Here is a 143,480-nt window from a genome sequence, read left to right as displayed (position 1 = left end):
GTAGTCGTGTATGGATGTGAGAGTTGGACTATAGTAGGAGACAGGAAGAATAGAAGAAAAGCAGGCCCAAGCGAGGGCCACAGAAAGAATTTATAATTATTGACAAATTGGATGCTTTAAGGCATGGGACTCTTGGAACTAGTCCAGAGGGAACAGTTCATAATCTTGAAAACAAGATGTGATCCTGGGGGTGGAAAACCAACCCCAGAGTGTTTCCCAACTGGCCTCTCAGAGTTACATGTTTTTCCTATCTGGAGGAAATCTATAGATAAGAATATTAGTTTTAGCTACTGATTTGTTATTGATTACTGTTTCTCGTTTACCCAAAGGTTAATGATCACTTTGTTCTTTGGCCCTGAAGGCCACATGAGTTACTGCTTAACCCCCTGGACATTCCTTCCCTCAGGCTGAGAGTATAACAAAGCTGGCACGGATTCAGTTTCGGCACCTTCACATTGGAGCGGTGCTGGTCCCCTGATCCTCGCCTTTCACTGAACTCTTGTGTCTTGTTTCTTATTCTCCCGCCGCATCACGCTTTCGGAAACCCTGCTTGTCGAGCTGGACTGAACGGGGACTTGAAAGTGAAGCCAGCCTAGGAGGCTACGCTCCTAGCTGCGGAGAACGCAGGGAAGTCCGGCCAGTTGTAGTTGGTAAGTACACCCCTGCGGATTTGTCAATCAGGCTAACAAAGGGGCAAAATCCTTCTAAGCATAGTGACTGCTTATGCAAGTGTTAAAAACTTTGTTAAAAAGTTCGGAGGTTGAGATATCTCAATCCTCTTTTAAAGAATTATTTTCTGCCGTTAAAAAATATTGCTACTGGCTAGATCCAGACAGAGGGACTTTGAGGTATGAGGAATGGCAAGAAGTTATGCGTTGCCTGCGCCGTGCCTTCCCACGCGCGGAAAAGATTCTTTTGTCTGTATGGTCAGTAGGGAATCTCATTAGCACAGCTTTAGGACCAGTGCAATCAGAAGGCTCGGATTCACGGGATTCTACAGAACAATTACAAGGACAAATGGAGGAAATGAATTTATATGATAACATTGGTGATGAGGAAGAGAAGCAATCAATAAAAACGAAAAATAAGAGCCAAAAGAATGACAGAAGTCAAGAATAGATCTCGCTCGCTAGTCCAACTGCACCTCTGGTTGAGCCTCCTCCTTTCAATCCTGAAACCCCTTGGGATGATGGATTTGGTTTTAAACCACAGATAACTGTGCCTAATAAAATGACACCTTTACAAAAGAGGGTTCATATGGCACAATTGCAGGGGGATGAAGACACTTTAGTTCTCCCTGTGGCTATAACTCAGATCCCACCAGATCCTCAATTCCCACAAGGAGGAATCCATTACGATTATAATGCTATACCATTTAAAACTATAAAGGAGATAAAACAGGCATGTACCCAATATGGAACTAATTCTCCTTATACCATGGGACTAATTCAGGGACTTTCACAAACTGAACGGTTAATTCCTTATGATTGGGAAATGATAGCCAGAACTTGCCTATCCATCTCAGAATTTTTACAATTTAGGACCCGGTGGCAAGATGAGGCAAATCAACAAGCTCACAGAAATGCGACAGCCAACCTGCCAGTTAATATAACGCTTGATCAATTAATGGGTAGCGGAGGATATTTTGGCATCCAGGCTCAGTTACAGTTTGATGATCAATTACTTACTCAAGTGGGAATTATATGTTTAAAAGGCTGGGAGAGAATAAATCCACCCCGACAAGCCCCGGTTTCATTTACCCAAATTAAACAATCAAATAGGGAAACTTATGTAGATTTTATCGCCAGGCCACGTCAAAATTTGAACAAAACAGTCTCACAGCCTGGTCTGAGAGATTTGCTGATGCAAGTTCTTGCTTATGACAATGCTAACTCAGAATGTAAAAAGGCGACTCAGCCTCTCAAAGCACAGGGTGCCCCCTAGAAGAATATCTCAAAGTTTGCCAGGATATTGGGTCAGAACCGTATAAAATGCAACTCCTGGCTCAAGCATTGTCCAAGGCTAATAAAAAGACGGATATGAGATGTCACCAATGTGGAAAATTAGGACACATTATAAAAGACTATAAAGGAGGAAATTCAAAAAAGACAAAAAATGATATCAAGACTCCAGGATTATGCCCAAAATGCCATAAGGGAAATCACTGGGCAAATCAATGTAGGTCAAAATTTCATAAAGATGGGACTCCCTTGTCAGGAAATGGGAATCGGGGCCTGGCTCGGGGCCGCAAAAACAATGCAGGCACTTGGAATGCAGTTCCCCTTGCCTACCCAGCTCAGCCTCAAGAAAACAATCAGTTCATGACTTACTCCCCGCAAATCAGGGAGTGCAGTGTTAGACATACTGGCCTTAGAAAATTTAGTAGTAATGCCCTCTGTGGGAATATATAAAATACCAACTGACATCTGGGGACCCCTATCTAAAAATACTGTTGGTTTAATAATAGGAAGAAGCAGTCTCACTTTAAAGGAGGTCGAAGTTCAAATAGGAATAATAGATGAAGATTTTGAAGGAGAAATACTTATAATGCTAAAAACCAATGTTCCCTATCAAATATCTAAGGGAGATCAAATCGCTCAATTGTTATTATTACCTTATAGAAAATTAAATTCTCCTAAAAAGAGAATAGGGGAATTTTGAAGTACTGGAAAACAAGTATTTTGGCAAACTTCTGTCACAGACGAAAGACCAAAATTAGAAATAAAAATTATGGGAAGGCAGTTCCCTGGACTTGTGGACACAGGGGCAGATGTTTCTATCACTGCCTCTAAACACTGGCCTTGATCCTGGCAGTTACAACAAGTTCTTACAATTATTACTAGAATAGGAACAATGAGCAATATAGCTCTGAGTGCACGCCCTGTGTGTTTCCAGGGGCCCAATCAATGAATTCCTATGCTTCACCCACTGGTCGCTGATATTCCTATTAACTTATGGGCCGTGATTTACTTATGCAATGAGGAGCTTATGTTACAATACCTCCCATAATGTCTCAGACAAAACAAATTATGACTAATATGGGACTTCACCCTAGTACTCCTCAAAATTTAGCCTAGGGGCCACTGTTCCAAAGACTGCGTTAAAAATAAAATGGTTTTCAGATAAACCTATATGGGTGGAACAGTGGCCTTTATCAAAAGAAAAAATCAAAGCCTTACAAACACTAGTAGAAGAACAATTAAAATCAGGACATATGGTAGAAACTACTAACCGTTGGAATTCACCGGTCTCTGATTAAAAAGAAATCAGGTAAATGGAGAATGCTTACAGATTTAAGAAAAATCAATGCTGTTATGGAACCCATTAAGTATTACAATCTGGACTCCCTTCTCCCGCTATGATTCCGAAGTGATGGAAAATTATTATTATTGATTTAAAAGATTGTTTTTTCACTATCCCATTGAATCCTAATGATGCTCCAAATTTTTGCTTTTTCTATTCCCAATATTAATAATAAAGGCCCTAGTCCGCGATACCACTGGGCTGTTTTGCCACAAGGAATGATGAACAGCGCCACCTTGTGTCAACTTTGTAAATCAGCCTTTATGTTTAATTAGAGAAAAATATCCACAAGCCTATATTATTCATTATATGGATGATGTTTTATTAGCATACTTTGATAAGAAAATTCTCCAACAAATATTTTTAGAAACCCAAAAGATTTTAGAATTGTATGGATTAATTATTACAGCAGATAAAGTTCAAATTGAAGCTTCTTATCAATGTTTGGGTTATATATTAAATAGAAACACTATTTCCACAAAAAACACAGATTCGAATTGATCAATTAAAAACTTTAAATAGTTTTCAAGAATTATTAAGTGATATTAACTGGCTTTGCCCAACCTTGAAAGTGAAGTCGCTCAGTCGTGTCTGAATCCCCATGGACTGTGGCCTACCAGGCTTCTCCATCCATGGGATTTTCCAGGCAAGAATACTGGAGTGGGTTGCCATTTCCTTCTCCAGGAGATCTTCCATACCCAGGGATTGAACACGGGTCTCCCTCATTGTAGGCAGAAGCTTTACCGTCTGAGCCATCAGGGAAGTCCTGTCCAACCTTAGGGATTCCTAATTATGCCTTTAAAAATCTATTTAATATACTACGAGATAATGAATTAAAAAGTCCTCGGTCTCTAACCCATGAAGCCAAAATAGAAATACAACAAATTAATCAGGTAATTCAAAATCAACAATTGACTAGGGTAGAATTAAATCAGCCTATAACAGCTTTAATTATGCCCACTCCATATTGTCCCACAGGAATAATCTGGCAAACAGAAGCTATAATTGAATGGGTCTTTTTATGTCGTAAACAAACTAAGTTATTGACTACTTATGTTGATATGGTTAGCAAGTAAATATTTAAGATGAGAACTCGTATTCAACAATTGTCGGGTTACGATCCAAAGACTATAATAGTACCATTTTCTAAAATATAAATTGAACATTTATATATTCAAAATATTGAATGGCAAATTGCTCTTTCTGATTTAATTGGCAACATTGATTGCCACTACCCTTCTTCTAAGTTAATCAATTTTCTTAAAAAACATGCTTTGATTCTCCCTAAAATAAGAAAAATAGAGCCTATTCACAATGCTGTCACCTATTTTACTGATGCAAATAAGGACCTCAAAACAGGTTATTTTGGTCCTACTAAAGATTTGGCCATCTAAATATTCTTCTGTATAACAGGCTGAGTTAGAAGCTATTTACACTGTATTATTGGATATTGAAGAACCTGTTAACATTGTTTCTGATTCACAATATGCTGTCAAGGTTACTTCTTTAATCAAGACTGTAACAGTACCTAACTCTAATCTGCCTATTATTCAACAGTTTAATCAATTACAAAATGCTATTTTTTATAGAAACAATCCTTTTTATATTACTCATATTCGATCACATTCACAACTTCCAGGACCTTTAGCAGAAGGAAAAAATACTACTGACACTAAACTCATTTCATTTCTTTCTCATCACAATTTCATGAACTAACACACTTAATTCTACTTCAGACATTGCCTGAAGGTGTTAACCCACAGGGATTATTTCCCAACAATATTTGGCAAACTGATGTAACACATATTCCAACATTTGGCAATGCTGGACTAGTCCATCGGTCTGTTGACACTTATTCTGGAATATTTGCATCACATCATACAGGAGAAACTGCAAATCAGTGGATTTCTCACTTCAAACAAGCTTTTGCTTACATGGGACTCCCTAAACATAAAAAAACTGATAATGGACCAGCTTGTACAAGTCACATGTTAAAATTGTTTTTTGAAGACTGATCTATTAAACACACCACTGGAATTCCATATAACCCACAAGGATGCGCTATAGTTGAACAAGTCCACTGAACATTAAAAAACACTTTACAAAAGCAAAAAGAGGGAGAAAGGTATGGAATAGGACCTAATTCCCCCCAAAATAAATTAGCAATAGCTCTTTTTACTTTAAATTTTTTGGATATTAGAGGGGACAATACAGAACCAGCAGCTACAATACACTGGACAAATAATCAAACTGCTAATGATTTGCTTTCTAAAAAAGAAACCTTACAACAAACTCAACAAGTCTTATGGAAAGACAATAAGAGTTGGAAAAGGGAATTTTACTTAAACAAGGATGAGGTTATGTTCTTATTTTAACAGAAGAAGATGAACATTGGTGGATCCCAAAATGAAAAATACGGCCCTGGAAATAAAAGGACCTACTTTGATACAGACCCACTGTTTGAACCCACGCTTGGGGCCGTGTCACTGCTTATCCTTAATACTGGACTATATCAAAAATAACCCAAGAAGCACCTTTGCCAACTTGAGGACAGATAGAGAAACTATCTCTAGAGGCAGAGAAGATGGTACATAGAAGAAGACTGCCAAAAACACCAGACAACATGTTCTTGGCTATGGTCACTTTGCTGACCATGCGGTAAGTACACAAGCTATAGATAGTCATCACTATTGGACTTATATACCTAATACTCCCCTGCTGAGACCTGTGACTTGGGAAGATTTGCCAGTCCCATTATTCGTAAATGATTTGGCCTGGCTCCCCGGACCATATGATCAAAATTTTCCTATTAAAAAGGAAGAAGGTCGCCAGTTGGTAAATTATAATATTGGCTCTGATGCCACTCCTATTTGTATTGGTTTTGGAAGTGTATGCCTTAAAACAGGATATCAAAAATGGCTGTCAGTTGTCAAAGAATCAAATGATAATAAGACTTCCTTCTTTCTGTTAACTGCTCTTGCTTTTTTAGAAAAGGAGGAAACTTCCAGCATGATGAATCCACCTGAGCTTCCTGACTGTATTGCTGAAATTAGCCATGGTATTGAAAATTGGATACAAAGGAAATTATGTAAGGGATCAGAAGGTCACTTATTATTAAATGTTACAGAAGGCTCCATTATCAATTAGGGATCCCGAGGAACCCCTAAACTTAAAGAATCTAAAGTGTCTTCCCCATGGGTATATAAAAATAAGGCCCTTAGTACTTATGGTAGTCAATCCCTCATATGGCATGGAGCAGGATTTGCTCCCCCCATGCCTCATTTAGATCATTACCTTATTCAAAATGAAATATGGAACATACCCATAACTTTGAAAAAATTAATCACTTGGAATGGAGGATAATGACCCAAAAGCTACCTTTAACTTTACAAAAAACTCTACCCACACTATTCAAACTTGTATAAGAATTCCTTTTGTTTTTATGACTGTACCAGCAAAATATGATCCCAATTTGGGATTAATAACATGTCTTAATTGTTCATTTTATACATGTATAAATTATGCCATTCCTTTTAATGAAAGTTGGCAAAGTATTTATATTCTTAAAACCAGAACTGGCATATGGGTTCCAGTTGATTTACAATGACCTTGGCAAGAAAGCCCTACATTATATGCTATTGAAGGAATATTGTAAAATCTTAAATGTATTAAACATTTGCTGGGATTGCTAATTGCTGTCATTTTAGGCATTATAGATAGCTTTGACCACTATGGCAGCCATAGCTGGAGTGGCTTTTCATCAGTCTATACAAACAGTTCATCTTATACAAGAATGGCGTAGAGATGCCGACGTCCTTTGGACCACTAAACAAAAAATTGATGGAAAGTTGGCTTCCCAAGTGGCTGATCTTCAACAATCTGTTATTTTATTAGGAAATCAACTAGTCAGTTTATAAAAACAGATGAGACTAAAATGTGATTGGAACTATACTTCCTTTTGTGTATCGGCTTACAAATATAAGAAGACACAATTCAATTGGGATAAAGTTAAACAACACCTATTGAACCAAGGTAATATTTCTGTAGATATTCAAGACTTACAACAAGATATATTAAAAGCTTTTAATAAACATCTCAATGTAATTACTGGATCAGATTTTCTTGATAATTTGCTGATAATCTTTCTTCTCTTAATCCCTTAAAACAGATCAAAACATTTGGATATGGAATTGCTCTGGTTATGGGAATGCCATTAATTATGTGTTTGTGTTTCTGCATAGTCTGGAGAAGAACAATCAAGAGACAACAAAGCCAACAACAGCAACTAGCATTTCTCACCATTTCTCATCACGTGGAAAATAAAAAAGGGGGAGATGTAGGAGACAGGAAGAATAGAAGAAAAGCAGGCCCAGGCGAGGGCCACAGAAGGAATTTATGATTATTGATAAACTGGATGCTTTAAGGCATGGGACTCTTGGAACAAGTCCAGAGGGAACAGTTCATAATCTTGAAAACAAGATGTGATCCTGGGGGTGGAAAACCAACCCCAGAGTGTTTCCCAACTGGCCTCTCAGAGTCACATGTTTTTCGTATCTGGAGGAAATCTATAGATAAGAATATTAGTTAGTGATTTGTTATTGATTACTGTTTCTTGTTTACCCAAAGGTTAATGATCACTTTGTTCTTTGGCCCTGAAGGCCACATGAGTTACTGCTTAACCCCCTGAACATTCCTTCCCTCGCGGCTGAGAGTATAACAAAGCTGGCACGGATTCAGTTTCGGCACCTTCACCTTGGAGCGGTGCTGGTCCCCTGATCCTCGCCTTTCACTGAACTCATGTGTCTTGTTTCTTATTCTCCCGCTGCACCACGCTTCCGGAAACCCTGCTTGTAGAGCCAGACTCGACAAACTATAAAGAAAGCTGAGCGCTGAAGAATTGATGCTTTGAACTGTGGTGTTGGAGCAGACTCTTGAGAGTCCCTTGGACTGCAAGGAGATCCAGCCAGTCCATCCTAAAAGAAATCAGTCCTGAATGTTCATTGGAAGGATTGATGCTGAGGCTTAAACTCCAATACTTTGGCCACCTGAGGCGAAGAACTGACTCGTTGGAAAAGACCCTGATGCTGGAAAAGATTGAAGGCGGGAGGAGAAGGGGAGGACAGAGGATGAGATGGTTGGATGGCATCACCGACTCAATGGGCAGGAGTTTGAGTAAGCTCTGGGTGTTGGTGATGGACAGGGAGGCCTCGCGTGCTGCAGTCCATGGAGTCGCAAAGAGTCGGACACGACTGAGCGACTGAACTGAACTGAATATTTACTGAGCATTTATGATTGCTAGGCTTTTTACATGCTTCATCTCACTCATCTCTTACAATATCCCATGGCACAGGTACTTTCATTATCATTTCCAATTTACAGGTGAGAGAAACTGAAGTTAAAGAGATTAAATAACTTCTCCAGGGAGCCCCTCGTTCATAAGTGGAAGACTCCATTCTAGTGATGTTCAGAGGCCAGGCAGAGGGGTTAGACATTACCACCTAACACAACTATTCTGTAGGGACCAGGTCCCTGAACAGTGAGCTCCGCGAGCAAGCCCCAGGTGGAAAACTGCACGCCCTGTCGCTCCATCCCCGCCCGGGTCCCGGGTTCCTTCCCGGGCCCAGCCCTTTTCCTCATCCACTCCTTGCCGACAGACCATTAACCCTGCCCACTCCTGCCGCCCCGCCCCCAGGCCTGCTCCTGCCCACTGCCCCGCCCGGTTCCCAGATGCCCCTCCCCTCTCCCCTGTCACTCAGTGGCCCCGCCCCTGCCCCGCCCCAACCCGCGGCCCCGCCCCGCCCATCGCCCTGCCGCGCCCTCCCTGAAGCCTACCAGGTCTGGGAGCTGAGCGTCTAGGACTCACCTCGCAGACCGGGCGACTCCTCCTCCAGCCGCTGCTTCGGCTCGTCTCGCCTCAGACCCGGCGCTGGAAGTAGGGCGCTGGGTGGGATCCGGGGACTGGAGGCTGACTGGGTCACGGGGGCCACGGCCACCTTCATCCCCACAAGTGGCCTTGCCAGGCTCCTCACTGGCGCGAGCCCTGAGGGACCCTCTGAGGAGAGGAAACGGGCGCTTGCGGTCACCCCTCAGCCTCAGTGTCTCCCTCTGAGCCTCGGGCCTTCAACTCTGAGGAATCGTGTGGAGGAAGCCCTAGACGTTCGTGTCCTGGATGCTCGTTGTCTTCTCCTCACACCCCCACCCCCCACCCAACCCTAGCGCCTTCCATTCCTCTCCCCTCCCTCCTTCTCGCTCCCCGGAAGGAGTACCCCCCGTGGCTCTTCCCCCACCTCCCCGAGCGTCCACTTTCTGCCCCTTCATCCTGCCCTGAGTCTCCCCTTCGCCCACCACCCTCACTTCTCACCAGGGATCCCTTCCCACGAATTAAGCCCACTCCCTGGCTTCTACTGCCATACTATCCTTAGCTTTTCGTTGGGCTTCCCTGGTCGCTGAGACAGTGAAGAATCTGCCTGCAATGTGGGAGACCCGGGTTCGATCCCTTTGTCGGGAAGATTCCCTGGAGAAGGAAATGGCAACCCATGCTGGTATTCGTGCCTGGAAAATTCCATGGGCAGAGGAGCCTGGCGGGCTACGGTCCATGGAGTAGTAAACAGTCGGACACGACTGAGTGACTAACTCTTTTCTTTCCCTAGCTATAGGTTCATGAACTCAATTCAACCTACAAATAACTCTCAGGACATTGGGACTTTTGTGAGGGATTTGGGGGGCGGGGGGCGGGATTTTGTGGGGGATGGGGGATTGCAGGCGTGAGAAAATCAATGTCTCAGGAATACTAAATCACAGGTTTATTTTTTTTCTTAAAGCTTACTAATAATCATACACCTGGGAGTAATTGAAAAGGACAAACTGGAATTTATTCCAAGATACCAAACACACAGATTAAAAAGGAAGACAGTGGAGCCAAGGCAGACAAAGGCCATATTCATTAAAATCTTTAGCCCACCCACTGAGAAATGTGGTTTAGTAGATTGCATAACCACATTTATTTTAGGTCCAACGATTTGATTCTTGCGGTGGAAATGGCATTGATCACCTGAGTTTTTAATTCTGTGGCTGATTTTGTTTTCGTATTTATTTTGGCTCAGTTTTCCCTTTTATTGGAACTTTAAGAAAGAAGCAAAAAGATGCTTCTCTAGTGGCAGGTTAAGATTACTTATATGTAAGCAATAACTTGATTCTTTGTCAGTCAGTCGAGGTGTCCTGACGTTCCTTTGCTAATAATGAAGCCTTATGATGTTACTGAGAATAGTACGGTTTGTAGAAATGTTCATAAATTTTTTACCTTCAAGTGAAGGTTTTCTTTTACCATTCTTATTTCAAAACATTTAAATCCGATTCTTTTTTGTTCTTCTGATTCTTTTTCTGTAGTCTCTTGTTTTCTTAATTTTTCTACTTTATGGTCCTTTGGATTTCCATTATTTTAACTTCATAAATTAATACATCATTGAATAAACCATAGTATCTTAAAGAAAACAAAGGAATTCAATACCTGGATATAAATCAACGATCTCACACTTCCCAAACTAAAGTTTTAGAAAAGTGGTTACCTGTGTTTGCTTTTCTTAGTTTTTTCTACCTTTTGCTATTCTGTTGCTTTCCCCCTATTTCCATTTCCTGTTTGTTTTTGTTTGTTTGTTTGTTTTTTATCCCCCCCAGTCTTCCTTCTCTATTTATTTACTGTGTGTGTGCTAAGTTGCTTGTCCGACTCTTTGTGACCCTATGGACTGTAGCCTGCCAGGCTCCTCTGTCTGTGGGATTCTCCAGGCAAGAATACTGGAGTGGGTTGCCATGCCCTCCTCCAGGGTATCTTCCCAACCCAGGGATTGAACCTGCATCTTTTATGCCTCCTGCATTGCAGGCGGGTTCTTTATCACCAGTGCCACCTGGGAAGCCCGTTATTTGATTATGCTGCTGCTGCTGCTAAGCTGCTTCAGTCCTGTTCGACTTTGCGACCCCATGGACTATAGCCTGCCAAGCTCTTAAGAGTTCAAATCCTTTATATAGTATATGTACAATGTATGAAGTGCTCAGTGATCAGAATACATTTAAACGAGGTGCTATTCACAGTTTTAATAGAGTTCTGTCATTAGTTTATAGTTTTGTATTTTAAAGCAGTTTCTTTTCACAAGAAAGTAATTTGAGTTGAGTAATGTATTGAATTAGAAGTTAATCTGTTATAGAATTAGCGAGAAATGGTTTTGCTTACTGTAAAATAACACTAATAGTGTTTTGTATTCAACTTTAAATATCTTTTCATATTCTCTCTAGTTCATTAAATATTATTAAGGAATACAGGCAACATGTTCTACACACATGTGCTTATGAGTAAGCGAGGGCCATTGGCCAAAATCTGGCTTGCAGCTCACTGGGAGAAGAAACTCACAAAGGCCCATATATTTGAATGTAATCTAGAGATAACCATTGAAAAAATTCTTTCTCCTAAGGTATGTTATTGATTAAAATTATAGGATGTATTTACTCTGGCTTATGAAGAGGAAAGGAATTAAAAGACATTATACCATGCAGTGTATTTCCTAGGAAGTTTTACTACTCAAATGGTCTTCTTTTTTTTTAATTCCTAAGCATTTATTGTCTGAAAATAAACATATATTGGTTTCTGTTGGTAGTTAACTTTTTAATATGTTTATCATAAATAGACTGGATCCTGAAAGATAAAGACCATGCTTTGTAACTATTTTGTGATTGTTTCTTATTTGCTAACAAAATATTATATACATAGTAGGTACCAAGTGAATATTTCTTAGAAAAATAATGAGTGAATGAATAGGGAGAGTAGAAGGAAAGGAGGATTGAGTATAAATAAAAATATATGTGAAAACTTCATTAAACAAAGTACTATATTCATTATAAAACAGTTACAAGTTACTAGAATTTGCATTAAAATATTATTTTAATATTTGTATAGGTTAGGAATTTTTCTTCTTAAGAGAAGGATGAATTATATATTACATATCCAATATATTCAATATATAATATTTAATAATTTTCAATATATAATATATTCAATTATATATTGAAATCTTACCTTGTGCCCGGCACTGGGCTAGACTTTAATTTTTTTTAGTTTGTTTAATCTTCACAGTAACCCTATGAGATAGGCTTCTTTTAGCCTCAGTGAATGTGGTATTTAAGAACATGAACTTCTGAGTTGGTCAAATTTAATTTCTGCTTCATCTCTTTATAGTTTTGTTACTTACGTATGCTGTTTATCACGTCTGAGTCTCAGTGTTTTCTTCTGTAAATAGAGGTTGTTGTCAAAATTAAATAAATTAATGTATGAAAAGCTCTTAGGACACAAAATAAGTGTATAATAAATTATAGTCATTATTAATAAATTGAAGTTCAGGAAGGTTAAATGACTTAGCCTCAGCAACTGAACCAAGGCTTGAACGCAAGTCTGCCTGACTGCAAAATTTATGTTGTTTTCATAAAATCAACAATAGCATATTTCATTTAAATGCCACATTAGATTATCTTCACTAAATTAAAAAGTTAATCATTTTACAAGATGAGGTAAAAGTTAAATGATTTACCTTAAATAAGAATACAAAAACATCTGCTTTTTAAAGAGAAGAAATTCTTATGATTTTATAATTTTCAAAGAACAGAGTTTATAAATCTAATTTTTAATATTCTAATACTTTAAAAATTATTGAAAGGTGAAAATTGCACTGCGAACTTCAGGACACCTTCTTTTGGGAGTTGTTCGAATCTATAATAGGAAGGCAAAATATCTTTTGGCAGATTGCAGTGAAGCCTTGCTTAAAATGAAGATGACATTTCGCCCAGGTATAAGTGTGATATTGATTTGTCTCACTTGTTTTTTTTCCCTTTTGCATTTTTAGTTTGGGTGGGCTCTTTTAATTGTTGATACTTTATAATTCCAGGGTGGGTATAATGAATGGAAAACTTCCTTTTGAGTGGAACTTAGTTTCCATGGTTAAGAACAAATTATATTATTTTCCTTGCTCTTTTACTGTGTTTGGGGCAAGAGGTTATACTTTCAAAAACTTGAAATGTTCTTGCATATTTACATAAGAAATGTATTTAAAGCTACCACAGTTGTATAAGAAACTCTGACATTCAGTTTTAATGGGTTTCTTTGTTTGCCATGTCTGCTTTTGCCTTTATGAGATAAATTAGAAATAATGTATTGACAGAACCTAGATATCAATAATTGTCATTGTTTTCAGAATTCTGAAGACTCTTAAATAGCACACTATTTATGAAATATTATAGAAAATCTCTAGGCATTCCAAAGTGCTAGAGATTTACATGTGTCATAAGTAGAATGTCTTCAATTTTTAATTTAATTTTAATTTTATGACTTTCGTCATTTTCCACCCTGTATTATGTTTATTTAGGTACAAACCTTTCCTCTCACACCAGTCTGCAAGCTCCTTGAAGGCAGTATCTTTGTGATATTTATTTTCTGAATCACTTACAGTACTTGTCTCAGTCCCATGTAAATAGTGTTCCCTCAATTAGTACTGGTGAATCAATATTGACAAGGTTTTTTTCTTTATTTAAAATATTTGTAAGATTTCTAGATAGTTGTGGTTCACTTATATATTCCATAAATATTTATTGAGCTCATACTTTGTGTGAAACACTATGTTAGGCTCTGGTTACAAAGACAAGCAAGACAAAGTCCCTTTTGGCCTAGTGAGGAAATCAGATAATGAAAAAGATATTTTTAAAATTATTATAATAATTATAGATTGTGCTATGAAGAAATATGAAAAGAGTACTACCACAGAAAATAACAGACATGTATTTTAGTTAAGCAAGTTGGGAAAAGCCTTTCTGAGTGGATAGAATTTAAGCTTAGACTTGAAGAAAGAGAAGTATCCAGCCATGTAAGACATCCCTAAAGGAATAGCATTCTGGACAGAGGGAACTGCAAGAGCCAAGGTCTTGAGGTAGTAAGGTGCTTGACTCATTCAGAGAGCAAAAAGACCAGTACGTTTCGAGTAGAGTGAGTAAGGCAAAGTGTTGTTAGATGATGCCTACAGGTTTTGTAGGGGTGCAGGGCCCTGATTAGAAATTTAAATTTTATTTAAGTGTACTAGGGAAGTCACTGAGTCATTTTAAGTTTGAGGGTGATCTGACCTAATTGCATATTTAATATATCACTCTGGCTGTTTTGTAGAGAATAGACTGAAGAGAGGTAGGAGCAGATTACAGGGAAACGAGTTAGGAGACTAAACAGTCCAGTGAGAGGAAGTAGAGATTTAGTTTATTGAATGTGGGGGGAGTTTTGTTTCATTTTTTTTTTTTTATCATTTTCAGGATTGGTTGACCTTCCAAAGGAGAGTTTTGAAGCGGCATACAGTGCTATCACATTGCCTGAAGAATTTCATGATTTTGACACCCAGACTATGAAGTAAATTATTTTATTTCTTTTCCTTCAATTTGATTTTCCTGGTAATTTATTGCTTACATTTTCAGATTTCACGAACACAAATAGAACATAGTTAATAGCTGAATTACTCATGTAGTTGACAAAGACTTAAATTTAGTGCAAAATTTCAAAGAAGAACACCAAAAATGTATCATTATGTTTGCTGAATATAGTTTGCAATATTGACAGTACAGTCATTCATTCAATATTTGTTGAGTGCCTTCCATATGCCAAGCACTGTTATAGGCGCTGAGGAGGTAACAATGAATAAAACACTGTTCCTGGTTACATGAATCTTATGTTTTAGTTGCAGAGAGACAGATAATAAGACGAACAAGTAAATACACAATATACTAGGAGATGATCAACATTATGGAGAGAAATAGAAAATAAAGTATCAGAAAGGTCAAGAAAGGCTTTACTGATAAGCTCTGAACAGAAACCTGAAAGAAATGAAGGAATAAATTATTCAGTAATGTGGGGAAGAAAGTTCCACGTAAATCAAATGAAAAAACTCTAAGGCAGAGCGTGTTAGATCTGTTCAAAGAACAGCAAAGAGGCAAGTGAGTCTGGAGTGGAGTAAATGAAAGGCCCAAGTGGTAGGATATGAGGTCAGAGAAGTAGCTGGGGTGCAGATGTCAGAGGGTGTTGTAGGCTATAATAAGGACTTTTCTTTTACTCAGATGGGGTGCACAGGAGGGTTTTGAACAGGTTAAGTGACTGGATCTTGATTTCAACATGCTTCCCTCTGGCTACTTACTAAAAGGGGGAAAGGGAGGAAGCAGAGAGCCTGTGAAAAAATTATTGCTGTAAGAAATCAGATGAGAAATGGCAGTCTCTGTGATCAGTTTTTAGTCTTCATTTTATCTAGATGGTGTTTGCTAAGGATTGGATATGGCTTTAAGAAAAAGAAAGAGGTGAGGTTGACTGTATGATTTCTGGTGTGAGAATGGAGTTACCAGTTTAATAAAATTAGGATAACTAGAGAATGGCAAGCTTAAAGGGGCAAGGTAAAGGAAAGTAAATTAGGTTTGGGACATATGTTTTGAGATGGCTGTTACACATCCAAGGGAGCAGGTAGGTAGTTGAATATGTGGGTCTGAAATTCAGGAAAGATGTTTGATGGGATATATAAATTTGATGGGATACATAAATTTGAGAGTTGTGAGTATTGATAACTTACGGTGAACAGTATCAGATTTGTGATGTCCAAAGAAGAAGATTTAGCTTCCGGGACCAGGGACCAGGCTTGATCATTCAAGAGCTTTTGTATAGCAGAGTTTTATTAAAGTGAAAAGGGACAGAGAAACCTTCTGACATAGACATCAGAAGGGGGCTGAGAATGCCCCACTCACTAGTCTTCAGCAAGGGAATTATATACTTTTTAATTAGTTATTACAATAAATCAAAAGAATGTGTCAAGTTTGTGAAAATTTTACCAGACCCACTCCTACAATTTGCACTTTAGGATAACAGGATCAGAATTTAACAATAGAAAAATCCTACTAGATCCACTTCCATAATTTACATTTTAAGACATCAGGATTAGTCAGAAGGTTTTCAGGATGGAGAAACTGTCCTCAAGCAGGATACGTTGTTGTTATATAATCCCTAGTTCAGTTCAGTTCAGTTCAGTCACTCAGTCGTGTCCGACTCTTTGTGACCCCATGAATCGCAGCACGCCAGGCCTCCCTGTCCGTCACAAACTCCCGGAGTTTACTCAAACTCATGCCCATTGAGTCGATGATGCCATCCAGCCATCTCATCCTCTGTTGTCCCCTTCTCCTCCTGCCCCCAATCCCTCCAAGCATCAGGGTCTTTTCCAATGAGTCAACTCTTCGCATCAGGTGGCCAAAGTATTGGAGTTTCAGCTTCAGCATCAGTCCTTCCAATGAACACCCAGGACTGATCTCCTTTAGGATGGACTGGTTGGATCTCCTTGCAGTCCAAGGGACTCTCAGGAGTCTTCTCCAACACCACAGTTCAAAAGTTCAATTTTTCGGTGCTCAGCTTTCTTCATAGTCCAACTCTCACATCCATACATGACTACTGGAAAAACCATAGCCTTGACCAGATGGACCTTTGTTGGCAAAGTAATGTTTCTGCTTTTTAATATGCTGTCTAGGTTGGTCATAACTTTCCTTCCAAGGAGTAAGCGTCTTTTAATTTCATGGCTGCAGTCACCATCTGCAGTGATTTTGGAGCCCAAAAAAATAAAGTCTGACACTGTTTCCACTGTTTCCCCATCTATTTCCCATGAGGTGATGGGGCCAGATGCCATGATCTTAGTTTTCTGAATGTTGAGCTTTAAGCCAACTTTTTCACTCTCCTCTTTCACTTTCATCAAGAGGCCTTTTAGTTCCTCTTCACTTTGTGCCATAAGGGTGGAGTCATCTGCATATCTGAGGTTATTGATATTTCTCCTCGCAATCTTGATTCCAGCTTGTGCTTTCTCCAGCCCAGCGTTTCTCATGATGTACTCTGCATATAAGTTAAATAAGCAGGGTGACAATATACAGCCTTGACGTACTCCTTTTCCTATTTGGAACCAGTCTGTTTTTCCATGTCCAGTTCTAACTGTTGCTTCCTGACCTGCATACAGGTTTCTCAAGAGGCAGGTCAGGTGGTCTGGTATTCCCATCTCCTTCAGAATTTTCCCAGTTTATTGTGATCCACACAGTCGAAGGCTTTGGCGTAGTCAATAAAGCAGAAATAGATGTTTTTCTGGAACTCTCTTGCTTTTTTGATTATCCGCTAGTACAGAGTTTAAACTGAGTTGTTTGTTTTGTAGTCATCAGTTCCCGGCCTAAAGAAAAAAAAACATTTTATGTGACTAAGACTAAAGAATGTAGAGGAAAAAAGTTTGTCCTTTCCTCCTCTTTGAGAGATCCAAACCCCTATCTCCTCCTTGAGAGCTTCAGACCCCTTTCTCCTCTTCTGGGAACCTAGACTTCTTATCAACCTGCCTAGGAATTGACTCTCTCAATATGTAGATGGAACTTTAACCATAAGTCATAAGAGATCCCTAAAGGAATAAGTGTAGATTTTAAAGAGAGGGGAAGGAAGGAGAGAAAGTGGGGGGATGAGAGCGATTTGAAGACTGGATATTGATTCATTCTTATTAGTTAATAGTCTGGGAGATGAGGAAGAACTAATAAAGGAGATGGAAAAGGAGCAACCAATGAGGCAGAAAGAAAATCAAGATACAGTAGTGTGGTAGAGGTCAGTAGTTATTGCAGGGGTTAAGAGGAGAAAGTGTTCCATGAGGAAGGGAGTGAACATCTATTTCAAATGCTGTTGATTATGGTGAGTAAAATAAGGATTGAGAATTACTGGTTGGATTTGACAACCTGAAGATGATATGCATGTATAATAAACTAATGTTTGTAAGTAATACTATTGAGCAAATTCTCCTTTATTTTTGTAATAAAACCTGTTTTTTAAAGGATTTTGTTTGTTTCTCAGTATACTGCAAAGTCACTGTGTTCTGTTCACATGTTTCCCTCAATCTTGTATTTCTCCATAGTGCTATTGATGTTTCAGAATGCTCTATTCAGAACCAAAGCAAACCAGAAGAAATCACACTTAGAGAAGATTATGGCAATGATCTACTTTTCCACGCTGGAAGCTTTGGTGAGAACATTTGAGAAATTAAAGCTACAAGTCATAATCAGTTATATTTTCATTTTTGTTGTATAAATAAAACAACACCAAAGCTATTTCTATGCCAGCAGAAATATCTGTAGAATGAATGTTTGATATATGAATTTAACCCCTGCAGTGAGTTTATCTTTGCCTTTTTCTAATATAGGTGTCAAATGCTAAGACTCAGTCTTAGCCTATATTTCCCTTCTCAGTGTACAACCATTTACTGAATATCTACCATATGTCAGATACTGTCACAGGATGGGCAATGCAGAGTTTAAAGAAGCATTTCTTGCCTTCAAGGAACTTCAGGCTGGGAGAGAACAACTATAACAGTTGTTATAGTTAACATGTACACAAGGCTTTGCATGTGTGCTGCATACAGAGTCTCTAAAATATATTTCTTTTAAGTATGATATCAATAACAAGATTTTAAAATAGCTTGGAAATGAGGAAGAAATACACACTAAATATACATTGATTGGGAAATAGAAACTATTTAATGTATTTTCAAATTGAAGTTATATGGTGTAATTTAACTTTATAGTATTTGTTCTTTTTTGTGACACTTACCACTCTCTGACTTGTATCATGACATTTATTGTATTGGTCTGTATTATTCTGAAAACTCCATGAGGGGAAGATCTGTGTCATATTCATCTTTGATTTTCTTAATGCTCAATGCGTGAGCATAGGAGAAGGATGGCCTAAGCCTGTCTTAGATGGAGGAGGGTGGTCAGGATAGTAATGTTTGAGCTACATCGTAACCTCCGCTTTTCATCCTGACTCTTCCATAACTCTTATGATCTATAGCAGTGTTTCTCAAATGAGCTATGGTGAAGGACCAATTTTATACTTTGTCAATTTCTGATCTGTCATGGAGTGATACTTTTGTAAAATATAATAAAAATGAATTACTAGAAAAATTAAAAATTTTTAAATCAACATATAAGCCTTACGTTTTTGTTATTAAATCCAACATGTATAAAATTACTCTATGACATTATCTTAAAACTTTGTAAATATTTACCTATAATTTGTGTATTTACTCTGTTGTGGATCATCACTGTCCACAGACCCTACTTCGAGTAGCACACATCTCTTACTGGCTGTTACCCCAAACCTTGAAATCTAACACATTGGTAGAGTTAATCGTAGTTCTTACTGCCCAAGGCACTTTATGTACATTTCCCTGTAAATACTCTTCAGCCCTGATGCTTTAGGATCACTTTTAATTATGTTTTCTCTAAGCTTCATCCCAGTGTCCGTTGTTTTTTTTTTTTTTTTAAGTTGGACATGTCTCTCAGTCTCTTCCCACATTTTATACATCTGTGCAAGAGCAATTGTCCTTAAATTCCTTTTTTTTTTCCATGTCACATTCCTCTTAAGTGCCTTGGGTCCTTATAACTAACTGATAGACACTTCTGCCTATCCTCAAGGCACTCTACCGGTTTATCATCATCTTTATTCTATTAACTTTGTTTTACCTTAATACAGACTTTTTGCTCCAGTCAAGCAATTGTCGTACCAGTCACCCGATACAGTTTAATTGTTCTCAATTCTGTCTTCCTCTACAGTTCAAGAAGGTGGGAAGAATATGTTCAGAGTAGACTGACAGACCTGGGTTTGAGCCTGAGCTTCCTCTGTTGATTTGCTGTGTGATATTGGGCAGATCACCTAGCTCATCTGAGCCTTACTGCCCTATTTGTAAAATTGGGATATTGCTAGCAACATCACAGAGTTATTTCCCATACTCTCTCCTTCAGTACTTTCTACCAATAAGGAACTTTTCTCTCCTTCAAACACTAGCTCAAACCTAATGTCCTCTAAGAGATGTTTAATATTATTTCATCCTATTCTGGATTATAAAATAAAAGTGAAACCAAGACTGTTTCCTTAATTTTTTGGTTTAATCTCAGGTTCTCATGATGCTCAGTGCTCAGAATATGGTACTATTCATAAATGTTATTGTTGTATTGACCAAGACCAATTTTTCTTTTGGAGGCTATCAAGGTGTACCTGGAAGATGAGAACAATATTTTTAGTTCTTTGGAAAAATTAATCTCTTCTATTGAGCAAATCTTTAGTTCAGTGCAGTCAAAGTTGCCTTTTTTAGCTTTTTTTCTAGAAGAAATGTGGGTCTTGCAGTGATACTTCATGATTTTCTTTATCGATTAGCATTAACATGGGTTGTTAGATGAAGGGAAGAGAGGACCAACCTCTAACCTCTAGGATTTTTAGACTGCTAGACTCTCATCTCTAAGGTTTAGACTTTTGGACCAAGAGACTCAAATCCAAGAAAGGGATATGCATGTACTGACAGCCAATCTGGAAGCAGGTCTGTTTGAAGCAGGGAGTTCATTTTATCTGCTGCTGTCAGTGTCTTAGGAGTTTTCTGTCATAAGTCTCCATTTTGGCAGAATTCTAACACTGATATGAAGACTGTCTTTGCTGGGTTAAGATCCTGGCTCTATCACTTCTTAGGATATGACTGTAGGCAAGTTATAAAACCTTTCTGTGGATATTTCCTTGTCTGTACTGAGGACTGTAATAGTATTCTCTACTACATAATATAATGCATGCACATAATAAGCACTCAGTTTATCTTAGCTTACCAGGTGTTCTTTTTTAAGATTTATTTATTTTTTTGGGCTTCCCCAGTGGCTCAGTGGTAAAGAATTCAGCTGCAATGCAAGAGACGCAGGAGAATCAGAGAATTTGTTCCCTGGGTTGGGAAGATCCCCAGGAGGAGGGCATGGCAACCCACTCCAGTATTCTTTTTTTTTTCCATTTATTTTTATTAGTTGGAAGTTAATTACATTACAGTATTGTAGTGGGTTTTGTCATACATTGACATGAATCAGCCATGGATTTACACGTATTCCCCATCCCGATCCCCCCTCCCACCTCCCTCTCTACCCGATCCCTCTGGGTCTTCCCAGTGCACCAGGCCCGAGCACTTGTCTCATGCATCCAACCTCACTCCAGTATTCTTGTCACGAAAATCCCATGGACAAAGGAACCTGGAGGGCTGCGGGTTCACGGGGTAGCAAAGAGTTGGACACACACACACGTTTACTCATTTATTTCTTTTTGGCTGCACTGGGTCTTCATTGCTGTGCAGGCTTTCTCTAGTTACAGCAAGCGGGGGCTACTCTTCATTGAGGTGAACAGCCTTCTTACTGTGATGGCTTCTCTTGTGGAGCACGGGCTCTAGGGAGCGCAGGCTTCAGTAGTTGTGGTGCTTGGCTTAGTTGCTCCGCAGCATGTGGGATCTTCCTGTACCAGGGATTGAACCCATGTCTCCAGCACTGGCAGGAAAATTCTTAACCACTGGACCACCAGGGAAGTCTCAGCTGACCAGATTTTGTCTTTCTTACTGCTGTGTCTCCAACCCCTAGCATATTGCCTAATACCTAGTCGTTCAATGGGCTTCCCTTGTAGCTCAGTTGGTAAAGAACCTGCCTGCAGTGCAGGAGACCTGCGTTCAATCCCTGGGTTGGGAAGATCCCCTGGAGAAGGAAATGGCAACCCACTTCAGTATCCTTGCCTGGAAAATCTCAAGGACAGAGGAGCCTGGTGGGCTGCAGTCCATGGGGTCGCAAAGAGTCGGGCACGACTGAGTGACTACCACTTACTTACTTAGTCGTTCAATAAATACTAAACAATGTTGTAAACCCATTCTTTAATATTCTACCTACTTTTCCATTATATAGAAGGCAAACATAACTCCTTATATTCCAAACCCTCATTTTGGACTAACAACTCAAACAACTGAAGCTCTAATGTCCTTGAAATAATATGAAATAATACTTGATCAAGCAGGATGCTGCTGCTGCTGCTAAGTCACTTCAGTCGTGTCCGACTCTTAGCAACCCCATGGACGGCAGCCCACCAGGCTTCTCCGTCCATGGGATTTTCCAGGCAAGAGTACTGGAGTGGGTTGCCATTGCCTTCTCCGATCAAGCAGGATATGACCCACCTAAGGTAGAATAAATAATTCTACTGCCAATAATAATTTTCTGGGAAGTTATTAAATTGTATCACCACTAAAAACTCAACCCCAGTATTTTGGCAGTTTTTCCTCATTGTATTAGGAAAAGCATTAGACTAGAAATCTGGTCTTTACTGATTAGCAGGATGAATTTACTTGAATAATTCAAATAAGTTTTTCTCTTTTTCTTTTTTATTGAAGTATAGTTGATTTATAGTGTTGTGCCAATCTCTGCTGTATAGCAAAGTGACTCAGTTTTACACATATAAACTTTTGTTGTTTAGTCGCTAAGTCATGTCTGACTCTTTTGCACCCCACATGGACTGTAGCCTGCCAGGCTCCTCTGTCCATGGGATTTCTCAGGCAAGAATTCTGGAGTGGGTTGCCATTTCCTTCTCCAGGGGATCTTCCTGACCCAGGGATCAAATCTACATCTCCTGCATTGCAGGTGGATTCTTTACCACTGAGCCACCTGGGAAGCCCTTATGCATATATACCTCTTTTTTTTTTTAATATTCTTTTCCATTATGGTTTAACCCCAGGAGATTGGATGTAGTTCCCTGTGCTATACAGTAGGACTTTGTCATTTATCCATTCTAAATGTAATAGTTTGCGTCTACCAACCCCAAATTCCCAGTCTATCCCTCTCCTTCTCTCTTCCCTTGGCAACCACAAGTCTGATCTCTATGTTTGTGAGTCTATTTTTGTGTTGTAGGTATGTTCATTTGAGCCATATTTTGGATTCCACATACAAGTGACATCATATGGCATATGTCTTTCTTTTTCTGACTTACTTCACTTAGTATGATAGTCTTTAGTTGCACTCATGTGGCCGCAAATGGCATTATTTTGTTCTTTTTAAATGGCTGAATATTAGGTTGGTGTGAAAGTAATTGCAGTTGTGTGTTGTTGAACTTTGCTGTTTGACATTGGAATACATTCTTAAATAAATGTGGTTATGTTATACATCATTTTAATGCTCATTTCTTTGTGTTTTTTTCTTGCTAATGACTTATTACTTGCTGTTTATTTTATATTTATTTTAGACTAGGGAAATGATGTTAGACAGAAAAAGCAGATTAGAGCAATTTTCTTACTTGAGTTCAAAATGGGTTGTAAATCGATAGAGACAGCTCACAACATCAACAACATGCTTGGCCTAGGAACTGCTAATGAATATACAGGGCAATGATGGTTCAAGAAATTTTGCAGAGGAGACGAGATAAGGTAAAGATGGGAAGTGTAGAAGCTGGCCATTGGAAGTTGACAGTGACCAATTGAGAAGATGCTGAAGCTGAAGCTCCAATACTTTGGCCGCTTGATGCAAAGAGCTGACTCATTGGAAAAGACCCGATGCTGGGAAAGATTAAGGGAAGGAGAAGGGGGCAACAGAGGATGAGATGGTCAGATGGCCTCATCAAATCAATGGACATGAGTTTGAGCAAACTCTGGGACATAGTGAAGGACAGGGAAGCCTGGCCATGCTGCAGTCCATGGGGTCACAAAGGGTTGGACACAGCTAAGCAATTGAACAACAACAATTGAGGGAATCATTGAAGCTGATCCTCATACAACTACGTGAAAAGATGCCAAAGAACTCAGTGTTGACCGTTCTACGGTCATTCGGCATTTGGAGCAAATTGGAAAGGTGAAAACCTCAGTAAGTGCGTACCTCATGAACTTGGTACCTCATGAGCTGACTGAAAATCAAAAAAATAGTCATTTTGAAGTGTCATCTTCTCTTAGTCTGTGCAACAAGGAACCATTTCTCTATCAGATTGTAACATGTGATAAAAAGTGGATTTTATACGACAACCGGCAATGACTAGCTCAGTGGTTGGACCAAGAAGAAGCTCCAAAGCACTTCCCAAGTCAAACTTGCACCATAAAAAGGTCATGGTCACTGTTTGGTGGCCTGCTGCCACAGCTTTCTGTATCCTGGTGAAACCATTACATCTGAGAAGTATGCTCAGTAAAAAAACAAGATGCACCGAAAACTTCAACACATACAGCCGGCACTGGTCAACGGAAAGGGCTCAGTTATTCTCACAACAATTCCCGACCACGTATCGCACAACCAACACTTCAAAAATTGAACAAAAACTTTATTAAGTTTTGCCTCATCCAGCATATTCACCTGACCTCTCACCAACCGACCACCACTTCTTCAAGCATCTTAACAACTTTTTGCAGGGAAAATGCATCCACAACCAGCAGGAGGAAGAAAATGCTTCCCAAGAGTTTGTCAAATCTCAAAGCACAGATTTTAAGGCACAATGAGGTTTAAGTGATTTTCTCCAAGGTCATGGTGCTAGTAAGTGGCTGAACCAGGGTTCCAAGGAGCATTTTGTAAATATTTATTTATTTGGCTGCTCTGGGTCTTATTTGCAGCATGCAGAATTTAGTTCCTCAGTCAGGGATGGCCCAACCAGGCCCCTTGCATTGTGCACATGGAGTCCTGGCCACTGGAGCACCAGGGAAGTCCCAGGGAGCCTTTTGGAATGGTGCTGACAGTGTGTGGGCACTGCCCTGAACGTCCACAATAACTGTCTGCTTTCATCCCCACAGCACCTCTAGGAAGTTGATATGGTTGTTGAAGCACTTGTCCAAGGTAGGGCCGCTGGAAATGAAAGTCTGATTATCTGAGCTCAGAGAGTCTCAGGTCACTAAACACCTGGTTACAGATGAGGACACCAGGGCTGCAAGGGTTGGTGGTGATGTGAAGTGAAAGTCACTCAATCATGTCCGACTCTTTGCGACCCCATGGACTATACAGTCCATGGAATTCTCCAGGCCAGAATACTGGAGTGGGTAGCCGTTCCCTTCTCCAGGGGATCTTTCCAACTCAGGGATCAAACTGGGTCTCATGCATTGCAGGCAGAGTCTTTACCATCTGAGCCACCAGGGAAGTCCCCGTACAACAACACAAATCAGGCAAAATACACATATATCCCCTCCATCTTAAGCCTCCCTCTCCCCCACCCATCCCACTCCTATAGGTCATCACAGAGTGCCAGGCTGGACTCCCTGTGTTGTACAACACCTTCTCACTAGCTATCCATTTTACATATGATAGTATTTGTAGACTTTTTAATGACAGCCACTCTGACAGTGTGAGGTGGTACCTCATTGTAGTTTTGATTTTCATTTCTCTAATAATTATTGATGTTGAGAATCTTTTTGTGTGCCTACTGGCCATCTGTTTGTCTTCTTTGAATAATTCAAGTAAATTTTTAGATCTCATTTTTCTCATCTATAAAATGAGATGAGCTATACAAGATGATATCTAAATTCTAGCTTCTAACCTTAAAATTTTGTGTTGCTATGACCAACTCAGTATTAATGATATGTATTTATTTAGGGGAGGAACCTGAAATTCTCAGAAGACATAGCTTATTTGATGACAACATATTGCTGAGTTCCAGTGGTCTTTTACTTGAACATAGTTCTGAAAGCCCCATTGGAGAAAAATCTCTGTTCTGTGGCAGTGGAGATGGATTTGGAGATGAAGGAGCTGCAGGAGAAATGATTGGTATGCTCTCTGGTCATATAGAAACTGGATATTTGTTTCAGTCAAATTACTATAACAAACTGCAAGATTTATTCCAACAAACAGAAATTTCGGATATGCCTCTGTGTCATATAGATTAAAATATTTTTTACATAAGTTTTCGAAGTCTATAGTATATTTAAACATTTAGGCTAGATCTAAGTAAATAGCCATCTTTGACACATTTATTATATAGGTGGTGAAATACATTTATCATATAGGTTCTTGTTTTTCTTTCTACAAATTTCTAGTTTCTAGAGAGGAAGAAGTGAGGTTAGTGTACTCCTCACAAAATATACTAGATCGTATACTAGAAACATTGTTTTCTTTAGCAAAAATTGTGGGACGGCTAGTCTAAAGGATCTGTCTAGCATTTTATATTATTATTTTATTGTGATCTTACTGTAATCATAGAAATAGGATAGACAAAACTGGGAAGTCTAAATGTACCTAATTATAATGATACTGACCTTTATATATCAAATCTTTTTTTAATTATCTAATTTACAATAAAAGGCTGGTTATGGCAAACTTAATGAAATTTGAAAACTATGAAAAATAGTGGCTTTACCTTAGATCTCTACTAAAGGGGTTTAAGAACTTTTATTTCTTGATTTGAAATCTAAACATGGCTTTGTAACAAGGCTACTATCTTGGTAGTTTGGTAAATATTTTCTGACATTAAACTCTTAAAAATACATGTTTAATAAAGGAAAGGAAATTAAATATATAAAATTTCATATCCTACTGCATGAAATATGGCAGTCTAGGTTGTTGTTTAATCGCTCAGTCATGTCCGACTCTTTTGTGACCCCATGGGCCACCAGGCTCCTCTGTCCATGGGATTTCCCGGTCAAGAATAAGGGAGTTGGTTAACATTTCCCTCTCCAAGGGAGCTTCCCAACCCAGGGATCAAGCCCACATCTCCTGTATTGGCAGGTGGGTTCTTTACCATTTGAGCCACCAGGGAAGCCCCATGGTAGTCCATGTAACCAGTCAAATCTAATTAGGTAGAGTTCACTCTTTTTTATATCCCTTGACAACTCGTTGCATACTAAGCTATCAAGTGTTTAGTGAACAAATGACAGATTCAGCTCTGTATAAGAAAAGTGTTTATTTTGTTTTCAAGACAATCTACTGCAAGATGATCAGAATATCCTGTCAGAAGAAATGCATTTAAATATAGAAATTTCCCTGCTTCCTGAGCCTCCTAATACTGTAGTGGGTATGTAGGAATTTTCTTTTGTGTAGAAAGTGAATAGATATTATTATTCAAATTAAGCCTCAAAACTTCTAGGTTTAAGTAGCAGTATAGTATAGTGAAAGATATTAAAGAGAGTTGTCCCTCAAACTCTTAGCATGATTTCGACAATAGAGCATAGAAAATTAAGTTTTGAGAAAAGTACAATGATGGGTGTTTAATCAGGATTGGGTTTATTTGTTATGAGAGCATATTTAAATAGTCTGGCAAAATATCCTGCTTTTGAATCATTAAAATAATATGTTACATAGTAAAAAGCATCATTAATGTTTGACATTAACATTGTTATTATTAACATTAATACCACATTAATATTAACATGGCTTGATGATCCACATACAGTTTTATAGAAATCACAAATATGGGGATATTTTCTACTTGAAATTGATTGTGAAAGTACTTCAGATGATTTGAAGTCTTTGTAGTCTGATTTTTCTTAAAAAATAAAAAAATGACTAGCCCCATTTTGATTTTTCACTTTTGTGTGTTGCATTTGCTTTCTAATACAGTAGTATAAATTTAAAATGAAAGAGATGGGCAATAAAAATTTAGTTATGTATGATCCTTTATGGGTCAAATAATCATTAACAGAATACAGTTTTTAGCAGACATATTGTCAAATTTATGTCAGTCATTTATTGTGGTTCCTACCACTGTTTTTACTTCTGCCATGACTGTAGCCTAGCCTTAGATGTCACAGGTGCAAAAGTGGGTGATTAATATTTGACCCACCTGGACACTGTGGGTCCCAGACTATATAATCTCTGAACCTCTTCAACGCTATTAAACACATGATTCTAAAAATTCATTTGTGGCTCCAGTTAGCAATATAAATCTACAGTTAATCTTTCACTTTAATTCTCATATAGTCTTCTAGTTTGCAACATAATCATTATTTTTTTAATAAATCCTTTTATGGCAATGTTGATGAGTAGAACCAGATAATCCAGAGTGTGTATGTTCACCTGAAAATGAAAAAATGGATGAAACTACAGTATCAAAAGAAGAGGAAGAATTTACCCTTGACCCAATTGATGCTTCAGGTCAGAATCATTCATGTTTTTATTTTAGCTTTGAGGCACTACTATCTTATTTACCCTGAGATATTTTGATAATTCTTAAAATGTTGTAGGAGGTAGTCAATCTAGTAATAACATTTATAATACAATAAGGGAAGAATGTGAAGAAAGTTTGAGATGATAATTTTATTATATCCAGTCCTGATCAAACCATCTATCCAGTTTGGGAAACTGGAAAATTTAAACCTGAGTTCAGTTCTAGTAGTTATCAAGCCATTTATTCTGAGCACAGAAATGAAGATGACATAGTTCCTCTTTTAAAAAGCTTAAAATTTGATTGGGAAGATAAACATGCAAATGAATGTTTGAATATTTAAAATAAGACAGAGTGAAAGGATCCAAATAGAGGCACTGGATATGAATCGAACATATCCCTAGATCTTTAAAGCATATCCTAGTTTTAAGTATTATCTTTGATATGAATTTCAGTTTATAAATTCAGGCATGCAAAGAATAAAGCATTTAACTTTTTCTTTACAGAATTCAATTCTGAGCCCCTATTCCACTTGGTTGGCAAGAAATTCAATCTGCATAGCTCCCCTATCTGCCCTGAGCCATGTAGTATCAGGTTTGAAGGAGGGGTACAGTAGGTAGAAGGGAACCTCTGGTCATCAGCCATACCACCTGGTGATACCCAGTGTCCCAGCCTGCATAGTCTCTGTGGTCATCACACAGCCAGCCTCTTTGGAATCTTGTCATATTCCTAGGATTTTACTGAGACACATCAGCAAGCAGGTTCCTTCTGGCTCCATCTGATCTCAGAATTCCACCCTGTCCAAGAAATCTAACCATCCCCCAACTGTTGCATCTTTACTAAGGAAAAGCTTGACTTCTACTTTTTACCTGGCAAAATTAGTTAAAGGAGCAAATCCCATGACCCTAGCTATCTACTTGGAATTTACATATGAATTTCAGTGGGAAAGGGGAAAATGCACTGGACAGATACAAATTAATGTTTCAAAAATTTATCCTGAAAAATAAAGAAATCAATATTTAGTCTATCAGTAATTTTTTAAAAAGTTATCCTGTTAGTTATTTTAAGGAATTTCAAAACTGAGTGACTTCCCTCTCAATGTACTCCCTGCTCCACAGTTTTCAGTTCTCCACTTAGTAGGTCAACTGCCTCCCAAGCAGTTTACAAAATGTGTTAACCCTTGGTTGCTGAGACACAGTAGCTGTGCAAAAACCTTAAAAGGATAATTTTCAGTAGAAAGAAGGGGATTTTTCTTAAGGCAACTCTGTAGGGTGTATTGTGTTAGACATTTCTTAGATATGCAGTGCCTAGAATATCATTTTACAGAGGTGTACAACCTATCACATTTGTACATATTTCTTATATTTAGATATTGCTGAAAAAAGAAAAGGTAAAAACAGGAAATTGCTCATAGATCCAGTCAAGGAGATCAGTAGCAAAATTATGCATAGACAGCTTACTTCCTTTACGGACACACTCATGGTTTTGGAACTTGCACCTCCTACCCAAAGACTGATGATGTGGAAGCAAAAGGGAGGAGCAGATACACTTCTGTCAACTGCTGCCCAGGATTTGACTCATGCTAAACTGAAAATGGTAACAGTTTCCATACTTTGACATGGGTGAAATGTTTGGTGATAAACAAATACATATTTGTATTCATATATGCAACAGAATTTAAACCCGTGAAAAAATACCCCCTTACTTTTGAATTAATTTGCTCGATGCCTGTACATGAATTATAGTTTTTACTTTTTAGCATATGTGCTTGTATTTTGTTGAATTGCTTTACTTGTACATAAAATGAGAAAAAGTGTATATTTTTACAGTTGTTTACAAAATGCTTTGTGTCCTCTGGCTTTAAACTTGGAAGAAAATTGATACAGAAGGAGTCAGTAAGGGAAGAAATGAGAAGCGAAAATATAGTAGGTGAGACATACTAATTCTGTTGGTGTTGAGGGAATGTTGTAGAAACAAAAATTTGATTTTACATTTCAAAATAAAGATGGGATCTAATTCCATATTCCCAAATGTAAATGCTCTTAGAAGAATACTTAAAAGAAGTTGTCAAATCAGCATTGCATTTTTCTATGTGCAAATTAACTTTTGTCCAACAAACCACCTTAAAAAGATGAAGTATGTATACTTTGTGGGCTATTCTTAATCTCACTCTTTCCCACCTCTCCTACCCTCAAAGCTAGTACTCATAAGCCTTTGATAAAGAAATATTTTATATCTAGAAGGATAACATATCACTTTAAGACAACTAACCTGAGAAATCACTTGATAAGAATAGCATTTAAACAATATTGTTAACCTGAGACATAGATATTTCTATCCCCCAGAAAAGACATGAGATATTAATAATTATTATTGTGACTACTATAAAGGAATAATAAAACCAACTTATTATTGTGGTGAGTGAACTCCTGCTTCCTGAAGGCATTAAAATCTGCTGAACAATATACCAAGATGGGCTTGAGCTATCCATGTTGTCTTGAGAGTTGAATGTGTGGGAGCGAGTGTGGAGGAGATAGTTGGTGGAACATGCAGTAGAGGTGATAAAGAGGCAAATGAGGGGAAAGGTAAAATAAATATGTGAGACTTGGGGTGCTATAAGAAAGCTTGTGCATCCTTAAATTCGTGGATTCTAAGTTGTCTGTCAAAACTTTTCTTTCGTAAAAACCATATTCCAGTTTTAAGTTTGAAAGATACTTTGGTGCAATCTTTTTTACTTCCTTAACAATTCAGAGACCTCCATGATGGAAGAGCCAAATTCCCTGCAAGAGTTAAGTCAACCTAAAACTTGGAAGGAAGTGACTGATGGATCAAAATGTAGTTCTCATGAGGATACCAATAAAAACATTAACTCTGATGTAAGTTAATCAAAGAGAATCATAAAAATATTATCTTCCTGACATTCATAGTGAAAGAAAATTGAGACTCTGGTTTATCTTCTTACATTTATAGTTTATATTTCATCTTATGTTACTCTATATCTTCTTTAGTATGCAGCAGTACTGCAGGGTAATACATAATTTCCATCCAAAACAGTTTTTCTAGAAGTTTACGATATTATAGTAAATCACAATATAAGTAGTTTCATGCTGAAATAGTATTTTGCATGGTGCACTGAATAAATTATTATACCTGAACCTGGTCATATGCTGAGGCTTCACATTCAATATATCAAGGAATCCTTAAAAACTCTAGACAATACACCTATTAAAAAGAAATATGCCCATGTTTTCCTTCTATTCATAAATTCACCCTTCCTACCTCTATGAATAATATGTGTTAGAGCCACCAATTACCGCGGTCTTGAATCTGAAGTGAAAATGAAAGTCGCTCAGTCGTGTCCGACTCTTTGCATCCGCATGGACTATATTTCCATGGAATCCTCGAGGTCAGAATACTAGAGTGGGTAGCCATTCCCTTCTCCAGGGGATCTTCCCAACTCAGGGATCGAACCCAGATCTCCCACATTGCAGGCAGATTCTTTACCAGCTGAGCCATCAGGGAAGCCTAAGAAGACTGGAATGGATAGTCTATCCCTTCTCCACGGGATCTTCCTGACCCAAGAATCGAACCGGGGTCTCTTGCATTGCAGGCGGATTCTTAACCAGCTGAGCTACCAGGGAAGCCCAGCCTTGAATCTGAAAGAATATCTAAGGATCCATTACCAATAAAATTATTTTTAATTTCTATTTGAAAAACATATTTATTAAAAATATAGTTGGAAACAATGTGCTTTCCAATATTTTCCCAATGTTACTTTCAGTTCAGTTCAGTCACTCAGTCATGTCCAACTCTTTCTGACCCCACGGACTGCAGCACGCCAGGTTTCCCTGTCCATCGCCAACTCCCAGAGTTTGCTCAAACTCATGTCCATTGAGTCGGTGATGCCGTCCAACCATCTCCTCCTCCGTCATCCCCTTCTGCTCCTGCCCTCAATCTTTCCCAGCACCAGGGTCTTTTCCAATGAGTCATCTCTTCACATGAGGTGGCCAAAGTATTGGAGTTTCAGCTTCAGCATCAGTCCTTCCAATGAATATTCAGGATTGATTTCCTTTAGGATTGACTGTTGGATCTCCTTGCAGTCCAAGGGACCCTCAAGAGTTTTTCCAACACCACAGCTCAAAAGCATCAGTTCTTCAGTGCTCAGCTTTCTTTATAGTCCAACTCTCACATCTATACATGACTACTGGAAAAACCATAGCGTTAACTAAACAGACCTTTGTTGGCAAAGTAATGTCTCTGCTTGTTAATATGCTGTCTAGGTTGATCATAGCTTTTCTTCCAAGGAGCAAGCATCTTTTAATTTCATGGCTGAATCACCATCTGCAGTGATTTTGGAACCCAAGAAAATAAAGTCTCTTACTGTTTCCATTGTTTCCCCATCTATTTGCCATGAAGTGATAGGACCGGATGTCATGATCTTCGTTTTTTGAATGTTGAGTTTTAAGCAAGCTTTTTCACTCTCCTCTTTCACTTTCATCAACAGACTTTTTAGTTTATCTTTGTTTTCTGCCATAAGGGTGGCATCACCTGCGTATGTGAGATTATTGATATTTCTCCCAGCAATCTTGATTCCTGTTTGTGCTTCATCCAGCCCAGCATTTCGCATGATGCATAGAAGTTAAATAAGCAGGGTGACAATATACAGCCTTGACGTACACATTTCCTAGTTTGGAACCAGTCTGTTGTTCCATGTCCAGTTCTAACTGTTGCTTCTTGACCTGCATACAGATTTTTCAGGAGGCAGGTGAGATGGTCTGGTATTCCCATCTCTTGAAGAATTTTCCACAGTTTGTTGTGATCTACACAGTCAAAGGCTTTGGCGTAGTCCATAAAGCAGATTTTTTCTGATATCTTCTGGCTTTTTCTATGATCCAACAGATGTTGGCAATTTGATCTCTGGTTGCTCTGCCTTTTCTAAATCCAGTTTGAACATCTGGAAGTTCACGGTTCATATACTGTTGAAGCCTGGCTTGGAGAATTTTGAGCACTACTTTGCTAGCGTGTGAGATGAGTGCAGTTGTGCAGTAGTTTGAACATTCTTTCTTTCTTTACCTGAATTTATGCTTTAGCCTTCAATTCCTTTCTTATTCTACTTTCAGAAATGGTGAACAGATAAGAAATATAGTCAGGAATGGGATCACAGTTAACTTGAATACACAGAAAAATGTTGATTCTGATTAATCATTTTCAAATCTTTCAAAAATTCAAACAATTTTTCTGTAAATTAACTGCATAATAGAAACTGTCTAAAATGTGGAATATTCACAGAAATTAAAAAGGAAAACATGATAGGGCTCCGCAAACATGTATATTAAAGAATCAAATGCACCCCGTTATACTCATGCTACTGAACTGAACTGGACTGATACTCATGCAAAATTTTTAAAGCTAAAGTGAAAAGTCAAGTAAACTATATTGTAGGAAGCTTCTAACTTAATCACAATCATAGATGACAGCTGGGGAATGAAGCTTGGAGACAGGTTGAAGATGAAAAGGGCCAACAGCTTCTATAGCAATGAGGAAGGAGCAGTGGGGAATGGAGAATTTCTCTTCTTCTTCCACTTCCCTTCCAGCGGACACAGTTTTTCTTCCCTCTTACCATTGGCAGCTCCAGCAGCAGTGACAGGAATCCTGTCATAGCCCTAGGAAGGGATATTAATAGTGCTTCTCCCATTCTCATTCCCTCTGCTTACAGTTCTTCCTCTGCCACCTGGTTCTGGCATGAAAATAAAGGTAGGGGACTAGGGCAAGGACAGACTGCTTCAGAAGAAATGGTCTCAGATGCACAGCAGCAGAGACTTTTGATAGGAGGTTTGTGGTAGTGACAGAAATAGAAGAAAAAAGATATTGGAAGAACAAGAATATAAGATATAATATAGGATATAGGAATAGGATATAGGAGGAAAAAAGCAAGGAGGGCAGAACATGCAAGTTCTTCATGTGTGGGAGGCATAAAGAAAACAGGAATATTTAAGTCTGGGATATTTCAGAAATGATATTTTGAGAATGCAGATAGTATTTTAAATTAGTTTTAGAAATGAGCATCCATGTGATTAAATCATTTAACAAAATGAGATTGTTCCTGTGATGACTACTACTACTGTGATGACTTACCTATATTTCCCGAATTTGCTTTAGCAGGATATTGTTGAAATGGTGTCTTCAGCTGCTGAGGAATCATCTTCAACAAATGCCATCTTGGCACAGGAAATTGAAAATTGTCCAATGGAATTGGTAAATAGATGTATAGTCTTGAGAATGTTCTTTAAAACTTTGTTCCTAAATAGTTAACACCTTATTTACCCCAAAATTATTTTTAGCTGTCATGTTACTTTCTAAAATTGCAGTTTAAATTTGTGATCTTAACAAAGATGTGTATGATTAGCTTGACAGAGCATATGTAGAGTTGCTTTGATCTTTTATTCTTTCTTTGATTTATTTTAAAATTTTAAGTAATGTTTTTAAAGGTAAGAGATTTTTATGCTTATCAAATATAGTCCTGGTTAAAATGTTGAGAGTCATTTTTTTAAGTTATTCTTAAAACATCTCTAAAGAAACAGAGCTGTATCAGGGGTATGCCTTAAGACATTCGAAATTTCATTTTTCAAATGAAAAAAATGTTCTGACTTCCAGAGATCAGAAAAAGGGAATGGTCTTTACTGACCATTTCCCATTCCTGACTGTATTTCTTATCTGTTCTCCATTTGTGGAAATAGAATAAGAATGGAATTGAAGATTAAAGCATAAACTTTGGGTAAAGGAATAAAAGGTTCAAAGGGGATGGTCTGCACAGAGGACCACAAGTCAATAGCAAAGCCCAAGCTAATATCTGACTCACCTGACTCCACAGAGATTACTGTCTCCTTTCTATAATCCCTGTCCCACAGTGCTGAAGGCATTTTTAAGATTGTAATAAATTTTGACAGAAAGTTTCTTGGTAAATAATATTGAAGCACCTACTAATGCCTAATGTTAGTTTGTTTTCAGATAAATTATAATGGGTTCCAAGTCTATTAAATTGGATTTTTTTCATATGACTGAATTCTCTGGATAATCTAGGACAGAATAAATACCTGAAATTTTTACCTGAAACGTCCAAACAGCTGAACCAGAAGACAGCTGAGTTACTTTCACCTTTCTCTTTGCTTCTAGACACAGGATATTTTCACATTTGGTCAAGAAAACCATAGCATAGCACAAGTTCAACTGTTTTAATAATCAACTAGGCTTTCCACACAATGGACTCAGCTGTAGAATATCCAGATAGATCAAGTAGACAGGCTTCAGCAAAGTGTACAGACGACTTTTTCTGAGGCTTTTCCTGGTTAGTTTAGTTGTGCAATATAAATGAAGCTGCAGTCTCATCGGTCTTTAACAAGGAGTTGGGCCATTACTTTTCACATTTGAAAAGTAGCTTTTGTGTATTTAACAATAAAATAAAACATTAGTAATGGGGTGAACTAATTTATCCCAGAATCAACCAGTAATGAATAAACTTAAATTTTACCTAGAAGAATTTAGAAAACTCTTCAGAATAATATTGACCATATTTTCAGATCAGTCTCTTTGAAATGTAATAAAAGATGCTGTATAGGCAGAACCAGAAAGCCAGTGCAGCTGGCAGGACTGGGGACTTGGCAGTCCCTTTAGCCTTAGATGATTTAAAATATCATATAGGATATTCTGAAGCTTTCTGAAGTCATCTTGGAGTCGATGAAATTGAAAGCACTGTTAGGAAGTGTCTGGGCTCCAGAGGTATACATGAAAGCTTGACAAACAGTGGAGCTGTGATAAGGGTAACACAGTAGCTGTTAGGTTGCATGATAACAGAGATAACATAGGAAAAATTATAAAGTATTAATAGGTCAAATCTGTGCCACTTGCCCATGCCCACCCCCCGCCCCAGACCCTTTGTAGGCATGCTTTTTTATCAGACTTATCAGCACCTGTCCTATGCTCAGTTCTGTTCTCAGTTTATAAGTTGTTAGTTGGTAAGGAAACTTAGAGTGAGTTCCTGTGAAGGGATTTCAAGTCTACAGTTTTTAAATATTACAGTCTTTCTGCAAGTGACTAAAAACTGAAAATAAGATTGAAAAGTTGTATCTATTCACATAACATGAAAGGCAGTGTGTTGATCTTTTTTGGACAAGGCACCCTTGAAATTTGAAAGGTTCCTAACCCAATTGGACACAACTCACTAAACATCAGTTATTGTTAGAACCTTTATATCACCAGATAAATTCAAATAAACATCTTTACAGTGCAGTTCTTCTCTAGCTTTATGTTTACTCCTGTCATCTGAGTTCAGATTGACCAGAGCTGAGACAGTCCTAGCCAAAAGTTGTCATCTTTACTTTTTTTTTTTTTTTTCTGTTTTCAAAAATATGGAACGCTTCACGAATTTGCGTGTCATCCTTGCGCAGGGGCCACGCTAATCTTCTCTGTATCGTTGCAATTTTAGTATATGTGCTGCCGAAGCGAGCACTCATCTTTACTTTTAAAAGTAAGGGCACAATGCCTGGGATGCATCACCAATACAGATGCAGAATCTCCTACTCTGGAGCCCCTTGTCAGAAGATAGCCTGGGAGCATAGATATCAGGCTATAAAAACTGAGCTATATCTGTTTGTTAGTCTTATTCTCTCAACTGCAGATGATAACCTCCTTATTTGGCAGGACCCCGTGTTAACGGTTGTGTGTCTTGTATTTCTTTCTACACTATGGTTGGCAGATAGTAAACATTCAGTAACTTTTGATTAAGGGAAATATTTTATCAATTATTCAAACAGGAATCATGGGGGAATGAACAAAGCATTGAAGCAGAAAGATGGAATTCAAGAATACTTAAGATGTTACATAGTTTGCAGGTAAGACTTCGTAGGGTTTATCAACACTGTTTTTAGTTTTAAAATAAATAAAAAGTTGAGTTCAATCCTCTAGATATTAATAAAAATGAAACCATTTTCACTGTGTTCTTGTTGAGGCCAAATTACTCTATAGTGAAATTTTTTATAAGCTGTATCAGTCAGTTCAGTTCAGTTCAGTTGCTCAGTCGTGTCCAACTCTTTGTGACCCCATGAATCACAGCAGACCAGGCCTCCCTGTCCATCACCAACTCCCAGAGTCTACCCAAACCCACGTCCATCGAGTCAGTGATGCCATCCAGCCATCTCATCCTCTGTCGTCCCCTTCTCCTTTTCTGCCCCCAATCCTTCCCAGCATTAGGGTCTTTTCTGATGAGTCATCTCTTCGCATCAGGTAACCAAAGTATTGGAGTTTCAGCTTCAACATCAGTCTTTCCAATGAACACCCAGGACTGATCTCCTTTAGGATGGACTGGTTGGATCTTCTTGCAGTCCAAGGGACTCTCAAGAGTCTTCTCCAACACCACAGTTCAAAAGCATCAATTCTTTGGCACTCAGCTTTGTTTATAGCCCAACTCTCACATCCATACATGACTACTGAAAAAACCATAGCCTTGACTAGACAGACCTTTGTTGGCAAAGTAATGTCTCTGCTTTTAAATATGCTATCTAGGTTGGTCATAACTTTCCTTCCAAGGAGTAAGCGTCTTTTAATTTCATGGCTGCAATCAACATCTGCAGTGATTGTGGAGCCCAAAAAAATAAAGTCTGACACTGTTTCCATTGTTTCCCCACCTATTTGCCATGACGTGATGGGACCAGATGCCATGATCTTAATTTTCTGAATGTTGAGCTTTAAGCCAACTTTTTCACTCTCCTCTTTCACTTTCCTCAAGAGGCTCTTTAGTTCTTCTTCACTTTGTGCCATAAGGGTGGAGTCATCTGCATATCTGAGGTTATTGATATTTCTCCTGGCAATCTTGATTCGAGCTTGTGCTTCCTCCAGCCCAGCATTTCTCATGATGTACTCTGCATATAAGTCAAATAAGCAGAATGACAATATACAGCCTTGATGTACTCCTTTTCCTATTTGGAACCAGTCTGTTGTTCCATGTCCAGTTCTAACTGTTGCTTCCTGACCTGCATACAGATTTCTCAGGAAGCAGGTCAGGTGCTCTGATATTCCCACCTTTTGAAGAATTTTCCAGTTTATTGTGATCCACACAGTCAAAGGCTTTGGCATAGCCAGTAAAGCAGAAGTAGATGTTTTTCTGGAACTCTCTTGCTTTTTCGATGATCCAACAGATGTTGTCAGTGTGATCTCTGGTTCCTCTGCCTTTTCTAAATCCAGCTTAAACATCTGGAAATTCACGGTTCATGTACTATTGAAGCCTGGCTTGGAGAATTTTGAGCAGTACTTTGGAGCATGTGAAATGAGTGCAATTGCGTGGTAGTTTAAGCATTCTTTGGCATTGCCTTTCTTTGGGATTGGAATGAAAACTGACCCTTTCCAGTTCTGTGGCCACTGCTAAGTTTTCCAAATTTGCTGGCATATTGAGTGCAGCACTTTCACAACATCATCTTTTAGGATTTGAAATAGCTCAACTTGTCTATGGCCATACCACCCTGAACACGCCAGATCTCGTCTGAAATAGCTCAACTGGAATTCCATCACCTCCACTGGCTTTGTTCTTAGTGATGCTTCCTAAGACCCACTTAACTTTGCATTCCAGGATATCTGGCTCTAAGTGAGTGATCACACCATCATGATTATCTGGGTCGGGAAGATCTTTTTTGTATAGCTCTTCTGTGTATTCTTGCCACCTCTTCTTAATATCTTCTGCTTCTGTTAGGTCCATACCATTTCTGTCCTTTATTGAGCCCATCTTTGCATGAAGTGTTCCCTTGGTATCTCTAATTTTCTTGAAGAGATCTCTAGTCTTTCCCATTCTATTGTTTTCCTCTATTTCTTTGCATTGATTACTGAGGAAGCTTTCTTATCTCTCCTTGCTGTTCTTTGGAACTCTGCATTCAAATGGGTGTATCTTTCCTTTTCTCCTTTGCCTTTTGCTTCTGTTCTTTTCACAGCTCTTTGTAAGGCCTCCTCAGACAACCATTTTGCCTTTTTGCATTTCTTTTTCTTGGGGACGGTCTTGATTCCTAACCCCTATACAATGTCATGAACCTCCATCCATAGTTCTTCTTTATTGCTCTCTAGAAGATTTCTTCAGCTTTATCCTCATCTTTATAATTTTTTTGTTTTCCAGGAGTTTTTTTCTCAGTTTTTAATTATTAATTATTTTATTTTTAAATTATTTTATTTTATAGCATATGAACAGCTACCCACTCCAGTATTCTGGCTTGGAGAATTCCATGGACTGTATAGTCCATGGGGTCACAAAGAGTCGGACACTACTGAGTGACTCTCACAATCTATTTATTTATATTTAATAGTTTTATTGAAGTATGATTAACATAACAATAAACCACACCTATTTAAAAATATACAGTTAGATAAATTTTGATGTATGTGTGTACCAATGGAAACTCACCACAGTCAAGATAGTGAACATATCTATAATCTCCAGAAGTTTCCTTGTGTCTCTTGATAATCCCTTGTTTCACCTTCCCCACTGGTCCCCCTCCCCCAGACCCCAGCAACCACTGATCTGTTTTCTCTCAATAGCATCCTAATCATTTTTTGTGGATGGTATCTTCTCTTAATTTTCAGAGGTTATAGCTTTCTTCTACTGCCCACATTGTCTGTTTCCTTAGTGATTCTCTTAGATATTAGAAATTTTATCCAAGTGTTTAATAGATCTTTGGTTTTTGTTTAAGAATGAGACAACAAAAAGCTGATTGGAGGTTATATAAGCATGAGTGGGGCTTATAGCCTTGTTGTCTTCATAGCACGATAATTTTGGGTGTCCCCACCCCTGCCAATACATACGCACACAGATGTCATGATCTATAGAATTTTTTTCCTTGGAATGGTCTATTTTTGCATGGTCAGATCTACTGTCTAGAAGATATAAGCATGACGTCCATGGTTGAGGAACCAAAAGGGTGTAAGGGAAAAGCTGGCAGTCTCACTGTTTAGACATTAGAATTTCTCTTAATCCCCCAGTTTGTAATACTTCTCCTCCACTATCCACAGTGCCTCATATCCCAAGTCTAAAACCTCATGGTTGGTATCTCCAGAAAGACAACTAATGGTCTCCTGGCTCTGTGAGGTGGTGGAGTAAACCTGAGGGTCTAGTTGTTTCCAAGTAGCCTTTTAAGGAATTCTCATGTTTTTAACTTCACACTTCATTTCTAGCTTATGACATACTGCTGCCTATAATCACTGAGTTTTTCCTAGGTTTTGTTTCATTTAGGGGTTTTGTTTCTGTTTTATTCAAATGTGTTTGTTGGGATGGTTTCCCACTCATCTTGATTTTGGATTCTTTGGTGCTACTTCTGTCTGAAGCAGCATCCTTCAGGAAGCCTTGATTTTATTCCTGTAGGGTGGCAAGAACAAGGAGCAGCCAACACACAAAACTACTAGTGTTTGTGCACGGCTAGAGCCAGTGGTGATTTTATAGTATCCTGGGCATTTCACATCCATAGAGTAGGAATTGGGGCTCTGGATCAAGTGCTTCTTCCCGTGTTTCCTCTTCTCCTCTTTCGGAGAAGGATGAAGGAGATCCTTTGCAAGAGGCATGTTCTCATGGAAAGGTTTTCACTGGTGGAAATGCTTTTTTCCCACAGTTTTCATGTTTTATTGTACTTACACTCAAATTTCACCATTAAATACTGAGCATAAGTAAATGCTGGCCTTATGTCCAGATTTTTGAAATGTAAAGATAAATAGATGACTGGCTTTAACAATGTGATATAATAGACACTGTAAAATATATTAAACAATTAGAGATGCTAGAGGGAAAGTAAAGTTCTGTCTATATACATTTACACATTTAGTGGCACAAATAAACTCTATAGGGAGAGGAAGACAGATGTGAAGCTTTGAGTTGCAGTTGGAGGAAAAACCCATTTGGGACTGAACTGAGAGGTCCTTGGTTGCTGACAGAATCTCCCCTGACTTCAGACTTTAGACAAACTAGTGAGTTTTTTGATTGGCATACAAAAACCACTGAATTGTGTAAAATCCCTATTAGTCATGAGAAATGGAAGGAACAAGATTGATTAAGGAATTGGCATATGCCAATTTGGGTCATAGGGTCTAGCCAGTCAGAAGTAAGCAGGGCTGGCTAGAGGCTGAAAATCCATTGGATATTGCAGTTCACTAATCTCAGTCTAGAGGTTACTACATTCCTCAAAAATTCTTGTTCTCCAAGTAAGTTCCTAAAATGCTTTCCATAAGCAGGGTTTAGGTTCTGTATCTGTATCTTTTGCTGGCTATCCTCTCTACTGGCATTTAGGTTTCAGCTTTCTCTAAGTCTGATAAGTCTTCCACTTTGTATTTCTCTTCTTCCTTTATTTCTTTACCTTCATTTTAGAGGAGCTCCTGGAGGAAACAGAATAATCCTCTCAGGGTGTTTTTCAAAAGGATTCTTGAAATTTACAAGGCTGTCCCTGCTCTCTCCCTGGGGAAAACCAACCAATCCACATCTTGTCTCCTTCAAAGAGAGGGAATAAATGAAGGCTTGGCATGCCATCTCAAAGGTTGCTGACACTGTGCTACTCCTTTGGTTGAGATTAAAGTATGATAAAATATGTAACTTGTCAATTTGTTAAAAGTTAGTGTTGGTTGCTCACTTGTGTCTGACTTTTTGTGACCCCATGAACTGTAGCCCACTAGACTCCTCTCTCCATTAAATTCTCCAGGCAAGAATACTGGAGTGGGTAGAGTCATTCCATTCTCCCGGGGATCTTCCCAAGCCAGGGACTGAACCTGTGTCTCATGCATTATAGGCAGATTCTTTATCATCTGAGCCACCAGTTAAATGTTATGGACTGGCAAAAAAAAAAAAAAGACCCTTTTATATGGTCTTTTAAAAAAAAAAAAAAGCTTCACAGCTACCAAATTAGTACAATTGTCACAGGGATACTGGTCAGTATTAACCATAGTCTTTTTAACTAAAACACAATACTCCTACTCTAGAAATCTGATTCCAAGTGCAGTCTAATTAAATATTTTATTGTACCTCAGTTTTTCAAGTGAACCAATGTAGTGAACCAATGTCTTTTTAATCTGTGCAAAGAAACTGGGAGATGTTTATTTAGTCATATTCCCCTGCCATTACATTTACCACTAGAGTTGTTTAGTTAACCCCACACTGCAGTACCTATAAAATAAACCTGATGGGCTGATAATCGTTATTTTTGAAGATTCCCAAGGTCCTGTGGACTTTTTTCTGCCTGCAAGTCTCAATTAATTGCACTTTCCGCATGAGTCATTTATGTTAACATCAATAGACCTAACATCTGTATAACACATTAGAAATTTGTGTAACACTTTAGAGTTCTTTTGCGTGTATTTTCTCAATGAACCAAGCTGTGCTCAATGACCTATGTTTTTCTTATGTTCTAATGAATCATTTGCATTTCTCCATTTAAGAATTTCAGTCACTTATCAAAAATACCAATATTTGTTGTTCATTATACATCCACAGCCTGCTTTGTTTCTAATGATCTTATTTCCCTTTCCTCTTTTATAATTGTTTTCCCAGGAATCCAACAAGATGGGAATGCAGTACTTTAGTCTGATGAAGCTCTGCAGAAATAGTGACCGAAAACAAACTGCTGCCAAATTTTATAGCTTTCTTGTCCTAAAAAAACAGCAGGCTATTGAGCTGAGCCAGAGTGCTCCCTATGCAGATATTATAGCTACAGTGGGACCAATGTTCCATAAAATGTGAAGGAAATCCAGAACATGCAGATTTATGTCATCATTGGAATTTCTGTATAGATTGTTCAGTTTAATGCAAAAGCCGTCTGGAAGCAGCTGAAGGTCTGATCCGTTTCGTAGATAGGTTGAGTTCATATTTCATAGATAGATAGGTTGAGCTCATATTTCCTCTTTGTAAGTTCAGAGTAATCATAGACATAATTAGAAACCTATATGCTTCCAGATATAATTGTAGCTAAGTAATATTTTTAACTTAGTTGACTTGAATGCATATCATTTACCATTTCCTTGACTTGAATGTTGCATTTAGGATACAGTTTAAAAATACTTTGTGTCTTCAAGGATTTTTATAAAGTGGATTATTTACTTAAATTTTCTAATTTAATAATTATTAATTATTAATAAATATTAGTAATTAATAATTAACACTTTCTTATTTCACCACAGATAATAATTTATTTGATTATAATGCATATCACTCTTGATTTGATATAATGCCCTGGCTTTTAATCTAATATCTTAATCGAAGAGTTATAAAATTTTTCTTAGTCTCAAATTATCTGAGTCTAATATAATATGGCTTTAGTCTAATTATAGGTCATGCAACCTGTTTATTTACTATTAATGATTATTATGGCTATCATTTATGTATCAGCAAAACTAACATTAGAAAAAATTAATGGATGTTTATTCAGCATGTTGTTTTCAGCTATAATTCATGTAAATGTAACTAAAATAAATGTTCTTTATATGGTGTATACTGAGCATTTTTGACATTAAAACCAAAGCTTCTTTTTTCCTAGTTGAAGTTTGAGTTAAGAAATTTTCATGTACTGCTCTGTGAGCTCCATACTATTGTATCTGGAATTATGCTGCAGACTAAATTCTAAATGGCCCCTTTGAATGTATTAACTATACATTATAAACTATAAGTTTTAGATGTCAAAATTGCCTTTTTAAAAATTTCCTTTAATTTTTAATTAACAAACGAAAGATTGACTTTTTTATTTTAGTGCACAGTTCTGTGAATTTTACAGGTATAGATTCCTGTGATCACTATCAGAACCAGGGTACCAAAAAAATCCCTTGTACTAACCCTTTATAGTCATACCCTTCCCCCATTCTAGCTCCTGGTAACTACTCTTCTACATGACTATAGTTTTATCTTTTTAAGAATGTCATACAAATGGAATTATATAGTAAGTAACCTTTTTCATACTGAAGTCTTGCATTCTATCTTTGAGATTAGTACAAATTGTAGCATGTATCAGGGGTTCAATCCTATGTATTGTTAAGTAGTATTCTGTTGTCTGGATATACCACAGTTTATGTATCCATTTAACTCCTGAAGGACATTTAAATTGTTTAACAATTAAAAATAGAGCTGCTGAATACACCTGTGTACAGTTTTTGTGTGAATATAAGTTTCTAATTCTCTAGGGTAAATACCTAGACTTGGGTCATATAGGCAGTGCGTGTTTAACTTTATAAGAAATTAACAAATTATTTTCCAGATATACCTTTCTGCATTCCTATTAGCAATGTATGTGAGTTCCAGTTGACTTTTTGTTTACTTTTTTATTTTGAGATAACTGTAGGTTCACATGAACTTGTGAAAAACAATACGGATCCTGTATACCCTTCACCCAGTTTCCCCAATGGTAACATCTTACGTATTTATAGTAGAGTATCAGGGAAACTGACATTGATACAGTATACTCACCTTGTTCATATCTCACCAGTCTTACATGCACTCATTTGTTTGTGTATGTTTAGTTCTATGCAATTGTATTACATAGGTGGCTTCATGTGACCATCACCACAGTCAAGAAATAGAACAGTTCCTTCACAGGAATCACCTGTGTTACTTTTTTGTAGCTACTGCCACTTCCTTCCTTACTTTCTTCCCTAGCCCCTGAAGACGTTTAGCCTGTTCTCCATCTTTATAATTTTGTCATTATAATAAAGTTGACTTTTGCAGGTTAATTTTATACCCTGTTACAGTTACAGTTCAGTCTCTCAGTCGTGTCCTACTGTTTGCGACCCCATGAACCAGGCCTCCCTGTCCGTCACCAACTCCCAGAGTTCACCCAAACTCATGTCCATTGAGTCGGTGATGCCATCCAACCATCTCATCCTCTGTTGTCCCCTTCTTCTCCTGCCCTCAATCTTTCCCAACATCAGGGTCTTTTCAAATGAGTCAGCTCTTCACATCAGGTGGCTAAAATATTGGAGTTTCAGCTTCAACATCAGTCCTTCCAATGAACACCCAGGACTGATCTCCTTTAGGATGGATTGGGTGGATCTCCTTGCAGTCCAAGGAACTCTGAAGAGTCTTCTCCAACACCACAGTTCAAAAGCATCAGTTCTTTGGCACTTAGCTTTGTTTATAGCCCAACTCTCACATCCATACATGACCACTGGAAAAACCATAGCCTTGACTAGACAGACCTTTGTTGGCAAAGTAATGTCTCTGCTTTTAAATATGCTATCTAGGTTGGTCATAACTTTCCTTCCAAGGAGTAAGCGTCTTTTAATTTCATGGCTGCAATCAACATCTGCAGTGATTGTGGAGCCCAAAAAAATGAAGTCTGACACTGTTTCCACTGTTTCCCCACCTATTTGCCATGACGTGATGGGACCAGATGCCATGATCTTAATTTTCTGAATGTTGAGCTTTAAGCCAACTTTTTCACTCTCCTCTTTCACTTTCATCAAGAGGCTCTTTAGTTCTTCTTCACTTTGTGCCATAAGGGTGGAGTCATCTGCATATCTGAGGTTATTGATATTTTTCCTGGCAATCTTGATTCGAGCTTGTGCTTCCTCCAGCCCAGCATTTCTCATGATGTATTCTGCATATAAGTCAAATAAGCAGGGTGACAATATACAGCCTTGACGTACTCCTTTTCCTATTTGGAACCAGTCTGTTGTTCCATGTCCAGTTCTAACTGTTGCTTCCTGACCTGCATACAGGTTTCTCAAGAGGTAGGTCGGGTGGTCTGGTATTCCCACCCCTTTCAGAATTTTCCAGTTTATTGTGATCCACACAGTCAAAGGCTTTGGCTTAGTCAATAAAGCAGAAGTAGATGTTTTTCTGGAACTCTCTTGCTTTTTCTATGATCCAGCGTTTATCTATGTTATAGAATGTATCTGTACTTCATTCCTTTTAATGGCTAAATTAGTATTCCATTATATGGATATTTGTTTTATTTATCCATTCGTCAGTTGGTAGATGTGGCTTGTTTCCATTTTATTGTTGTTATTTTTTCCATTTTTTACTATTATGAATAATGTTGCTGTGAACAAGAGTTTGTTAGTTACAAGTTTTTGTGTATACATGTTTTAATCTTTCTTGGATATATACATAGGAGTAGAATTTCTGAGTCAAATGATAATTTTATGTTTAACTATTAAAGGAATTTGGAGAAGGAAATGGCAACCCACTCCAGTATTCTTGCCTAGAGAATCCCACGGACAGAGGAGCGCAGGGGGCTGCTGTCCATAGGGTCGCAGAGAGTCGGACACAACTGAAGCGACTTAGCATGCATGAATGCATTGGAGAAGGACATGGCAACCCATTCCAATATTCTTGCCTGGAGAATCTCAGGGACAGAGGAGCCTGGTGGGCTGACGTCTGTGGGGTCGCACAGAGTCGGACATGACTGAAGCGACTTAGCAGCAGCAGCAGCATTAAAGGCATTATCAAACTGTTTTACAAAGTATCTGTGCCTTTTTACATTTCTACCAACAATGTATGAGTTCCAATTTCTCTATATTTTCACCAGTACTTGTTATTGCCCCCTTTTTTGATTATAGCTATCCTATTGGAGAAGGAAATGGCAACCCACTCCAGTATTCTTGCCTGGAGAATCCCAGGGATGGAGGAGCCTGGTGGGCTGCCATCTATGGGGTCGCACAGAGTCGGACACGACTAAAGCGACTTAGCAGCAGCAGTGAGTTTTAAGTAATATCTCATGGTTTTGATTTCATTTTCCTAATAACTAATGATGTTAAGCATCTTTCCATATGGACTTGCTAGCATTTTGTTTAGGATTTTTGCATCTGTGTTCATGAGGGGTATTGGTCTGTCTGTATTTGTCTTTTCTTGTACTGTCTTTTTCTGATCTTAGGATCAGGATGGTACTGACCTCATAAAAATTACTTGGAAATTGTTTCTTCCTATTTTATTTTTCTGTGAAAAGACTATGCAGAGTTTGTACTCTTTCTTCTTTAAGTGTTTGGTTGAATTAACCCATGAAACCATCTGGATCTGGAGATTTATATTTTGAAACATTTTAAACTATGAATTCAATTTTTTAAATAATTGTAAGGCTATGCAGTTATCTACTTCATTTTAGGTGAGTTTTACTGGTTTGTGGTTTCCAAAGAATTGTTCCCTTTCATCTAAATTGTGTAGTTTTTTGGAATGTTCCCTGATTATCCTTTTAATGTCTGCAGGGTCCATGGTAATAACTCCTCTTTCATTCTAGATATTGTTAATTTCTGTCTTCTTTTTTCTTTTCAGTCATATTAGGGGCATATTAATTTTATTGGTCTTTTCAAAGCTTTTGGTTTCATTGACTTTCTCCTTTGCTTTTCTTTTTTCAATTTCATTGATTTCTGCTGTGATATTATTTCCTTCCTGCAGCTTGCTTTGAGTTTATTTTTCTCTTATTTTTTAGTTTTATTAAGGTGGAAGCTTAATTGATTTGGGACCTTCCTTCTTTAAACATTTAATGCTATTTATTTCCATCCAAGCACTGCTTTAAGTTGCATTGCACTAATTTTGATAAGTTGTATTTTCAGTTTTGTTCAGTTCAAAATATTTTCTAATTTCCCTTGAAACTTCCCCTTTAACTTGTGGATTATTTAGAAGTATGTTGTTTAATTTTCAAGGGAGAATTTCCTGTTACCTTTACGTAATTATTCTATTCATTATGATCTGAGAACATACTTTAAATGATTTTGATTCTTTTAAATTTATTAACATTTGTTTTATGATCTAGTATAGGGTCTGTCTTGAAAACAACATGTTCTGTAGTCGATAGGTGGAGTGTTCTATAAATGTCAATTGAACCTAGTTGTAATAGTGCATTTCCGTCCTTCCATATCCTCGCTTATTTTCTGTCTACTAGTTCTACTGATTACAGAAAAAGGAGTGTTTGTGTCTGCAGCTATAATTGTGAATCTATTTCTCCATGCAGTTCTGACAGGTTTTGCTTCATGTATTTTGAAGCTCTTCTACAATTATTTACAATTATTATATCTTCCTGGTAAAGTAACTCTTTTACTTTTGTATAATGAGTCCTTTGTCTCTCGTAATTTTATTTTCTTTGAAGTCTACATTTTCTTATATTAAGTCATTCCAGCTCTCCTTTGATTAGTATTACAGTGTATCTTTCCCCATATTTTACTTTTAGCCTACCTACATCATTCTTTAAAGTGAGTTTCTTATGGAAAGCATCTAATTAAGTCATTTTTAAGTCCATCCTGATAATCTGTTTAGTTGATGTGTTTCTACATTTAATGTAAATACTGACATGTTTGGATTTAGATCTGCCATCTTATTATTTGTTTACTATTTGTTTCTTCTATTTCTCACTTCTGTTTCCTCCTTTCTTGCCTTCTTTTGGAATATCTGAACTTTTTTTTAGAATGCCATATAATTTATCTGTTTGGTTTTTTTTTTTTTTTAGTATATCTTTTGTTGTAGATATTTTTAAATGGTAACTCTAAAGATTAAAAATTAAATTCTTAAATTTTCACACTACTTAGAATCAATATTTTACCACCTTGAGTGAAGTGTAGAAAGTTTGTATCATTTAAGTTCCTTTAGCCTTCCTACTTTATATTGTAATCATAATTGTTTTATATATTACATCTATCTACACTGAAAACCCACTAGACAGTGTTATGATTTTTGCTTTCAACTGTCAAACATATTTTAAAGAATTCAAGAGGAGAACAGCCTGTTAAATTTATGATTCTTATTGTCCTTTTCTTCCTGGTGTTCTAACTTTCCTTCTAATATAATTTCCCTTCTGTTTGAAGAATTTTCTTTCACAGTTCTTTCAGAGCAGCTCTGCTGAAAATAAATTTTCTTATCTTGCCTTTATCTTAGAATGTCTTTATTTTACTTTTATTCCTGATGGATATTTTTGCTGTGTGTAGAATTCTGGTTGACTGCTCTTTTCTCTCAGCAATATAAAATTCTTGTTCCATTTTTTTCCTGCCCTTCATGGTTTCAGTTGAGAAATTCACAGTTATTCAAATCAGTATTCCTGTGTAAATAACACATAATTTTTCTGTGATTGCTTGCAAGATTTTTCTTTATTCTTAGTTTTCAGTAGTAACCAGAATTATTATTTTTTTATTATTACCCTTATAATGATTTAGTTCATCCTCTTTGGGGTTCACCAGAAAGCTGGAGATTGTAGCTTTATTTATTCCACTCTGTTTTCCTGCCTTCTTCCCACAATTGCACCTGTATCTGGACCCAAATGGTGGGAGGAACAGAAAGAAACAAAACACAAATACCAGCAGAGGCTCACACTCTCAGGCCCACAGCTACTCTGATTGGAGAACTTTTTCCTCCCTCAGTTTTAGAGACCTATGGGTTCCAGATGTCACAGCCACCACTGCAGGATTTCCTAGGACTGGGTCATGAGATAAGATTAGAGAATAAAAGTAAAATTATTTCCCTCACTCACCTTGAGCATTAGGGGTCTCTTTTCCTAACCCTCAAGTCAGAACTAAGCATTTTCTCTGTGTTGATTCCCCAATTCCAGATTTGGGGCTACCTTGAGACCAGGCTGGGGGATACCAGAGGAAGCAAAATTGGTAAATTCACTAGTCAGTGGTGTGTCAAATTCTATCCTTTACCCCATTTTGCCTGCTAGTATTTTCAGAGTCCTCGAGTAGCTGCTACATGCATTTTCTTCAGGTTTATTGTGACATTCAGTGGGAGGAATGTACTTACCCAGAACTGGAACCAGAAATGCTTTTGAAAATAAACAAATTTAAGTATTTCTCAATTTGTACAAAACAAAAGCAAAACTACTAGTTTCTTTTGAATAATTCATTTTGTGTTTAAAATCCTCATTGCTTACAATTTCTATTGTAACTAAACATTGGCTATCTTCTTCTCAATCACAGGCTTTATGTTGCTGAGGAGTCTTTGCTAGCTAACACCATCCCAGAGGACAGTAATGTGGATAGAGATCCTCTCTCTTCTGGGGGGTGAAGTTCCTTATGGATTTTTCTGGGAAATGTCGTCTTCTAAGTATCAAGGAAAAAAACATGAGGACAGACAAAAAATATTTTTAAATGAGGATTTCAGAAATTATCTCCTGATAAACAAACAATAATTACATGGCTTCCTTTGGTTTTGCTTTAAGTGTAAGTAAGTCACTTATATAATTTAGATGGACTTTAGAGCAGATAAAATGTTCCATCAATTAACTTGCTGATTTAGCATTAGGTTTTTGTTTTTTAGACAGCAGGCCTTAATTTACATGGCTTTTTCAACTAGAATTTCCTATTCCTACTATGATTGCTCTGTCATATTTTTCCACGAAGCATAATATAATACAGCCATCTGATAGAAGAATTCAGTTTAAATGAATGAGGGGGAAATATAACCAATGCCAAAAAATTTATAGGTATTTTTTGCAAAATTATATGTATTGTTACAGAATGATGGATTTACCACAAATCAGAGCTACAAAAAAAGACTTAACTCTGAAAAGTAACAGTTCACTTAAAATAATTATTTCTTATTATATATAGTATATTGTAAATATTATAATTATGTGTTGTAAATATTAACTATTTCTTACCAGGCCAGTATTGCAGAGTCATGATATGAGGTCAGAGAATTCACTTTACAAATACTTCTCTGGAAAAGTCAGCTTAGGGCGAAGGGTACCAAGTTAAGCCTTGCCAAGAGTAGACAGAGACTTAAGGACAGGAATCTTGGAGACTAGGATAGTATCTGACCTCATGTTCTATAGAAACTAGGGCTTGGCACAATGCATGCTTACTCTTTCATTTACATAGTCAATATTTATTGAGCATGTGATATGTGTCAGGCATGATCTAAGCAGTGGGAATATGGCAGGAGATAAAACAAAGTCCCTACCTTCATGAAGTGTACATTCTAGTGGGGGTAATAATGAAAGACTACAAATAGTAAAAATTTAATATGGTGCTGAAATACAGCAAAACTAGGGCAGAGGAAGTGAAGGAGGAGGGAGTCACTATTTTATTTAGGGTGGTCAAGAAAGGCCTGGCTTCCCTGGTGGCTCAGTGGTAAAGAATCCACCTGCCAATGCAGGAGACAGGTCTGATCCCTGGGTCAGGAAGATCCCCTAAAGAAGGAAATGGCAACCTGCACCAGTATTCTTGCCTGGAAAATCTCACGGACAGAGGATCCTGGCAGGCTATAGTCCATAGGATCACAAAAGAGTTCGACACTATTTAGCAACTAAACAACAACTGGAAGAACTGAGGGAAGATTTGAGTAAAGGAGTTACTGATCAGATAGGGCTGGTTCTGAAGGAGGGAGCACCTTCCCATTGCACCCAGCTTCCCACACAGAGAGCAGATAAGAATCTAGGCCCAGAGAGTAAGTTACTTTATCTAAAGTTACAGGACTAGAAGTGGAAGGGCTAGGCAGAGAGTCCAGTTTTCTAGACTTTTCCCATTTGCTTTTTTCTCTTCTTCCCTGTGACAGTGGATGGAAGACAGACACAGAGGGGAAAGGTGTATAATGAACACTTATTTTAGGTTGTGATTGTTTTTATCTTTCCATCTTTCTGATGATTCACCATCTTAATACCTCAAAGAAAAACATTTTTTGTTTTCAGATATTTAAGATTCTTACTATCATTTTTCTAAGTGGTCTGAGTACTGTTTGCATTAAATACTCAGAGGTACTTGAGTGAAAATATTCTTCAAGGAATTAAGATCAAATGACTATTTAAGACCACCATGTGACAAGAAGTGAGTTTGGTATCAATATCCCATGTCACAGATGAGAAAACTGAGGCCCAGAGAGGTGACAGGACTAGTCCAGGGTCACACGACCTGTCAGTGAGCCAACATGCTCTGGCCGGGTGCCACCACCGGCTCTACGTACAGGCCGGTGTGGAAGTGGGAGAAGCCACCCCTATTCGGTGCATGCTGGCATCGCCGCTCCCGAAATCTCTTGGAGCAAGATGCTAACTATCTCTTTAAGAAGGAAAGTGAAGACGGGGCGCTTACGCAGCTGCCGGCGAGCCGCCGACTGGCTGGTCCCCTGCATCCACCTCACCCTCCCTGTCCCTCCCTCCCTCCCTCCCGGCAGCCCCAGCCCCGGCGAGCACCCAGCTAGCCGCCTCCAGCAGGGGCTCCGGAGAGCAGTTCGGCGGCCTGGGCAGGGCAGCCGAAGCCATGGAAGCCTCCGCAGGTGATGACAGGGACCTCCGGGGACCACCGCCCCAGCGGTGCCGCCGCGGCCCAAAGGGCCAAATGTGGGTGGGGGAAGGGGAGGCGCGGGGGAGCGGCCGGAGCGCCCAGCGGTCAGCCAGCCCTCCAGGCTTTTCGGGCTGCGGCGGCCAGGCAGTCAGCGGCCGGGGGACTCGACCGCCCCGGGTCCCCGCCCACGCTCACCCGCCCCTGTCTGTCTGTTTTCCCCACCGCCGCAGGTTGCTGATCTGGGCCAGGCAGCTGCTGCAGCGACTGCAGAGGCGCTGCGCCAAGCCGGGCCGGAGCGGTGAGAGCCGCCGGCGGGGCTGCGGAGGGCGAGTGGACTCAGGTGAGGAGGCCTCGGCGGAGCCGGGAGGGGGGCCGCGTGTGCTGCACCGCTGCGGGCTGCGGGCGGGGGCCGCTCGCTGCGGTAGAATCCCTCAGAGGGCACCAGCCGCGGAGGGGTTAACAGTGACTCATTCTTACCCTCCCTTCATTCCCCTACACCCTTCTAAGCGCCCCACCACCGCCACCACCTTGAAATTCACCAGTTAGAGGATGCTTGGTGGCAGCAGAGAAGATGCCCGAAGTGGGCGATTTTAGGGGATTTTAGGGACCACTCCCGTTCCCATTTGTCTTCCTGTTCCAGCATTTGGCAAACATTTAAGCCTCTTTCCTTCTTGGAGGAGCAGCAAGGGTACCTGAGGGTGGCCGGAGGATGGAACCTCAAACCCAGCCCAAGGTCAAATGCCAATGACTGCTTCCTTCCCTTATTCCCCTCCTGAGAAGAATCAAGGCCCTGCGGTAGATCTGGGAAAAAATGCCCCTGACCCCTAGAGTAGGAGCTCTGAGCCTCAGTCTCCCTGGAGCTTCCTCGAGATGTGATAATTTCTCCTTCTGCTCCTTAGCCAGGAGCTAGGCTGTTGGGGACACCAACTAGCCAGGGGAGTCCCACATTCCCTCCCTCACCCCTGCAGTCTGAGGAGAGGCCTGTTTCCTCTGCCTTCCCTGTCCATCTGGAGGTGGGATGGGCTGGAGTTGCTTCCCCAAAGAAGGTGATCTCTGCAGGCAGGGTGGGGGAGAGAAGGTGCCAGAGATTGGGGTTCTCTATTTCCCTTAGCCTGCTCAGAGGCCCCAAGTAGCCATCTTAAAATTCTTTAGGCGTGGGTGTCTGTCTGCTCGTCTGTTAAATGCAGGAGTTGGATTAGATGGTCTGTACAATTTTAATATGCCATTCAAGCAGCTCTTTCATGTCAGGGGGACATCTCTATTAAAAGCAACCTCGAATTTAAACTTGGGTCTATGAAATATTTGGGGTTTCCTCAGTTGATCTCTTTAAACTCAGGACTTCTCAAGGGAAGCACTGACTATGTGGGCCTTATAGAACTGGAGGCTTCAGACCGTCCTGTATTGGCATCTCCTGTGCCATCACTGGAATTACCTTTGTCGAGTTACTTCCCTCCCCCAAGCTTCAGTTTCCTCATCTGTAAATCTGGGAAGAATTTCTCAGAGGGTTGATGTGAAGACTGAATGAGACCCATATAAAAGCACTAAAAATACTGCCTGTACCTGGCACATAGTAGGTTCTCAGGGATGCGGGACTTGGGAGGTAGACTGGAGGAAGAGGGGAGGGGTGGCTCCTCTTAGTCCTGTGTTTTCTCACCTCCCCGACCCCACCCGTCTCTTCCACATCCTTGTAGATGGTTCCCTGCCAGGGGAAAATGTGTGCTGGAGTGGGCTGGGCAGCCAGGCTGAGGGGCCTAGGAAGCAAGCAGGAGGTACAAACATTTCTGCTGCAAGGGTGCTGACATCATTCCAGCAAATGATTGTCTCAAGGAGGCACATGTAGCCCAGCACTGGGTTTGGAAAATGTTGACGTCAAAGATCAGAGTCCTTTAGGGAACAGAAGCATCAAAATCTTATGTGCTAACAGGCAGGCAGGGACCAAGCCTTCCTGTTTTCACCTGGATCCCACTCCTGCTCCCTTGCGCTCCAGGAGTCTCTCACTAGAATCTCCATGAGATACGGAGGTCAAGATTTTGGTGTCTGCATTTCCTATTCTTTATCTTCTCTCCTGCTGTCCTGTTCAGCTTTACATTCAGCCTTCCTTGTTGCAGTTTATTCCACAGATATATTCTGCCTCTTGACAGCATGATAAAGAAGACTCCCCATAAGGGTAGTGCAGGGCATTTTGCTGCTGCACCATTTGGGCCATAAGAAATTTCCCCAACTCCACTACTTCCCCATTAGTTTGTGAGCTCCTCCCAGCAGAGGCCTGGACTTTTTTCTCTCTATGTCTTCAACCTCTAGCCCATGGATAGGCATAAAGCAGGTTCTCAGTAAGTGTTGGATCAAATAAGTTTGAGGAAATTATGTCCCTAAGCCAACTAGGTTAGAGAGAAACTGCAGGAGTGTGTTGACAGTGTAGGGAAAAGCATTGTTAAGTATAGTACTGTGCCAGTTGTTGGTTGTCGTTATTATTGCTCTTACTATTGCTATTGCCAGTGGCCAACAGTTGTTTTACCTTCTCCCTGAGTCAGGCTTGAAAGAACTAGATGTGCCTTGGGGAGTGATGATGTTGACAAACAGGTGGTTCTGGCTGGTGAAAGATGAGCATAAAGAGAAGAAAATTGGGAAGAGAGTGATTCCAGCCACTTGTATTTCGGGGAAGGAGAAGATAAGGAGAATCAAACAAGTCAAAATGGACATGTAGCAAAAAATCAGGAGACCCAGGTCCCAGGTCTTGTTCTACTACCACCGCATTGAGTGATCTTGGGTCAATCATACCTCCTCTCAGCACCTCTAGTTCCCCAGGTATAAAATGAGAAGACATGATCCTGAAGCTTCCTTCTGCTTCTGACATTTTGTCAAGTGGATTTTGTTAAATAAAAATAAGACAACTATTATTATTCTCAGTATCATTTATGGAATAGCAGACCATTACCTATTTCAGATAATCCTTGTAACAGATTATATTGATGTGAAAGTGGAAGAGTCTGAGGCTTAGAGAGAGTGACCTAAGGCTACAGAGCTCCAAGTGGCAGAACTGTTATCCGAGACCTGGTCTGTCTGAGTCGAAAGGGTGAGCTCTTGCCAAGGTTTTGCTACCCTGCTTCTAGTTGCTGTGAGGTGTGTGTACACTTGTAACTGTGCCTAGGGCTTTGGAGAAGGGGAAGCTGTGAAGGATTTGTGACAAAAGATCAGGCATTTCCCCCAAGGGACTGTTGCGGGGGAACTTGCTGGGTTGACGAGTGCGTAAGTTAGTGCTGTGAAGTCTTCCTTGCAGCGTGAGCTCGGCTTTGCTGATGAGTGGCCGGTGCCTCTTTACCAAGGAGAACGGCTGGGAGTGAATGCCAGTCCTGACAGGCACACGTTTTGAGCTCCTCTTAGGTCCTGTGCTGTTTTACACAGGTTCACTTACTCTTCAAATAATCCTATTATGTAGGCTTAGACTTTAATCTTACCCATTTTATAAGTGAGGAAGCCAGGGCGGTGAGGCAAAGGATCTTGCCCAGAGTTACACAGCTAATGTGTGATAGAACCAGAGACAGTTTAGCTGAGAGTTGAAAGAACCGCTTTTAGTCAGAGCCTTTTCACTGACAGCGTGACTTTGGGTTAGCCAGTTTCTCTCTGCATGTCCCAATGCACTGGATGCCTCTGTGACTCTAAATGGCCTAAATGCTTCCTTGTCCCAGAACAGCAGTGGAGGGGTTTCCTTGTCTGGCTAAACATAGATCAGCCTTTGTTTATTATTTATTTATCAGGCCCTAGACCAAGCACATAGGATACAGAAAAGAGTAAGAGGCGATCCCTAATTTCAAGCAGCTCACAGCTAATAGAGGGAGACAAATATCTAAGCCTGTGGGTATGGTTGGACCATCTAGGAGCTGTGATAACACTGATGTGGATGTAATGGGACAGGGAGAAAGGGATGGCCTCACCTATTCCATGGGTCAGGAAGACTTTAGAGAGATGATGCCATTTTCTGCATTAAATTTGCATATAATAGTAATAATAATAAATGGTCTACCCAGATTAGGACGTTTCCGAGGAGTTTTTGACTCTTCACTGCAGCAACCCCAAAAGTGGCCACAATCTGAGGGACCATCCCAACTCACTCTGTGGCTCAGTTCCAAAGGGACCATCCATTTGTCTCAGGGGTACTGGAACCTTCCCTGTCATCAGAGGCCTCGAAGCAGGACTCTGAGGCTCCTCTTGGAAAGCCTGTCTAGTGCTTATAACCATCCAGTAGGCTTGGGGACTTCTTCCTCGTGTCATTATTCCATCTGTCTGGAGCACCTGACACCTGGAGAGATGAAGGCATTTACCCAAAATTACTCAGCAAGGCTGGGATCAGAACTCTGGCCTTACGGGGATTGCATTTCTGAGCCATAAGGGTATCTTTGTACATCTAGGTCACTAGGGACCTAAGGGGCTGTTTCTTCATTTGATGGGCAGCTCACACCAAGTCGAGGTTTGGTGCAGATGATATAAAGCGAAGGGCCCTTAGAGAGAGGAGGGCTGTGTTCCCAGGCTGCTTTGTACTGCTTGATGAGCAGGTATTTACGAAGTGTTTGTCATATGCTAGCACCTCTGACTTGAGGTACTGAGCCAACCAAAAGGGAACATCTGGGAAGCAGGCTGGTACAGTGGAAAGAGTGAGTGCCAAGGAGCCAGGAGACTGACCTCAGTTCTGCCTGGACTCCCTGGATGGCCTGAGGCAAGGCTCTTTGCTTTTCCACACCTGCAAAATGATAGGCAGAGGTGTTGATCTCTTTAAGCACTGACTGGTTAACAATTCAGCAACACTTTCTTCTGTTCTAGAACCACTTTAAGGGGTACAAGAGTGGATAGAATACAGATAACTGTAACCTGAGGAAGAATAAGATAAATATAACTAGAGGTATGAACACATGCTCTGTGGGTTTGCTGGAAGGAGAGGATTTGGGAAAGGCTCAGTTCAAAAGCTACCTCTTCAAAGATAGGATGAGATGTGGATCAAGGTGGGGGGTTTTTGAACCATGAGGAGTAACAGAAACATGCTTTCATTCTGGACAGGAAGGCTATATAGCAGAGCAATGGTCCTCAGACAGATTTCAAAGATCAGTAAATTTGAGAGTCTATCCTAGGTTGGCCAACTTTTTACTCTGCCAAATAAGGACAAATAACACTTGCTCTATTTACTATTACAGTCATATAGAGAGAAAAAGAACATTTTAATACCTTTATCCCCAAAGTAAGAAGGCTATATAAAATCAGGGGGAAAAAATGATTCCTTCAAATCAAATGCATTTTGCTTTATTTAAAAACTCACTGCAGGGATTACCCTGGTGGTCCAGTGATTAAGACTCCAAACTCCCAATGCAGGGGGCCTCGGTTCAATCCCTGGTCAGGGAACAGGATCTCACATGCCACAACTGAGACCCAGTACAGCCAAATAAATAAAAATAAATATTAAAAAAAAGTCTCACTGCATTGTCCATATTTTGCAGCAGACCAAGGGGCTTCCCAGGTGGTGCTAGTAGTAAAGAATCCGCCTGCCAGTGCAAGAGACCTAAGAGACACAGGTCCAATCCCTGGGTCAGAAAGATCCCCTGGAGGAGGAGGATCCACTCTAGTGTTCTTGCCTGGAGAATCCCATGAACAGAGGAGCATGGCAGGCTATAATCCATAAGGTCACACAGAGTCGGACACAACTGAAGTGACTTTGCACACACTTACTGTCCTTGAGTTTGGCTCTGAAGTCAGGCTCTTGGGTTCAAATCCTGGCCAAGTAATTTTTTCTCTAGAGCCTCTGCTTCCTCATCTGTAAAATGGGGACATGATGCTATCTATCTACCTCCTAAGGTCACTAGAGGAGGTCCATATGCTATAATAAAACATGTAAAGGAAGGGACCTCAAACTCTGTTGTCCATGTTGGGCTTTGGAGGATGATAGCAAATTGGAGAGTGTTTGCTTGAAAGAGGCAGCTGCCATGCAAGAATGTGGGTCACATGTTGTCGGATCATCTCATATATAAGAAAGAAATCCAGGTCTTTCCCTGGCTCTCCAATGGTTAAGACTCCATGCTTCCACAGCATGGGGCATGGATTCGATCCTTGGTCGGGGGAGCTAAGATTCCACAAGCTGCGTGACCAAAAAATAAATAATTACAATAATAAAAAATAAGACAGAAATCTGAATGTTTGTGACATCTTTTGATTTTTTTTTTAATGTGGCCAACTAAGCAGCCTTTTAAAATACGCCCATTAAAGTGTGTCTGTGTCAGGCCATCAGTCTGTGCTCCCTGATGTACAGTGTGAGATGCCAGACACTTATTGCTCATAGCTGTTGGCTGAGGATGAGGACAGAGAAAGGAAATGAAGCTGAGAGTACAGACCTGGACCAGGGTTGCCCTCCCTCTCTGCAAGACAGGGGAACACATTGCTTTGGCCACTTAGATCTTCTGCTTCTGGGCCGCCTGCTTCAAAGGCCCAATTTGTGCCCCTTCGCTTCTGGCAGCACAGTCAGGATGGATTCTCTGGAGACTGAGGCTTCCAAACCTCTCTGAGTCCCCTGGCACCTGCCAGCCTCCCTACCACAGGGTCTCTGGAAGCTTGGTCAACAGCCTCAGAAGGGGGAACTTGACTGATGGCCAGTGAAGCTGGCACAAAAGCCACCCTTGAGAAGCAGGTGTGAGGAGAGGTGCTGGTATCTCCTCAGCAGGAGGGGCACTTCCTATTCTCTGGAAGCCACGCTGGTTCTACCACCTCTGCCTGGGTTATGATGAGGTCTGTACAGTAAGTGGTCTCTTTTTGACAGCCACCCCCAAGGAAAAGCTTGGATCTGATTGTGAAGGAAGCCTGGAGCGTTCTCAGAGAGGGCCTCCTGATTAGCTGGAGGAACCCCACTGACATGCTTTCAAGGCATTCTGAGATTCAGACTAAAGCCACTGAGGACAGTTTACATTTTTGTGGCTCCACTTAATCAAATATTCATCAAGCACCTACCGTGGTCAGGCTTTACCCGGGCCACTGTGGGGGAATGCAAAGAAATATTTCCATCATTCATTCAGCCAGTGTGTCCAGTGTCTGGTCTATAAGCAGGTACTGACGGGCAGTCCCTCCCCTCAGGGAGATTTTGAGGCTGATAAAGCTATATGGATGATACATGGAGCCTGGCTCATAGAAATATTTAATAACAATTGCCATTGGATTGCGTGCCTTTCGAGTGTTAGATGCTAGATTGTAGTACCTGTTTTAGAGAGTGGGTATGGGGATTGAGTGGAGTCTTCATCTGAAACACTTATTGTGCCTGCCACATGCTGGTGCTCAGTAAAAGGGTAGCTGCTTTATAGTAACCTTGCAAAACTGGGCAGATCCAGAAGAAAGGCCAAGACACTTGTTAGAAAAAACAAGATGCAAAACAACTCAGTCCCACCTAGTGTATGTTATCCTCATTTTATAGATAGGATCCTGGGGCTCAGAGAGGGGAAGTAGTTTGTTCAGAGCTACTGTGTAGCAGAGCCTACACTGAATGCACTGAAGCTATGTTCTTTCTTCTAAGCCATATTCTTTCAAAAAAAGTGGTTAATGAATAAAGCAATAAAGCTACCACATTCGACAGGTGAGGCCGTGCCACCTGGTGAGGTGGGGCATTTTTATAATTGAGGAAGCTGAGACCAGTGGAAAGAAGGAACTGGCTATACTCGTGTAACCAAAAAAGTGGTGAGGTTGGGACCCCAACCCAGGCATGTTGGACATGGCTTCCCACACTGCTGGGATGGAATAGTGGTCATTGGGTGTGAAGATAGTTGTATGCAGAAACTCACATTTCAGTCACAGGAGAGATCTTGGGCTTCCACATGCCCTGAGGGGCAGTCCCCAGATCAGCACTTACAGGTGCCAGCCAGGGAGGACAATTTAGGCTCAGTTCAAGGAAGAACACGCTAAATTGAAAAACCATCTAGCAGTGAAACAGTATGTTTTGAGAGCTAGTTCCTCATCTCTAGGCTGCTCACATAGGTCTTAATGTTCTAGAAGGGATTCTTGCACTGTGATGGGATTTGGAATGGCGATGCTCAATAGTCTTGCATTCTAGAGGGTCGGGAATTCTAGCATAGGACTGGTCACAGGTGATGCAAGCAGTGAGTGCTACTGGCGTCCCCAAGAGAAAGGGTAACCATAGGCTGGGGCTATCTGGGAGGGCTTCCTAGTGGGAGGAACTAGAGCAGGATCTGAGGGTTGGGAAAAGGGAGAGGAGTAGGACTGGGTAAGCTGAGCAAGTCCTAGGGTGGTGAGCCCACCAGTCTAGCTGGGCTGGAGGGTTAGTACCTCTTGGCGAAGGGCACTCCCCTGTTCTCCAGAGCTTTTTTAATGGTAGAAATGGCACAGGGACTCCTAGGTCTTTCCCAAGCCTCATTAGGAGGCTAGTTTGGCACCACGTCCCCCTCCTCCCTCCCAGCCGCTGCTCCTCTCTTCATTGTACCACTCACCTCCTTCCATCCTCCCTTTCGGAGGTGGCAGACTTCGGACATTGAGCTCTCCTGGGAGACAGGTGTGCCAAATGTGGCCTCTGCAGTGAGGCGAAGCCTAGGGCGCTGAGTAAGGTCACCTTCCTCTCATTTGGGGCACAGAGCTGAAGCCAACCTGGGCCTCCCAGGGGCTACTTGCTGCTCAGGGTAAGCTCTGGCTTCAGAGTCAGGCCTGGCTCATCTCCAGTTCTGCTGTTTGTCAGCCTGGGACCGCAGACAAATTATCTTACCCCCCACCCTCCCCTCCCAGCCCCCACCCCTGGGCCATGTTCTCATCTACCAAAGAGGGATCGATCATTTGCGCCTGAGAGGAGAGGATGATCCGCCAAAAGGGCCGGTGCATGGCAGATGGCCCCACAAATGCGCCTCCTCTCTATGGCCTCAATCGCTTCTCTCCCCGCTGGGTCCCAACCCTTGTCCCGGCGAATGATAAGAGGCACAGAGATGTGTGACATGGCCCATCCTCCTACCACTCTGCGAGGAAAGTATTATTACAGAAGAGGAAGTCAAGTCACAGGGAAATGAGGTGACTTGTCTTTTGTATGTGGCTGAGCTACCAAATAACCGATTCCTGAGCCCAGCTTCTCCCCATTCCTTTTTATCTCTTTGCTTTTTCATTCTCTTTCTGTCCCTGTTTCTGCTCCTTTGGGCCTGTGCGTATCCCTTCCTCCCCCCTCAGCCCTTAGCTGGGCTCTTGCGAGCAAGATTACCAGCCCTGGGGCTGATTGGAATGAGCCAGCCTAAGAGCTAAAGAAAGGTATTTTGCTGCTTCAGAAATGTCCTAAGGGGCCCTTGGTCAAATTCTATCCCAGTCAGCAGTATTCCCTCCACGGGCCCCTCCTTCCTACCTCTTTTACTTTAACTCATCCTGAAATTTTCTTCGCATCACCACTGCTATCTCCCCATGTTCCCATCTGTCTCAAGGCCCAGTTCATGTGCTATCTTTCAGGAGTCCCTGTTCGTCAGCTCCTTCCCAGAACCCGGGCTCCTAGTCACCAGGCCAAGCTCTGTGCTCTCAGAGGATGGAGAGCTCCTCACCCTCCAAGCCCTCCCATTTCCTGCACTACAGAGAGCAGCCCCCGGTACCCAGGGCCCGGCCTAGAGCTGTAGGACTACTTGAGCCAACAGCCTGGCTTGTGGCTTCCTTCTAAAAACAGGGGGCCGGTAGGCTCCACGCCGGGGAGAGGATGGGCCTCGGAGTTGTTGGGACTAGCAGGAGATGGCTGTTGTGAGGAATCTCAGAGGTCAGCCTTCCAGTGAAGGAGCCCAGGATCCAAGCCTGGACAGCATCAGATCCCTTGCCCTGCTCTCTGAGTGGTCAGCTGAGAGCACGGACTTTGGAGTTGGACAAGCTTGGACTGCCGCCTTGGTCTTGAACATGGACTTACTTTGTGACCGCGGGCAAGTCACTTGATTTCTCTGACCCTTTTGTTTCCTCAGTAGTAAAAATGGGCTTCATAGTCATCATTCCAGCCTCATAGGAGCAAAGCTGGGTAGAGAATTAAACTAGATTAGAAATCCCATGCGTGTAAAGCCCACAACACAGGGTTTAGCACACAGTAGGTGCTTAAAAAATGCTAGTGCCCTTCCACCCAGTTAGAAGGAAAGAACTTTATAACTTCTCTAGTTTTCCAAAGATCTGATACATCTTCGGTTGGTAGTGAGCTCCCCTATCCCTGGAGGTATTCAAACTGAGTCTAGGTGACTGCAGAACGGGAATGTTATTCAGAGAAATGATGCTTCAATCAGCATCATTGGATGTTGGGCTTTGAAATCTTCACATTCTTTCCTGTCCTTAAGTTCTGTGATTCTGTGAAGACTTTGACTCAGATCTCATTAGTCAATTATGAGAAACAGTTGGGGTTTGGCTTGGATGTCTGCTTAGCACAGATAAAAGACAAAAATCTGCTGGAGGTATGAGCTAATTGAAGGCTTTCTCCCAAGAGATGACGAGGCTAGAAACAAAATGAGGTCGAAGAAGAAGAGTTCTCACACATCCTGTGAAGGGAACCCGGCTGGGATGTTTAGGTTATGAGGCTAAATGCGTAGGCTGAATTTTGGGAAGGCTACACCATGGTCGATAGCGTGAACTGCCCAGAGCAAGGCCTGTGTTTGATTTGTCTCTGAATCCCCAGTGCCCAGAGCAAGCCAGGCATGCAGGAAGTACTCTGGACAAGTAATGAGCAAATGGCAGATAGCTTGATGTTTTTTGCAGATGGAATCTCTTGAGTTAAGAGACTCTTAGAACTTCCCGAGAGGCCATGTGGTGGTTTCATACTCAGTGCATGTACATCCGTGCATCTGTGTCCACGTCTGTGCATGTGCCAGGCTTCCAAGAAAGACCCCTCCTGCTCGCTGCTGCCCTGCCTTCTTCTCTTTCTCCGGCCCCTTCCCTTCCTTCCAGCTCTTGATCATCAAGCTACACCTACTTAGAAGTGTAACTTTTGACATGGTATGTGACCCATGAAACCATCACCACCATTAAGATAATTAACACATCCATCAACCCCCAAAGTTTCCTCTGGTACCTTTGTAGTAATTCCTTCCTCTCATACCTCCCTCTCCATTCCCCTCCTCAGGCAACCACTGATCTGCTCTCTGTCACTATCAATTACTTTGCTTTTTCTATAACTTTATATCAATGGAACCATACAGCATATACTTTTTTTGGTTGGGGGAGAGGGTCTGGCTTCTTTCACCTGGCATAATTATTTAGAGATTCAAGTTGTTGTGTTTATCAATAGTGTATTCCTTTTTACTTCTGAGTAGTACTCCATTGTGTGTAAGGATAAACCATGATTTGCTTTTCCCTTTATTTGTTGACAGACATTTTGGTTTTTTTTCTAGTTTCTTGCTATTACAAATAAAGCTACTGGGAACATCTGTGTATAAGTCTTTGTGTGGATATACCTTCTTATTCTCTGGGGTAAATACTTAGGAGTGAAGTGGAATGGCTAGATCCCTTAGTAAATACATATTTAAGGTAAAACTGTCAAAATGTTTCCAAAGCGGTTGTGCCATTTTACATTCCCAGCAGCGTGTATGAGAGTTCTGGTTTCTCCACATCCTCAAAGCACTGGGTATGATCAGTCTTTTTATCATTAATCATCCAATAGGTGTATAGCGGTGTCTCCTTATGGCTTTAATTTGCGTTCTCCTAAAGACTGATGATGTTGAGCATCTTTTTGGGTGCTTATTTGCCATCCATATATCTTCTTTGGTGAATTATTTGTTCAAAAATTTTTCCAACTTTTAAATATTTAACCGTTTGGCTGTCTTACTATTACTGAGTTGTAAGAGTTCTTTATGCATTCTTGATACAAGTTCCTCGTCAAATATATATTTTGCAACTATTTTCTTCCAATCTCTGTCTTGCCCCAGAGGGCCCTGTAGGAGTTTCAGACTCAGTGCGTGTGTGTACGTATGTGTGTAAGAGAGAGAAACTAGCTTCCTGGGAGACTCTAGCCTCTGAATTCAATCCTTCTCTACTAGCATGTGGAATCACAAGACAGACCTAGAAATACTTCAAGTTCACACACCTCAAGAACTTCGTTTTGCAAACAGGGGGCCTGGGTCCCTAAGACCATGGGGTGTGGTGTCAGAGCCCACATAGACCTCTGATCTCTAGAGGAAGATGTCCCAGGCTGGAGGTCTTGATGTCTTTGATTCCTGTGACCCCAGAGAGGCAGGTCACCTCTCTGTGCCTCCTTCACTTTGTCCGTCCTATGGGCACAGCTGTGCCTTCCTGTGGGTGAGAGGCTGGTGCAGAGCTCTCTCCCTGACCATCCCAACTCCAAGGACAAGGAGTGTGTCAGCACCACCTCTTGCCACAAAAGGCCTTCGGGAGACAGAGGAGGAGGCTCCATGAATTCATTAAGGAAGGCCAGGTTTGAGATGCACGGGCTAGAACAGTGCAGGGTAAACTTCTCTGCTTTGCTCTGGGCATGTGGAGCCTGGATCAGGACATCATTATCTCTTCTGCCAGCGCCCTTGTGCAGCTCTCCAGCAGATACATGCTGCATGTGTGTGTGTGTGTGTGTGTGTGTGTGTGTGTGTGTGTGTCTGTAGGCTTAGAAGCCCTCAAAAGATGGAAGACAGTGATCCATAGCTGATGTGTGTAAACAGCCCGTGTCTTATTGGTGTAACAAGTGCTCCAAAAGTCAGAGGTACAGTTCGGCCACCATGGCTGAGCTGTGAACTCTTGTTTTCTGTGGAGCCACACACAGGCATCTATGCTTGAATTCAACTTGGAAGATAAGCAGATGGAAGAAGCTTGGAAGAGCATTCTAGGTGGAGGACATGGCACATGTCAGAGCATGGTGAATCCACAGGATGAATCAGTGAGAGTGAAGATGGTTGGGAAGGTGTGATGGGAGGTGAGGCTGACAAGGAAGGCAGAGGCCAGGTGGTCACACAGCTCCATGAGGTTGGAGTGTTTCTTCTATTCATAGATGGGGACGCTGAGGGACCAGCTCAAGAGAGGGGCACCCTCAGGTCTGTGAGTCAGTGGCAGAGCTGAGGGTCCGGGTTCCCAGTTCCATGCTCTCTCTCCTGTGCTCCCAGGACAGATGGATGGTGACACTCCCTCAGGGCCCATTCCCGGGTGCCTGAATTGACTATATGGGGTTCTCAGGCCCTGATCACCTGGTTGGCTGCCTGACTTCCTTCAGCTGGTGTCCGCTAGGCCTTGATTCTGAGTGCAATCCTGTTCCTGGCACCTGGGAGACTCTGAGCCACTGAAGGTGTGATGCCCACTTCTCTTTTGGCCCTCGCAGGCTAAACAACAGCTAGTCCGACTCTTGAGCCGGGATGTTACTGCCCACAGTGCACAGGCCAGAACTGCCACCGCCACTCTGGACACTTGTATGTTTTAAACTGGGTGTATAGTTCCCCCTGAACAAAAATAGGGTTCTGTTATTAAGGGAAGAGGGGAGAGGAACATTGGATGGGCAGTGATGAGTGCCCATCACCCCCACCTGTCCAGAGGCCTGGGTGTCATCACGGTTCTTCCCTCTCCTTGGTTCGCCCATCTCATCCGGGCCGTCTTCCTCATAAATTTCTCTCAAAGCCGTCTTTACTTCTCTTACTTCCTCTCCTTTTCTCCCATCTTCCGTCTCCTGGTGCCTCTCCTCATCTCTTCCAGCCCACTCTCGGCAGAGCTGGTGAAGGGTTGCCTTCTATACTCTAAACCTGACCTTGTCCTTCCTCTGCTCAGATCTTTTTACTGTAGCCTCAGAAGGTGCTCCCACAGCACCCAGTCTCCCCTCTGCTCCCCTTTGGGCCCTACCCTGTCTGACCTGGTGTGTGTGCCCAGCCCCTTGTCTCTGCCCTCCTCCCGCAGGCCTCTGGAGTGTTGACTCCCGTCCCCTGTGCTCAATCTGGAATGATCCCCACAGACAGCTCTGCGTCCATCCGCAGAAACCTGCTCCTGAGTTCTGCAGAGACAGCCATCCTCTGCCCGGCCCCTCCCTGACACACACTCTAATTACTGGGACCGCTGCGGAGAACCCAGCACATATAGACACTTGGTAAACATTGACCAAAATGGCCTTGCCAGAGCTGCCACACAGATAAGAAGGGCTGTGAGTAGGAGAGGGAGAAAGCCTGAGGGGGCATAGAGGTAGGCCACTTTCGAGCTCAGGCTCTCCAGGAGACCTCAGTTTCCCTCTTTGCCACATGGGGGTGAGGACACTTGTCGCTAGCCAAAGAGATGCAGAAAGACCATCTTGGGTAACTCTTGTGTTTGAACTGGAACTCCTTGCCTTTTAGGAGGCAAAACTAAGTGCCTGTGGCTTTATCAAGGGGAAACACAGCTGCTGTGCATATGCTATGGGGGGAGAATCAACTGGCAACTCAACCCTTTAGCAAAGCAGTTGGCAGCATATTCATACTTTTTAACCCTACAAATCTTTCCTGAGGACTCATCCTGATGAAGTAATTCTAAATACAGAAAAACATTTATGCACGAAGATGCCTACTGTGGCATCCTTTTTGAGACTGAAGAAGTCTAAATGTTCAAGAAAAGGGAATGCTAAGGGTAACTGTAATGGAGCCATGAAATAGACTATTATATAGCCCATAAAATACTTTTTATAAAGAAAATGCCATATCATGGGCAATTCATAAACTGTGTTAAATTTTTGAAAGATACAAAGTTCCCTCTTTACCATGGCTATAACTATGTAAAAATAACAACCCCCCCCCCAACCAATACAGTTTCTCTTTTATGCTTAGAAAAAACTAGAAGGAGCAACAATAAAATTAATCAGTGGTTTATCTTTGAGTAGCAAAACTGGAGGTTGTTTTTTTTAAGGTGTATGCTACTTTTATAATTGTAATGTGTTAGTTGCTCGGTCATCTCCAACTCTTTGCAACCTCATGGACTGTAGCCGACCAGGCTCCTCTATCCATGGAATTCTCCAGTCAAGAATACTGGAGTCGGTTGCCATGCCCTTCTCTGGGGGATCTTCCTGACCCAGGGATCAAACCAGGCTCTCTCGCATTGCAGGCAGATTCTTTACCATCTGAGCCACCAGCAAAGCCCTATAGCTATAGTAACAATATTCATAAGTAGAGCTATATTTAACATTTAAAAATTATCCAGTTGTACCTAATTTGTGACCTTCTTGGGATGAGTTATGTCTCTGGGCCTTGGTTTATAAATTAAGGAAATGGAATTATTGCTCATTGGGTAGTGTGTGCCAGGACTCTTCACAAGCATTATATGATTAAAATTCCCAGTGGAAACTCCATGCTGCAGATGAGGAAGCTAAAGCCCATGGTTAGTCCTCTGCTGAGAATTAAGTTTTCCAGATAGATTCTGCCCTAGGAAAAGCCCCTGCTCTGCATGCCTCCTCAAGGGCCCCTGTGATTATGAAGATGTTTGTGTGCTCCAGAGAAAAGTCAGGAAGAGGGACACCTGAGAGCCTTGTGTCAACACAGCTAAGAGGAGTTTAGCTTATATAGTCAGGAGGCGGTGTTTGCCAGCAGGTGGGGAAGAGAGAACTTTGTGCTAACTGCAGCCAGAGCTGTTGGTCTCTGCTTTACCTTTCTGCCCCAGCAGACTTCTCCTAAGCAGAATTACCCTTCAGCCCAAGTCCGTCATTCCATGTTCCCAACTTCCCTGTATGTCCAGTGCCTGGGTTCAGACTGCAAGGGTTCGAGTCTCAGCTCCACCAGTTCATCCTGGGGCTTTGGGCAAGGGCCAAAAACCCCCAACCTCAGATCCTCTACCTATAAAATGGGATCAGACTAGACTAGAGAATCCAAACTCCAACACCAGACAGCTAACCCCAAAAAAAAAAAAAAAAAAAAAAAACAGGTAAAGAGCAAGACTGCAGGTGAGAATTAGCCAAAAGGAGCCACTTTTCAGCCTCAGTCCATCACTGCCCTGCAGGAATGCGGGCACAGAGCCACAGGATCTTTGGGGTTAAGACAGACTAGAAATCTCCGGGTTTTTTAAGTATGAAATCTTTTTTTAAGTATGAAATCTTTCAAGTTATAAATGTTGACTGAAAATAAAATACACACATACGCAGGCCAAAGCAAACTAGTCTACTGGCATGATACAGCCTGTGGGCTGCCAGTTTAGGACCTCTGGACTTGCCTGCCTCTGAGCACCCTCTGGTTTTGACCCTGTCAGCTTAGAAAGTGTTCACAACCTAAAAGTTGAGAGTTATGTTTTATTTGGTGAGAATTTTTAGGACTTCAAGCCCAAGAGACAGCATCTCAAGTAACCCTGAGACAACGGCTCGGAGGAGGCAAGGGAAGGAACCAGATTATACAGAAGTTTTGCAACAAAGAACAGGCAGTCTGAACAATCAAAAGATTATTGTTAATTAAAGAAAGCTGAATATCCCAAGTTAAGGAATTTAGTGCTTTTCTATTTTGGGGAAGATGCAAGATGTATGTGTGTGTGTGCGTGTATATATATATGTCTCTTTTTATTTCTATATTTTTGGCTATGCTGAAGTCACCATTCTTTTGATATGCACTTCAGCTATCTGGGGCCAATATTCTGTTTTCACATCTTGAGTTCCTCAGGGCTCACGGTAGAGAGTGGCTGCAGTCTGATGGCTGCTAGGTGGCAGGTATTCTCCACCTTCCTGAGTTTTCTTAGGGCTTGGAAGTTTTCAGTGGCTTGGAAGGCTACATACCATCACTGATGACTGTGACAGCCTTGTTTACTGCTATGACAGGAAATATTCCATTTCTCAAGCCTCTGGTTCCTGGACTCCTAGCCTCAGGTGTTCCTAGAAGTAACACTGGGCAGAGTTAAGCCCAGGTCTGTGAGAGCAAGGAGGCCAGTGGCTAAGGAGGAGGCCCTAAGTTTGACTCCCCACACATGCCCTGTACAAATTGTTATTGTTGCCATTCAGTCACTAAGTCATGTCCAACTCTTCATGACTCTATGGACTGTAGCATGCCAGGCTCCTCTGTCCTTCACTATCTCCTGGTGTTTGCTTAAATTCATGTCCACTGAGTTGGTGATGCTATCTAACCATCTCATCCTCTGCCACCCTTTTGTCCTTTTGCCTTCAACCTTTCCCAGCATCAGGGTCTTTTCCAATGAGTCGGCCCTTCACATCAAGTGGCCAAAGTATCAGAGCTTCAGCTTCAGCATCAGTCCTTCCAATGAATATTCAGGGTTGATTGCCTTTAGGATTGACTGGTTTGATCTCCTTGCTGGCCAAGCAACTCTCAAGAGTCTTCTCCAGCATCACAGTTTGAAAGCATCAATTCTTCAGCGCTCAGCCTTCTTTATGGGCCAGCTATCATATCTGTACATGACTACTGGAATAGATAACAAGGGCCTTAAAAGGCCCTGTCCTGTTGCTTGCTCCAAACCCTATCCCCCCTGTGACTTGTGGTGTGCTCGGCCTTGTGCTTGGCACCTTAACATGCACAGGCCCACGTCACCATGTGGCGGTGATTAACCTTATGTGCACATAAGGAAACTGGCCCTGATTGTGACTGGCCTGCAGGCACACAGCTCCCGTCTGAGCTGGGATTTGAATCCAGGGGCGTCTGGCTCTACCCTCTGAGTTCCTGCCTTTATTCCTCAGCCCCTCGGAACGCTTGGCTTGTGCTGGTGCTAATGGCAGTGTTGAGTACATGGACTGCACACACACAGATGAGCGTAGTTATATGTGTGTACTAGTGTGCACATGAATACAACTCGACCTGTTTTGTGCATATCTGTGTCCTTGGCACCTATGCTTAGCACAGTCAATTCTTATTTACAATAGTCATGTTCTATCACTATAAACCAACTGGGAACCCTGAATTAGTGCAAAACCATTGCTCCCGGGGGAAAACAGAGCTAGGTTCCTGGAAGTCTCTTGTCATGTTTTCATCAACTGATCAATAAAACCTTGTTTTATTTATTTGTGTTTCTGTTTTAAGACAGCACCTTTAATATACAGTGTTGATACATTCACATTGAATTTGTGCCAGCAACCCTGTAACTCACACCTCAACGAAGCTTATCTGACATTTATCTTCTCTGTAAGGCACCTAACAGCCTTCCTGAGCTTAGGAACACTGGAGAGCATGTCAGCTCTGTACTTGCAGGCCATTTTAAATAGCAAAGTCACCCTGCAAAAAAGAGCACAAAACTGTTAAAACATGGCTCTAAATAGACCACAAAAAGACATTTGTTTTTAAGAAATGAAACAGGCCAAGTGAAGTATGTATATTTTCAATAACTATGTACTTCTGGTGACTCCAGTTTGAAACACTAATTTTTTATCAAGTTTTATTTCGAAAGAAAGAAAGGAAAGAAGTAAGAAGGTTGCCTTGTTCCACCTGAGCTGGGAATGTGGGCATCAGGCAACCAACAGGACTTGTAAATAAATCCTTGGCAAGTAAGTGAATTCACAACTATGGACTCCCCAAACAATGAGGATCCACTGTAATATATATTTCACTTTTCTCTGAGGGATGCTATTAGTATTTGGGGTTGTTGACACAGTGAATTGGATTTTCTGAGTGGGGAGATGTATCAGGTTGGCCAAAAAGGTCATTTGGGTTTTTATAGCAGATGTTCTGGAAAGACCTGAATGAACTTTTTGGCCAACCCAATAATTTGGAGGGGCAGCTGGAATGGTTTGAGTTCTACTCTCAGCATTACCACCTACTTGCCACCTGCCCTCATGCAAGTTCACTGGTTTCTGGTTTCAGAGAGAACACCCCATAATATAAGGGTGAATTGACAGGATCAGTGTGGAGCACGCAGGACAGTGCCTGGCAAGAGACTGGTGAAATGGCAGCTTTCAAACTGTGCTGCTTTCATGCTTTCCTTTAAGATACAGGTTTTAAGAGTTTTGCACTCAAGACCCTGTTAGATACTATGGATGTGAAGACGGATAAAACCCTGGCTTACAAAGCAATTATTCTTCAATTAAAAAATAAATTAGTGAAAAAAAAACCCAGGCTTACAAATCTAGCAGGAGAGACAAGCCCACCTAAATAGGACACCATGTGTGAAAAGGACTAAAATAACAAACTAAGTACTGCTAAACTTTCTTTTGCCCCATTTTGACTTGCTTCAGTTCAGTTCAGTTCAGTTGCTCAGTCATTTCCGACTCTTTGTGACCCCGTGAACCGCAGCACACCAGGCCTCCCTGTCCATCACGAACTCCCGGAGTCTACCCAAACCCATGTCCATTGAGTCGGTGATGCCATCCAGCCATCTCATCCTCTGTTGCCCCCTTCTCCTCCTGCCCTCAATCTTTCCCAGGGTCTTTTCCAATGAGTCAGCTCTTCGCATCAGGTGGCCAAAGTACTGGAGTTTCAACTTCAACATCAGCCCTTCCAATGAACACCCAGGCCTGATCTCCTTTAGGATGGACTGGTTGGATCTCCTTGCAGTCCAAGGGACTCTCAAGAGTCTTCTCCAACACCACAGTTCAAAAGCATCAATTCTTCGGTGCTCAGCTTTCTTTATAGCCCAACTCTCACATCCATACATGACCTGGAAAAACCATAGCCTTGACTAGATGGACCTTTGTTGACAAAGTAATGTCTCTCCTTTTTAACATGCTGTCTAGGTTGGTCATAACTTTCCTTCCAAGGAGTAAGCTTGGAACTCATCTGCAGTGATTTTGGAGCCCAAAAAAATAAAGTCAGCCACCGTTTCCACTGTTTTCCCATCTATTTGCCATGAAGTGATGGGACCAGATGCCATGATCTTAGTTTTCTGAATGTTGAGCTTTAAGCCAACTTTTTCACTCTCCTATTTCACTTTCATCAAGAGGCTGTTTAGTTCTTCTTCACTTTCTGCCAGAAGCATGCTTTTACCTGGGTAGTGACATCAATCAAAGTGAATGCAGAACCACTAATTCATTCAGAAAATATTTGAGGCCAGGCACTAATCCAGGTGCTGGAAACTAAATTAAGAACAAAACAAGCAAACATTCTTACCTTCCTGGAGCTTGTGTTCTAGAGACAATAAACAAAATATGTAAATATATGAGCTGTGGCGAAGGACTATGGAGAAAACAAAGCCTGGGAAGAAATAGAAGGCCCCCTGAAATACAAACTATGATGATATTTCAGAGGAAGATTTTAAGGTGGGATAAAAATGTAACGTGTGAATAACATTAAGAATAAGACTTCTTAAGATTTATTTATTATATTTTTTGGCTGTGGTGGATCTTTGTTGCTGCACCTGGTCTTTCTCTAGTTGCCAAGAGTGGGGGCTACTCTTTGTCGTGCTGCGTGGACGTCTCACTGCAGTGGCTTCTCTTGTTCCGGGCACAGGCTCTAGGCACACAGGCTTTAATAAGTGTGGCTCATGGGCTCAGTAATTGCAACTCGTGGGGTCTAGAGCACCAGCTCAGTAGTTGTGGCGCACAGGCTTAGTTGCTCCCTGGCATGTGGGATCTTCCTGGATCAGGGGTTGAACATGTGTCCTGCATTGCAAAGCAGATTCTTAACCACTGGACCACCAGGGAAGCCCAAGAATAAGACTATGTAGGTGAATAAATAAATACGGCGTATGGAGTGCTTTCCTCGCTTGGCATTTCACATATATAATAGCTAATTAGACACACATAATTGCTAATCGTGACTATACTTGTGCACAACAACTGTAATTAGCTCCATTTTACAGATAAGGAGACTGAGGCTTAGAGAAATTAAGTGGGATTCTCACTGTCATGAAGATAGTGGATGGTTCAGTTTGGAATTCAGATCCAGACTTATTATCTGATCCCAAAGCCATGTCTTTCTGTTCAATTAGTCTCTTAGCAAAGGGTAAAAACTCATTCTGAGACAAAAGGATTTTAATACAGATGTGGATGTTTACAGAATCTCTCCTTTAAAACATTTATAAACGCTCACTTTAGCTAAATTAAGGGGTAGAGCAGATTCTCTGGGGCTTCCCTCGTGGCTCAGACAGTAAAGAATCTGCCTGCAATGCCCGAGACCTACAATTGTGTTCCAATTTGAGTCAAAAGGAGTTGGCTACCTGGAAGCCAATACTTACTGAAGAATCCCAAGGATTCATAGATTTGGAAAAAAGAATTCTAGGTGGCTCACATGGTGAAGAATCCGCCTGCCAGTACCGAAGCCATAAGAGATGTAGCTTCCATCCATGGATCAGGAAGATCCCCTGAAGAAGGAAATGGCAACCTACTCCAGTATTCCTGCCTAGAGAATTCCAAGGACAGAAGAGCCTAGCGGGCTACAGTCCCTGGGATCGCAAAAGAGTCGGACACTACTGAGCAACTAACACACACACACACACACACACACGCAGCTTCTCCAGAGTAGGAAGTCTTTTGGGAACAGGGGTTTATAATTACCCACCCTCTTCCAGAAAGTCTGAGCTATGTTGGGCACCGTCAAATACCTTGGATCTTGGTGAAGGCAAGAGAATTCAGCTTGAGAGTGGACGTGCCATTGGAAATCAGCTGGGTAAGAGTCAGCTGCCGAGGATGGCAGGGAAGCTGGCAGCTGGAGAAAGAAGGAGGGCCTGGGAGGAGAGGTAAAGGACGCTGATGTAGGATCATCATGGCCCCTGGGCCAAGAAATGGTTGGGTGAACTGGGCCTGTGTCTCCAAGCCCCCAAGAGCCTCTGGAAGATAGATGAGACTTGGCTTCCAACAGAAGCAGCATGCCCAGAGTGGTTGGTGCGATTGGACTCAGCTGGCCCACCTTCAGTCTCCTGTCCCCTGACCCTGCAGCTCACATTGTGGCCTCTGACAAGTCGTTGGTTTCATGTTTTAGAAAATGTGGCCGTTGGACTAGGTTGTCATGAAATGCCAGGAGAGAGGGCGGGAGAAAGAATGCAAGACAACAGTGTGAGTTTCTGTGGTCTCCTGGTTTGGATACACAGAAAGACAGAAGCTCTCTCATCTCAGTCTGGGTGGGGCTATCTCCATGGAAAGGGGCTGTGGTCCCAGGCAGACCAGATCACATCTGTACACCCTTTTAGCCTTTGGTCCTTGTGTTCCATGGGTCTTTCAATCTCGTGTCAGCAGAGCATAGCACACACAGGGCAACTTGGGCGAGCTCAGAGATGACCGTCTTTCCCTTACCTTGGGACCCTTGTTGTAGGTTCACAATGGGCAGTCCTCTATCCCTACAGCAAATCCCATGCCATAATGTTTCTTTTAGCAATCATTTTAGGGAGAGATTTATTTATCCTGAAGAACTAGTCTGCTTCCCACTCTCCTCTAACTATAAGAACAAGAAAACTTGGCATAATTTCTCCTTTTGCTTTGGTGGTCAGGAAGCTCAGAGTGGACCCTGAACCTCATTATTGCTACCACGTTTGCATGTGTGGTCAGGCTGGGGTATTCCCTTCTTCCCCAGGCCTCAGTTTCAGTGTATATTTTACTGTGCCATTTGTGAGCTGCCTTAAAGTTGGTGAGATTTCTGTCTCACCCTCAGCTTTCCTTCCATGACCTCTTTACACAAAAAGCTAGCTTTTGTTCTTAATTTATCAAACTTCTCAGTTCAGTCACTCAGTCATGTGCGACTCTTTGCCACCCCATGGACTGCAGCACACCAGGCTTCCCTGTCCATCACCAACTCCCAGAGCTTTCTCAAACTCATGTCCATTGAGTCAGTGATGCCATCCAACCATCTCCTCTGCTGTCCCCTTCTCCTCCTGCCCTCAATCTTTCCCAGCATCAGGGTCTTTTCCAATGAGTCACTTCTTTGCATCAGGTGGCCAAAGTATTGGAGTTTCAGCTTCAGCATCAGTCCTTCCAATGAATATTCAGGACTGATTTTCTTTAGGATTAACTAATTTGATCTCCTTGCAGTCCAAGGGACTCTCAAGAATCTTCTCCAACACCACCATTCAAAAGCATCAATTCTTTGGTGCTCAGCTTTCTTGATAGCTCAACTCTCACATCCATACATGACTACTGGAAAAACCACAGCTTTGACGAGGTGGACCTTTGTTGGCAAAGTAATATCTCTGCTTTTTAATATGCTGTCTAGGTTGGTCATAGCTTTTCTTCCAAGAAGCAAGCATCCTTTAATTTCATGGCTGCAGTCACCATCTGCAGTTATTTTAGAGCCCCGCAAAAATAAAGTCTGTCACTGTTTCCATTGTTTCCCCATCTATTTGCCATGAAATGATGGGACTGGATGCCATGATCTTAGTTTCCTGAATGTTGAGCTTTAAGCCAACTTTTTCACTTTCCTCTTTCACTTTCTTCAAGAGGCTCTTTAGTTCTTCTTCGCTTTCTGCCATAAGAGTGTTGTCATCTGCATACCTGAGGTTATTGATATTTCTCCTGGCAATCTTGATTCCAGCTTGTGTTTCATCTAGCCCAGCATTTCACATGATGTACTCTGCATATAAGTTAAATAAGCAGGGTGACAATATACAGCCTTGACATACTTTTTCCCAATTTGGAACCAGGCTGTTGTTCCATGTCCAGTTCTAACTGTTGCTTCTTGACCAGCATACAGATTTCTCAGGAATTAAGTAAGGTGCTCTGGTATTCCCATCTCTTGAAGAATGTTCCACAGTTTGTTGTGATCCACACAGTCAAAGGCTTTGGCATAGTCAATAAAGATATTTTTCTGGAACTCTCTTGCTTTTTCGATGATCCAGCAGATGTTGGCAATTTGATCTCTGGTTCCTCGGCCTTTTCTAAATCCAGCTTGAACATCTGGAAGTTCATGGTTCATGTACTGTTGAAGGCTGGCTTGAAGAACTTTGAGCATTACTTTGCTAGCATGTGAGATGAGTTCAATTGTGCAATAGTTTGAGCATTATTTGGCATTGCCTTTCTTTGGGTTTGGAATGAAAACTGACCTTTTCCAATCCTGTGGCCACTGCTGAGTTTTCCAAATTTTCTGGCATATTGAGTGCAGCACTTTCACAGCAACATCTTTTAGGATGCTTCTGCCTGGATTCAAATAGGGGTGTGGGGTGGAGGCCACAGTGCAGAAGCTTTGTCACTGGAGCCAGGAGTTGAACTCCCAGCCCAGACTCTATCCCCCACTTGCTGGGCAACTTTAAACAAATTGCATGTTCTTCCTGGGTTTCAGTGTCTCTCTGTAAAATGATGGCTTATGACAAAATCTACCCAGGATTCTAGAATTCTGTGAGGTTGTTAGCCCCTGGAGGTACTTGGGATAAATTTAGGATAGGTGTGGACTCAACTCAATCCAACTCAAGGATTCTGAGAACCAAGGCAGAGATTTGAAAAAAAAAAAAAGAGAGAGAGAGAGAGAGAGAATCCATAGAGTCAGAGGTCCCATCCTGTGAGGCTTTAGAGCTGGAACCTCAGGCAGAGGAGGCAGTGGGGAAAGGAGCCAGGCGATGGCTTGACAGCTCTATCAGCCAGGAAGCCCAGGGAAGCATATGCTGTGTCCAAGGTCACTGGAGGGCCTCCATCTGCCAGGAGCCACTTGCCAGGCATCTGCCCAGCTGGGGTTTGCACCAGGGCCCCTCTGTCCCCCAGGCCTCCCTGTGGCTGTTTGCAGAGGGGCAGCCTTGGCATGCTGGATGGTGGAGGGATAGAAACCAGTGTTGCCCCCTGCTACCCCTCCCCATATAGGAGACCTGGCAGGCATTGCCCTGGAGAGCCAGCCCAGGGCAGTCAGCTGGGCAGAGGGTGCCAGTAATTTCAGAGTCACCCCCTGTGCCTGCTGGGACTTGACATAAAGCAAAGAATAATATCTCTGAAAAAGGAGAGAAGATCCCCTTCAAGGTAGTGATATTCGTAGTAATGGCAAGAAATATTCTGTCTTCTGTTTGTCTAAGCACCTCCTCCATTGCTGCATTCATTGCCTTGGTTGGATCTTAAAGAGACAGGCAAGGTCAGGAGGGTGGCTCCCACTGAACGCATGTGGCAGCTGAGACTCAGACATGTCAAGGGCCCAAGGTCATGACAGTGACCCTGCGATATGGCTTGGGGAGCTGAGGGTCTCTCAGTGCTGGGCTCACAAAGCACTTGGTCTAGAGAGCAGGGTGCAGCCAACAGCTGTTGGAAGAGTTGAACACAATGGTCCTCGCAATGAGGGCTTCTTCTATGCCCACACGGCTGATTCTTGGAGGGACGTGGAGAGACTTATGCTGGTTAGGGAGAAGACATGAAGAATTTCTTTTTGAATAATCATCCTTGCTCTGCTAGCCTCCTGTTTCTGTGATGTCCCACTTTTTTGTCTCAGGAAGTGTATTATTTTATCATCTTTTTATTGAAATATAGTTGATTTATACTATTGTGTTAGTTTCAGCAGTACAGCTTAATGATTCAGTATTTTTTCAAATTATATTCCATTCTAGGTTATTACAAGATAATGGGTATAATTCCCTGTGCTTGACAGCAGGGATTCCCAGCCTCTAAGATCTAATACCTGGTAATCTGAGGCAGAGCTGATGTAATGATAATAGGAACAAAGTGCACAGTAAATGTAATGAGCTCGAGTCATCCCAAAAGCCATCTCCCCACACTGATCCACAGAAAAATTGCCTTCCATGAAACTGGTCTCTGGTGCCAAAAAGGTTGGGGATCACTGCTTTTCAGTATATCCTTGTTACTTATCTATTTTATATACAGTAGTTTGTGTCTGTTAACCCCAGCCTCTAATTTGTCACTTCCCTTTCCCTCTGTCCTCTGGTAACTCCAAGTTTGTGCTCTGTATCTGTGAGTATATTTTGTTTTGTATATAGATTCATTTGTATTATTATTTAGATTGCAGATATCAGTGATATCACATATTTCTCCTGTGTCTGACATTTTACTAAGCATAATATTCTCTAGGTCCATCCACATTGTTGCAAATGGCAACATTTCATTCTTTTTACAGCTGAGTAATATTCGTTTTATGTGTGTGTGTATATATACATATACACCTTCTTAATCTAATCTTCTGTTGATGGGCACTTATGTTGTTTTCATGTCTTGGCTATTGTAAATAGCGCTGCTATTGAACATTAGGGTGCATATGTTTTTTCAAGTTACTGGTTTTTCTGGATATATACCCAGGAGTGGAATTGCTAGATCATATGGTAGTTCTATTTTCAGTTTTTTAAGGAACTTCCACACTGTTTTCCTCAGAGGCTGCCTCATTTTATACTGCCACCAAGAGTATATGAGGCTTCCCTTTTCTCCACCTGCGATGTCCTCCTTTTATGGAAGCATGAAGAGCACAGGATTTGGGGATGTAACCCCACATCTCCCCCACAGTATTTTAGGATCTCCCAGGAAAGTAGAATTTTGCTTTTTCATGCAGCATAGCAATACATGTCCCAGATCTCTTGCGCTATGAGACCTTCATGATGCAGTAGAAATGCAGGCGTTGAGACCTAGACGTCCAGGTGTGACCTTGAGTGATCTCAAAAGCTCTGCAGCTTCAGATTTCCCATGTCTCCATGAATCGGTCTCTACCTGGCTTCCCTCCACAGGGAATTTGTGAGAATCAGATGGAATTGGAGATATTCCAAACCTTCAAGAGGGGCAGCCTTAGTTGCCTGTCTCCTCCAGGCTCTCAGGGGCACCAGGACAGCAGCCGCCCTGGGCCCAGCGGTCTGGAGTCAGGTAGAACAGGAGGGCTGCTTCTGGTCCCTGTCCGGTCTCTGCTTGCTGAGCCATCGTTCCCTTCTGCTTCTTGGACCATGCCTGTCATTTTACACCAGTTCATTTGAAATAAATATTATATAGATTATATATTTTTTATTGATATATAGCTACATACCATAAAATCCACAGTTTTAAATGTACAATACAAAGGATTTTAGCATAGTCACAAAGTTGTATATCTGTCACCGCTTTCTAATTCTAAAACATTTTCATCAATCCCATGCCCACTAGCAGTCATTCCCTACTCCTCCTTCCCCCAGCCCTTGGCAACTGCCAATCTGCTTTCTGTCGCTATGGATTTGCCTGTTCTGGACACTTCATACAAATGGAATCACGGTATGTGTCTTTTGGTGTCTGGCTTCTTTCATTTAGCATAATACTGTCAAGGTTCATCCATGTTGTTGCATATATTAATACTTCATTCCTTTTCTGATTAAATGGTATTCCACCAAATGTGTAAACCTCACTTTTTGTCCATGTATCCTTCGATGGACATTTGATTTCGGTCATTTCCTGCTTCTGGCTGTTGTGAACAGTGCTGCTATGGACATCCCTATGTGAGTTTTTGTTTGAACATCTATATTCTATTCTTTGGGGTAAATACCCACCAGTGGAATTGCTAGGTCATTTGGTAATTCAGTGTTTTACTTGAAGAACTGCCAGCCTGTTTTCCACAGCAGCTGTACCATATTGTTTTACATGCCCACCAGCAACACACAAGGGTTCCAATTTCTCTGCATCCTCACCCCTGTTTATTATTATCTGTGTTTTTGATTATAGCCATCCTAGTGGATATGAAGGAGTATCTCATCACAGAAAATATACATTGTATAGATATTTAACCTGCAAAACCCAAAAAGGTAGTCTTACTTTGGACCTTCCATAGGTAGAACAGATACAAGAGGAGCCTCTCCAGGTGAAATGGGGAAGGAGGCCTCAGCCTACAGCCCCTTGCAGTCCCAGGGGCAAGTTCTCTGGGTGGTTTGAAGACCACTGGGCTCCATGCCCTCCCAGCTCTGGGATCTGAGTGTAACTACCGGAGACTACCCAGCACAGCAGATGCCTCCGCCCTCACTCCCATCCTGCTTGCATTGAGAGCCTTTGCAGCACGTGGTCAAGTTGTGGGTCTGCCCTGAGCTGTGCTGGGGTCGCCACAGTGAGGAGGGGTCCAGTGGCTGCATCTGTGGCTCCAGCTCTGCGGGAAGCCTGTGTAGGAAACAAGGAGCAAGCTGGAGACGTGCTGCCACTGCCTCCCGTTCCATGTCCAGGAGGAAAGGTCCTGGCTTTTGCTGACAGTGTGGAGAAGCGTAGTGGGTGATGAGGTTTTGAAGCCAGGGGAAGTTTACCAAACCCCTTAGCCATGAGCAGCGCTCAGAGCACTAACCTGGAGATCCAGAGAGGGTGGCTGGAACACTCCAGGCCCGTCTTCCACCTGCCACTCCTCTCTGCATTAGCATTCTAGGAGCACCAAGCGCTCTGCAGCTTGACAGGTGGAATGTTCTGCCTTCTGGTGTAGTCTTGGCAGAGAGAGGATTTCACCCAAGTTCTGGTCTGTAGGTTGTGTTGCTTTGCTTTCCACAGCTGTGAGAGGCTTGAGTCATCAGACACAGATTGTTCTGTTCCCTTGGATTTTTGGATAGCTTTCTTCTTTTATTGATGGCTAATTCTTTGGGGGCGGGGGAGGATAATTTATGGTACATACAGGGACTTTCACTTAGCTAGCATATTAGATTAACTCAAGAGCCTGGTTTCTCCCCCATGACTCACTGATTGAGTAAAATTCCATCATGTCTCGCTTTGAAGAAGGCAGCTTCCTAATTTTACAGATGGAGAAACTGAAACCCAGGGGTTCTAGTCATTGAAAGGGAAGAAAGCATCAATTAGAACTCTATTATTTCATTCACAGCCCTAGAATCAGAGAATGTTGGATCCAGAACTGTCTTAGAGACCATCTAATCCAACCGCTTGGTCTATCATACGTGTCTGTTTAATCCATTGTGTTACTAACAGTTGTGTGTTGATTGTGTTTATTTTTATGAAGTTCCCCAGAGGGTGGTGTTCCCTGAGTTTCAACCTAAGCCATGGCATGCTAAGTGGTCGAGAGAATAAGTGACCGGTGAAGTCGCAGGAGGAAAGGCCTGCAGGGCAGACCCTAACACAAAGTGCAATGTATGCATGAGGACAAGGCCGGGCAAGGGCTGTCAGCTGGGCAAACAGCCTTTGCAGACATGGGAGCAAGAACAGGGCTTTCCTCGGGGATCAGCAAGCAGCTGAGAGCTGGTTGGAATCGGTAGAGATGAGAGGGCCTTGAATGCCATGGTCAAGAGTTTTGCCCTAGGCTGTTCTCCCCTTCTGAGATGACCCATAATCTGTCTATGGAGTGTGTTTCTCTCTAAATAAATCCAATTCTTACCTAAAAAGAAAAAAAAAAGATGAGTTACGCCCTACGTTTTACTTAATTTAGGGCCTCTGATAAATTTCTAGGAGCCCCCATGCCCTTTTCTCCATTGTTCCTGGGCTGCTCTGCATTCATTCTCACTAAATCATGTCCAGCTCTTTGTGACCCTATGGACTATAACCCGCCAGGCTCCTCTGTCCATGGGTTATACTGGACAAGAATAATGGAGGCAAGAATACTGGAGTGGGTTGCCATGCCCTCCTCCAGGGTGTCTTCCCAACCCAGAAATTGAATCCACGTCGCCTATGTCTCCTGCTTTGACAGACAGGTTCTTTACCACTAGCACCACCTGGGAAGCCCATGCCCTGAACCAGGCCCTTCTAATTTTTTGATAACCTCCTAACTGGTCTCTCTTCCTTTCCAGCTATAGTCCACAAAGATCCCCTACGCAGGGCTTTCTAAAATGCAAATCTGATCATGTCCATCCCCATTTTAAGGCCCTTCCATGGCTCCCTGTTGCTCACAGGACAAGATTCTGGCTTTTGTGGCACTGTGTGGTCTGGCCCCATCTCCTTCTGCAGCCTCACTCCCACTGTGCCCCTGCCTCCACTAGGCCCCCTAGTTTCCTCAAGCAGCCACACTATTCTATTGAACTACTCACTGCCTTTGCCCAGGCTTCTCCATCCCTCCCATGCACTTTTTCTGCCTGGTGAACTCCTGTTAACCCCTTAAGGCCCAGTGTAAATTTCCTTTTGAAGACGCTTTCCCTGACCTTCCTGAAGACACTATTATGCCTTGAATGTTTCTCTCTCAAAGCTCACATTGCACTGCAGTTACCTACTACCCAAATCCTGGCACTTCCCATTTTTTGTGTGTTCATTGTATGGTGGGCACTGGGCTAAGCCCCGTGCCTGAATTATCCCATCTCATCCCCACAGTAACCATATGAGGAGCTTTCTGTTATACCTACAGATGATGAAGCTGAGGCTCAGAGAAGTGGCATGACTTGCCCAAGGCAGGCAGCTAGAGGGTGACAGAGCTGGGATTTGAGCCCAGATCTCTTAGACTATTTCTGACTCTTTCCATCTCCCAAGCTCCCATTGTTGGGTGTGTGAGGGACTGATGAAAGGGGTGGATCCAACAGGGTTGCCAAGGTGTGGGCAGGATGGGGAAATGGGCCTGGGCTTACCCTGGGGTGGAGGTGAGGGGCGACTGTCAGCCCAGCTCCCCACGTTTAGGGGTTTCCTTTCCACCTTCCATTCCAATGGCCACCTGGGGATAGGCTTGTGGGACTACAGGCCAAGCAGTTGGCATGGCAACAAACACCATGGCAACTTACCTCCTCTCTGGGGCTCAGAGGGGAGGGAGGACCTGAGAGAGCACAGGTGCTCACCAACACTTCTGGGCTGGATCCTGGGGAGGTGACTCCCTTTGGGCCTGGGTATCTTCTGCCCTCCCAGAGGGACTCCAGCCTGCAAGGTCTCATCCCAGCAGGGGAAATGCCACTTCCACCTCTGTCCCGGATGAATGGCTGTCTTTGGCCTCCCAGGAGACTGTCGGCTCCATCCAGGTACAAATGCCATCCCCTTGCCCCGCCTTTCCCCAGGCCAGAGAGGAAGGAAGAGGGAGCAAGAGAGGAGGGAGGTGTGGGATTGGTTGCCAAGCAAGGTAGGAATGGGGACAAAGCCCTCATTGTACAAGGCCACACGCAGCTCCAAGGCAAAGCAGGCCTGGTGCCTGCCTCCCAGGACTGGAGCCTAGAGCTCCACCCAGGCTTTGCGAGCTCCTTAGCAACACTCACCAGAGCTAGCTTGGAAGAGTGAGGCCTGGCCTCAGCTCTGAGTCCTGCCTCTGCTGAAAGTCCTCCTGAAGGCACAGCATCCTCCCAAAAGCCATAAGTGATGATGGGAGGATGGCCGGTAAAGCCAGGCTGACTGGGGCTAGAAGCCAGGGTCTGTTGGACGTGCAGCTGTGTGACCTTGAACCCAAATGTGATAACAGATCCTGCCTCAAAGGATTTTTACTTGGAATAATGGGCCAAGTCACATAATAGCACTCAGCATGGTCACCTGGTAGCAGGCAGAAGAGTTTCGTCAATGACAGATGATCAAGGGTGAGATGAATTGGAGCATGGCATTGACATATATACATTCCCATAAGATAGCTAGTGGGAAGCTGCCGTATAGCCCAAGGAGCTCAGCTCCATGCTCTGTGACAACCTAGAGGGGTAGATTGAGGGGTGGGGGGATGGGAGGGAGGCTCAAAAGGGAGGAGATATGTATGTGCATATAGCTGATTCACTTTGCTATATGGCAAAAACTAACCCAATATTGTAAAGCCATTATCCTCCAATTAAAAAAAAAAAAGACAGGTGATCCTTGAAGCCCTTGTCCACCCATGAGTAAGGACAATCAGCCTCTCCCCCATGCTCCTGGTTGAGGCCCTCCTGTGCCTAGGAGGTATTAAGACGTTGGTGGCCTTCCTGGCAAGTATGGAGGAGCACCCCTGTCCCCCCAGCCCCTGTCCCACGGTTCCTCCTCTGAGGGCCAGCCCTGCAGTTCCAGGAGGCCCTGCCTGGGTGGTTGGGGCATGGCGGGTGGAATGCATTGCCAAGCCAGGTCGAGCAGCTCAGGTAACAGGTAGGGTGCCGGCGGCTCCCGTACCTGGCACCTGACACCTCTGGGCAGACAATGCTGGCTGTGTCCAGGCCCTCCAGGGAACAGACCGTGTCTGTGTCCCAGCCAGGAAACAGGCCACCTGAGCAGCACCTTTGTTTGCTCAGGAGGCAGCCTTGCCACTGGCCAGGGCAGCCGGGATCCTCAGAGGCCCTGACGTGGGAAGGGGTGGTGCCCTGGGCAGGGGATCCAGGCTCCGTGATCCAGCCCCTCAGCATCTGGTGTTGGCCTGGCTGAGGTGTTGGTCCTGCCACACTGGGGCAGGGACTCGGGCAGTCCCTTCCCTCTCAGATCCCTCATCTGAAAAGGGACTAATCACAGCACTTCCTCATAGGGTTGTTGGGAGGAGTCGATGGCGTAATGTACGTAAGGTGGTTGGCACGGGGTTTTGGCGTGGTGTAGGGCTTGGCAACCGCTTCTCTCCCAGCATGAAGGAAGGTCCAGTGCACGGTGTCCTCGGCCAAGTCCTGTAACCCAGGCGACTGTCCTTAGTCCCTGCTCTGAGTGTGGAAGGAGGGGACTAGGGTCTCTGGAGCTGGCACAGAACTAGCATGTTGGCTGCAAAGAGTCCAGGCCCACCCCCTGCCCTGGCCTTCAGGAGCTCTGGGCTAAAGCCCAGCGCAGGCCTCCTCCCACAACAGCCAACACCAGCCCAGCATGGGGCCTCTCCCTCCCTTAAACATCTGTAAAGTTGCCCTCGGAACCCAAACCCCTACCCAGGAAAGGGCCCTAGGGATCCCCGGACAGGAGCCCAGGTCTGAGTCTCCCTACCCACTTGTCAAGAGGGCCAAGAATGGATCTCTGCAGGCATGGTCACTTCCTACTGGGTCCAGCCTACAGTGATGCTCTGAATGGGTCGGGGGGGGGGGTGTCTTCTTCTCCCATCTGTCTCCTTCCTCATTTGCTTTGAGCCTGTACCCTGAGTTCCTCATGCATCCGAAAATGAGCATGCGCATTTGCATGGATGGGCAAAGGCATGCCTGTGTGTAGCATGTGGGCAGTGGGGGCAGGGCGGGCACGGGCTGAATGTCCTGCTCAGGCCCCCTGAGCATGTTCCCTGAGCTCTGTGCGGCACGCCTTGGAATGGCAGGGATGCGGTACCTTTTCATGTTCATGTGTATCCATATGTCTTTCTACACGTGTGCTGGTGTGTTGGTCTGTCTTGTCTCCCCTATAGACGGGAAGCCCTGAGCCTCGCACCAACAGGCCCTCTGGGAAGGTGACGTCGAGACTAGCCCAGCCTAATCTGGGCTTCCTGGTGATGCTCCAGGAGTCCTCCAGCCTGCAGTCCCCTCCAAGGAGGAGGGTGGATTGACCAGCACAGGGGTGGGGGGTCTGAGAGTCAGGGGTCTGGGGGCCCTGGCTCACAGCCGGACTCGGTGCTGAGCTGAGCCAATCAGGAGGCCCTGCCCCAGTGTCCGTGTGACCTGGGGGGAGGCCTCTGCTCTTCTGGGGCACCATCCACTCATCTGAGGACACGGGGCTGGACTGATGATTTCTGGCTGTCTTGAGGCTCTGACGATCATGATTTTAAGTTGGGTGGTGGGACCCTGCTAAATTCACTGGTGGAGGCAGTTGTGGGCAGAACCTGGCCTGCCAGCCCCCCATCTGGTCCCGGGTGTCCTGCTGAAGGGTGAGAGGAGAAGCCATGCCGGGCAGTGGCCCCAGCGAGAGGATGACGTGGCCGGGCCCGGCCCTCCCCACGGCCCCCCCAACCCGCCCTCTCTCCTCAGCCCCGGGGACACCGCCCATCCCGCCCCTCACCCGGACCCGCAGCCTCATGGCCATGTCCCTGCCAGGCAGTAGACGGGCCTCTGGTGGATCCCGCAGGTGAGTCTCCCCCTTGCCCAGAGCCTTGGCCTCTGAAAGTGGGGGGAGGGGGTCTCTGCCTCCACTCCACCATCTACTTGTCTTGGAGCAAGTCATTGCCCCCACTTTTCTCGTCTTTAAAATGAGCTTGCTGACGCTTGCCTCAGGAACTATTTAAGGGCTCAGATGACACCGTGGATAGAAAAGTTCTCTGAAGACTTAAACCATTGGATCTCTCCCATCATTAATATTGTTGTTCCATCCTCATAAAGACATCATGTAGCCTTCCACCCAGGCTCACCTGGCCTCCCCGTATGCCCCTCCTCCTGCCCCTATGCCTGCCTGCCCATTCCTCTCCACCTCCGTCTCAGTTCATGCAGGGCCCTTTCCTTCTGGGCTTGGGGGACCCTGGACATTGAGGACCCTCGGTAGGGGTAGCTGGGCCCCACCCTTGGCCCATAGCCCTGCTCAGCCTCCACCTCTGCCCTGGGGAGCCAGGAGGACCTGCCTCCTCCTGGTTTTCCATCTTGATTTGCACTGTCTGTTCTGTCACCCCTGTCTGTTCTGTCCCCCCCACCCTCCCCTCTCCTTCTCTCCCCGGCGGTGACCCCAAAGTGGGGGCCCTCTGGGCCGCAGCGGCCTGGCGGTGTTCGCCCAGTGTCCGCAGCTGCCCACCATCCAGAACGAGCACCTGCCTCTTCTCCCTGCCCCCAGGCGCACCTCTCCGCCCGTGAGTGTGCGGGATGCCTACGGTACCTCTTCTCTCAGTAGCAGCAGCAACTCGGGCTCCTGCAAGGGCAGTGACAGCAGCCCCACGCCCAGGTAACCGGCCCCTCCCTCCCGCCTCCCAGCCCGCGGGGAACCTGAACGCCTTGGGGCCTGGGGGGTGTGGGTGTTCTAACCATCCCCAGCTCCCTGGCTGTGTGACCTTGAGCAGGTCCCTTCTCTCTGAGCCTCAGTTTCCCATCTGTAACATGAATATGATCATACCCAGCTGCACGTAACCAAAGACATTGGCTGAGACAAACTAGGGGTGATGCTTTCAGAACAAGGGGCCAGAGGTGGGCGACTCCCCAAAGTGTCGAGGACCCCACCTCCACCATCCTTGGTGTACAGCTGGCTCCGACACCTTCAGGCATCAGGTCCACGTTCAGGGAAGAAGCAGGCAGGAGGCCAACCCTCCCTCCCCCTACGCCAGGCTCATATTTTCTGAGACAGGACATGTTCCCCAGTAAATTTTGTCTACACTGTGCTGGTGGGTGCAGGTGTGACTGACTGGCTGCAGGGCCACCCAAGCAAAATGGGAGTTCTGTCAGGGAAAAGGCAGGAAGCTGTGAGTTGAGGAGGTCAGGCCGTGGTCTGCTGGTGGGACTGGGGTGCTCTCTGCCCCTGGGTGAAAGCCTTGGCCCTCCCGCCTCCTCTGGGTGGGAATTCTTTCTCCTTGGCACTGGTGGGACCTGGGTGTGCTCACCACACACACACGTCTGCACAACCCCATGCAGGGGAATGTGGCTGCTGGGAGTGGTGTGTATCCAGCCTGCCTCCACCTCAGGGTACAGCTATGAACAGGTCGATGCTCATAGCACATCTGGGCTCGCATGTGCCTCTAGAGCATGAGTGGGCATGTGTAGATGGGAAGGATCCACCTGCATTTGTGGGAACAAGTTCATGAGCTGGTGTCCTAGAATAGTTGACCCTGGTCCAACAAGGGGGTTGGGGCACTGACCCCTTGTGCAGTTGAAAATCCACATATAACATTTGGCTGCCCCAAAACATAACTGCCTACTGTTGAGCAGAAGCCTTTATGACATAATCAGTTGACTGGCACATATTTGGTGTGTTATATGTACTATCAACAATATGCTTACAATACAGTAAACTAGAGAAAACAAAATGTTACGAAAATGATAAGCACAAGAAAATATGTTTACAGCACTGTATTTATTGACACGTTATGTTTACATTGTTTCTAAGATGAATCATCTGTCAGTACAGCAATATTGTCTTATATGACACAAAGTGCTATAGGAATTATATGTATCACTAAGACTAGACATCAAAAATGAAAAGATCATGTGAAAAAGAAATTCATATTTACTTACAAGTATAATGATGCATGTATTGATAACAATACACATTGATAACAAAGAAGCAGCAATACGATTGCTTCACGGTAGCCCAGCCTATCTAATGAATGAATCATTATCAAAATTTTATGGCATACAGTATTACAGTCATATTCATAATATAGTATGAGAAACGTTGTTACATTTTTCTAAAAACCACTTACAGTGATAACAGGCTGATATGCAGTTTCTCCAATTACAAGAGAAAGGCATACTGTAGGGTAATGTGATCCTCTGAAAGCACAGTTGTAGAACAGTAAGAAAACTTACACACTATTAATTTTATATTTACTATCACCCACCTTACGCCAGGGAAAGGACAGGCTACCACTTCGGTACCTGCCTTACACAGAATGAACGCTTAGGAGACGGTGATGACAACAACACAGAGCCAGCTCATATGGTTCTTGCGGTACAGTTATTAGATTTCCACACCGAGTCACTCACATATATCACAGATAAGTCCTTACCCACCAGGCAGGCCCCGGGATAATTACAAGGAGAGGGAGGCTTCTCCCTGCCTCAGCCTTATTCTCTGGGATGGGAGACTCAGCCCTGGGCTGCAGCGCTGGGATTGGGTTGACAGAGATGGCACTGCCCTGGGTGGTACCAGGCTTGTCCACACGCTCTGTGACGTATCTCCCCACCCCGAGCTACAGGAGCCCTGACCTCCCCACCTCGACGCTATGCCCTCCCCTCAGAAGAACCTTAATAAAACCCACCTTCCAGAAGGGCCGGGTGTTCTCGTGCCCACAGGGGCACAGGGGAAGGCCTGGCCTGCAAGGCGCTGGAGGAGGGGAGGGGGTACCGGGCACCAGGATGGGTGGACTGGGCTCCAGGGTGAGTGGGCGGGGGCACCGGGGTGAGGGGGCGGGGCACAGGGATGGGCAGGCGGGGCTCCAGGGTGAGTGGGCGGGGCACCGGCATGGTCAGGCGGGGCTCCCTCGCTCCTGGAGGCACAGCGCATCGCCAGGCCCTTCCTCCCTCCCCGCTGACGAGCGCCCCCTGGCAGGCGCTCCATGAAGTACACGCTGTGCAGTGACAACCATGGCATCAAGCCCCCCACCCCGGAGCAGTACTTGACGCCCCTGCAGCAGAAGGAGGTGTGCATCCGGCACCTGAAGGCCCGGCTTAAGGACACGCAGGACCGGCTCCAGGACCGGTGAGCGGAAGGCCAGGGCCCGCGGCATCTCTGGGAGGAAGGAGTGGCTGGGGGCTCCATTCTCCCGCAAAACCCCATCCGTCCCTTCCCTCCCTCAGCTGCTCCTAGAAGCTTCAGGTGGCTGCTTAGGGCCAAGCCGAAAGCGGTTTCCCCGGCCTCCCCGCCTCCCTTCTCACTCCAAGGCAGTGCTCTCTCGGTCGGAGCCTGGCAGCCCCTTTTGGCCACTTCTCGTGCCCTGGCTCCTTTCTACCTGAGGAGTAGGAGCCCAGGGCATTCTTCCTGGCTGACCTGCCCCTGGGGTGGGGGGGGCGGGGTGGGGGAGAAACAACCTGTTAACCCTCCTTGGCCTCCTCCCAGGGGGTCACCAGGGGCTCCTGACCCATCGTTCAGGCCCAGGTGCCTTCTTCCTCATCCATTGTGAGAAACCTTTCTCTGAGCGCCCACCCAGCCCAGGGGTCTCCCAGGAGACCCCATGAGCTTGTCTGAGCTCATTCTCCAGACCCGAGGGCCAGTCCTGACCCTCCCAGCCTTCACCTTTCCAGGCAGACAGCTTCATCTTTATGATGGAAGCTGCAGGGCTGCCCTCTGACCTCTGCATCATCTACCCATCTTCTCCAAACTGTGTGGATTCAGATACACAGCTAACTCTGAGCTGGACAAGGTGCCAGGCAGGGCACTGGGAGTCAGGGCACCATGACTATGCCTTCCTTCATCTTTTCTTTTTTTAATATAACAATTTTATTGAGATATAATTCACATACTATACAATTCACTTATCTAAAGTAAACAATTCAGTGGTTTTTTAGTATATTCACAGAATGGTGCAACCATCAAGAGTATCTAATTCTAGAATGTTTTCATCACTCCAGACAGAAACCCTGTTCCCAGTTGCAATCATGCCCCCATTTCTCCCCAAGAACCCCATCCTTGGTAGCCAGTAATCTTTCTCCCTCTGTGAATGTGTCTATTATATATATAAAATAAGTAAATAAGACTACATCTTTCTTGACCAGAGCTCTGCCAAGTAACCCATTCAGTATGTATTTGTTGTGGTTTAGAACTTGAGGTCACAGGTGGCATTCTGTGGGCCTCCTTGTCTGTAGAGCCGGAATTTCTATTTCCCGTTTTCTTCTCAGTGATGCCCTGGGCCTGCTTGGCCATTTGCTCCGATGTCCTCAGGGAGCAGACAGCCCATTTCCCTGCTGCCTTTCCAGGACTGCCCTGTGGCTCAGAGCAGGCGACCTGCCCTGTGTGGTTTGGGCAGGATGCCCTGCTGTGGACGTGCCTGCCCTCGGCTCCCTGGCCTCTCCACCCATGACTGGTGCAGTAACTGTGGCCGTTCTCTACTTGCTGTCTTGTCGCCCTCCACACACACTGCGAACAGTGATGTTCTCATTCCTGCAGTAGCCTGCCTGCTCCTCAAAGACGGCTTTTCACGCTGTGCTTTCATACACTGTATCCCCACTTCCAAGATGCACTTTCCCCCCATCTCACTTCCTTGGCAAACTTATCCGTCAAGACCCAGTTCAAACATAACGTCCTGCAGCCCACCTGAGATGGAGGCAGGGCTGGGAAGCCGCAGCTCTGGGGTCCTGCCAGCTCCAAGGAGGAGAGGGTCCAGCCCAGCTGATCATGCCCAGTCCCTTCTTCCAAACTCACCCTTCCTCCCAGGGCTCAGCGTCAGTGAGCAGGGTTACCCTAGAGTGAACCCTCCACCCCAAGGCAGGAGGAGTGGACAGTCTCCCCCACACCTGTAGGGGCTCTGAGCCCCTCCGAGTTCCCGCTGCCACCGCACCTCCGTTGCCGAGCTGTGCCCTGCTGGGCAGCCCTTCCCCTCTGTTCCCTTCCAGTTGATACCATTGCTGATCTTGTGGCCCCTGCAGCACCCCAGGCCCAGGCCTTTCAGTGTTTTGCAGAGTGAGATTCCTAGGCCCATTTCCTGAATTTCTAATCCTCCTTTGAAAAGTGCACGATGCTGGATCTGGGTTGGTCCCTCTGCTGGCCTTATAAACCCCAAAGTGATGGACATGCCATTTGGATTTTATTTATGTGAATGGAGGGTTTGGGCTGAGTGGCTGCATGCAGGCCAGGTTCAGTTCCATGAAAGATTTTCCTTTCTTACTGCTTTTGGCCCATCCTGATGAGTTTCACCCTGGCTTTACCCCTGGACTAGATAGCATCATTTCCTACTTCACCTCCCTCCCCTGCATTGCCCCTCAGATTCATCTAAGCCTTAGGGATTTTAAAAGCCTGAGAGTTTCTGGCCAAGACTCTTCTGACAGTCTGTGTTGCCTGCTCTTGCCTCTTCTCTTGGGAGGAGTTCTGTGCCTTTTTCAGCAAATCTTCTGGGCCTCTCCTCTCAACACTACTTATAAGAAGGACACATCCAGCACAGATAAAAGACAGCCACTCTGTTCTCCTTACTCTCCTTGGACTCATCCACCACTTCTCACCCCTCCCCTGGAGGGAAGATGTAACATTATCAACTACATTCGCGGCAGTAATTTCTCTCATAAAAACAAAGTGGTTTGTCACCCTCTCCCCGCAGTTGCTGGCCAAATAACCCTCCACTGAAAATTTCCACCACCGGCTTTTGTAGGAAGTCACATCCTCTGGGCAGAGATTTTAGGTTTCATCTTTGTTGTTTTATGTTAAGAGTTTTAAATGGATGTGTTAAGTTTTTATAGCAATTGCATTTTTAAACCGAGGTCTTCATCATCAACTCTTTTCTTTGGGTAGTGGATGTCAAAGTGGACAGTCGTCTGCATTTCGGCTCTGGGGTGGGTGGGAATGCGACAGTGGCTTCTTGTCCCCAAGGAGGAGGCTCCTCTGTCCTGACCCCTCACCCCTCTCCCACCCCCACTGCTTCTCCAGTGGAATAAAGAGGATGAGGAAGGAGACATCGAGCCGTTCCTTTGTTTTTAGTGCTTTTGTCCTTGGGGACAACCCCCTCCTTGCCTGTCCTCAGTGGAGTGACCGGCCAGGTGATGAGCGCAGGTGTCTCGTCCGCTCACAGGGACACGGAGATAGATGACCTGAAGACGCAGCTGTCTCGCATGCAGGAGGACTGGATTGAAGAGGAGTGTCACCGCGTGGAGGCCCAGCTGGCCCTGAAGGAGGCCCGCAAGGAGATCAAGCAGCTCAAGCAGGTCATCGACACCGTCAAGAATAACCTGATCGACAAGGACAAGGGGCTGCAGAAGTACTTTGTGGACATCAACATCCAGAACAAGAAGCTGGAGACGCTACTGCACAGCATGGAAGTGGCCCAGAACGGCTTGGCCAAGGAGGACGGCACGGCCGAGTCGGCTGGTGGCTCCCCGGCCCGCTCTCTCACCCGCAGCTCCACCTACACCAAGCTGAGCGACCCCGCTGTCTGCGGCGACCGCCCGCCCGGGGACCACCCTGGCGCCTCAGCCGAGGATGGGGTCGACAGCGGCTTCGTGGCCAACGATGACACCCTGAGCCGGACGGAGGCGTTGGAGGCCAGCAGCCTGCTGTCGTCAGGGGTGGACTGCGGCCCCGAGGAGCCCTCATCTCTACACAGCTCCTTCAGCCTGGGGCCCCGCTTCCCCGCCAGCAACACCTACGAGAAGCTGCTGTGTGGCACGGAGGCCGGCGTGCAGGCCAGCTGCATGCAGGAGCGCGCCATCCAGACGGACTTCATGCCATCCCAGCCTGACCTGGACACCATCCTGGAGAAAGTGACCCAGGCCCAGGTCTGCGGGATGGTCCCCGAGTCAGGGGACAGGCGCCCAGAGCCGGATCCCCACCCCCCGGGGCCCAGAGACCCCAACTCTGCAGTGGTGGTGACGGTGGGGGACGAGCTGGAGGCCCCGGAGCCCATCATCTGGGGGCCCACCCCACACCGCCCTGGTGCCCACCCAAACCCCAGCCCGTCGGTGAGCGTGGCGTGCCCTGTGGAAGAGGAGGAGGAGGCAGCCACGGCCGAGAAGGAGCCCAAGAGCTACTGGAGCCGCCACTATATCGTGGATCTGCTGGCCGTGGTGGTGCCCGCCGTGCCCACGGTGGCCTGGCTCTGCCGCTCCCAGCGGCGCCAGGGCCAGCCCATTTACAACATCAGCTCCCTGCTGCGGGGCTGCTGCACCGTGGCCTTGCACTCCATCCGCAGGATCAGCTGCCGCTCGCTGAGCCATCAGGGCCCGAGTGCTGCTGGCACAACCGCCGGAGGCAGCTCCCAGCTCTGAGGAGGGCCGGCCCGGGCAGGAGCTCCCACGGCCCAACTACCGATTGTAGGGGTGCCGCCCTCCCTCTCACACCTTCCCCTGGGGCATCATCTTATTTCTTTAGTTTGGGGTTTGGAGGTGGCTTTTTCAGGATGATAACCGTGTCAGAGGCTGGGAGTGAAGGTTGGGGAAAGGTGTCCGAAAACTGCAGCAGGAGAGAAGGGAAGAGAGACCACCGGCCGGGAGGCCCGCTGATCAGACACACTGCAGAGAGAGAAAATGGCGAGGCCCCCACCCCAGCCCCCCTGCCCACCCAGCCCCCCACACAGGGCAGTCGCTGCTCAGGAAGTCTCCCGTGTGATGATCTGGGGAGGCCAGCCTTGACTTGTCAGCCCGGCCTCCCCATCCCCCGCCCGCAGGTCCTGTCTGTTTCCCTGCGTACCCCAGGCCTTGTCTCCCAAGCCACCCCTTGCCCTCAGCCCAGGCTTCTGGGCCAGTATTATCTCCTCAGATGGTGGCAGCTGTGACCCAAAGTACAGGCAGGGGACTGGGACTCGGAACAGGTCTGGAACCACTCGGCGTGCGCTGAGCTCCAGCCTCTTCAGACTGCTCCCCACTTGGGATTTGGGAGCGCAGTCAGGCCACGGGCTGGAGGAAAGATGGTGATGGGCAAGAGGTGGCAGAGGGCAGTGTGGGTCCCCTGTCTGTCTGTTCATCTCAGATCTTCCCCACCTCACTTTTCCTCTTGGCGTTTCTGAGGGTGTCAGGTCATTCTTCTATGAGAGTCAGACTGGCCTGAGCCCCAGCTCCCATCTGGAGACTCTGCCAGCACAAGAGGAGATGGGGCTGGCAGCTCAAGGGGGCTCCTCCAGTCTCTGAGACAAGGCCCTGCAGCCTGGGAGGCGGGGCTGGGCTCAGCAACCCCAGCTGGTTTGACTCCAGCCCCTGGAGCTTGCCTGAGTTTCTCCGGGGACCTTAGGACCAACTTCTTCTTTGCACTATGTTCATTTTGGGGCTTGGTTCTCATGCACCCCAGGATCTCCCCTGAGGTGGCTGCCTGCTTTCTAGGATGAGGGTTCCCAAATCTTACACCTATCTGCCTCTGGAGGAATATCCAGCAGGATGAATGGCAAGATGAGGTGCTGAAGCCGTGATGTCCGTCCAGGCCAAAGCAGGGTGCCCTGGAATGTCTCCTAGGTTGGAGTGGAGAAGGGCTCCCAGCCCAAGCCCAGTCAACCTGGGAAGGTTCACTGGCCCCCCCCTCCTTCCCTAGGACCATGTCTGGGTCCCCCAGCAAAGCTGCTGACACTTTATTAACATTCTTATTTTACAGAGTAAACCCATTCCTCTTCCCCTTCAGGGCGTATACCTGTCTGCTCACCCCACCTGCTCTTCAGAGTTATGCCCTACATTGGAGCAGGGGTGGGGAGCATTGGTGGGACTCTGTGTCTTACCCACCCCTCTGGCCTAGGGGGGCACTCTGGTTCCGTCAAGGTTGCTTGCCCACCCCCACTGTTTCAGCAGCTGTCCCCTGACTCGTGGACTATGCCCTTCCTCTCTGTGCCCTCCGCTGGTGCGGGGGATGCCTGCATGCCCTGGGGGGGCAGCCAGCCTCACCCCCAGGTCGGGGGGGGAGCCCCTCAGCCACGTGCTTCGTGCCTCCGAAGCCCCCCGTCCTCACTCCAGGCCTCAGACCTGCCATCCTTTGTGGAGCTCCCCCCGATCCCAGCCAAGCCAAACCTGAACTCTGGGGGCAGGGCTGGGCTGCCCCACAGGACCCTGGGGTCATGACGCGGAGGGGCAGTGGACAGCCCCAATCCAAAGCCAAGCCAAGACTGGCCGTGGACCCCGCCTCATGCCGTGTACTCACGGAGCTGCGCAATGTCTCCTTAGAAATAGTCAAAAGCTTTGCCGAGAAAATAAAGGTATGACTATATTTGACAACATAAAATCTATATATTTTTCAGCCCTGGAATCTAGTCGAGCTGCGTAGCCCCTCTGCTCCTGTCTGCGTCTTGCTGTCTGTGGCCTTCCTACTGTGTCTTGTGTTTCGGTGGACGTGGTCAGGGCCGGGGCCATGGTCCACGCTGTCCCTAATTCTGAACAAGCCCCTCGGGAAGAGTGTGATTCAGGTCTGTGGACAAGGGGAGAGGACCTGGTGCCACCCTCTACTCTTGCTCTGGCTGAGACCTGCCTGCCTGGTCAGAGGGGCCCCAGCCCACTCCAGGTCCTCTCTTTTGTGGGGTCTGGTGGGACCTTCTACAGGCTTTGTCTCTTGTCAATGGAGGAGGCGAACCTTCGGCCCAGGCCCGGGACAGGTGCTGGGACTGTGTCAGCCGGGCTCCAGCTCGTGCCTGTGTGCGTGTGTGTGTGTTCAGGATCCCGCATCTATGCAAAAGGGGCAGAGCTGCCTGGGCGGCTCTGGCGGTGAGAGGCAGCAGTCCGCCGGCTCAGGCTCCAAGCCCAGACTGCAGGGCCCAGAATGTGGGGCTGGAGGCAAAGCCAGGGCCCCGGAGCCTCCCGCTGAGTGCTCAGCCTCCAAGGCTCCCCTTTTCCTTCCTGCTTAATACCTCCTCCTGTTGGGCTGTGACCGTCTCTCCTGCCCTCCGCTTCTAGAGCAGAGATCTCTGGGGTCTCCCCTCTCCCCAGCCTCTGGCTGGAGCTGATTAGATCCTGAGCAACACTGTTCTCAGGAATCACCTTCTGGAACTGCCGGTCCCTTGGACCCCCGCTGCCAGAAGTGGCTTCCCCTCAGTTGTGGGGTCCAGGCCAGAGTTGGCCCTGCTGCTCCTCTGGTCCAGACTCAAGCAGGAATCAGAGTCCGGGGCAGGACTCTGCTCAGAGAGCTGGCCTCAAGTGAAGTTTATTCCAAATATCTCCCAAGGGGGTAACTTAGCTTTTCAATGAACACCATTCCCAGTTGCCAGTAGCACCGGGGTACCTGGCAGCACCTTGGGGGGGCGGGGGGCAGCGCAGGAGGCAAGTGACAAGGTTCTGGGGTAAAGGCCTACGGAGGGGCCTCTGCCCAGTGAACTCATGACCCCTCTGTGACCTAGGGGTCAGTACAAACAACTCATAGTGCACTGTTATATTCAGCCATGCCCTTGACAGAGAATTCAGGGGACACAGGAAGGGGGTGGGAGGTGGGGAGGGGTCTTCACTTTTGTCTCCTTTGTCCTTTTGATCTGACAGAGTTGTACCTACAGCAGAACAGCTCTGGATTAAAGCATGAAAACACAACCAGATCCATAGCCTGTTTTCTTTATATTGTGTCTTTTGGGGCAGTGAGGGGGATGAAGGGGGCTCACGCTGTCCCTACCCGCATGGGAGTCAAAACTCACACCCTGGAAAGAGCTGAGTGGGCAGAGATCTTTCCTGAGGTAGAGGGAACCTGAGAGCTGCAAGCTGGCTCAGCTCTACCATGCATCTGACCCCTCCTGGGGGTCACTTGGCACCCCCTGGGTGTCAGCCCCATTGGGCCCTGAGAGTGCACCCATTTCATCCTCTCCAGCACCCCTGAAGTGATTCTCACACCTACAGATGCAGAAGCCAGCTGGAGTCACTGAGCAGGGGGTGCTCTAAAGCCAGTGTCCCCTTCCAGAGCCCACACTATCCCCACCACCCCCCACCACTACTGAGTCATCCCTGCTTCACACCGACAGGCGGCATATGACGGCGGCAAGTCATGTTCCCAGAGGCAACACATAGAAAAGGGATCGGTCTCACCACTGCTTAAAAGACAACCAACACTGGTGCGTCATGGGACTGAGGATTCTGGAATTTCAATTACTTTTGAGGAAGGGATTTTATTTAAAGTCAAATCTTTATTCAAAAGACAGTGAAGGGTTATAACTCTATACAGTTTGTGACAAAGAACAAGCAAAGGAAAAAGAAACAATTCTTACAAAAAAAAAAATGTATTTGTGTTCTCAAAACATGGAACTGTTTTACTGGTAGAGACAAAAATTTGAAAGGGACCCAGTTGCAACTTTAGGAAGTGTTTAGACGTGCGGAGCATTTAAATCAGCACAGAGAATGGCTGCCTGTGGGCCCCGTTGAGTGGCTGAGACTCCAACAAGGCCAGTGTATGTAAATGACAGGCGCACAGGATGCCATGTCGCCCCGCCCTGAACACGCCCCCTTGAGACGGCCCCGCCCCCTTGAGACGGCCCCGCCCCCAGGCAGCGCGCCTTCGCAGGCAGGGACATTCCCTTTCCGGCAGGAGGGTGACAGGGCTGAGCTGCTGTCCCGTGGCCTCAGACGTCAGGGATGGAGTGGTCCATGGTGTGGTGGAGCAGGGTCGGGGACAACCTAGATACAGTAACGACAGTCGCCAAAACTGGCAACACCTTCTCCCCCTGCCCCCAAAAACCTGTGCCTCCCTTGCCTCACCCCAAGTTACCAGAAGCCCCTGGCTCCCGTGAAGGGAAGCGAGGGGAGGAGAGCAGAGGCTCTGCAGAAGAGGAGAGGAGGCCGGTGGCCAGGAGGTGGGGAGGTGAGGGGGGCGGGCGGGGGAAGGGAGGGAGGAAGGTGAGGGGGGCGTCTGGAGGAGGGCAGCCTTACTTTTTGACCATGTGCTCGTAGATGACAGTGGGGATGATGGTCAGGGTGATGACATTCCCGGCGGTGGCCAGAATCTCTGTGACTTCTTTGTCCTGTTAAAGAGGTGAGTGAGTGGTCACCTTGGGGACCAGGGGCAACTCTGAGGCACCTCTGTGAAGTGGTCAGCGTGGCCCTGCTGGAGTCCACCACTGACAATGACGGTAGGGAACAGGCTGCCCCTTGAGTGAGGGTGGCAGGGCCCCAGCTCAAGCAAGAATGTGGGCCTCCCATCTGAGGCTCTCTCAGTAAAATGGACTCACCTCTCCTACCCTCACCTCGAGGACCTGTGTGGGCCTGACACCGAACGGCCTCACAGACATGACTTCCCCCAAAGAGCCCCGGGAATCCCACCAAACACGTGTGTGCTGTCTCCCAGGCCCCAGTGACACTGGGATTCTTACCCCAAAGCAGAAAGAGAACCACGCTGCAGTGGGGGGGCAAAGGGGGACAGTAGACACACCCACCCACCCTCTTCTCTGGGCTCCTGTCGGCCTGAGCCGAGCCTGTGGGGTACCTCTTCCTCTTACATCTTGTTGACCAGTAAAAAGAAAGGCCTGCAGAAGCCGTTCAGATAGTGGGGAGCACAAGACACGAAAAGCACCTACATAGAGTATGCCACGAACGCTAAGGCCACGAGACGAGCCTCTGGCCCTTACTCGGAGACCGTGACCTTTACTTTACATAGATCTCCGACCAGGCTGTGTGCTTTCCTAGATGTGCCAGGATCAACGGGAGATGTGCTAGATGGGACTAGACCGTCAAGCACAGGGGAGAAGATGTGTGACAAGAGTGACCTGGAGATGGCCCTTATGAGAGAGGAGCAGTGGAGCCAAGACTGTCATCTGTGGGGTGAGATAGCATCCCCCCCAAGCCACCTCCACCTGCCTACGAGCCCCAAAGCCCTGGATGCCCAAGGAGGGGGGACCCTCACTCTAAATCACAACGGGCATTAAGAACCACTCTCAGTCCTGGTGGCATCAGTCAGGATAAAGCACTCTCACTTGTCCAGGGACCAGAAGCCATGTGACTCATCCTCCTCTGGGGTCCATTCCCCGAAGGCTCCCACCCTGTCCCACCACCACCACCTGTCATCGCACCTCTGGCCTTCATGCGTAAGTAACAACAGCGAGTATTTACTGGGCACTTAGTGTCTGCACCGTCCTCGGAGCTCTCGTACCTTTGTCTCATTGAATCCCTGCTGCAGCCTCAGGATGAGGACTGAAGCTGGGGTGAGGGCAGCAGCCACCCACAGACACGAACCTTCCCACCACCTCTCGATCTCCCAGCCCCTGAGGCCCTGGGATGGAGCCACGCTCCGCCTTGCTTACCTTCAGCCCTATGACATTTTGCCCATTCACCTCGCACACATAGTGGTTGGTGAGGAGCCCATTACGGGCTGCAGAACTCCCTTTGACCAAAGAGATGATCTTCCCCTTCTTGATGACGAAGCCGACATGGCCTGTGCTGTCCTTGTGCATGGTGATGGTCCGCTGGAACGGCCTGGCAGGGAGGGACAGTGAGCTGGGCCTGGGGCATAACCAAGGGCAGACAGACAGGCTCCTGGGACCCGGGTGCTCACCTGTCCCGAACGACTATGACGATCTTCTCGGCCGATGCCTTCTTCACCACCTGGTGGGCTTTGTCCGTGCTCCACCCAGCACAGTCACGTCCATCAATCTGCAGAATCTGGTCCCCAAAGCGCAGCCCCACCAAGGACGCAGGGGTGTTGGCCTGGACCAGCTGCACGAAGAGCCCCTGAAGGAAGTGAGCCCCGCAGTCAGTTCCCCCAGCCCATCCTGAGCCCAGGTGCCTCCTCCTGGGCTGCTGCTTGCCTCTTGATCTTCTCAGAGCCTACTGGGCCCTGGGGCTGTAACTCTGTACAGTAACATACAGGGTACCCATTTTCCTGGTAAGGAAACGGGCCACACAGCTAGGAAGCAACAGAGTCAGGAATTCAGGAGTTTTCCCGGTTACTCAGATGATAAAAAATCTGCCTGCAATGCAGGAGACTCGGTCAGTCCCTGGGTTGGGAAGATCTCCTGGAGAAGGGCATGGCTACCCACTCCAGTATTCTTGCCTAGACAATTCCATAGACAGAGGAGCCTGGCGGGCTACAGTACATGAAGTCGCAAAGAGTTGGACATGACTGAGCAACTAACACTTTCAGGAATTCCAACTAGTGGCTGCATCCCCAGTCACCAGACTACAAGGCCTCTCACACTGGCATCTGAGCCAACACCCCCACACCCCTCGCCTTCCACTGTCTGCAGAAAGCCTCCCAGAAGCCGGATCCCTGTGAGTGAGGAGCAAGGAGGCATGAAGTCCCAGGAGGGGCAAGTGGAGGATCCCTGGCACAACCTAGAGCAAGCCCTAGTGCCTTATGGGAGGGGATGGAGAGGACGAGCCTGCCTAGGGCTCAGGTGGGCCTTGGCTCCCGCCCCGCGCAGCACCTTTCTGACTGTGGTCCACGGTCTCCCGCTGGTGGACGATGTGGCCAGAACCCCGGAGGCACGCGGGGGAGCGCGGGCAGCCTCGGCCGCGGGCGAGCTCTCCCTCTGCGTTCCGCGGGGCCCCTACCCTCCTCTCCCGCCCGACCCCAGCCCCACCTTGTCGATGGCCTGCAGCCGCAGCCCTGTCTTGCCACGCTCGTCCTTGCATAGGTGGATCTCGCGCACCCCGGGCTTGATCTCCGCACGCAGCGCGCCTAGGCTGTTCCCGGACACCGGCGCCACCACCTGGCCCGGCGAGGGGCCCGAAACCGCTGCCTGCAAACCACAGGGGAGCAAAGGTCAGCCAGCGCCGTGGGGCCTCGTGCCTCAAGGGCCCAGGCGGAAAAAAAAAAAAAAAAGGCCCAGGCGTGGGAGCGGGGATTGGGAAAAGAGAAGGGGGTGCACCCTGAGCCACAGCCCACCGCAGACCACGCACGCACTTCCCTCCTGCGGGCAAGAGGACACATGGCGCCATGAAGCCACTAGGGGGCGTCAAAGTCCACACTCCCCCCCCCCCCCCCCCCCCCCCCCCCCCCCCCCCCCCAAAACACAGCCCAGGAAAATAGAGACGGGAGGACAGGTGTGTATTATAGAAAAAGGGTCCTCATTTTCCAAGACAACTTGGTGTCAGGAGAACCTTTTAAAATCCACTTAAAAATAAAAAGATTCACAAAAAATAGTGAACAATGAGGGGGTAAAGGAGCTCAAGTTGATTTCTGCCTTGAAAAAAATTATGTCAAAAGTATCAAGATGAGTGAATACTAACCCACCCCCAAAAGATCTGGAATAAGGCAAAGGTGTCCACTCCCACCACTACTGTTAAATACAGTAATGGAAGAACTAGCCAGATCAATAAGGCAAAGAAAGGAAATAAAAGACATATAGATCAGAAAAGAAAACATAAAATGGTCCCTATTTTCAGATGAGATGATACTTTACTAGAAAAGTGCAAAGAATCTACAGATAAACTCCTAGAACTCATAAGTGAGTTCAACAAGGTCACAGGACACAAGACCAATGCATACCAAAAAAATCAATTGTACTTCTAGATACTAACAATGAATACATGGAAACTGAAATTAAAAATACAATACCACTTACAACCGCTCAAAAAAAAAGAAAGAAATACTTAGGTGTGGAGCTAATAAAACATATACAGGAATTGTACACTGGAAAAGACAAAACACTGATAAAGGAGATGAAAGAAGTGAAGTGAAATGAAAGTCGCTCAGTCGTGTCCGACTCTTTGCGACCCCATGAAATATACAGTCCATGGAATTCCCATCACATCATCATATGATATTTCTACCTCTAGATAAAATAAACTGAAATAACCTCAGTAGGATAGATATTAGTAGAAAACAGTGAAGTTATTAAAAAGAGAAATTTTGAGTACTCATTACTGTTGTTTTTAATGTATTGTGAGTTTGAAAGTGAAAGTCGCTCAGCCAGCCATGTCCGGCTCCTTGAGACCCCATGGATGAATTCTCTAGGCCAGAATACTGGAGTGGGTAGCCTTTCCCTTCTCCAGGGGATCTTCCCAACCCAGGGATTGATCCCAGGTCTCCTGCATTGCAGGCAGATTCCTTACCAGCTGAGCCACAAGGGAAGCCCAAAAATTCTGGAATGGGTAGCCTATCCCTTCTCCAGTGGATCTTCCTGACCCAGGAATCAACCCGGGGTCTCCTGCATTGCAGGTGGATTCTTTACCAACTGAGCTATCAGGGAAGCCTGATCAAGGGTTTAAATAAACAAAGAGATATTTTGTATTGATGGATCAGAAAAACTAGGTGAAGCTGTCAACTGTCTGCAAGTTGATATACATAGTTAATACATTTCCTATCACAGTCTCTATGTTTTATAGATACAGGAAAGGTTAATCTAAACTTTACATTGAGAACACAAAGGAACTAGAATAGCTAAAACTATTCTGACAAAAAGGAAAAAACAGGAGAAATCACTCTGCCAAATTTCCGGACTTTCTATATAGCTACAGTAACCAAGATAGGGTGATGTTGGGGAGAGACAGACCTTTGGAGCAGAAGAGAGAATATCCAAAAATAGCCTCACCAAGTAGGGGCAACTGCTTCTTAACAGAGGTGTGAGAACAATTCAGTGGAGACAGAAGAGTCTTTTCAGCAAATGGCCTGGGAGCAACTGAATATCCATAGGCAAAATATGAATCGTGACCTCATGCCTGATGCAAAGATTAACTCAAGTTCAATCATAAATTTAAACAAAAACTATAAAAGTTTTAGAAGTAAAAGGGAAATTTTTTCAGAACCTAGAGCTCAGTGAAGTTTCTTAGGACACCAAGGCATGATCCACAAAGAAAAAAAATCAATAAATTGGACCTTATCAAAACTGAAAACTTTTTGTTCTGCAATAAACTCTTTTAATACAATGAAAGGAGAAGTTACACAGTGGGAGAAAATATTTACAAATCAAATGACAAAGGACATTAGAATAAGGGCTCAAAAGTTGACTTTAAAAAAAAATCCATTTAGAAAATGAGCAAAATATGTGAATAAACATTTTATCATAAAGAATATATGGCTGATAAATAAGCACATGAAAAGATGTTCAACATCACTAGCCATTAGGAAAGTGCAAATGAAAACCACAATAAGACATTGCTACACACCCACATGAGTAAAATTTAAAATAGTGATAATATCAAATGCTGGCAAGGATGTGCCAACAAAACACTCATGCATTGTTGGCAGGAAAATAAAATAATACAGCCGCTCTGAAAATTGTTTGGCACTTTCTTTCTAAGAAAATTAGCCATACAAGTATTACACTGCTTAGGAATTGCACTCCTGGGCGTTTATCCCAGAGAAACAAACACTTATGTCTGTACAAAAATCTGTACACAAACATCTGTAATATCTTAGTTTATAATAGACAAAAACTGGAAACAACCAAAATGTCCCTCAAGAGGTTAAACAAACTGAGCTATAGCTACCCCATGGAACGCAATCCTGCAATAAAAAGGAGTGAACTGTTGGAACAGGCGACAGCCTGGAAGGATCTCCAGGGCACGATGCTGAAAGAGCCCATCTGAAAAGGTCAAACACCATGTGAGTTCACTTACATAACCTTCTGAAATGATCAAATTATAGGGGCAAAAACACACTAGTGATTGCCAAGGGGCTGAGGATGCTGAAGGGGAGGCTGGGCATGATTATAAAGGGGGAGCACAAGACAGACTTTTGTGGTGATGATGTAGTGCTAGATCTTGAATGTGCTGGTGGCTGCAGGTGATAAAAGGACACAGAACCTTAGACACACATTGTACCAATGTAAAATGCCTGGTTTTGACGTTATAGTACAGTTACATAAAATGGAACCACTGGGGAAACTGGGTGAAGAGTACAAAGGACTTCTCTGTCTTGGCAACTTCCTGATTGAATCTCCGATTACTTAAAAACTTAAACTAAAAATAATTAAAAATTTTAATTATGAAAGTGCACTATCTGTCATATTTTATTTTTTTATCAAATGTAGGTTGTCTAGGGTATTGACCAAAGAGAGATCAATCAATGGATTAAAATTGGACAATGCGACCTACTTTGCTTCCTGTGTGTGCTTCCCTATGTGACTGTCAAGGGTGTCATTTTGGCGAAACACTCCAGGGTGTCACCAGCTTTGCTCAGAATCCCACATGTCCTCATCCTTGTTGATTTCTCCTGTAAAATCCCCATTTGTCAGTGTGGCAGCTCTCATCATCACTTCCATCAATCTCATGAAATCCCGCAGTCTTACCAAGATTTGTATTTGCACTTTGCAATCTATTTGCACTGGACCAGCACAGTGGACCAACCAGGAATGTTGAAGCTGATGGGGAGACAGTTTGGGACTGATTCTATAAGTGAATACATTTTCAGGAGTGAATATTTCTATGTTATGGTTTTTTTTTTTTTTTCTCCCTGAAGCCATGGAGAACAAGAATCAAGGATTTTTATTTCATTTGGGGACTGGGGGCTGACAAGCTCCTCCTCACAGACTCTGCCTAACTATGCAGCTGCTTGCAAGTCACAGGCAGCCCCTCACTAGAAGCACCCGGGCTCAGGCCAGGTTTAATGTCCTCCCTTCTCATCCAGCAGGCTTAGATCAGCAGGTCAGAGGTCAAAGGGCAGGCAATGGCCCTCTAGCCCCAAGGCCTGCAGGAAACCATGAAACCCCACAGCACTTCTCATGAAGGTTCAAAATGAAACGTGTCATCAAGAAACAGAGCCTCAGGGATGCTAGAGAGAGGAGATTCAAGTCTGTTTAAATGGCAAGACCAAGGAAGGAGGGCCCGCATCAGGCAAGAGAAAAATACCTACACTGGCACCTTCTGGAGTCTGAGGCAGGCTCTGCTGGACTTCTTGGCTGGAGAGGGAAAGACCCATATAGTTTTCCAATTCTGCCAGGTTAGGGTACAAAACTGATGGGAAGGGAAGGGGGAGAAAAGAAAGATGTTACTCTGGCCATGAGCTTAGCCACACCTGCCTGGTCCCAAGGGGTCACGCATCTTTGTTAAGAAATAAAAGGGCTCGTGATGCTGTTTACTCCCAAGAATGCAGTATATTCTTGAGATGGCTCTGCAGCCCTGGGAACACTCGCTGGCAACGTGGGTCCTCCTCCCCTTAGGTGGTCTGCTTTCCCCAGGAGCAGCCTGGGACACAGAGTCCCTCACGGATCACTTTGGTGTTCAGCTCAGTTGACTTTATTTGGCACCAGCCGACGCAGAGGCAGCTCTGGGAAACTGCACGGTGAGGAGGAGAGGAGCTGGGCCTGAGCTCAAGTTTGCTACCACAGGACCAGAGTCAAGATAGCCAGAGCAGCTCCAGGGCCACCGCATACATCCTGGTCTCCTTGGTGGCCCTAAGTCAGGGCTATCGGGGCCCTCACAAGGTCACAGCTTTTCAGTGTCCCCCTCAAAGTAGAGGGGACAACTGTACACAGTGCCCATGGCTCGGTGGCAGGCAAGAGGCAGGCTCTCGGAAATGGCCAGCAGAAGTCACTCTCGGCAGGAAGCACCCCATCCGCATCACTCACCTGGAGGCTGGGAGTCCCCTTTGCCCCTTGCTGGCAGGGCGGGCATCCTGGGTACGGCTCTGGCCTGGGCCTGGGGATGGAAGGGGAGTGCCGGTCAGCTGTGGTCAGAACCCCAGAGCCCTTGGGGCTTGGGGCTCCCTGATGCTGGGGGTCAGGGCAATAGGTATGCTCGTGGCCTGAGCAGATATCCAACCCTTCAATAAATGTGGCTTCGAACACCTCCATGCCTCAGGAGGGAGGTTCTCCCAGGGGCCCACAACCCACTGAATGTCACAACTCATTTACTACCTGCGGTGGCCAAGGTAATTGTCAGTCTAAAAGCCCCCGGTTCCCAAAAACCACTAAGACCTCACACAGGATGGAAGGAGGAAAGGGCTTCTGGGGGCTGAGGAGGCCAAACACCATAGCCACAGGGTTTACCCTGGAAGCTTGCCCTAGAGCATGGGGTCTGCACGACCCCCGAGGGAGGAAGCACTGGGACCGAGCGAGCTCCAGACACAGGCCTGCCTGTAGCTGCTCCTCTCCTCCACCTGCTGTGGTCCCACTGCCTCGGCCTCTGGACTCCTGCTCTGCCCAGCAGGCCCTGCCCTGGGGACCGGCATGCCTTGGGGCCAATAAGGAACTCCCAGGGGCCTCCAACCTTGATCCAAGACAGGCCTCCCTTAGCCATCCCGGGGTAATCCCGAAGCCCCGTCGGGGGACCCGGGCTAACAGCCTGAAAGCTTACCTGCATGGCTTGGTCCACCTTCAGGTCCTCCAGAGATGGGTACAGCGTGGCCATGGTTGCTCTTTGGAACACCCTGCAGGGCACAGAGCGGGGTGCTGAGGGTGAGAGGAGGCAGAGACAGTGCCCCTCAGCACTCTCAGAATGAGAAAGATGGCAGGAAGGGTATTATTATTATTATACTACTGTTACATTATTATACATAATACATATGACATATCATATATATTATACATTGTCATATATTATATAATATATATTCTATTGTTATATATTTATATATTATATAATAATATATTATTATATTATACCAGTTATATAATAGGTATTATTATCCCCATTTTAGAGATGGAGGAGCTGGGATTGAGCCAGAGTCTGTTTGGTTCCCAAGCCCATGTTCTCCACTCCTGCAAAATCCCATCCCACCATGTTCAGCCGACTCTGGGCTTTAGAACCTGAACCCAGGGGTCACCCAGGACATGCTGACCAGGTAAAGCAGGACTGGGGGGCCATATCCTTCCCTGCCGTTTCAAAGGTCAGACAGCCTTACAAGATCTTATCACTCAAGACCTAAACCCAGTCCAGTTGGTGCACAGTGAGCACCTGCTGTATACCCAGCCAGCATTAGGGGTTTGTGCAGCATCCTCCCACAACTACTCGGGGTTCAGTCCAGTGTCAAGTGGGTGGGGACTTCATATTACAACAGAAAGGCAGCAGGCACTTTAGGATTCCTCCCCTGCCCCCCTACACCCCTCTCCATCTCTGGGCATTTGAGGCTTCACTGGCGAGTATTGATCTTGATCGTGATGAAGGCCAATGGAAACTCTTAAAAAACATGCACACAAACTGTAACAGAGTTTATATGCTCAGCAGAATATTGTTCAGAGGGATAAAGAAATGATGGGGGACCATAAGCATTTACTAAAAACCTTCTTACCTGTCGGGGAGAGAACCAGCAGGACCTTAGAGCAAGGTACCCAAAGAAATTGAAAGAAATTACCCACAGAAAAGCTTTATTTCCCCCCTAGATGCTATGTGAGCAAGGAGCGGTTTGTGTTTCTGGATTCTTCTCCATTTACCCACTAACACACTGGCTCCATCACATCTACCAGCCTTTGCTCAGCCAGTCCTCACCAGCTGGAAGCCCCTACGCCACCCTCCTGCCCTGGCTCCTCAAACAGTGAGGTCACCACTGCTCCCACCCAGGGCCCTGCCCTCAGCAGAGACTTCGGACCAGCCTCCCGTCTTGGACTCTTCAGTTGTCCTCAGTCTGTCTTCCCACCTGAACTGCAGTTCCTGGGGACCCAGGGGGACTCTATTCACTCTACTGGGCCCACATTCATGGACCAGGTTCAGAATCTCTGGGCATCTCCCCTGAGTGATCTCCAGGGGTCAAGGTCATCTCCCTCCATCGCTCTTCCTTGGCCTTTCTCTGCACCTGCTGCCTTAACACACATCAACTTTAAGCCTCCCCAATGACCCCGTACACACACCATCCCTTCTAGTCTGCCTATCCGCCCCATCTCCCCAATATTCCATCCCTAATCCTCACGCTGTCTTCCTCCGTCTCCCCACCCATCCCCACATTGTCCTCCTCCATCTCCACATTCTCCTGCAGGAACCACAACATCTACAATGAGTCAATTCGACTGCTGTTCTCCAGCCAAAAGGTCCTTTCTGTGTGAGTCTGGAACGCCATGGCCCTGCTTAAAGCCCACCCCCCACCCAATGGCTCCCCACTTTCAGAATCCAGTCCACACACCCTTTACGATTCCTCCAGAGATTGGAACCAGTGGCTCACAGGCCAGATGCAAACAGATGTTTGATCTTGCCAAGGACCTTATACATTCAAAATTAGCAGCCTAAATGTCTAGAACTCTAGACACTGCATTTAATAATCTAGTTTCACACTGCTCCTGAAAAACAGGACACTCTAGCAACCCTGGACCACTGCTGAGTGGCTACATCTGAGTCGTAGTCAACTCCCAGGCACCCCAGACCCCCTCAGCCTCTGTTGTCTCTTACATCAAGACCGATTTACTCATTGGCCCTGAGTCCCAATAGACATTTGCTTGCACCCCTGCCTAATTCCTGCTTTCTTTCTTTCCACACATCTTTCTCCCAACCCCCACCCTCAGCTTCAGCCACAATGAGCTACTTTTAGATCCTTGAATTAATTGAACTTTCTCATGTCCCCAGGCCTTTGCCTGTATTATTATGCCCTCTATCTGGCATACCTTTCTACTCCCTCTGCTCCCCACCTGGCTAACTTCCAATTATTTTCAAGTTCCATATCAGAGGGCTCTTCAGGAAACTTGCCTTGATGTTTGCTCCCCCTGCCCACACACCCACCTCCCCTCCCAACTCATGTTCTTAGTCTGTTGATCATTCACTGCTCCGAAGTTGCCTCTTGATCTACCTATTGGGAGTTCCAAATGGTCAGAAACTGGACTTTCTAATTTATTGTGGAGCCCCTAGCCCCTAGCGTGGACATCAACTCAATATTTCCAGAAGCAATGCATTCTGCCTGGGCTTCCACATTTCTCCTTGTAAAGTAAAGCGCTAAAATCTGGAAATATAAAATTCTCCACTTCTATCTTGTATGGGAAGAAAAAAAACAACAACAACTTGGCAATGCAAGAGCAGGAATCATACAAAAGCAACACTCAGCCAGGCCGGAGTCACAGCCTGCCGTTAGATGAGGTTGCACACACCTCTTGTTTCCCAACGTACCCATCCAGCTGGCTCACACTGCCTGCTTGGTTCCTGGGGACAGGCAGTTGCAGATCGTTGCCCTCACCTAGTATTTGGGGCAGAAATGACCATCTTAAGGAGAAAGGGATGGTCCAATGGGGAGAGGGAGACTGGCTCTGACCTGCTTTAAACCAGCTGGGGGGAGAGGCCCCTTTGCCTGTGGTCTTCCCTTTTGTGCACACACTCTAGGAGACTTGGCTCTTGGGACAGTCCTCAGAAGGTACCACCCATCAAAAACACCCTGGATCACACATGAGCTACAGATGTGAAAAGAAGAGGCATCCCTGCCCTGCTTTTTCAAACACCGAAGTAGCAGAGCTTTTATATCTGTAGCAGCTGCCATCTGGGCGAGCAGAAACTGAGATCCACTTCCTGGAGATCCTTTCCAGGCTGGGATCACACAACTCGTCCTCCGGGTCTGGGACACTTTCACCACTGCCATCTTCTCTGGGTCTCAACCAACGTTAGGGATCTGGGTGAAATCAAGAGGCAGGTGTTTCCCTGCCTTTTAGCAGTTCACAATATAGTGGGGAATGGCTCCCTGCCAGGAAATATGCATATCTCATTCAATTATCCATCTACTCACTCACACTATTTGAGTGTCCCTTGTGTGCCAGCAACCTTGGACCTGTTGGTTACGCAGATCCCTCTGCTGGGCACACCATCCTTCTCTGCATAGCGCTCTTTCAAGACTTAGCTCAAATGCGATTTCTCTGCTTGGCTTTTTCAGGCCATAGGACCCCTGGCTAGTTGGCTAGGTCTTCTTGTGTTCCCAAACTGACTGGTACCGCGTCTACTGTCAAGTTATTTATCATATTATACAATTACTATCTGGGTATCCCCTCATTCTGAACTCCAACTCAGAATGCCAGGGATTGTGTCCTGTTCATCACCCTATGCCTCCCCACTGAAACAGCACCCAGCACACAGATGCTGACAAAAATTGCTATTTGGCTGAATAGATAAGTGGTTTTCCAAGAAACAGACTGGAAATTTGCGTGGGCCTTCTTGGATGTCACAAGACTGAGGGGACACTACTAGCGTTTAGGAAGCAGGGAGTAGTGACCGGGACCTTTTGTAATGCACAGAACAGCTCATCACAACAAACTGCCCCGCACAAGTTTCCAATATCCCATCAAACCTTCATGGAAGCAACAAAAAAACCTGTGTATAACCTGTTTTATATACAAATACAATGAAACTTTCCCTGGTTTTATTTTTATTTTTTTAATTCTACCACTTTATTGCTACCAGCCCATCTCCCTCCACCCTCGTGCACACACGATCAGTCATGTAACCCCATGGACTGCAGCCCGCCAGGCTCCTCTGCCCATGGACTTTTCCAGGCAAGAATACTGGAGTGGGTTGCCATTTCCTTCTCCTCCCTGGTTTTAATATACAATATATCATCCAGAAATATATACACCAGCTTATCTGAGGAAGTTATTCTTGGTTTGGTTCACCATTTTGAAAAATCATTGTCAATTCTCCACAACACGGGTAGGTCACCAGAACACACTCGTGTGTGTCTGCACAGTCACTCCACGCCTGTATACAAATACATTTAAGCTTTGACTCAAGATGCCAAATATAAACTTTGGCAAAATTCAGCTGAATACTATCTATTAAATCCAAGGTGGCCCTAGAGGCAAAGAATCCACCTACAAGCAGACGATCCTGGTTGGATCCCTGGGTCGGGAATATCTCCTGGAGGAGGAACTGTCAGCCCGCTCCAGTATTCTTGCTGGGGGAATCCCATGGACAGAGGAGCCTGGCAGGCTACAGTCCATGGGATCCCAGAGAAGGACACGACTGAGCATCTGAGCACACAAATCCAAACTTCCTCATTTTAAGTTAGGTACAAGCGTCATCCGGTGTAACCCAGTCTGAGCTTTTACATAGTGAAGTGCATCTTCTTTTATTATATTTCTTTCATTGCCCTCATTTCTTCTTTACAGTGCAGACAGGGCAACATGCTGTTTTAGGGTTTTTTTTCAACTTGTTGCTATTCAGTCTCTCAGTCACGTCCGACTCTTTGCAACTCCATGGACTGTAGCGTAAGGCTTCCCAGGTGGTGCTAGTGGTAAAGAACCTGCTTGCCAATGCAGGAGGCATGAGAGACAGGGGTTCAATCCCTGGGTCAGGAAGACCCACTGAAGAAGGAAATGGCAACCCACTCCAGTATTCTTGCCTGGGATATCCCAAGAACAGAGGAGCCTGGCAGGCTACAGTCCATAGGGTCACAAAGAGTTGGACATGATCGAAGTGACTTAGCACAGACTGCGGCAGGCCAGGCTTCCCTGTCCTTCAATATCTCCCAGAGTTTACTCAAACGCATGTCCACTGAGTTGATGATGCCATTCAACCATCTCATCCTCTGCCGGCCCCTTCTCCTCTTGCCCTCAGTCTTTCCCAGCATCAGGGTCTTTTCCAATGAGTAGCTCTTTGCATCAGGTGGCCAAAGGAGTCAGCTTCAGCATCAGTCCTTCCAATGAATATTGAGGGTTGATTTCCTTTAGGATTGTCAAGTTTGATCGCTGCTATCCAAGGGACTCTCAAGAGTCTTCTCTAGCACTACAGTTCAAAACCATCAATTCTTCAGTGCTCAGCCTTCTTTATGGTCCAACTCTCACATCTGTACATGACTACTGGAAAAACCGTAGCTTTGACTAGGCGGACCTTTGTCAGCAAAGTGATGTCCGGGCCTTTTAATTCCTCTGCGTTTTTTTAATCCAGGTTGTACATCTGAAAATTCTCAGTTCACTTACTGTTGAAGCCTAGCTTGAAGGATTTTGAGCTTACTGTGTTAGCATGTGAAATGAGTGCAACTGTGCAATAGTTGGAACATTCTTTGGTATTGCCCTTCTTTGGGATTGCAATGAAAACTAACCTTTTTCAGTCCTGTGGCCATTGTTGAGTTTTTCCACATTTGCTGGCATATCAGTGCAGCACTTTAACAGCATCACCTTTTAGGATTTGAAATAGCTCAGCTGGAATTCCATCACCTACACTAGCTTTGTTCACAGCAATGCCTCCTAAAGAGGTGGGGGGGTGAATAGCCTCTCTGGACAAACCTACAAACCTACCCCCTCCCTCAGCCTCAATTTCCTGCTTTTTTTGGAAGCAGCCAGGCACACAACTCCGTGAATAGGAGGACCGGAGAAAGCGCCACAGGTCCCTAGGGCCTGTTCTTCACCCCAGCCCTGTTTCCTAACCTGTCCAACGATCGCTGATCAAAGATCTCCAAGACTCCCATTCTGACCCTCCTGTAGCTCCGAACTCTGCTCGGAATGAGAGAGGCGACCTCCCCTGGTTGCTATGGGTTACGGCAAAGCCTCTCGCCAGGCCGCTAGGGCGCGCTGCGGCGGCTAGAGCGCATGCGTCTCACCCATCCGGGGCTGCGCGCGGCTACGCGGCGTTCCCAGGGTGCTCCGCGGTTGTGGGTGGAAAATGGCAGCCTCCTCTGCGGGTAGTTGGTTCGGTGGGATCCTAGCGTCCCCTCGGCCTCTTGCTTTTTCCAGACGCTCGTGGCTGGCACCCACATCCACACACACACACACAAAATCAGGTAGAGCAGCAGAATAAGGCGTGGAAAGGCTCTATCGGGCTCCGCATAGCCTCTTTACCGGTGTGGAAGCTACGCGGATCAAATTGCGCTTTCAATGGGAACGTCTCCCTACACCTCCTCACGCCCCTGAGCGTTAGCCCATTAACGGCTTCCCGAAGGAGAGTGGGTGCGGCTGAACCCTCCCCTGACTGATAGGATTCCGTTCTCAGGCAGCTGTGGGAGGGAGGAGGGCAAAGTTGACACGCCTGCGCTCCGGCCTGCCTGTCGCTCTTTAGGAAGACGGAAGAGGAAGAAACCTCGCTTCCTTAGGTTTCGGAAGCACCTTGGATCCCCGAGTATTTCCCACCCACTGAGACGTCACCTTCCCAAGCTTCTTGTCCCGCCCTGACTTCCTGTCCCGGTGCTCCGCCCCAGGAAGATTCACCCTGGGATCCCACCCGAGAATGACTGAGGGCCTGCCGCTCGGCGTGAGGGTCTTGGGCTTAGCCTGGCAGATCACTTCCCACAGCAAAACGACCCACTGCTCGTTATTAGAGATTCGGGCAGGTGGGTCTGTGGGGTGCAGGATAAAAGCCTGGGGCAAGGGGGAAGGCCTCCCGGAGGAAGCCAAGGAACACAGACTGGACTGTGAAGAATGGAGGTTCCAGAGGAGGAGAGTGGAGTATGTTACTCCAGGGATGGGAGGCATAGACCCAAGAGTCCAGCCGCCTTCCAGGTCTTTACTACCTCCCGCTGGTTGAAACTAATTTTTCCCAGTTTTGCTGCCCCTCTACAGTGACCCCACCAAATGCACCCCGTGGTCAGAGCCAGAAACGTGGGAGTTAGCCTTGGCTCCTGCCCTCCAGCCTACCCATTTCCTACCCTCAGAGTAAAATCTCCGACTTCATCTTGATATTCAAATCTCCCTGACCTGACTCCAGGTACCTTCTCCACTGACTCCTGATAACCTCACTCTTGTGCACTTACCCTGCATTTCATTCATTCTAGACTCCTGTTGATCCTAACTCAACTTGCTAGTTCTTGCCTCTGTGCTTTTACAGGTGCTGTTCCCGCTGTCTTGAATGCCATTCACATCTCCCCTGCCCCCACCACTTTGTTCATCTGGTGAACTCACTTTACCCCCAAATTCCCCCAACCAGACACAGATAAGCAAGTCTCCCTTTTCTAAACCACAGAATCTCATACTCATTCCACTACTAATCTCACCTTTCAATCCACTACTGTTTTTTAAGCACCTACTGTGAGCAAGGTCTGCATTTTCTGAGTTGGATGTCCACTACTCTGTATTTGTTTGCCTGTCTCCCTCTGTGGTGAGGAATGTTGTTCACTTCTGAAGCCCTAGTGCTGTGCCCACTCCCTGGCACACAGCAGAGGTCCAATTACTGTTTCTTGAAATGGAAGCAGATTCAAGGGAAAGACAAAAAGTTCCAAAAAGACCTTTGAAGAAAAACCCTGGGCCTAGAAAGGGCGATAAAACAGTGCCCTGATGAAGTAGATGGAAAGGCTGGCTCCTGTAATGACAATGGAAGAGTTTGCTCAATATGATGCTGGTGATTTCCTACAATTAATTGACTCCTGTGAAAGGAAAGAACCCATCTAACCTAGCTCACCCAGAGAAATGTTCTTCTCCCACGGCATTTTCCACAATTTCCATCTCTGAGCTTCTGTACTTTGTTGTATTCTGAGTGATAGCAACTCCCACAACCGAGCAGCAATCAGGTTCTCAGAGACCAGCAGGGCTGAAAAGGGGTCACCAGCCCCCATCTTTGGGCTTTGAAATGAGAACACTTTGTTCCAAAGAGCTGACACTACGGGACACCCACTTGTTCCTGTGGACAACTCATCCATCCTTTAGAAGACAGTGTGCGGGAGGGAAGCGTGGGTTAGGGTGTCAGAGGAATAGCTCCTGGAAGGCCAAATTAGCCCAGGGATGTGGTGAGCTGGAAAAGAAGAGGCTGTTGCTAGGCCACCAGCTTATACCCCCCTCCCTCTCTCAGGCTGTACTGCCTGCTGGAGAAAAACTGTGAACTTCTTTCAAGGAGTGTGGATGCTTCTGAACCCAGGCACAGGAGAGGCAGAATGTGAGCAAGGACCTTGGAGGCAGGCAGGATGGGTTCAGACTGATGTGCTCTGGCTGGAGAGCAAGCATGGACAAGTCCCTTCCGCATGTCATTTCTTCCTTTGTAATATGAATAACAATACTTGCATCACAGAGTTGTTGTGGAGGTTAAAAGATTCTTAAGAAGAGATGTGTACAGAAAGTACTACCATAATAAAGGGCATGCAGTAATCGTTAGCTGTTGTTCATTCAGTATATTCACTTAGCACCTAAGTCCCAGTACTGTTCTAAGTACCGGTAATAAGGCAGGGAACAAAAGAAAACCTGCCTTTGAATGTCACCTAGCTGGATAAATAAGTGCCTCTGCAAGTGTTAGGTAGTTAGGTGGTTAGGGAAGTGATAGGGAGTGAAGGATAGAGCCTGGATGTCCAGAAGAGCCTTCTTGCTGGGGGTGGGGGCCACAAGTGGCCTAAATGGGGAAGGAAGAGCAGTGAGGCTTAGGGCACAGCCACTGCAGTGGTCCTAAGGTCAGAGTGCCTATTCTGTTTAGGGAATGTCTGACCAATGAGACTGAAGTCAGTTGTTCAGAGGGGAAGTAGTAGGACAGAAGCTTGGAGAGGTGGTGAGAGAGACTGGATCCTTTACGGCCTGTGGGTCGTGCTGAGGACTTGGCATAGACTTTTGTGAGATGGGAGCCAGCCACTGGAGAATGTTGAGCAGCAGAATGACATGGTCTGACTTTCATTTGGAAGACAGAAGAGGGAGCACGAGTGAACAGAGAGCCCAGGCTAGAGGCGATGGTGGTACAGTTGTTAGTAGTTTGGACCACCGTGTGTACAACAGCCAGTGCAGTGCCTGCCCAGCACATAGCAGCCCCGTCTTAAGCACCATTTCCTGAGGCTAGCTGTGTGGAGACATGCTCCTTATATCCGTGACCTCATTCAGTTTCCCCAGCTGTGTGGGAGTCCCCACAGGAGGAAACCAGTTCTTGGGTCAGGCCACTGGCCCAGTCCCCCAGCAGGTTCTCCTTCCTTGGTAGGGAGCTTGTTGATGGAAACAGCTTCAGGCAGAGAAGTAAGTAACAGAAACTGAAGCCTGCATTCAGTTCCTTGCAGAGATTGCTCTTTGGTTTCCCAGGGGCCCATTTCAAGGAACAAAGTGTGGGTCCCGTCCCTGTGATCACTGTCCCAAGCAGTCAGAAGGAGCCTGGATGGAGCCCTAGTGATGTCTGGATAAAGATCACCTATCCTTGAACCTGGCCCAGGGCCGGGCTCAGAAGAGGAAACCCCAGTTCACATTTCACTGCCAGAGAGAGGCACCTTGAGAAGAATAGGCCTGGAAGTCCCAGAAGGGTCGAAACAGGGAAAGAAGAGAGGTGACCCCCCCGCCGAGGGGCCCTGCGCCCGGCTCTTACCTGTAGTCAGGTGCTGCTGCTCGTCCTTCTCCAGCCCCTGCTGACGGACTCTGGTCCCCTCCCTGGAAAGTGGTGGCCCTTGTCCCAGCTGGGTTCCTGCTCCCTGGTCAGCTGACTCACCCAGACCTGGGATGGGCCCAAGTAAGTTCCTGCAGCTGGGTCAACCTGCCCGAGGTCACCAGGTTCAGAGGAGGGTTTTGGCCTTAGTCTAGATGTAGAAATGGGGCTAGGGGCTCACAGCTCCTGTCGGGGCGGGGGTATGAACCAGACTTCTTGATCTTGAGGAAATCAGACTTGGATAGGACACCTACTCCTCTAAACATGAAGGTAGTTTGATGGGTCTTAAAAAATGGCCATACCTTGTGACCTAACAATTCCTCTTCTAGGGATTTGTCATAAGAAAATAAGTAGGGTAGGGTGGGGTCTCAGGGCCCATCACTTTGTTTCTTGTAATAGGGAAATCTAGAAATCTCCAAATGCCCATCATCAGGGTCAGTTAAATAAGGTGTCTTTGGAAGATCAGAAAGCCATCAACGTCACTTAAAGAAGCAATGAGGCATCCTGTATTACATCCTGTAATACAAAGTCTGTATTCTTGGTTGCTGTAACACATTACTACACAACGATAAACGCAAAGTTCTAAAAAGATGGTGATTAAGAAAAAACACAAGGATTACGTGTGTTTTTCTTATCAGTATTGTTTTAGTTAGAGGAGTTTGAAATATGTTTTATAACTTTTTTTCTCATCAAAATTACGCTTTCCATTTTTCATTGCCTGTTTTAGTAAATGTGATCAGTAGTCACCTAGTAACACAAATGAGAAAACTTAGACACATCTGAGATCTCTACTTCTTTTATACTTCCTACATCTAAATCAGTGGCCAAATCTTATGGTGCATGTCTATGAATGATGAAAAGAGCTTTATTTTTTCTTTTTTTTGCTTATTTTGTAAGGTTTTAATTTTTTTAACTGTTTATTTTGTACTGGAATATAGCTGACTGACAGTGTTGTGACGGCTTTGGGTACACAGTGGAGTGACTCAGCTGTACGTACACACGTGTCTGTCCTCCTCCCGGCTCCTCTCCTGTCCAGGCCGCGTGGCGGTTAGCAGAGTCCCCTGCTCTGTGCAGGGTATCCTTGTGGGTTTTCCATATTTTAAATGTGGCAGTGTGTGCGCGTCAGTCCTGGGGCTCCCTGGCTGTCCACTGCCTGAATTCTTCCCTTCTGGTAACCAACCATGTGTTTGTTCTCTTATGAGTCAAAACAGCTTCAATTTACTATGGACCTACAACCACAAACTGTGCAAGCTCAGAAAAGGCAAAATCATTAAAGAACCAAAAACAAAACCAAAAAATTCGGTAACCCTCTCAACAGTATCCTGGTTTTTAACATAATAAATAGTATAGACTTATATAATTTAATTATATCAATACATAATATTTATAATTTTAATATATATTTATAAATAAAATACAAAATATGGTCTCATTTTTTTTTAAAAAGCCACAAGGAAATGTTCTGGCAACATATTGAAAAAAAAATCAGTATTATGACGGCCATCCTGTGTTTTGTTTTCATTGTTTAAAAAGTAAATATGCACGGAAAACTGTCTGGGTGGTCATATCCTAAAACACTAGAAATTTGGATGGTGGGATTGTGGGGATAGGCTTTGATTTGTATTTCTGTGTCTGTTTCAAGGTGATGGGGTTTTCTTTTGAAGTTAGTTTTTGCTTTGAATGTTTATGATTTTTGTAAGGGGGGATCAAATTAAGGTTAATTGTTTTAAAAAGGAATTTAGATGGGTTATCTCCAAGAAGGAGAACTAACGGGCTCAATGCTGAGGTGGGAGGGGATTTTTTTTTTTTTGTACTAGCACACTTTTTGTGCGTTTTAAATTTTGAAAAAAATTTAATGTATTTGACCATCCCCCCAAATAATCATGTAAAATAAACAAAAAGCAGGGAAGAATTTAGCTGAGGTCCTGGTGGGTTGGGTGGCGCAGAGGTGACTGTCACACCTGGTGCCTGGGCAGTCCCGGGAGGAATGATGCAGGGCAGCCGCCCAGGGCGGGGTGAACGTCAGGGTGGCTCAGCAGGCCGGGCGGGCCCACGTCACAGTCCCTGTGAGGAGCCTGGACAGGGGGCACTGGGGCGTCAGATCCTGGCTGGGGCCCAGAAAGTGTTCAGCCTACGGAGGAGACACTGCCAGCCTCAGGGGCTTATAGCCAAGAGCCCCACACTGAAAGCCAGAGCAGGAAACAGGAGCAGCAGCAAGGATGCAGAGCATAAGACTCCACCACAGGTGCCTCACAGTCATTACTTCAGTGGCTCCTGCCATCCCTGCGAAGCAGGCTGAGAGGCAAAGTCCCTCTCTTGAGTGACGCAGCTGCAAAGTGGCTCCAAGGTCCTTTTTTTCCTTCTATAAGACAAATGCACTTGAAGCTGAGGTGTGGACACACCCAAGGGCTGAGCCACAGGGGCCTGAAGTGTGTGGGAGACCGTGGGTGATGGACCCACCTTAGGTCAGGTTTTCAAGTCCGAAGAAAAGTAGCAAATAGAGACCCTAACTGAACCATGTGACATCCCCTGCCCTCACCCCCCACCACACACACGTAACTCAGTTCACTCAGTCAGGGTCTAAAAAAGGCTTTTTCGTGACTTCCCTGGCAGTCCAGTGCTTAAGACTGCATGCTTCCACTGCAGCAGGCAGGGATTCGGTCCTTAGTGCAAAACTAAGAACCCACAGCACCGCAAAAAGAAAAAAAAAAAACAAAACGGTGGGGGAGGGGCAGGCTTTTCAAGAAGATGGAGGAAGAAACCAGCCCAGAAGGGTGAGGAACTTGCCTGTGGTCACACAGCATGTCTGTCCACACAGATCTGGGACAAGATCTATGTCCCCTCACCCCCACCTACATGCAGGGTGCGCCCTCTGTGCCCTGGTGTTTTAGCCACCTCCAGCTGACTTCTCTCCTATCGCAGTCACCAAGAAGAATTGATACTTTTCTGTAGCATGCCCTTGCTCAAAGTCTTCAGTGGTTCCCTATTGAATACAGTCCCTCCTATATTCATTGGAGGGACTGATGCCGAAACTGAAGCTCCAATACTTTGGACACCTGATTCGAAGAGCCGACTCGTTGAAAAAGACCCTGATGCTGGGAAAGACTGAAGGCAAGAGAAGAAGGAGACGTCAGAGGATGAGATGGTTGGATGGCATCACCAACTCAATGGACATGAGTTTGAGCAAACTCTGAGAGATGGTGAAGGACAGGCAAGCCTGGCGTGCTGCAGTCCATGGGGTGGCAAAGAGTCGGACACAACTGAGTGACTGAACCACAACTGAAGGGAGAGAGGGAGGGTCAGGATCAGGACTAAATTCGCAGCCTGACATTAAGACTCCATGGCCCATCTCATCATCATTACCACTTCAACCTTGTTGCCCCAGCACTCCTACCTCAGCCAGGCTGCAGGCCTCTCCACTCTCACCTCAAGCTTCCCTACCTCTGCCTTTGCTGCTATTTCTCCTGGAATGCCTTCCCCCTGCCCCCACTCCAAGCTCCTCTTCCAGGAAGCCTCCGTGATCACTCCCATCCAAGTGGCCCGTCTCGCTTCTGAACTCTGGATCAGACTGTGCTGTTCCGTTCTGTTCCTTGATAGTAATCATCTTGTATTGTTCATGTGTCCTTTTAAATTTTTTTTATATTTTAAGCATGTGCACTCTTGGTCGCTCAGTCATGTCTGACTCTTTGTGATCCCATGGACTGTATCCTGCCAGGTTCTTCTGTCCATGGGAATTCTCCAGGCAAGAATACTGGAGTGGGTTGCCATGCCCTCCTCTGGGGCATCTTCCCAACCTAGGGATTGAACCCAGGTCTCCCACATTGCAGGCAGATTCTTTACCATCTCAGCCACCAAGGTGGCTAGCCACCAATTTGAGCCTAAGTCTTGAGGGTAGGGCCTAGTTATTAGATCTACAGTGGCTATTTTCAAAATGAAAACTAGAACCTGTGGTCTGACCAGGATATGTTTCTGCTTTGTTATACACTCGCATAACCATCTTCAAAAATCTAAACCATTGGTATCCAATATGCACCATACACTCAGAAACTCTGTAACAGCACCCTTCACGGATCAGCCAGTAACACCCCTTCCTGCTGAGCCCAGAGGCAGCTCAGAATTCTCTCAGAATAATGTGGCTGGTAACTAATACCATCTGGATTTGGACTGTGAGATGAAACCTCTGTGCCGTCTGGAATAGGCACTCCTTGAGAGCAGGGACTTGTCTATGGGGTTCTCATCCATAGGGCCAGCACCCTGCCTGGCATATAATAGGCTCTCAGTAAGTATCTATTGAGCAAATGAATGCCCTCCTAGAAAAGTCGATCACAGATATAAATGTAATGACTAACTCATTTAAAAGATGGGCTGGGCTGGGGCATCAGATCTCTGTCTCAGATCTATGACGTTGCACAAGTTACTAAACCTCTCTGGGCTTCAGTCTCCACGTCTAAAAATGGAGTAGTGGGACCTGCTTTACCAGCTTGTCATGAGAATTAAATGAATCATATGCAGTGCTTAGGACATAGCTGACACTCCATAAACGTGTTTCCAAGTTCCTCTTGGAAGGAATCCAGCTACAAGTTACTGAAACAAAAGTCAACTGGTTCAAGTGAAAACAGGAGGTTTTTTCATGGAAGAAGGGCGAATGGCTGCTGGGCAGAGAGAAGTGCCAACTGCATACTTCTACCCTCTGCCTAGAACCGGAATGGTGTAGAAAACCCGGGTTAGGTCACCACAGCTGCATCAGTACCGCTAAGTGGTAACAGGAAGTGCTCCGCCTGCACGTGGGACGCTCTGCTCTCGCGTTGATCTCACGCTGTTCCCCGCAGCCCCCGGATGAGGAGGGTGGCGCACCCTGCCTAAGGCCAAACAGCCCGAGTGTGTGAACAGGCCCTGGCTGTGAACTGAACCTAGCTGTCAGGGCTCTGGAAGTCGTCCCCATCCCCACATAGCTGAGTCATGGATTTCCCAGGTGGGAGCTGAGAGCGAGAGGGCTGACTCCCTCATGCTTCACCCCATTTAGCTCTACTTAGCCCCTTGCTTGGAAGACAGGCACCGGCCAGAGACCCCTTACAATACCACCCCCTCAAAAAATACCCAAAAGTGATATCTTAAAGGGGGCACAGCATATTGTATGGCTGTGGAATCCCAGCCTGCCTGGGCTAAAATCTCTATGCTTAGGCCACTTGAGCTTAGGCCGCGTGAGAGGTCACTCCACCTCTCTGGGCCTCAGTTTCCTCACCTTTGAGAATGATTTCACTTTGTATTTATTAGCACAAAGTATGCAATGACACGGGGCCCATGGGAAGAGCCAGCTAAATTTGAATTGTTATAATATCCACGTTATTGAATTTTTGTTTTATCCAGGTGAGAAAAGTGTATCCATTACTGCTTTAAATGTGATCAGAGATCAAATAAACAAATGACTTACATCCTTTCTGGACCATCCATCCAGGTTGGAGCTTCTCCCAAGATAAGCTTCCAGCAAGTGGGAAGCTGAGGTCCCCAGATGGCCCACTACTGTGGCGGCCCCACCATCTGGGCCCTCGCTTCCTCTATTCCCCTTGAATCCTGTATTTCTCCAAGGGCACTGACCCCAGCCACCTGCAACAGAGACCTCTGGGTAGAGAACACTTGTTAAAAAGACAGATCCCAGGGCACAGCCAGGCTTGCTGCACCCTACTCTACCTTTGACTCACCTCTCCAGGTGACCGGGACACAACCCATAACGTGAGAGCTAACGTCTTTCTCCTTCCCGACCCAGTTTCTTCTCAGATCCAGTGCCTACAGTGTGCTAAGCATGGGGCAAGGGGCTTTCCACCCCTTACCTCCTTGAAACTCCTAAAACAGGACCACTGGGGTGTTGTGACAAGTAACTGAGACTCGGACAGGTATGTGGAGGGCCCATGATCACGCGTGGTAAGCCGTGGAACTGGGATTTGAACCCAGGATCTGTCTGCTTTCCCCTTGCAGGTTGTGGCGGCTGTGCCACCCTCATTAGCCTGGCCCTGGGTCTAACTTGGTAATTTGCTGGTGAAAGTTGGTCGCAGCAGCCAAGCTTCTTGACCAGAGGCACAGGCGGAGCATCTAAACACACACAAGCAACTTGGGGATAGGGGAAGTGTCAGCATTTGGGCTTGAGGAGGGGAGTCAACCAGAGTTTGTGATCGCCCATCAACAGAAACTGGCTGTGGGTTACTTAAGCAAGAAAGGAACTTATTAAAGGTTACTGGGGAGCCCTTCACCTCTAAGTCAGTCAGCAAGTCCAGCGTGGAAGTCTTATGGCCCAGATCACCTCTCAGCCCCTAATCACGGGACACTGACATGGCCACCCATCTCATTGACTCCCAGACCTGGCCAGTCCCTGCAGAACCTCTGTCCCTGGTGACTCCAGACTCTGGATGTAGGCATGGCCAAAGTGGGTCTGTGTGCCCCTGTCTCCTTGGGTCATGGATCCCCCAAAGTTTTGCACTGGGGGCATGTGACTGGGGGAGTCTTAGTCGTGTGCCCAGCCCTCACTGCAAAGCATGTGGTAAATTAAGGGTGCTCTGTTGGAAGTATCAGTATTGTTCGGTTGCTCAGTCATGTCCAGCTCTTTGCGTCCCCGTGGACTGCATGCAGCATGCCAAGCTTCCCTGTCCTTCACCCTCATTAGTATAATGTCATTAGGTGGGGCATTCACCAGACACAAAGGCGGCTTGAAAACAGGGCATCTGGTAAGAATGCACATGTCCACTAACCCCAGGGGTGGGTGGTCCAAGACCCACCCAGTTCTGAGGGCTGCCATGAACCAGGTGATGCGCCAGGTGGTTCACATCTGTCAGCCTCCATCCTTGTCTACAGAAATAATGCCGGTTTACCGATGAGAAAGGTCAGGTCCAGGATCACAGGAGGCATGAGCGCTGTTGATCTGGGTCCATCAGACCTGAGCCAGGGCTGGTGACCACCACCAGGACGTAGGTCACTACTTTTTGCTTCCTGTGAGGGGACCAACCCCACACCTCCAGCTTGCACATGTATAATTCCCCTACTTTCTGCATGCCTCTGAGCTTTGCAGGATGGTCCCTCAACATCCCTGGGAGGGAGGCAGGCAGGGTATTATTATCCCATCTTATAGGTGGGAACCCAAGTCAGTGGAGGGATTTGTCTGGCTCAGAGAGCAGCCATGAGAGGTCTGAGGGTCTCCCCGCACTGGTCTTCTCTTACTAACTCTCTGCTCCATTTCCTGGAGAAGACTGGCTTTCCTTCTGAAGAGAGCTTGGAGAGCCAGCTGGGAACACCCCTTTTCCCTGCCTTTGCCTGGCAGAGAGCCAGCTTCTGGGGAAGGCTGTGGGGTGGAGGTGCATGGGCCCTAGTGCAACTCGGGGAGGAGAAGGAAGGCAGAAAGAGCCCTAGAATGTATGTCCAAAGCCCCACTTCTCCAGTTGCTTGAGTTGCTTTGCTAAAGAATCGCTCTCCTCCAGGGCCAGAAAAATGTCCCCAGTCCCTTCAGCCCACCCAGAGATATCTCTTCCAGCCCCTTACAGTAGGGCTTTGCTAGCCGATTACAAAACACATGGGAACTGTGGCCCATCTTCCTGGACAGTGGATTTTTATAGGAGGTTTTATGATCTTCATTAGGTATTGAAACATCTTCCCAGTCTTCGCAATTTTCACACTCACTGTGTACCACCTGTACCAGTCAGAACGCGGATGGGGCTGCAGCTGCGACAGCAGGAAGGATAGCGCAGAAGGACCTCCAGCTGAGGGACCCCCTATAGGAAGCCCACCAAGAAGTCCAGCAGACTTCGACTTACTTAGGTACTTAGGTAGCAAGGATTTAATCACATGGCCACACAGTTGCACACAAGGCTGGGCGCATTACAAGATATTGTTGGAGCTCTGTTACAAAGGAAAAGGGAAGGGTGCTTACTGGGTGAACAACAAGCAGTTTCTGCCACTCGTGTCAAGATGTGCTAAGATCCAGCAAAGGGCCAACTCCGCTTCAGTCGGTCCCCGCTGGGCCCGAGACACCGCAGGTATCCAGCCTGGGCATTTGGCATCATACACCCAGAGCCAGATATCTATCAGTCTGTGCTGACAGGCGAAATCCCTCTGCCTAATCACCGCAGGGCCAGGTATTCTGCAGCTGGAAATGCCCCTATAGCCCAGAGCCCACTGAAGTTCTTGGGACCAGTCCTTCCCAAACTGTTCACCTTGTGCTACCTTGCCTTTTTCTTGGAAACCCCAATAAAGGCTGTGGCTTAAGCATTCTCCCCTCCCCCTCCTGACTACCCTGTGTTTTTGCCACGCATGGCACGTATGTTTCCTGTCTCTAGACTTGTGCATGCATAGAACCTTTGTTTCCCTGAGCCTCTCCTCTGCCTGCTCCGTGGCCACACCTGATGAACCATCTCATAAAAGAACACAAGACAGGTCTCCAGACACTGAACATCCTCCACCCCATTTCTCAGTTCTACCTTGGTTCTGCTTTCTGGAGAAATGTACTAGTCAAGGGAGGAGCGGTCACACACACTGCATTACAAACCATCCAAGTCTCAGCGGCACCGGCATATCCATCAAAAGTCGGTGGGGCTCTCTGGTCACCTCTCCCAGGGCCCAGGCGACGGAGCAGCCACCACCTTAGAGGCTAGCAGAAGCCACGATGGAGGAAGAGCGTCTTCACCTGGCAATTGCTTCTGCTCCCATGTACCTCATTGGCCAGGGCTAGACAGATGACCCCACTCGATCACAAGGGAGCAGGAAGTGCTATCTCCCCACGTGCCTCGAGGGCAGCGCCTGGGAAATAACATGGAGAATGACCCTAAGGACCACCTCAGGTCTCTGTTTGGGGGGTCACCAGGTGGCTGTGGTCACCTGTGCAGGGGCAGAGGGAGCCTCTGTGTCCTGGATGTGGGGGTGGGGCCGCACTGAGTCCAGCCAGGGACCTACCTGGTGTGGGGGGCTGAAGAGAAGAAAGACATCTGACAGCCCCGAGCCTGCAGCTGTCAGGCCAGACAGGCCTTCCAATCCACCAGGTTCCTCTTCTGCAAAATTGAACCTATACTTCTCAAACAGCAGTTATGGTGAAGAGAAATTAAAATACACAAGTAGCATGGGGAAATGTGCCCTTTATATTCCCAGCAGCCTTTCATGAAAGGAAATACTTTTCAGTGGAACACACTTTGCCCTACTGAGCCCTTTGATGAGTTCGGGTGGGCAAACTTGAGAGCAGAAGGTTGGCAAAGAGAGGCTTAGGGGAGGCAAGGGGCTTATTTTAAGACTGTGTTTATAAAGCATAAAATATCCCTAAGATTTCTTTGAGGGTAACCTTATCTATTGGGGATGATTTGGGGGGAATCAATGGAGATTGTGGGGCATCCGGGCTTCCCTAGTAGCTCAGCTGGTAAAGAATCTGCCTGCAGTGCAGGAGACTCTGGTTCTATTCCTGGGTCAGCAAGATCCCCTGGAGAAGGGATAGGCTACCCAGTCTGGTATTCAGGGGCTTCCCTGGTGACTCAGACAGTAAAGAATCTGCCTGCAATGCTAGAGAGGTGGGTTCAATCCCTGGGTTGGGAAGATTCCCTGGAGGAGGGCATGGCGACCCACTCCAGTATTTTTGCCTGGAGAATCCCCATGAACAGAGGAGCTTGGTGGGCTACAGTTCATGGGGTCGCAAAAGAGTCGGCCACGACTGAATGACTAAGCACAGCACAGCACAGCCTTGGGGCAACCAAGCCCCACCTCCCCCTCAACTGCCCCTTTTGAAACTGGGAACAAACCAATTGTTCGTATAACGGGAAGGGAAGATTCAGGGGTTTCTGTTGCAGTCCACAGGATGGGGAAGCAAAAGGAGGGAGGCAGGAGAGGGAAGACAGCAAGATGACAGCCACTGGGAGGAACATAATGGCCAGAGAGGTCCCCTGGGGGTGTGAAGACCGCAGTACGGTACTCTGAGAATAGGCTGAGGCTTTGAAGCTGTGATGTGATGTAAGCCCGGGTTCCTCCCCGCACCTCACGCCTTGAGCAAACTTCCTCTGATGACAGGAGGCTCGCTGCAGCACAGCGGTCACTCAGCATGCTGCCGTGTGTTGTTCATGTTTCATCAAAGCCAACTTGTGGACAGGGAGGCCCGTTCTGCCTCCTGGGCTGAGAGTGGAGAGAAAGCATATCAAAAACCAGATCCTGATCCTGCCCAGCACAAAGAGACACACCGATAAGGCTTGGACGTACTCTTCCGGAAGCCTCCCGTGGCCAGCCCAGTGTGGTGGGCTTGTCTGAGCAGAGAAATGGGGGACAGGGCAGCAGAAAGACAAGAAAGAAACTTCCTGAGACCAGCAGTCACTTCGTTAATCTAGGGGTGCAGGCCATTTGGCAGATAGGGCAAACTGAGTCCTGGGGGGATCAACTTTCCCACAGTTACCCAGCCAGCCAGCAGAACAGCCAGGGAGGAGGGAAAGGGGAGCACAGAGAAGGGGAGGCCTTGCCCAAGGCCATATAGCAATTCCAAGGCAGAGCCAGGATGCAAGGACTCCAGAGCCCATCTCTTCCAGCTGCCGGCCTGGGAAAGCTGCCCAGCCCTTTTACCCACTTTTTGCCTCATGCCAGGGGAGAGGTTGAGTGGTGGGGTGAGGAGAGGTAGCGTGATTTAAGAAATCCACTCCAGCCCAGACACTACGACTGAACCAGTCCCCCTTGCGCCCTGGCGGGAGCAGCCATCCCCCTACATTGACAGTATCTGCAAGGACAGCCATACTCTGGGTGGGACACCAGACCTGGAGCTCAGCCTCCTGCAGGCGTGATCTCATTGAACCCTCAGGCAGCCCTGAGAGGTGCCTCTGCTGTTTTCAATTTTTCTAGAGAGGAGACTGGGGTGAGCTGGACCGAGCCCTCGGAGCAGTCCAGGTCTCCAACTCCAAGCGGGAGGGGCCTGACTGGGACTGACTGGGAGTGGGTCGGCGGGGGTGGAGTTGGGGTGGTGCGAGGGTGGGTTCCCCAGCCCGGATGCACCCTGGCCGGAGCTGCAGAGCTGCGAAGCTGAGCAGGAAGGAGGGAACAATGGACTGAGGCCTCAGCGGGGCTGCCGGCTTCCGGAGCCAGGGTGGGGCCAGCTGGGGTCAGGCCAGAGTCTGGCTGCCGAAGATTGTAGGAAAGAGGTCCCTGCGCAGGAGACTAGCAAGATTAACATCGTCTGAGCACTCACATGTGCCCGGACATGTGTTCACTGCTTTAGGTGGAGTTATCTCCTGGAGTCTTTACTTTGTTACTATCCCCATTTTGCAGATGAAGAAATCGAGGCACAGAGTTTAAATAAAATAACCAAGGTTAAGTAAGGGGTGAAAGCAATAGTTGAACCTGAGCGGTCTGGCTCCAAATCCTATGCTCTTGACCACCATAAACTTGATTCACACACACACCCTACCTCCTTACACACACATTTTCTTGTAAATTTCCTTTTTTTTTTTTTTCACTTAAAGCTTTCTATGTCATAAATACAGTCCTCAGTTGTCCTTGTTGGAAGTCCCAACAAGCTGGGAAGATGTCCTTGCACCCAGCCCCCTACCCCACGTCTTTCCCACTATTTGAAGGACCTGATTTCCATTTCCACCATAGGTGCCCTGTCCTTGGGGTAGGCCTGGTTCCTCAAATTTAAATTGGCGATAACATCAGGGATGCGCCAGTGGCTCCTGTGTCCATAGGGCTCTCCTGGCAAGAATACTGGAGTGGGTTGCCATTTCCTTCTCCAGGGGATTTTCCCGATTCAGGGATCAAACCCAGGTCTCTTGCATTGCAGCCAGATTCTTTACCGTCTGAGCTACCAGGGAAACTCAGTGGGTGCTTAAGCCCCTCCTAATCTATATCAGATGCCCCTCCATCACCCCCAAGAGATGCACCATCTACATAAAATTATGTGCTTATTATGCAAAGGAAGCCTTACCCAGCCTCCTTACCACCCCAAATCAGACTAGTGCACCCAAGTCCCCCCACTACAGAGAATTCCAGAGACAGCAGGGTTGGTGGGTTCATGCTTGCTGGGTTCCCAGCTTTGAACACTAGATAAGGAAACACTGCTGGGTTCTTAGGATCTGGCTGGGTGAAGATGTGGCCCTTCCCAGAGTGGAAAAAGACATGGGAAGATCCAGCCTGGCTAGCAGTGGTGGCTCCAGAATCCACAGAAGGCAGGGTAGCTGGAGCAGGTGGAGGCGCTGGCCTGGGGCTTGCATTTTATACAAGATTAAGGCATCAGATTGGCACCGTCAAGGACTGGGAAGGCCCATGCCCAACTGAGACTCAGTACAGCAGAGATGAGGCCGGGGATGAGGTGGCTTGTTAAAGCCACCCCACTACATCTGCTGGGAGAAAGTCCTTTCCCAAAGAGGCTGATGGAGCTTCTCCTCCAAGAATGATGAACCAGCTGGAGGCCCCATCCCAAAGTCCCCTTGGGTACTCACAAGATCAGCTGGGAGCACTAGATGGGGAACCAAGATCTTACCTGAGCTCATCCATGCCGGGGGCTGCTGAATGACCTTGGACCAGTCATTCTCCTGCTCTGGGCCTCCAGCTTCCCCGCCCCAACACACCAGGGGCCTCCAAGGACTCTTCCCACTCTTGACAGGTGGTCTGACAATAGCACTTCCCCTTCTGGGGCCACCTGAGCAGCCAGGTGGATGATCTGGTATGTCACCTCTCTGAACCTTCATTTCATCACCAAATATTATTTTCCAAAGACGGTTATAATTTGGGGGTCACCCGGCATTCACTTCTTATGGTATCAACCCCAGATTTTCTTCAGGGGAAGCCTCCTCCCCCACCTCAGCCTTGGGCAGTGGGTGGAGTTGAAAGTACCCCTAACTACAAGGGGACAAGAGTGACTAAGCCAGGCCCAGACTTGCATTCCATCCCCTGAGCCTCCAGTGAACTGTCCAGAGGGTAGTCACTTAGCCCTGTCCCAGTCACTGACAGTTGGGCTTAGGATTTATTCCAAATGTTGAGAAGAATGGGAGCGTCAAACCTGAGAGGGCTGGCTGCTGGAGTTGCTGGCAGCTGTCCTGCCTCTACTGGAAATGGAGCCTTTGCAGAGAGGCAGAGCTGGGGGCTAGGACATCAGGGCTTGGTGCTGCAGCCTGATCCCTCCAGTCCGGGGTGTGTGTGTGTGTGTGTGTGTGTGTGTGTGTTAGTCACTCAGTCGTGTCTGACTCTGCAATCCCATGGACTGTAGCCCACCAGACTCCTCTGTCCATGGAATTCTCCAGGCAAGAATACTGGAGTGGGTTGCCATTCCCTTCTCTAGGGGATCTTCCCAACCCAGGGATCGCACCCAGCTCTCCTGCATTGCAGGCGGATTCTTTACTGTCTGCGCCACCAAAAGGGCCCCAGTCCAGCTATGCTTGAAGCCAATTGCCTATTCTTAGGCTTTCTACATCCAGGAGCCAATAAAGTACCTTTTCCACTTAAGCCAGTTTAAAGTGGGTTTTTGGTGCTCACAATGCGAACAGTCATGACCATTTTGGATTTACTTGATACTGTGGCAACCCAGTATTCTTGCCTGGGTAATCCCATGGACAGAGGAGCCTGGCAGGCTACAGTCCATGGGGTCACCAAGAGTCAGACACAACTCAGTTACTTCCACTTTTTTTTATGACGTTATCAATTGTAAGATTTTTAAAGAAAATACATCTATTTAGTAACTTTGGTGAAAAAGGCATATCAGGTGTGCCCTCTAAAAAACTTACAGTAGTGTATTTTATTTCTAAAATTGCACATCATGGTCACTTTGGTGACCTGATCAAAGATTAAAGTTCTTCACATTCTTTGGATGAATTTGGCAAGTTTTGTTTTGCCTGGGTGACGATAGCCTTCTGAACACTCAATAACATTCTATTTCCATGTGGCATCATTTTAGAAGCCACTGTAAATGATAATTAGGGATTCAATCTGATAAAATTCCATCAGGCTTGATCTCAGCCATCCTAGGAACTGGCCAGAGACAGTGAGGACACCTAACTCTCCTTCCGCCTGCTGGCTGACATGTTCCTTTGGACATCAGTTGTCAGACACATCCTCATTCCAGAGACAGGGAGATGCGTGTGTGGGACCCATGTGTCAGAACTAGTTACAATTGTAACTGTGAGACATTTCCTGTGGGACAGACACGAAGCCAAGCAGAACAAGGGTGTGACCTTGGGCAATGATCATCACCACTCTGTTCCTCCACTGCCACATCTGTAAATGAGAATAATAGCTTCACAGTGTGGTTAGGAAATTTAACGGAAAAAAAAATCAGTCATACTCTTGGAATTTTGGGTACCAGAATTTTCCAGTAAGTATCAGGTATTATTATTTTTTTTCATTCTCACAACTACTCTTTCAGATCAATATGATGATCCAACTTTATGGTTTAGGACACGGAGAACAGGGACAAGAAGAGTCACGTCCAAGGCTGACTCATCTGAGAAGGTGGTGGATCTGGGACTCAAAGCCAGGCCTGTCCAGTACCCAGGCTTATGTCTCTAACTAACGCCATCTAGACCTCCAGCCAGCAGCTGGGCTCCTAACCCCAGAGGTGCAGGGTTTGCCGGGGGTGTGGGCCAAGGGGGACTTGAGGGTTCACTTCTTAGACGGGGCAGGGAAAGATCACATTCGCTCACCAGCCACCATCACTGCCCACACCACTGCTTTAGCCTGACTTGTGGAATCCTTGACCCAGGGACTTATCCAAGGCCATACCGGCCAGGGAGTGGCAGGGCTCGGGCTGGAGCCCCTGTTCTCTTGTCTCCTCGTAAGTTCCTCATGTTTCACTGCCCCACCCCACCCAGACCATCCCAGCACAACGTCTTTCAAGAAGCCCCTTGGCCACCATAGTCCATGTCCACCTTTGCTGTGTCTTGCTCTGGCATTTCAGACATGGACTTTGGAGTTGGGCCAACCTTGGATTTGAATCCCTTTCCTGTCACTTATTAATGTAATCCTGGGCTTTTTTTCCCTTCCCTTTCTGAACCTCAGTTTCTTCACCTATAAAATGGGCTACAGAAGCCCATCTTGTGGAGTCGATGTGAAGTTTCGGGCAAAACTTTCTCACTACTCCCTCCTCTGCAGCATAATTATTGTCATTAATAATCACGAAATAAATCATAAGAATAATTACCAGAAAAGAAATTCAGAGTGTGGAAAGTTTCTTTATTGGACTTCACATATATATAATTGTAGCAGTGAAAAACAACAAACCAAATCAACAAATATGGTATTACAGTACAAAGAAAGGAAAAGTGATGAATTAATATTTCTGTCACAGGGTGGGATGTTTCAAAAGAACAGCATGTATATTATCTATGATGAAGCAGACCACCAGCCCAGGTGGGATGCATGAGACAAGTGCTCGGGCCTGGTGCACTGGGAAGACCCAGAGGAATCGGGTGGAGAGGGAGGTGGGAGGGGGGATCGGGATGGGGAATACATGTAACTCCATGGCTGATTCATATCAATGTATGACAAAACCCACTGAAAAATAAATAAATAAATAAAGGAACAACAACAACAAAAATTTCTGTCACAGTAATGTCTTTTTTCTGTTTGCAAAAATAAAGTGTGAACCCAGTAAGTCTGGCGTGTGATCTGCACGTGCAGTGAAAGCATGAGGTCACGTGGGCTCTGTGGCTGCCTCTCAGGGTCACAGGGCTATCACTGCTTAGTCACTTTTGCTGTTCAGACTCAGGGGTGTGCGGAACACGGGAGGGCACACCAGCTGTGTCTGGCGTGGCTTAACTGTTACAAACTGTTACCAAACTAGAAACAAATGCCTGTAGTTGAGTCTGGGTGTGTGGGGGGAGCCAAGTGCATAATGAAGTTCTCTGGATTAACTTCCATGTAGAGCACAGTGTTTATTACAGGAAAAGTAGTTTTAAACTGTGCTAATAGCCTGTTATTAAAACTTAACAGTAACCACAGTGACCATTTAGAACCTAGACTTGCAAAAGATTTTTACCAGGAGGAGAAAGTTAATCACTGACTTGGGTTAGAACTGCCAGTGCAGAGTGATAATAAAAAGCAGGAGCCTTTCAGTGGTTTCATTACCGCTTCTCAACTCTCTACAGAAAACACCCCTCATAGTCCACTCTAGGCGGCCTCCCTCGGCCCACCCTCAACAGTCCTCTGTACTCATTTCCAGGTAAGTGTCATTTTGAGGATCACTGCTAGATTTAACCACAGGGCATCCCCAGAGAGGGGTGAATGAGGGAAGGAGGGAGGGAGCCATCACCCGAGTCCCAGGCCTAACTCATTAACAAGCTGTTTGTGTCACAGCCCTCTGTGCTTCAGGGCCTGGGTTATCCCTCCCCTGCTTGCCTGGGCCTGGGCCTAGGGGCAGAAGCGAGTGACCCCGGCGTGCCTGCTGCATCCCTGGGCACCTCTCTAGAAGTGGAGCCCACGCTGGCACAGCCTCGCCCACTGTTCCCTCTCCTGCTCCAGCCACCTGGCTACCGGTAGACCCTGAACGTGCTGTAGTGTGGACGGTGACTGGTTTTAATTTTGTATGATTCCATTTTCTCTCTTCTCAGAATATCAGTTACTTCTTTTAAAAAGTTGTCAACGCCTTCCCTAAAACAGAGGTCCCTGACCTCCAGAATCTAAGGTGGAAATGATGTAATAATAATAGGAATAAAGTGCACAATAAATGTAATGCGCTTTTGAATCATCCCAAAACTGTCCCACCAACCCCAGTCCAGGGAAAAATTGTCTTCCACGAAACCAGTCCCAGGTGCAAAAAGGTTGGGACTGCTGCCCTGGAGTGTGCAGTATGTCTGCAACTAATCCACGTCCACTTTCTTTTATATTTTTATGTATTGAGGTACAATGGACATATTGATATAACATTACATTACCTGAAGGTATACAGCTTAATGATTTGATACTTGTTTATAAGTCCACTTTCAAATGACACTGTACCACTTCATGGGTACTCCAAGTCCTTTACAACAGAGTGGTCCCAGTTCCTCCCTCCAATCCCTTATAACATTGCTGCCATTCAATTCACTTTTCATATGCTAGAAGCACCCTGTTCACTGTTGCTATTATTACTTTGGACAAAGAATTATCTCTAAGACTAGGTAGGTATACAAGCAACAAAGATTGTATTTTACCTTCATGTCTTCCTTCTCAGATACCTTCCTTCCTTATGCTGATCCGAATTTCCAATTGATACTATTTTCTTTCCCTCTGAAGAACTTCTTTTAACACTTCTTGCAAGGCAGGTCTGTCACTCAGTCATGTCCAACTCTTTGTGACCCCGTGGACTGCAACAGCCAGGCTTCCCTGTCCTTCACTATCTCCTGGAGTTTGTTCAAACTCATGTCCATTGAGTTGATGATGCCAGTCTCTCCCTTTCTTCCTGCCCTCAATATTTCCCAGCATCAGTGTCTTTTCCAATGAGTCAGCTCTTCACATCAGGTGGCCAGAGGATTGGATTTTCAGCTTTAGTATCAGTCCTTCCAGTGAATATTCAGGATTGATTCCTTTAGGATTGATTGGCTTGATCTCCTTGCTGTCCAAGGGACTCTCAAGAGTCTTCTCCAGCACCATAGTTCAAAAGCATCAATTCTTTGGTGCTCAGTCTTCATTATGGTCCAACTCTCTGTACATGACTAGTGGAAAAACCATAGCTTTGACTATATGGACCTTGGTTGGCAAAGTGATGTCTCTGCTTTTTAATACATGGTCTAGGTTTGTCATAGCTTTCCTTCCAAAGAGCAAGCTGCAGTCACCATCTGCAGTGATTTTGGAGCCCAAGAAAATAGTCTGTCAATGTTTCCATTTTTCCCCCATCTATTTGCCATGAAGTGATGAGACTGGATGCCATGATTTTCATTTTTTGAATGTAAAGTATTAAGCCAGCATTTTCACTCTCCTCTTTCACCTTCATCAAGAGGCTCTTTAGTTCTTTACTTTCTGCCTTTAGGGTGGGGTCATCTGCATATCTGAGGTTACTGATATTTCTCCCAGAAATCTTGATTCCAGCTTGAGCTTTATCCAGCCTGGCATTTTGCATGATGTATTCTGCATAGAAGTACCCTTTCCCAATTTGGAACCAGTTCACTGTTCCATGTCTAGTTCTAGCTGTTGCTTCTTAACCTGCATACAGGTTTCCCAAGAGGCAGGTAAGGTGGTCTGTATTCCCATCTCTTCAAAAAATTTCCACAGTTCGTTGTGATCCACAAAAAGGCTTTAGCGTAGTCAATGAAGCCAACAGATGGTTTTCTGGAATTCCCTTGCTTTTTCTTTTTCTTCAACATCCAATGGATGTTGGCAATTTGATCCCTAGTTCCTCTCTCCTTCAGTTTTTTGTTTGTCTGAGAAAGACTTTATTTCTCCTTCATTTTTGAATGATAATTTTGCTGGATACAACATTTTAGGCTCGTTGTTATTTTCTTTCAACACTTGGATGTCTCACTCCACTCTCTTCTTGCTTTCTGATGAAAAAGCCCAATGTAATTTTCATCCTTGTTCCTCTACAAGTAAGGTGTTTCCCACCATACCCCTCTTTGGCTTCTTTCAAGATTTTCTCTTTTTCCTTGGTTTCCTACCATTTGAATATAAAATGCTTTGGCATTAACTTTTTGGTATTTATCCTGCTTGGTATTTCTTAAGCTTCTTGAATTTGTAGTTTGGTGTCTATCATTAATTTTGGAAACTTGTAAGTGATTACAACTTCAATGACTTACAAGTCATTTCTTCTCTCTTCTTTCTCTTCTCCTGTTTTCTCATTATGTGTACGCCACACCTTTTGTAAATGTCCCATAATTTGTACTTATTCTGTTCTAGTTTTTTTCCACTTTGCATTTTTTTCCAGGTTTATTGAGATAGAGTTGACATACTGTGTAAGTTTAAGGTATAAAATGTGATGATTTGATACACTTAGATATTGCAAAATTATTACAATAGTATTATCTCCATACCATCACTTCACATAATTACCATTTCTTTTTTGTGGTGAAAGCATTTAATATCTACTCTCTTAGCAACTTTCAAGAACATAATACAGTATTGTTAACTTAAACACCATACTTTAGATCCCCAAACTTAATCATCTGATAACTGGATATTTGTACCCTTTGACCAATAAATATCTGTCAATATCCTGAGCCCCAGCCCCCGGAATCCACCATCTTCAGTTCAGTTCAGTTCAGTCGCTCAGTCATGTCCGACTCTTTGTGACCCCATGAGCTGCAGCACACCAGGGCTCCCTGTCCAACACCAACTCCGGGAGCCTACCCAAACTCATGTCCATTGAGTCGGTGATGCCATCCAACCATCTCATCCTCTGTCGTCCCCTTTTCCTCCTGCCCTCAATCTTTCCCACCATTAAGGTCTTTTCAAATGAATCAGCTCTTCGCATCAGGTGGCCAAAGTATTGGAGTTTCAGCTTCAACATCAGACCTTCCAGTGAACACCCAGGACTGATCTCCTTTAGGATGGACTGGTTGGATCTCCTTGCAGTCCAAGGGACTCTCAAGAGTCTTCTCCAACACCACAGTTCACAAGCATCAATTCCTTGACCCCCAGCTTTCCTTATGGTCCACCATCTTACTGTCTAGAATTTGGCTGTTAGTGCATACAATTTTAGGATTGCTATGTATTCTCAGTTTGGGGTTCACTCAGCTTCTTAAGTCAGTAAATTTATGTTCTTTTACCAAATTTGAGGATTTTCCAGTTATTATTTCTCTGTATTTTCTGCACTGCACTCCTTCTTCTCTCCTTTTGGGACTCCAGTGACATAAGTGTACCTTGGTCCTGTCCGACAGGCTCCTAGAGCTGTCTGTTTTTCTCACCTATTGTTTCCTTGTTCACACCGTGCAGCTTGTATTGGCCCAACTTCAGGCTCACTGTTTCTTCCTCTGTCATCTCCATTCTGCCACTGTGTCCATCCAATGAGTTTCTTATTTTTGTATTTTTTAGTTCTAAAATGTCCATTTGGTTTTCCTTTATATTTTCTATTTCTTTGCTGAAACATTTTATCAATATTTCTGTTTCAAGAGTGTTCACCATTGCTTGTCAATCCTTTCCCTTCCTTCACTCTTTCTTCTTTTCTTACGATGGCTGCTTTACAGTCCTTGTCAGATAATCTCAACATCCATGTCATCTCGATATTGGGATCTGTTGACTGTCTTTTCTCATTCCAGTTCAGATCTGGTAATATTTGATTTTATCCCGGATTTTTGGGTGTTATGTTACAAGAATCTTTTTCCTTTAAAAAACCTCCTACTTTAGCATGCCTTCAACCTGTTTCAGTTCAGAATGCACATTATGGCTCACTTTTGTGGTCTGTGTGTTTGAATGTCAGTTTAGTTCCAAATTCAGTGCTATTTTGGTCTGCCTGCTGTGTGCTACCCAGAGGTCTAAAACCATGCAGTATTCCACATCATAGTTCAGTTCTCAGAGACTTTCCTGTTAATTCCAGTGGGTTTCATGCATAGGACACCTGAGTGTGTGCCAACTTCATACACAAGTTAAAAGGATCTCTCTCTGTAGCTCCTCCTTCTCTGTAACCCTCCCCAACACTTTGGCTGTGAGGAGGTGAGTGTTGCCCCTGTTAACCTTTGCTTCGTGCGGAGCAAGGAGAGCAACAGGGCTCCACCTTGCCATGGAATGGGGGGTGGGGAGTCCCCTCTGATCCCCTTAGTGAAAGGCAGAACTGAGACCATCTTGCTGTGAAGAAGCCTGGGCGTGTCTGCTGGAGGACAAGAGGCCACAGGAGAAGATTAAGATCCTAAAGTGACACGTTGAAGCACAGCAATGTAATGTAAAATTCTTAAGAGTAGCTTAATATTATTTTCTACTAAATTTTTTTCTTTAGAATTATTTATATATTTAGGGTACAAGATTTTTGTTATATTTTGTAAAAAAAAAAATTTCTCCATTATGGCTCTTTTCTTTATGGCATTCTTTATGATACAGAAGTTTTGTTCTTTCATTTTTAGGTGGTCACATCTATTATTAATTTCCTTTATGTCTCTTGAGATTTTGTTTCTTAATTAAGCAGGTTCTTTCCAAAGATTTAATCTTATTTTCTAAACAAACAAGCAAACAAACAAACAAAAAATCCCCTAAAAAACAATCTAATCGACTGGTGCAACATGGTGGTAACTGCAGAAGAGCAAGCTAGGAGTTTGAAATAGTTGTCTCTGTGCATGGGCTAGAGTGAGGAGGGGCTGGCAGAAAAGTGCTGCTTTTCTACTGGGACTCTCCCTCACAGTTCCGCCTGAAAGCTACACTGGTAGTATGTCCTGGACCCGACCACTTTCTTACCACCCTCGCTTCTACCCATTGGATCAAGACCTCCCTCATCTCTGGGCTTCCCTGGTGGCTCAGATGGTAAAGAATCTGCCTGCACTGCAGGAGACCTGGGTTCAATCCCTGGATTGGGAAAATCCCCTGGAGAAGGGAATTACTCCAGTATTCTTGCCTGGAGAGTTCCATGGACAGAGGAGCCTGGTGGGCTACAGTTCATAGAGTCACAAAAAGTCAGACACGATTGAGAGACTAACCCACTTTGCCTCATCTCTGGCTTAACCCCAACAGCCAGCCCCTTGGTGTGTGCCTCCCTGCTTACCCCCATTTCAATCGTCTTTTGCTGTGAAATAAACCACTTCTAAACCGGTGTACTAAATCTCACAATTCTTTGGTTTTCCTGAGCTGAGTGAGGTGGTTCCTCAGGGTATGTGATGTTGCTGGGGCTCTGGGCATCTGTGGGCTCCGCTAGATGAAATGAACATCCAGGTGGCTCCTCGACCTGACTGGCAGGTGGCTGGGCCCCAGCTGGGACTGTGGGCTCAATTCTCCTCCAGTATGGCACCACCACAGAGTTTCCAAGAGGAAGGCAGTGGAAGCTGACAGTCTTCTTAAGGCCTGGGGCTGGAGGTCTCAGAACACCCATCCCACTGCCTGCTAATGGTGCAGTCACAAGGCCAGCCCAGACTCAAGGGGAGTAGAGGAACCACTGGGGTCATCTGGGGAGATCAGCTACCGTGATCTCCTTCAATTTTCCAGTTTCCAGAGACATCTTGTAAAAGCAAAAGACATCACTCCCCTGCTGAAATCCACAATGTCATCACCATGCTCACTATCTGTAATGCTAACATCCTGCCTTACCTGGCTCTTGCTCAACTCTGCCCTGCACACCTCTGCTGTCCCCATGTGGACTTACTGTTTTCCTGGCACCCCTAATTCACCACGCCTCAGAGCCTTCATACTTGCTGTTCCATTACCCCAGCAGTTTTCCTCCCCGCTTTCAGTTGGCTACTCTGCCACTCTCCTCACTGCCGTCACCTTCTGGACACCTGATGCTGTTGATCTGTTCACGTTTAGGGTCTCCACTAGCACGGAAGGTCTTGCAGGTGGCACCTTTCTCTTCCCTCTCCTGTACTCACCCCTAACACCTAGAACTGCACTGACCACAGGGATGACATACCATAAACATACTCTACTCCGTGGTTAACTGAATTTTGCTTTTCTGGCAGCTCAGATGGTAAAGAATCTGCCTGCAATGCAGGAGATCCAGGTTTGATCTCTGGGTCGGGAAGATCCCCTGGAGAAGGGAATGGCTACCCACTCCAGTATTCTTGCCTGGAGAATCCCATGGACAGAAGAGCCTGGCAGGGATACAGTCCATGGGATCACAAAGAGTTGGACATGACTGAGCAACTAACACTTTTAACTAACAATTTACTTCCCTAAATCTTGGGCATCCACTACTTTGAGAAATACACAAATTAATTCTAAACTAGGAAAAACTACAGTGGTATCTGGCAGACAGATGCAATAATATATCAGTCTTACATACTCACTAGCAAATATTTCCACCTTCCTAATAAAAGCCGACAGCTGCTTTCCTGTGTACTCTGCAGGGCAGCTGCTGCAAAGCCCAGCTCCTGATGGCCCGTAATCAATCTGTCCCATGCACGTGGGGAACTCAGGAAACTCATAAGACCCACTTGACAGAAGCCAGGGGAGTGCTGCCCTTGGCATTTTAATTTTAATGCAGTTTTGGTGTCAGATGTCCCTCATTAATTCATTGCATTTAATTATGGGGCTGAACAGGAATCCCTAAACCCTGCTTTCTCAGTGGTTCCTGAGAACCCAGTTCAGACCAAGGCTATCAACCAAAGTGAACCCACATTTATCCAGGAAGCAGGTGCATGCTGAAGGCAGAATTCTTACAGACACACATCCCACATGTGTCAAAGACAAATCTAAGTTTAAGACAAAATTAATAAGGACTGTTTATTTAGAAACTTGCTGCAAGGGAACTAACTCCTGCCATCATCTTCACTTCCGCAGGGGTTCAAAAGTGTCAGGGGGTACGTTTTATTGCGTAAAAATGAGATCTGTTATTTAGTTGCTCAGTCGTATCCAACTCTTTGCCACCCGATGGACTGCAGCACACCAGGCTTCCCTATCCCTATCTCCCGGAGTTTGCTCAAACTCGTGTGCAGAGTCGATGATGCCATCCAACCATCTCCAGGCTCTGTTGCCCCCTTCTCTTCCTGCCTGCAATCTTTCCCAGCATCAGAGTCTTTTCCAATGAGTCAGCTCTTAGCATCAGGTGGCCAAAGTACTGGAGCTTCAGCTTTAGCATCAGTCCTTCCAATGAATATTCACAGTTGATTTCCTTTAGGATTGACTGATTTGATCTTCCTGCTGTCCAAGGGACTCTCAGCACCAGTTGGAAAGCATCAATTCTTTGGCGATCAGCCTTCTTCATGGTCCAACTCACAACTGTACACGACTATTGGAAAAACCACAGCTGACCTTTGTCTGATCTTTATACTTATACAAAGATCTTTATAGTGACCTTTGCTGGCAAAGATCTTTTAATATGCTGTCTAGGTGTATACTAATGTAGTTTCCAATTGGAAAACGTTCCCATAGGCCAGGTTTGTGGAGCGAAGGAGAGACCAACCGATCATCAAGTACATTTGACCATCCTTGGTTAGCTGCAACGGGCCAAGCAAGTAGTCTGGGAACATTTCAAAAGAGGAAGGGGTGGAGGTTGTGTGGCCAGCCATTTCCTGGAACAAGTAGGGGCTGGTGGAATTCTTTTTTGCAGTCAAATTGTCATCCCGGTTACTGGGGAGCAGAGGTGGTGTGTGGCTGCCATGGCCGCCTACAAACTGTGAAGTTTCTCACAGAATTTTAAATCAGTACAATTTTGTTAAGAGTTGGAGGTTATCTTAAAGTTCACTCAGTCACTCTGACCTACTATATACACTCCCCAAATTCCACCCCAAATCCATTCAACTATTGGAAAAACTCATTAACAGGGTAGATCAGTGTCTAACCCATGGCAAAGGTCAGAAGCAGAATCAGTTCTCCTGAATCTCAGGACTGTAAATATAACCACCATGTTTCTCAAGAAGAAAACAAAAAGGAAGGAAAAGGAGAACAAAGTCAGTGGCAACATGAACCAGTTCCAGCTGGGCCTGTGGTGCTCCTGCTTCATTTATTTTTAATACACACTTTTTGTTTGGCTGCATTGGGTCTTCGTGGCAGCACGTGGATCTTCACTGAGGAGCACTGAGCTCTCCAGTTGTGGTGGTTGGGCTCCAGAGTGCTGGGCTCAGTTGCTCTGAGGCATGTGGGGCCTTGGCTCCCTGACCAGGGATTGAACCCGCGTCCCCTGCATTGCAAGGTGGATTCCTAACCACTGGACCACCAGGCAAGTCCCAACTCTTGCTTCTTTAGTGAGAGATCCAGGATATTGTTCTGGGGCTCAGACAGAGCCAGCACTGGGGCAGGGCTGGTCCGGTCAAGTCAATTCTCCACAGATCTACTTCCAACCAAGGAACATGAGGCAAAAGAGGGGGAGCGGCAGGGTGTCTGGAAAAACAAAGTGCTCATGTTTTAAGGAGACCGTGGACGTGACAGCCCATATTCTGCCGTGCGATGTGGGTGGGGTTTGTTTTTGGTGTGTGGGAGGCTTATACAACTTGACAACACCAACTGAATGTCATATAATAATCTTTTGACCCTATAGCCTTCCTTCCACTATTTTATCCTATAGAATCAAGGTATTTAGGGAAGAAAAAAATTACATGTTTAAAGACATATTGACTTTTTAATAAATGCAAAAAATTGGAAATAGCTGAAGTACCCAACAACAGGATATCAGGAAACATGGTGGAAGACGTTGAAGTACCTTTCCCCCCTCCCGTTACTGGGTGTTCCATCTACCCATCCACCCCCATCCCTTTCCAGGCTGTCTCCACCGTCCACTCTCTTTAAGCCACTTCACAATTATTAACCTTGAGGGAAATTAACAGTGAAGATGATTCTTGTGCAGAGAAATACAGATTTCATCCAGTGGAATTTAACTTATGGAATTCTGTCAGTTTTGTATTAAAGAAATTCATTTCAAGACTCCTACCTGGCTTATTATTAAAACATTTTACTGGGAAAAAATAAATAAATAAAACATTTTACTGGGTCTCCAATTAATTAACAACTACCACCTTTAATATGTTCATTGTGTACTTGAATCATGATTCTACTTTCCAATTACATTTATCCTTTAACAAAATGGTTAAGGGGAATTCCCGGGCAGTCCGGTGGCTAGAACTCAGCAATTTCACTGCCAGGGCCCAGGTCTGATCCCTGGTCAACTGAGAAACGAAGATCCCACAAGCTGTGTGGCATGGCCAAAAAACAAAAACAAACTCCAAGGTGGTTAAACTTAGTACAGTCATTTGATTTTATTTACAGTCCTTTTAAAATAGTTATAAAGACTTTATAGCAACATGGACATATATTCCTGATCAAAAACAATTCAGTGGGGGAAAAAAACCAGAATGCAAAATTTGTGCTAGGTTGTAATTAAAACTCAAAATGACAAGTCCCTAGGGAAATACAGGGGAAGAAGCAGGAAAAAAACTGAAATCTGATTTGTTAAGAGTTGTAGAATCTTGGGAGATTTTTTAAAAATCTTGACTTCTTAAAAAAAAATCTTTACTTCTTGTTATTCTGTTCTCTGCTACACATCAAAAGAAATAAATACCCTGTGTGAGTTTTTTCTTGCTCAAATTGCCACTGTAACAAACTGCCACAAATTTAGTGGCTTAAAATAACACAGATTTGGCTTATAACAACATAGATTTATCATCTTACTGCTCTAGAGGTCAGAAGTCCAAAATGGGTCTCACAGGACTAAAACCATCTGTTGGCGGAGCTGGTTCCTTCAGGCCCTGGGGAGGCTTTTCTCACCTTTTCCAGCTCCTAGAGCCCATGACCATTTGTCAGCTTGTGGTCCCTGCCTACATCTTCAAAGCCAGCAGGGCAGTATCTTGGATGTCTTTGTTCTCAAATCTCTGACTCGTTTAAGGAACCATGTGATTACACTGGATCCTCCCACATAATACAGGACAATCTCCCCACATCTACGTCCTTCCTGTAACCACATCTGCAAAATCCCTTTTGCCACGTAAGGTACTCATGGGTTCTGGGAATCAGAATGTGGACATCTTTGGCATCCATGGTTCTGCCTGTCATGGGTAAATGACCCCAATCCAGAGGATTTCTTTCATCTTAAAGTTCAAGGAGAAGTAAGTTTCCCAATGTGTCTGAGTGCAAGGAGATATAGCTTAAGATGAAACTCTGCAACAGGCAACACTCTAGTACAAAAAATTTAAACAATTGTTGCCTCTGGGGGGTAGGGTGGGGACTGACTAGGGAAGGGCACAGGGGAACTTTCTGAGAGCGATACTCTATATTTTGATAGGTTTTTAAGTGTAAACAAATACTAAATCCTAATGATATCTAGGGGATACTGCAGTGATGTCTGCCATTTATTCTGAAATGTGACTCAAAGGACAGATGAATAAATAAATGATAAATAGGTGTACAGTAACATGTTCATGGTAGAATCTAGGTGGTGGGTATATGGGTGTTCACGATAAAAATCTTTTGTTGTTTGGTTTTTTTTAAATAAAAGAACTATAGGGGATATAAGACACAACCCTGAAATAATACTCTGGTGACTTAAGTTAATAAAGGGTAGGAATTCCTTGGCAGACCAGTGGTTAAGACTCTGCGCTCTCTCTGCCAAGGGCCCAGGTTTGATTCCTGGTTGGAGAACTAAATCCCCATAAGCCATGTAAGTGTGGTCAAATTAACAAATGAACAGATAAATTAATAAATGGATGGCTGGATGGATTTGAAAAATCATTAAGCAAGCCCTTGAAACACGTATTTAAATCAAAGGCTCTAAACCAGCGAAATTTTGGAAGGTGTCTAGGAAGGAGTGGGACACCACAATTTTTGATGTCCATGATAGGGGAGGAGGGGAATATTACTTAGCATATACAGGGTAGGACCAGGGAAGCTACTGCAAGCACTCAAACTGTCCACCTGACAAAAACCTCCGAACACCTGTTTAAACCCCAAATCT

General features: G+C 45.1%; 3 protein-coding genes and 1 non-coding gene across 18 annotated transcripts; 2 read left to right on the top strand and 2 right to left on the bottom strand.

The window, feature by feature from the left end:
• Positions 1-9,126: 9,126 nt before the first annotated feature.
• On the top strand, positions 9,127-43,341 carry RAD21L1 (RAD21 cohesin complex component like 1). The gene is made up of 10 exons (XM_043479443.1): positions 9,127-9,235; positions 11,590-11,765; positions 13,002-13,131; positions 14,635-14,728; positions 18,273-18,379; positions 25,747-25,917; positions 31,001-31,125; positions 34,409-34,504; positions 37,060-37,137; positions 42,807-43,341. Exons 2-10 carry the CDS (start codon positions 11,622-11,624, stop codon positions 42,993-42,995), a joined length of 1,134 nt encoding a protein of 377 aa, XP_043335378.1. The 5' UTR covers positions 9,127-9,235; positions 11,590-11,621; the 3' UTR covers positions 42,996-43,341.
• On the bottom strand, positions 36,649-36,755 carry LOC122449117. The gene has a single exon (XR_006271919.1). It is a non-coding gene; the product is annotated as a U6 spliceosomal RNA (small nuclear RNA).
• An 8,956-nt stretch (positions 43,342-52,297) lies between the features above and the next one.
• Positions 52,298-95,304, top strand: SNPH (syntaphilin). 10 transcript variants are annotated; one of them, XM_043479622.1, is made up of 7 exons: positions 52,298-52,433; positions 52,672-52,781; positions 85,252-85,293; positions 85,808-85,904; positions 86,598-86,705; positions 89,022-89,171; positions 92,188-95,304. In XM_043479622.1, the coding sequence occupies exons 4-7, from the start codon at positions 85,855-85,857 to the stop codon at positions 93,377-93,379; spliced, it is 1,500 nt and encodes a 499-aa protein (XP_043335557.1). In that variant the 5' UTR covers positions 52,298-52,433; positions 52,672-52,781; positions 85,252-85,293; positions 85,808-85,854; the 3' UTR covers positions 93,380-95,304. The 10 variants fall into 10 exon arrangements, with proteins under 10 accessions (XP_043335557.1, XP_043335554.1, XP_043335551.1 ...); XM_043479619.1 differs by having other exon boundaries at positions 86,499-86,705; XM_043479616.1 differs by adding an exon at positions 84,409-84,436 and having other exon boundaries at positions 85,252-85,904; positions 86,499-86,705.
• A 1,848-nt stretch (positions 95,305-97,152) lies between these two features.
• SDCBP2 (syndecan binding protein 2) lies at positions 97,153-116,138 on the bottom strand. Of its 6 annotated transcripts, none has more exons than XM_043480343.1 (9): positions 116,015-116,138; positions 106,223-106,295; positions 105,496-105,565; positions 104,781-104,881; positions 100,567-100,725; positions 99,540-99,715; positions 99,289-99,460; positions 97,922-98,013; positions 97,153-97,669 (listed from the first exon to the last, which is right to left on the bottom strand). In XM_043480343.1, exons 2-9 carry the CDS (start codon positions 106,274-106,276, stop codon positions 97,615-97,617), a joined length of 879 nt encoding a protein of 292 aa, XP_043336278.1. In that variant the 5' UTR covers positions 106,277-106,295; positions 116,015-116,138; the 3' UTR covers positions 97,153-97,614. The 6 variants fall into 6 exon arrangements, with proteins under 6 accessions (XP_043336278.1, XP_043336280.1, XP_043336281.1 ...); XM_043480345.1 differs by lacking the exon at positions 116,015-116,138 and adding an exon at positions 112,600-112,827; XM_043480346.1 differs by lacking the exon at positions 116,015-116,138 and adding an exon at positions 112,362-112,593.
• Positions 116,139-143,480: the final 27,342 nt, after the last annotated feature.

The sequence above is a fragment of the Cervus canadensis genome, chromosome 10 (assembly GCF_019320065.1).
Source record: "Cervus canadensis isolate Bull #8, Minnesota chromosome 10, ASM1932006v1, whole genome shotgun sequence".
NCBI lineage: Eukaryota > Metazoa > Chordata > Mammalia > Artiodactyla > Cervidae > Cervus > Cervus canadensis.
Note: the sequence above shows the minus strand (reverse complement) of the source record. Positions and strands in the feature narration are given on the sequence as shown.

Coding starts and splice junctions, on each gene's coding strand:
- RAD21L1 (XM_043479443.1), top strand. CDS start 11,622: ATGTTCTACACACATGTGCTTATGAGTAAGCGAGGGCCATTGGCCAAA. Junction 18,380..25,746: donor TTTCCACGCTGGAAGCTTTG/GTGAGAACATTT, acceptor GTATTTATTTAG/GGGAGGAACCTGAAATTCTC. Junction 37,138..42,806: donor AGATGTTACATAGTTTGCAG/GTAAGACTTCGT, acceptor TTGTTTTCCCAG/GAATCCAACAAGATGGGAAT.
- SNPH (XM_043479615.1), top strand. CDS start 85,723: ATGCCGGGCAGTGGCCCCAGCGAGAGGATGACGTGGCCGGGCCCGGCC. Junction 86,706..89,021: donor GACAGCAGCCCCACGCCCAG/GTAACCGGCCCC, acceptor GCCCCCTGGCAG/GCGCTCCATGAAGTACACGC. Junction 89,172..92,187: donor CAGGACCGGCTCCAGGACCG/GTGAGCGGAAGG, acceptor GTCCGCTCACAG/GGACACGGAGATAGATGACC.
- SDCBP2 (XM_043480341.1), bottom strand. CDS start 109,316: ATGGCAGCTGCTACAGATATAAAAGCTCTGCTACTTCGGTGTTTGAAA. Junction 100,726..104,780: donor AGACTCCAGAAGGTGCCAGT/GTAGGTATTTTT, acceptor TGTGGTTTGCAG/GCAGCGGTTTCGGGCCCCTC. Junction 98,014..99,288: donor AAAATGTCATAGGGCTGAAG/GTAAGCAAGGCG, acceptor CCTCTTTAACAG/GACAAAGAAGTCACAGAGAT.